The following is a 144,179-nucleotide window of genomic DNA, read 5'->3' as shown; positions in this document are numbered from 1 at the left end:
GGAATGAAACTGGACCACTTTTCCTATACCATACAAAAAAAAAAAAAAGAAGTCAAAATGGATTAAAGACTTAAATATCAGACAGGAAACCATCAAAATCCTAGAGGAGAAAACAGGCAGCAACCTCCTCAACCTCGGCCGCAGCAACTTCTTACTAGATACGTCACCCGAGGCAAGGGCAGCAAAAGCAAAAATGAACTATTGGGACCTCATCAGGATCAAAAGCTTCTGCACAGTGAAGGAAACAATCAACAAAACTAAAAGGCAACCTATGGGATGGAAGAAGATATTTGCAGATGACATATCGAAGAAAGGGCTAGTAGTATCCAGAACCTATAAAGAATTTATCAACCTCAACACCCCAAAAATAAGTAATCCCGTTAAGATACGGGCAGAAGACATTTCTCCAAAGAAGACATATAAATGGCTAGCAGACACGTGAAGAAATGTTCAACATCACTGATCATCAGGGAAATACAAATCAAAACCACAATGAGATACTACCTCACACCTGTCAGGATGCCAAACGCTAACGACTCAGGAAACAACAGATGTTGGCGAGGATGCGGAGAAAGGGGGAACCCTCCAGCGCTGTTGGTGGGAATGCAAACTGCTACAGCCACTCTGGAAAACAGTATGGAGGTTTCTCAAAAAAGCTAAAATAGAACTACCATACAACCCAGCAATTGCACTACTAGGTATTTCTCTGAGGGATACAAGAGTGCTGATTCAAATGGGTCCATGCACCCCAACGTTTGTAGCAGCATTATCAACAATTGCCAAATTATGGAAAGAGTCCGAATGCCCATCAACTGAGGAATGGATAAAAGAGTAGTGTGTATATGTGTATGTGTGTGTGTGTGTGTGTGTGCACAATGGAATATTACTCAGCCATCAAAAATTAAAATCTTGCCATTTGCAGCAACATGGATGGAACTAGAGTGTTTTATGCTAAGCAAAATAAGGCAGTCACAGAAAGACAAATATCCTATTATTTGACTCATGTGTGGAATTTAAGAAACAAAACAGATGAACATAGGGGAAGGTAAGGAAAAGTAAAATAAGATAAAAACAGAGAGGGAGGCAACCTAAAACAAATGCATAAATTCCTAGGAACATAGCTTCCAAAACTGAATGAAGAAGAAATAGAAAATCTGAACAGATCAATTACTAGGAAAGAACTTTAATTGGTAATCAAAAACCTCTCAAAAAAAAAAAGACTCTCAACAACCAAAAGTTGAGGACTAGATGGATTCACAAGTGAACTGTGCCAAATAGATATATTATTACAAAGAGTTGATACCTATTTTTCTCATAATATTCCAAAATTAGAAGAGGAAGGATAGCTTTCAAATACATTGTATCGGGCCAGCACCACCCTCATACTGAACTGGACAAAGGCACTACAAAAAAAGAAATCTAGGGCAGCCCCGGTGGCACAGCGGTTTAGTGCCGCCTGAAGCCCGGGGTGTGACCCTGGAGACCCGGGATCGAGTCCCACGTCAGGCTCCCTGGATGGAGCCTGCTTCTCCCTCTGCCTGTGTCTCTGCCTCTCTCTCTCTCTCTCTCTCTCTCTCTCTCTCTGTCTCTCATGAATAAATAAATCTATAGGCCAATATCCTTGATGAACATAGATGCAAATTCCTCAACAAAATATTAACAAACGGCTCTCAACAATACATTAAAAGGATAATTCACCATAATCATGTGGGATTTATTCCAGGGATACAAGGGTGGCTCAATATTCATAAATCAATCAATATGATACACCACATTAATAAAATGAAGGCTAAAAATCATATGATCATCTCAATAGACGTAGGAAAAGCATTTGGCAAAACTCAAAATCTGCTCATGATAAAACCCTCGACAAAGTAGGTTTAGAGGGAACACACCTCAAAGTAATAAAGGCTGTCTGTGACAAACCCACAGCTAACATCATACTCAACAGTGAAAAAAATGAGAGCTTTTCCTCTAAGATCAGGAACAAGACAAAATCGTCCACTCACACCACTTTTATTCAACATGATACTGGAAGTCCTGGCCACAGCAATCAGATAGAAAAAGAAATAAAAGGCATCCATATTGGTAATGAAGAAGAAAATGGACACTATTTGAAGATGGCACGATGCTAAGCAAACTCTAAAGACTTAACCAAAAAACTGTTAGAAGTAAACAGATGAATTCAGTAAAGTCACAGGACACAAAATTAACATACTGAAATCTGTTCCATTTCTATACACTAAAAAGGAAGTAGCAGGAAGAGAAATTAAGCAAACAATCCCATTTACAATTGAGCCAAAAATAAAATACCTAGGAATAAACTCAGCCAAAGATGTGAAAGATCTGTACCCTGAAATCTATAAAACACTGATGAAAGAAATTGAAGACAACACAAACAATTGGAAACGTATACCATGCTCATGGATTGAAAGAATGAATAATGTTAAAATGTCCCTACTACCCAGGCGATCTACAGATTCAGTGCAATCCCCACCAGAACACCAACAGCATTTTTCACAGAACTATATAAATAATCCTAAGACTTGTACAGAACCACAAAAGACCCCAAGCAGCCAAAGCCATCTTGAAAAAGAAGAACAAAGCTGGAGGCATCACAATCGCAGATTTCAAGATATGCTACAAAGCTGTAGTAATCAAAACAGCATGGTACTGGCACAAAAAGAGACACATAGATTCAGAGAGCCCAGAAATAAACTCACCCATATATGGTCAATTAATCTATGACAAGGGAGGCAAGGATATATGATGGGGGAAAGACAGTTTCTTTAATAAATGGTGTTGGGAAAACAAGACAGCTACACGCAGAAGAATGAAACTGGATCACTTTCTTACACCATCCACAAAATTAAAGTCAAAATGGACAAAAGACCTAAACGTGAGACCTGAAACCATAAAACTCCTAGAAGAAAAGATAGGCAGTAATTTCTTTGACATCAGCCTTGGCAACATTTTTCTAAATATGACCCCTCAGGCAGGGTAAACTAAAGCAAAAATAAACTATTGTCACCCTATTGAAATCAGAAGCTTTTGCACAACAAGGAAAACAATCTATGAAAGGAAAAGGCAAACTACTGAATGGGAGAAGATATTTGCAATTGATATATGCAATAAGGGGCTAACATCCAAATATATATGAAGGATTTCTACAACTCAACACCAAAGAAACAAATGATCCAATGAAAAAATGGGCAGAGGACCCGAATAAACATTTTTCCAAAGACAACATGGGAATAAGAGGCACAGCATAAGAAACGTAGTCAGTGATATTGTAATACCCCTGTAAGGTAACAGATGGTAGGTATGCTTGTTGTGAGCACAGCAAAATGTATAAACTTGTTGAATCACTACCTTGTACACTTGAAACTAATGTAACATTGTTTGTCAACAATCCTGAAAGGAAAGAAGGAAGGAAAGTAGGACAGAAGGACAGAAGCAAGGACGCAAAGAAGGACGGAAGGAAGGAATGAAGGAAGGCCATATGATCCAATAATTCTACTACCAGGCATTTCCCCTACGAAAATGAAAATACTGAATTGAAAAGATAAAAGCACCTCTATATTTACTGCAGCATTATTTGTATTAACTAAGACATGAAAGCAACCTAAGTGTCCATGGATTGATAAATGGATAAAGAAGATGTGGTGTAGATAGAAAGATAGATAGATATAAATGCACACAGGATGGAATATTACTCAGCCATAAAAAGAATCAGATCTTGCCATTTGTGACAACATGGATGGACCTAGAGGGTATTAAGCTAAGTGAAATCAGTCAGACAGAGAAAGACAAATATCATATTATTTCACTTTATGTGGAATCTAACAAACAAAACAAATAAGCAGAAACATAGCCATAAATACAGAGAAACAACTGATGGTTTCTGTGCAGTGAAGGGGGAGGATGCACAAAATGGGTACAGGGGAGCAGAAGGTACAGGCATCCAGTTGTGGAGTGAATAAGTCACAGAGATGAAAGGTAGAGCATAGGGAATACAGTCAATGGTACTGTAATAGTGTTATCACTCGTGGTAAGCATAGAATAACATATAGAGTTGTCAGATCACTATATTGTACACCTGAATCTAATGTCATAGTGTGTCATGACTCTACTTCAATAAAAAGAGAAGATTTCAAAGAATTGACAAAAATAAATAAATAAATAAACAAACTCTGGGAACTACTCAGCAACTATAGCAAGGTTGTAGAGTATAAGGTTAGTACACATAAGTCAATTTATTTCTTATATACCAGCAATGAACAATTGGAATTAGAATTAAAAACACAAAGCCATTTACTTTAACAACCCCTTCCCAAAAGAAATACTTATCTAATAAATTAGGTACAGGATATATAGGGAAAACTACAGAGGTCTGACAAAGAAAAATAAATATCTAAATAAATCTTTATTGAGAGATATTATGCGTTCATGGATTGTAAGACTCAATATTGTTAACATATCAATTCTTCCCAACTTGATCTGTAGATTCAATGCAATCCCTATCAAATCCTAGCAAATTATTTTATGGATATTGAAAAACGGATTCTAAAGTTTATAGGGAGGGCCACCTGGGTGGCTCAGTCGGGTAAGCATCTGACTCTTGATTGCAGCTCAGGTCATGATCTCAGGGTCCTGAGTCTGAGCCCCACATTGGGCTCCACACTCAGCAGGGAGTCTCCTTGAGATTCTTTCTCTCCCTCTCCCTCAGCACCACCACCCCCCAGCTCTCTCACTCTCAAAAAAAAAAAAAAATCTTTAAAAAAATAAAGTTAATGAGGAAAGTCAAAAGATCCAAAATAGCCAACCTAGCGGTAACAAAGAACAAAGTTGAGGATTGATACTACCTGACTTCAGGATTTACTATAAAGCTACACTAATGGAGACTGTGTCAAGTATCTGTCAACAAAGGAACAAAGACAATTCAATGGAAAAAGCAGTCTTCAACAAATGGCGCTGTAGTAATCGGATGTCCACATGCCCCCCCTCCAAAAGGATCTAGATACAGATCTTACATCTTTCCCAAAAATTACCTTAAAATGGATCATAGACCTAAATGTAAAACCCAAACTGGAAAAACTTATAAAATATGGTACAGGAGAAAAATCTAGATACCTTGGGTTTGGTGAGGACTCTTTGGATACAACACCATGAAATAAAAATTTGAGAAGTGGGACTTCAGTAAAATTAAAAACTTCTATTTTGTGAAGGACCCTGCTAAGACAATGTAAAGACAAGCCACAGAGTGGAAAAAATATTTACAAAACATATCAGACAAGGACTTATTTCCTAATACACAAAGACCTTTTAAAACGAAACATGAAGAAATCAAATAATGCCATTTAAAATGGGGAAATGATCCAAAAATATACCTCACTAAAGAAGACATAGATAAGGCAAACAAGCCTATGAATATGAAACATCATATATGTCATAAGGGGACTGAAATTTAAAACAACAAGGACATACCCCTATACATCTACTGGAGTGGCTAAAATTTTTTATAAAACAACTAATATATACAAAATGCTGATAAGGGCATGGAGTAAACAGGAACTCTCAGTCATTGCTGGAGGAAACGCAAAATGGCACAGCCTCTTTGGAAGACATTTTGGCAGTTCCTTACAAATTTAAACATAGTTTTATCACATGATACAGAAATCGCATTCCTTAGGTATCTGCCAACCCAACTGAAAACATGTCAGAATGAAATCTTGCCACCTGCAATGACGTGGATGGAGCTAGAGTATATTATGCTAAGCGAAATAAGGCAGAGAAAGACTAATACTATGTGATTTCACTCATAATGGAATTTAAGAAACAAAACATATGAACATATGGGAAGTGAGGAAACAGGAGGTGGGGGGAAACAAACCATAAGAGATTCTTAAGGATAGAGAACAAACTGAGGGTTAATGGAGGAAAGTGGGTGGGGGATGGGTTAAATAGGTGATGGCACTTAAGGAGGGCATTTGTTGTGATGAGCGCTGGGTATTGCATGTAAGTGATGAATCACTGAATTCTATTCCTGAAATCATACTGCACTGTATGTTAACTAACTAGAATTTAAATAAAAATTTAAAAATGAAAAAAAAATGAATTCAAGCTTTAGAGTCAAAGCTGGGTTCTAGGGGCAGGAGGAAATTTTTGAAGGTGATAGATAAGTTTATGGCACTGACAACAATAATAGCTTCAGAGGTATATACAGATCGCCAAATACATCAAGTTGTAGACATTAAATATCTATAGCTCTTTGTATGTCAATCATAACCTTCATAAAGCAGTTAAAAAGAGAAAACTTATGTCAACACAAAAAGCTACACACAGCCTTCTGTCAAAACTGGTAAGCAATTAAGATGCCCTTCTATAGATGAATGGATGAACGAAGTGTGCTAGTCCACGCGATGGGATATTATTCAGGGATAAAAAGTAATGAGCTATCAAGCCATGAAAATACACGAAGGAAGCATTAATGCATTTTGGTAAGCAAAAGAAGCCAGCCTGGCAGGCAAGAATTCTACTGAACCACCGATGCCAAAAGAAGCCAGTCTGAAAAGGCTACGTATGACTGCCTGATTCCATCTATATGATATTCTAGAAAAGGCAAAACTTATCAGTGGATAGCAGTGGTCCAGTGTAGTGGTGGTTGGTAGCTGAGGGATGAATAGGTGAAGCACAGAGGAATTTTAGGATAATGGAACTATTTTGTTTGATACTGCAATGGTGGATACATGACTTTATGCATTTTAAAATTCCACTGAACATACAACACAAAGATTGAATGTCATTGTAAACTATGGACTTAGTGAATAAGAATGTCTTAGTATTAGTTTATTAATTACAACACATGTAGCACACTAACACAAGATCTTAGTAACAGGGAAAAGTGTGATGGTGGGGGGGCTATCATAGGAGAATCCTCTATGCTATCTGCTCAAGATTTCTGTAAATTTAAAACTATTCTAAAAAAGTAAGTCTATTAATTAAAAAATATGGAGTTGTGTGTCACATTGACATAACACTCACTCCCATCCCAGAGTGTGCTGGCATGTCCCATCTCACAAGGAAGTAAACCCAAACACTTTTCACAAGGCTCTGAAAAAGAAGGGGAATGGAAGGAGAATGGAGATTTTTTTTTTCCAGTGATACATTCCCAGAAATCCCATTGGTTTGGCAACATCTTTGAAGCATCAGCCTCCATTCCTACTTAGCCTGATCTAGGACTTGGCCTGACATAGTTCTCCCAGTCATAGATCTGGTCAACACTGCAGACGTCCCCCTGGCTCCGCCATCTCATGCCCCTATGCCTCTCACTGTTTTGTCACAGGGCCACAGCTTATACTGTTGCTGTAACGTGTCAGGCTCTTCCTCTCCTGCCTTCATCTGCGGAAATCTTACTCATTGCTAAGACCCAGTTGAGATACCATATTCCCTAAAGCTTTACACCATTTCTCAACACAGCACCTGCCACCTTCTCTACCTCCCCTTGACATTCCAAGCTTGGGTGATAGCATCTGACACATCGCTTGGTGTTCTCCACGTAACCTTTGTTCATTTCTCTCTCCTCCCATTAAATCATTCATCCTCCTCCCTAGATGGAATGGACAGCAGTCAAGAACTCGTTGAAGATCAGGATGTTGAATCAAAGATTCTCACAACATACAACTGAAGGAGAAAATAAAATGAAAACTATAGAAAGCAAGAAATTTTGAGGTGGCTCACAAGAACAGGAGAGAAAAAATGAGGAGGAGACATTTCAGTATTTCCAAAACTGAAGAAATACTTCAGCTTTTGTAAAAATAAATAAATAAATAAATAAATAAATAAATAAATAAATAAATAAATAAAATAAAAACAATAAAAAAAAGAATCCCCCAGGTAAGCACCAGAGTTAATAAAATGGGATCCACACCAAAAAATACCCTAGAAAATGTACTATTTCATAATTTCTTCACTCACTTGGTCAAGTGCTTTGGTCCTCTTCATCCTGAATTTCCCTTACATCTGGAATCCACGGCATTTCTCTTTTTTCTTGCAGGCAGATCAGCTGAGGTTTAGAAATGGAAATTCCTGTAAAGAGAAAGGAAACATATAGTTGGTTAGGCTGGGAAGAAAGTACTGCCAGAGGTCAGTTCCAGCTAATGGGTAAGCAGAAACAAGACAGGAAGAAAAGAAAATATTCAAAGGGAAAGACCAAAGGAAAGGCAGAGTCTATGTGAGAATGTCTAGGTTCCTGCTATGTCTCCAGGCAAGAAGCTTATCATACTAATACTGGAACTACAAAGGACTAAACAAATATAATCAAGTGTTATAAGTGCTATCATACAAGCCAGAGACAAGATACAGACTAGCAAAAAAAGGAAATAAAATGTCCGGTAGTTCTCAAATGCTGGCCCTTGGGCTGGCTGCATTAAGACTCATGTGGAGCTTCTAAAAACAGTCTTCTGGGCCCATCAGCAGAAATTCTATTTAATAGGTCAAGAGTGTGGGCTGGGAATCTTTTTTTTTTTTTAATTTTTATTTATTTATGATAGTTACAGAGAGAGAGAGAGGCAGAGACACAGGCAGAGGGAGAAGCAGGCTCCATGCACCGGGAGCCCGATGTGGGATTCGATCCCGGGTCTCCAGGATCGCGCCCTGGGCCAAAGGCAGGCGCCAAACCGCTGCGCCACCCAGGGATCCCTGGGCTGGGAATCTTTATCGGCATTCGCAAGCTCACCAGGACCACACAAAACAAAGACATCTTTCCATTTATTTGTGCTTTCTTCAAGTTTTTCATCAATGTTTTATACTTTTCAGCACACAGCTCTTTCACCTCCTTGGTTACATTTATCCGTAAGCATTTTATTGCTTTAGGTGATATTGTAAATGGGACGGTTTTCTTAATTTCTCTCTCTGATAGTTCATTGTTAGCGTATAGAAACCTACCTGATTTTTGTATATTTATTTTGTGTCCTACTACTTTACTGAATTTATTATTTCTCACAGATTTTTGTCTCTTCAGATGCATAATGCAGGCTACACGGAAGACTTGACCTTCAGGGTGCAGCTGGGAAAGAGTTAGGACATTAGATGCACAATTCGGCCCTTATCAGGGAAAAACTGAGAGCTAGTTGTTTATGCCTACTCACTCTGCTGAGCCAGAGGGAATAGTCGCTGGGAGTGCCTTTGTGCCCATGTATAATTATTACTTATACAATTTTAGGAATTTTTAAAAAGCCGAGAGATTATGGGACATGATAGAGGTATTAGCTAACACTGCAATGGCAACCATATTGCTATAAATGTATGAAATCAACATGTTGTCCACCTTAAACTTACATCATGTTATATGTCAAATATAAGTTTCAATAAACTGAAATAAATAATGTATTTTTTAAAAGCTGAGAATTTTTTAAAATTCAAAGAGAAGTAACAACTGATGTAGCACAGTAGTACAAGGGATATTAACAGACTACTATGAAAACTTAGATGCCAACAAATTGAACAGCTAAAACAAATGCATAAATTCCTAGGAACACTGTAAAGAACTCTCATCAAACCATGTCCATATTTGAGTCTTTTGTCATTTCTAATGTTCTGATGCTCTCAAAAAATAGGTTTCAGCTTCAAGGTGATTCATGAAAAGGACTTCTGAGATTTACAGATTTCTGATACCCTTTAGATCATAAAAGTAAACTGAGTAAGGATTTCCAAAACTAAACTTAATGGGAAAACTTCATTTAAACAGAACAAAAATTCATAACATGGGACTAAATGAATTAAGGAAGATGATTATAGGTTTTTATGACTCTTGTTTGAAAATATTGCTGGTTCTCTAATGTTTGCTCTTCCAGATTTAGGGAAATCTTTTCCCTTAAGGTATTCATGACTTACAGATTTTCATAAAATACTTCTTTATGAACAAATTGAAGCATTTATCTTTTCTCCCTACCTGAGCCCTCCAGAATTCAGAAACTCTCAGTGAGTATTATTTCTTTCATGGCAAGTATAATTATTTAATGAGTTCAATAAAAATCTTTTCTCTGTATAACAGGACACCATTGGAAACATTGGTTATATTACCACGGCTTCGATGAAATGTCATATTTGAGGGAGAAATGCATAAACTCAGATATGACGAGACAGTTTTAAGGAACTCAGGTTGACTTTATGAAGCCAGTAGAGTCCCTTGGAAATGTCAGCCTGATACCTTACTTACAGAGTCCCCAGCAGCCTTACCAGCCCTGCAGACTGAAGCTAGACAGCTTGAGGTAAACTTCAGAGAAATTGCCACAATAGTTCATATATAGACAATCTCTGTGCCTGTTGCTGTAGGGTCGGTCACTCAAAAGGATTACCAGAGACATTTCAACTAGAAACCAGAAAACTCCATCAGATTGCCACTACCTACTTCCACTCCATCTGAGGCTGCGTCAAGCCTGACATCTAAAATGTTCTCCCTGGCAGCACGAGGTTAATCAGGCACTGGGTTTATAGTTTGCTCCAACCATTAATACCTGTGTTTTTCTTTTGTTTCCATAAAAATGCTTCTTATTGATTACCTTATTGCTTACTAACTAAGGCAGAGTCTACATGGTGGTTGACACCATTTGCTGCACCTATATTAACTCTTCCTTATAGATAAAATTAGGCAGCAAGTCAGTTGGCTATAAGAAGCCCTTGACTACTCTAACCCTCTTTCTAAGGTGGTTGTGACTAGTTTCCTGATCTATTCTCTTGGATACCCCCATCAATATCAGATCAATTTTAGAGGGGATAATGAGTTTAACTATACTGTTACCTTTCCTAAAAGTATACTTGGGGATAAAATTAATGATGTCATGTAGTACCAAACTATGTAGGAAAATATCCAACATCTCTGATAAGGAGCTACCTCTGATAGTTCCCCTCTGTTAGCATAAGGGACCATATGTTGTATCTTGCGTCATGTCAAATCCTTCCATTCCAAAGCCCATTGTGTGTCCCCATTTAGCTTAAAGCAGTTACAGAAGATGGACTTCCACCAATGTTACATAGAAATGAAATGAATGTGAAATTATAACAGGAAAAGAAATAAGATGTCTGATTCCATGTTGCTTCTATTTCCCTTACTGCGACCTATAAGCTAAAAGCTTTTTTGCCTTGCTTTGCACATAAGCATGTTACAACTAAAATTTTCAGAAACTGCTCTTTCTGGAAAATCTACCTCACCTGAAGAGATAAGGAAGTAGCCAGAGTGGTCATCATTTAAACTCATGAAGTTTGAGGAATGATCATAACTCAGGGGAGAATTGAAATGGTTGCCCCACAGAGCTAATTAAATTAAAATGAACAAAAATTTAAAAACTTATTTTTGGACAACTCTAATCAGTTATTGTGTTTTTTTCAGACCCCGCTAACAAACCCACTAGCTATCTCTGCAAAAGCTTGGACTCAAGGTCAATTGATATGGGTCCAGCCTATGAACAAGCAAGGCTCTGCATTCCTTGCCAGGCACAAGCCTAAGTCCCCATCCAGGTTATATCAGTTTTTGGAGCATATTCGTAGTCCCTTCTCCTTATCCTAAGAAAGCCTTCTAATATCAGGGACTGAATTTTGTTTCCTTTGATGTTAAGTTTCCACCCCAACGAGTCATGGGAATATACATTATGTTTGCTCAATGCATAAACTCCATCTTTCCTCATAAATAATTATGAATTTCTCTATACTTTTATTAAGATGTATGAAAAAGAGTCTTTGGATTTTCTTCTGAGTCTATTGAACATCACATTGGTTCCTTCAAATTGTAGTTAGTGGAATTCTTTTACTGTCCATATCTCTTTTCATAATTTTTTTTGTCAAATGTAAATGTATGTATATTCACATCTAACATGTGGGATTTGATGGACCCAGAGCAAACAAGCCAGTCACCTTCGCACTGAGGTACATAAAATAAGGTTGATCATCAGTGCTTTCTGAGGAAAGATTATTGACCTAACGTGAGAAATGTAGGAAATTTTTAACTTTCTTTTTTTTTGGAAATTTTCAACTTTTAATGTTTGTGGGTTCTGCTCCTGGGCTCCCAGGGAACCTCTACTTTTACCAAGGTCGGAATGACTTCACCAAATTTCAAAGCCTGGGCTCTATTTCTGCCCCCAGAACACATTGTACATCTGTTTCATTAGCAAAGAACCTAAAAGAAACATTTCAAACTAAAGAAAGGAGTAAAAACCTCCCTATGTTCCATTCCCGTAGCTCTGAAGCCTAAAAACTTGCATACACTAAAAACATAAGATAAAGTTTATAATTTTCTGGAATGTCCTTCATCATGGTGATTTGTAACACCTGATGTAACAAAAAACATATAACTCTGTATTAAACATTCCTTATCAGGCTCACTGTCTTCTTTATGCAGATTGTGTATCCCTCACTTAGACTCAAATAAAACTCTCTTCCTTTTTTTTTCTAAGATATTCTAAAGATATTTGTTCATTTTACATCAACAAGGTATATGACTGCCACTGTGCTTAACACTGCACCAAGCCATGTGGCCCCAGTCACTAGCATGTGCTGGTCCAAGCCACAACTAGCCGTGGTGGCAGCCTTGTGCCCCCAGCTGTCCCAGCACATAGCTCTCAGCCACTGCAATGCTTCAGGGAATCTGGCATAGGACTAATGGCCCAATGCAAATGTAGCTAACACCACTGTCCTGCTCCCAAGTTCCCTGGCAGGCATGCTCCCTCAGAGCTGGCCTACCTGGGTCCCACTAACACTACAGAGAGTAAGCCCAGCCAACAACCGGCAGAGAGTCAGTTCATATGACTGCACAAAAAGGAAAAGTGACTCAGACACAACAAGACATAAACAACACACTCTCTTGATGTATCAGGTTCTGTTGAACAGGGGACACTGCACTGCAGAACACTGCAGGATCTCCTCTTCATAAAGCCATTACTTTCAAGAGAAGAAGGCATATATGACTTTTAGCTCACAGAAACAGACACAGAGAGGCAAACAATATGAGGAGACAGAGAAATATATCCCAAGTGAAACAATAGGACAAGGCCATGGACAAAGATCCAAGTGAAACAGATATAAGTAATATGTCTGATAGAGAATTTAAAACAATGTTCATAAGGATACTCTTTGGACTTGAGAAAAGAATGGAAGACATGAGTGAAACCCCTAAGATAGAAAAAGAGAATAATACAGCAGAGATGAAGGGCACAATAAACAAAAGGCAAAACACATTTGATGGAATGAAAAACATGCTGGAAGAAGCAAAGGAACAATTTAGTGACCTAGAAGACGAGGAATGGAAAATAATTAACCTGAACATAAGCAAGAAAACAAGGGAAAGGGGGCAGAAAATTTATTTGAAGAAATAATAGCTGAAAGCTTCCCTAATCTGGGGAAGGAAACAGATGTCCAGATCTTTGAGGCACAAAGAAACCCCATCAAAATCAACAAAATCAGGTCAACTCCAAGAAATGTTGTAATTGAACTTGCAAAATACAGTAATAAAGAAAAAATACTAAAAGCAGCAAGACAAAAGAACTTAGTAATTTACGAGGGAAAACCCATACGACTAGCAGGAGATTTTTCAAAGGAAAACTGGCAAGCCAGAAGGGGTGGCATAATGTATTCAAAGTGCTGAATGGGAAAAATCTGCAACCAATGATACTCTGTCCAGCAAGGCTATCATTCAGAATAGCAGGAAAGATAGTTTCCCAGACCAAAGGAGTTAGTGACCACTAAACCAGCTCTGCAAGAAATATTAAAGGGGACTCTATTTTTTTAAAGTAATCTCTACACCCAATGCAGGGCTCAAACTCATGACTCTGAGATCAAGAGTTGCATGCCCTACTGACTGAGCCAGCCAGGCACCCCTAAAGGGGACTCTTTGGAAAGGAGAGACCAAAAGTGAAGGTATGAAGGTAGAAAACACAAAAGGAATAGGAATGAATAATCTGTAAAAAAACTAAGTGAAGCTACTCAAAAAATAAAAGGATAGGAAATACAGTAACATATACCTAAAACAAGGAGAAGAGAGAAGAAAAGAATGGGTTCAAACTTCAACAATCATCAACTTAATTGACTGCTACATGCGGAAGAGGTTATATACAAACATAATGGTTACCGCAGATCAAAAACTAATAAACAGGCAAGAATAAAGAGAAAGAAATCCAAATACATCATGAAAATCGGCAAAACATGAAAGAGACAACACAGGAAAGGATCAGAGAAAATCTTTAGAAACCACCACAAAACAACTAATAAAATGACAATAACTACATATCTATCAATAATTACTTTCTAAATGGACTAAATGCTCCAATCAAAGACATAGGGTGGCAGTAGATTAAAAAAAAAAAAAAAAAAACGAGACCCATCCATATACTCCGTATAAGAGATTCATTTAAGATCTAAAGACACTTGCAGATTAAAAGTGAGGGGATGGAGAAACATCTATTATCAAATCGATGCCAAAAGAAAACCAGAGTAGCAATACTTAAATCAGAAAAAAAAAAAGACTCTAAAACAAAGACTGTAATGAGAGACAAAGAAGGATAATATTTAATAATAAAGGGGACAGGGGATCCCTGGGTGGCGCAGCGGTTTGGCGCCTGCCTTTGGCCCAGGGCGCGATCCTGGAGACCCGGGATCGAATCCCACGTCGGGCTCCCGGTGCATGGAGCCTGCTTCTCCCTCTGCCTGTGTCTCTGCCTCTCTCTCTCTCTCTCTGTGACTATCATAAATAAATAAAAATAAATAAATTTAAAAAAAATAATAAAGGGGACACTCACACAGGAAAATATAACTATTTTAAATATTTATGCCCCCAACATGGGAGCATCCAAATACATTAGACAGTTACTAGCAAGCATAAAGGAGTAAATTGATAGTATTACAATAATAGTAGGGGACTTTAACACCCCACTTACAAGAATTGACAGATAATCTAAACAGCAAACAAACGAGGAAGCAATGGCTTTGAACGACACACTGGACTAGATGGGTTTTTTAAAAGATTTTATTTATTTCTTCATGAGAGACACACAGAGGGAGGTAGAGACAGATGCAGAGGGAGAAGCAGGCCCCCCACAGGGAGCCCGATGCAGGACTTGATCCCAGAACCCCAGGATCATGACCTGAGCCAAAGGCAGATGCTCAACTGCTGAACCACCCAGGCATCCCTGGACTAGATGGGTTTAACAGATATTCAGAAAATTCCATCCTAAAGCAACAGAACACACATTTTTTTTGAGTGCACATGGGACATTCTCCAGAACAGATCACATATCAGCCCACAAAACCACCCTCAACAAATTCAAGAACATCAAAATCTTACATCTTTTCTGATCATGCTATGAACTACAAATCAACCACAAGAAAAAATCTGGAAAGACCAGAAATACGTGGAAATTAAATAACATCAATGAAATGATCAGGAAATCAAAGAAGAAATAAAAAATACATGGAAAGAAATTCAAAGGAAAACACAACAGTCCAAAACCTTTGCAATGCAGCAAAAGCAGTTCTGAGAGGGAAGTTTTAGCACTATAGGCCTACTTCAAAAAGCAAGAAAAATCTCACATAAACAACCTAACCTTCTAACGAGCTAGAAAAATAAGAACAAACAAAACATAAAACCAGCAGAAGGAAGGAAGTGATAAAGATTGGAGCAGAAATAAATGATATAGAAACTAAAAAATAATAGAACAGATCAATGAAACCAGGAGCTGGTTCTTTGAAAAAAATCATAAAATTGATAAAGCTCTAGCTAGACCTATCAAGAAAAAAGAGAATGACTCAAATAAATAAGTGATGAATGAGAGAGGAGAAATCACAACCAACAGCACAAATATATAAACAATCATAAGAAATTTCCAGCGAGGAAACTGAATCAGTAATTAAAAAAAAAAAAAAACCCAAAAAACAAAACCTCTCAACAAGCAAGAGTCCATGGCCAGATGGCTTCACAGGTGAATTCTACCAAACACTTAAAGAAGAGTTAATACCAATTCTTCTCAAAAAATTCCAAGAAAGAGAAAAGGAAGGAAAACTTCCAAATTCATTCTATGAGGCAAGCATTATCCTGATATCAAAACCAAATAAAGACACCACTCACCCTGGTAAAAGTAAGTGCAAAAATCCTCAATAAAATTCTAGCAAACCAAATCCAATGATACTTTAAAAGAATCATTCACCATGATCAAGTGTGATTTATTCCTGGGTTGCAAGGGTGGTTCAGTATTTGCAAATCAATCAACATGATACATCACATTAATAAAAGAAAGCATAAGAACCATATGATCATTTCAATAAATTCAGAAAAATCATTTGGCAAAGTACATCTACTCATGATAAAAGCCCTCAACAAAGTAGGATTAGAGGGAACATACCTCAACATAATAAAGGCCATATATGAAAAACTCACAGTTAACATCATCCTCAGCGGGGAAAAGAGAGCTTTTCCTCTATGGTCAGGAATAAGACAGGGATATCCACTCTCACCACTATTATCTAACATAGTGCTGGAAGTCCTAGCTTCAGCAATCAGACCAAAAGAAAAAAAAAAAAAAGAAATAACAAACCATCCAAATCAGCAAGGAAGAAGCAAAACTTCCACTATTTGCAGAGGACATAATACTCTCTCTCTCTCTCTCTCTCTCTCTCTCTCGCTCTCTCTCTCTCTCTCTCTCTCTATATATATATATATATATATATAGTATGTATGTATATATACATGCACAGTATGTAGTATGTATATATATATTATATGTATATATATACATATATATGTATATAAAATCTGAAAGACAACCAAAATCTGCTATACTGATAAATGATTCAGTAAAGTTGTAAGATACGAAATCAATGTACGGAAATATTTTGCATTTCTATGCACTAAAGAAGCAGCAGAAGGAGAAACTAGGAAAAACATCCCATTTCCATTACACCAAAAATAATACCTAGGAATAAACCTAACCAAAGAGGTAAATGACCTGTACTCTGAAAACTATGAAACACTGATGAAAGAGATTGACAGAAAGACATTCCATGCTCATTGATTTAACAAATATTGTTAAAATATCTACACTACCCAAGGCAATGCAATCCCATCAAAATACGAGCACAGGGCAGCCCGGATGGCTCAGCGGTTTAGCACCACCTTCAGCCCAGGGTGTGATCCTGGAGACCTGGAATCGAGTCCCATGTCCGGCTGCCTGCACGGAGCCTGCTTCTCCCTCTGCCTCTCTCTGCCTCTCTCTCTTTCTCTCTCTCTGTCTCTCATTAATAAAATCTTAAAAAAATAACGTGATACACACACCTCTATGTTTATAGCAATATTATTTACAATAGCCAAATTATGGAAGCCGCCCAAGTGTATCGATTAATGAACGAATAAAGAAGTGGTTATATAACCACCATAAGTATATGCATTTACATTTATATAAAATCAAATATACTCAGCCATAAAAATGAATGAAATCTTACCATTTACAAGGATGTGGATGGAGCTACATAGTATTATGCTAAGCAAAATAAGTCAGTCAGAGAAAGACAAATACCATGTAATTTCACTAATATTTGGAATTTAAGAAACAAAACAAATAAGCCAAGGGAAAAAAGAGAGAGAGACAAGCCAAAAAACAGACTCCTTTTTTAAAAAACATTTTATTCATTTATTTGATAGAGAGAGAGAGAGAGAGAGAGAGTGAGCACAAGCAAGCAGAAGCAGGCAGAGCAACAAATAAAGGGAGAGGGAGAAGCAGGCTCCTGCTGGGCAGAGAGCCCGATATGGGGCTGGATCCCAGGACTCTGGGATCATGACCTGAGCCAAGTCACTCAGGGGTCCCAAGAAACCGACTCTTAACTATAGAGAACAAACTGATGGTTACCCAAGGGGAGGTGAGGGGGGAGATGGGTAAAACAGGTGATGGGGATTAAGGAGTGTACATGTTGCAATGAACACAGGGTGATGTATGGAATTGTTGAATCACTATATTGTACACCTGAAACTAATATAACACTGTGCTAATTAAAAAAGAAAATGCAAATTGAAACCATAAAAATAAATAAAACATAAAATAAAAGAAATAAAAAAAGAACTGCTTTTGTCGAATCTTGTATATTTTAGTACGTTCTGTTTCCATTTTCATTTGTCTTAAGATACTTTCTAATTTCCTTTTTTGATTCTAATTTGATACATTCATTGTTGAACAGTGTGTTGTTTAATTTTCATGTATTTGTGTATTTTCTTAGTTTTCCTCCTGTTACTGATTTCTAATTTCATACTATCATGATCAGAAAAGACACTAGGTATGATTTCAATATTCTTAAATTTCTTGTCTTGCTTTGTGATCCAACGTATGATCTATCCTGGAGACTGTTCTATATCATTATTCATTCTAATTCTGAAATTGTACAGGTTTAGACCATTTGAGCCCCCATTCAAGCTGTTTCTTGTGTTCGTTTGATAAGACCCTATCATTTTTTGAGCACTTCCTTACTTTTTTTTTAAGAAAAAGAAAAAGAGCAGCGGGGAAAGAGCAGAGGGAGACAGAGAATCAGAGAATCAGAGAATCCCAAGCAGGCTCCATGCTCAGTCCTGACCCCAATGCAGGTCTTGATTTCACGACCCTGAAATCATGACCTGAGCTGAAATCAAGAGTTGGACACTTAACTGACTGAGTCTCCCAGGCATCCCAGCACTTCCCCACTTTCTATTCCATTAAGATATTCCATACTAATGTTAGACTTTCCTTATTCCATTGGAATCAATGATTTGTCCAAAGAGGCCTGATTCCTTTCATTAGGAAATGGCATTTAGAAATAACTATCTGGGTTCTCACTGAAACTGGGATAGGACCATTTTAATTACATTCTGTGCTTCCAGCATTACTGTGTCCTAAAGCTACAAGTGTTTTAATAAAAATGTACTAGCTCTAGTATAATACTTGGACAACTAGTTGAATCTTGGTTTTCCATTTTGCTGGAATAAAACAGACCCTGAATAACAGAACTAAAATATTTTTAGATGTCTGTTTTATGACTTACTACTGATTTCCACTTGCATTCCAGGAGCAATTGCCCTTTGGAACTGAGAGTTTATTTTGTCTAAAAAACAAGTTTTTAGCTGAGCCAGAAATGTAACCAAGTAAAGAACAAATATATATTTAGATTATAATATGTCAAAAATTAGTCAGTATAAGTCTGGTTCTTGGACAATGGTATGGGCTCACATTCCCCGAACCTCCTCCATAAATACAACTAAATATCCTGGAAATAACTCAACAGACTCTGAAAGAGAAAAAAGAAGGTAGACTGAATAGGGACCTCAGGACTTGAAGAATAACACCACAGGGAGTTCCCTGGGGTTTCTTTCTGTCACCTACACACCCTAGACTATGTGCCTGAGCAGTCTTCAATCCTGACATTGCCAACAGACGTTGACCAAAAGAACTTCAAAAAACAAACAAAAACAGAAAAAAGGAAAAGGAAAATAAAAGCCTTCTCTCCCTAGACAAAGATCTGGGAAAGGGAAAACTTAGCAGGGAGATCCATACCCAGTGGCAGCAGCTGTCATCTGCTACAGTAGCTTTACCAGAAGGGCTAAGGAGGGGGAAGAAAACTACAAATCCCCCATGCTTTGCACTAGCCAGAAGCAACAGCAAGATCTGATTTTCCCTAAGCAGTAACAACAGAACCCAGGGAAGGCCAACATACTTTCTGTCCCACAATGGGAGGCTGCAGATGAGCTCTTCCATCTGTAATGATAATGCCAGCTGGCTTAGTGTCTCCCAGTCCTCTATGCAACTGCATGAGACAGTCCAAGGCCAATGTTTCCTTATCTTATACTCACTGGCAGTCACCTAGTTCCAGTGGGTCCTGGCCCTTCACCTAGTGGCTGAAGGCATCCACGCTGGGTACATCTGACTGGCTGTATACCCAGTCACAGATGGTGAACTAGACCTGGGTCTCCTGACTTTCCACCTAGATCCATGGCTCCTGGCCCTCCACACAATGGCAGAGGGCAGCCCATCCTTCACTATGCCAGAAGAAATCAAGTGGGAAGCCCACTGGCACTAAGTAGCTGGAGAACAGGTTAAGGGAAATGTTTTCTGCCTCATGAGTCCAGATTCCCTGCAACTCAACTACAATGAGAGATGAAAGAGGCATCTTCTTTCTCTGCATGAAGTACCAGTAGGAGCTCAAGCAAAGCCAGAAGAACGAAACAGATCAAAATAGCATCGCAGGGGCACCTAGAGTTTATTTCAGATTATTTCTCCCTCTCCTTCTGCCCCCTCCATCTCTCTCTCTCTCTTTCTCTCCCTCTCTCTCCCTCCCTTCCTCCTTCCCTACCTCCCTTTCTAAAATGAATAAAATCTTTAAAAAATAGCATTGCAAAGTCTCATGAAGCTAAACTGTCCTTGAAACAAAAGTAGGCCCAAACCTGTACACTACACATAGTGATTGCCTGAGAAAATGAAAGCTATAAATAGGATAAAGAATATATTAACCTAATGTTCAAAATATTCAAAGTAAGAAAAAGCAATCAAATGACACGAAATACGAAGATGAATTAGATGTTGGAATAATCTCATAAAGATTTTAAAGCAGCTACAATAAAACTGCTTCAAAACTTAATTATAAATTTGCTTAAAATAAAAGAAAAAGAAACAAAAACCTCAGCAAAGAAATACAAGTTAAAGAATCAAATAAAAAGTATAGAACTGAAAAAAATAATGTAATAAAAAATTCACTGGATGGGCTCAGTAGTAGAATAGAGATGACAGAAAATAGAATCAGTGAGCTTATGGAGAGATCAATAAGATGTGCTCAATCTAATGAACAGAAAGAACATTACTGAAAAAAAGGGAAATGAACAGAATATTAGATAATTGTGGGAGAGTAACAAAAGATCTAATATTCATAACTTTGGAGTCCCAGAAGGAGAGGAAAAAGACTGTGGAACTGACAAAGTATATTAATCAGGTTCTCCAGAGAAACAGAACCAATAGTATATATAATCCTGGCTATGGGAGAACCAGAACCACATATATATACAGCCTTCTGGAGAACCTTGTTCTAGCACTACAAAGATTTCGCCACCTACCTAGAACTGTAACTGAGTTCCAAAAGTCCATTACACCATTCGAAGACAGCTGCTTCAGCATGGCAGGAAGTATGGTAAGACCAATAAATTCCAAGAGCATGGGCCCACTTTATTTTCTGTGAAGTGAATAATTACATTGCTGTGTGGTATGCCATGAGAGTGGATAAAGCAGAGGGTAGTTTTGGGAGAAGCATGGAATGTACCATAACTCAGTATCGAGAGTAAGTATATATTCTAGTAAGGACAAAATGCTGCTCCTCTCATGATGTAAGGAGTCCAATATAATCAACCTGCCACCAGGTAGCTGACTGATCCCCTGGGGAATGTTCCCATATTGGGGGCTCAGTATTGACCTCTGCTGCTGGAAAACTGGGCACTCAGAAGTGGCTCTAGCCAGGTAATGGTGAATAGAAGTCCATGTTGCTAAGCCAAAGCATAACCTCTATCCCTGACACAATGGCCACTTGGTTCATGAATCCAGTGAGCAATGACAGAGATGACAGGGTGGCAGGTGAAAAAAGCTAACTGGTATTCACAAAATGTGTCATTCTCTCCATCTGATTATTAAAGTTTTTATTTCCTGAAGTTACCCTCAAGAAAACATTAACATGAGACACAGATTTTTTTGCATTTTTACCCATTCAGAAATGGTAATTCACATGGCTGTGCCCCAGATTTCCTTGTCAACAATTTTCCATGTTCCTTCTACATCCCTGACCATCCAGCCAAAATTTTGGCCATAGCCCAGGAAGTGACCATGTCTCCTTCCAAGCAAAATGGACAAACAGGCACATTGCTTAAAGTTCTGCCCACTGGAGGTTCTTCATAAAATTAAAAAATAGAACTACTACATCATCCAGCAATTCCATTCCTGGGTATACAACCAAAGAAATGAAAAGAAAATATCAAAGAGATATATGCACTCTCATGTTTTTTGCAGCATTATTCACTCACAGTAGCCAAGATATGAAAACAACCTAAATGTCCATCAAAGGAACTCCTGCTGTTTGCAACAACATGAATAGACCCTGAGGACATTATGCTAAGGGAAATAAATCTGGCACAGAAAAACAAATATTGTATGATATCACTTATATGTGGACTCTAAAAGGGACAAACTTTTACAAACAGAGAGTAATATGGTGGCAACCAGGGGCTGGGTGTGGGAGAATATGAGAGATATTGTTTAAGGGTACAAACATACAACTGGTATTTAAAGAAGTCCTGGAGATCAAGAGCAAAGTATAGTCACTATAGACAAAACAGTATTATAATCATCAAACTTGCTAAGAGACTAGATCTTAATTATTCCCACCACAAAAAAAGCACAATAGAGGTGCTTACTATCCTTATAATGGCAATCATATTACAATATATAAACACATGCTGACCACTTAAAATTTATACAGTTATATATCAAACATATTTTTTAAAATGTAACAATTTAAAACAAACAAAAAGACTTTCAGCAAGTAATAGGATTACCTAAAGTGGGTAAAGAGCATCTACCAAAAACCTATTTCCAACATAACACTTAATAATGAAAGACTGAATGCTTTTCCCCTAAGATTGGGAAGGGGGCAAAGATTTATGTCCTTACCATTTTTACTCAGCATAATACTGGAATTCTAGCCAGTGCAATAAGGCAAGATGAGGAAAAAAATTTAAAAATTAGTTGGAAAAATAAAACTGCCTCTATTTATGGATGACATGATTGTCTATATATAAAATTCCAAGGAATCTACCAAAAAGTCCTAGCGTCTAGTGCAAAAGAAAAGTCCTATCATTTAGTGTGAGTTCAGCCATGTCACAGGTTAAAAGATCAATACATTAAAATATATCCCAATTCTATATACTAGCAATGAATATGTGGAAATCAACTTTAAACATGCAATTCCATTTACAATTACTTTATTTATTTATTTTTAATTTTTTTAAGTAGGATCCTCACCCAGTGTGGAACCCAATGCAAGGCTTGAACTCATGACTCTAAGATCAAGACCTGATCTGAAATCAAGACCCTGACACTTAACTGACTAAGCCACCCAGGTGCTCCAATTTCCAATTACTTTATTTTTTTTTAAATTTTATTTATTTATGATAGTCACACAGAGAGAGAGAGAGAGGAGAGAGGCAGAGACACAGGCGGGGGGAGAAGCAGGCTCCATGCACTGGGAGCCTGACGTGGGATTCGATCCCGGGTCTCCAGGATCGCGCCCTGGGCCAAAGGCAGGCGCCAAACCGCTGCGCCACCCAGGGATCCCCCAATTTCCAATTACTTTAAAGAAAATTTATTATTTAGTGCTATGGATTGAATTGTGGAGCCCCTCCCCCCTGAAATTCATGTTGAAGCCCTAATCCCTAATGTGATTTTATTTGGAGATAAGCTTTTTTTTTTTTAGAAGTAATTAAGGTTAAATGATATCATAAGTGTAGAGTCCTAATCCAATAGGATTGGTGGCCTTAAAAGAAAAGGAAGATCTTCCTCTTTTTCTCCCTCCACATGCGTGCAATGAGAAAATGCCATGTGTGAATCCTTGAAGAGAGCTCTTACTAGAACTCAACCATGCTAGTACTCTGATCTCAGATCTCAGATCTGCCTGTGTCTCTCATGGTAAACAAATAAAATCTTTAAAAAAAATAAAATTTAAATTCAATTAGCCAACATGTAGCAAATCATTAAACTCTTTATCTTAAATAAAATATTATGGTCACACAGACACTTGTACACAAGTGTCCATAATAGATTTGTCACAGCTAAGAATTGGAAACATCCCAGATGTCCTTCAATAGGTAAATGTTTCTAACTTGTTTATTTTTTTAAAGATTTTATTTATTTATTCATGAGAGACACACACAGAGAGAGGCAGAGACACAGGCAGAGGGAGAAGCAGGCTCCATGCAGGGAGCCTGATGTGGGACTTGATCCCTGGACTCCAGGATCACCCCCTGGGCCAAAGGCAGGCACTAAACCGCTAACTTGGAACTAAACCGCTGAGCCACCCAGGGATCCCCAATAGGTAAATGTTTAAACAAATTGTACTATATACACATCATGAAATACTACTTAGGAATAAAAAATTAATATTGATATGCCAAACAACTTGGATGATACAGAGTATTATGCTGAGTGAATAAAAGCCCATCTTAAACAGCTGCATACTGTTTGATTTCATTTATATAAAATTTTAGAAATGAAAAAATATTAGAAATGTTGAACAGATTTGTGGTACTGGGGTTAGTGGCTGCAATGATGGGACATGAATTTATGTATGTGATCTAGTTGCATAGAACTTATTCTGTGCCAGTCTCAGCCTATATTGTGGCTGGAATGGTCCTTGTGGTTCTTATCATGATTGCAAGATGCTCTCGGCAACAACCATCAGGAAACTTTGAAAATAAAGGTTTATTACTTATATGTTGTGAAAATTACATAGGACACCTGGAGGGTCACAACAAGATCATGGGGAGGCAGGGGGTTGTAAGTAAGAGCCTAGGGTTCTGTTTTTACTGGGATGGTTTATTTATTTTAGAGAGAGAGAACATGAGTGGGCTGAGGAAGGGGCAAAAGGGGAAGGAAACAACAGGACTTCACACAGAGCTCGATCCAGGACCCTGAGATCATGACCCTACCGAAATCAAGAGTCTGACACTTAACCAACTGAGCCACACAGGCGCCCCATCTTCTGTCCATTTCTTAACTGGAGTATTTGTATTTTTGGGTATTGAGTTTGATAAGTTCTTTATATATTTAGATACTAACCCTTTATCAGATATGTCATTTGCAAATATCTTCTCCCATTCTGAAGTTTGCCTTTACTTTTTGTTGTTTCCTTCACTGTGCAGAAGCTTTTTATCTTGATGAAGCCCTAATAATTTACTTTTGCTTTTGTTTCCCTTGCCTCTGGAGATATGTCTAGTAAGAAGCTGCTATGGCAGCAATCACAGAGACTAAAAGGAAATAACCAAATTAAATGTGTGAATTTTAATTAGAGCCTGGGTTGAAGGGGAAAATCTTTTTATAAAACACATTTAGGAAACAATTTAAGAAATTTAAATATATACTGGGAGTAGATGAATTTGGAAAATTATATTGATTTGTAGATGTGACAATGATACTGTAGCTATACAAGAAATTATGCCTTGTTAACCTTAAAAATAAAGCCGCCAGTTATTTTACACAGCAAAAACGGGTTTATGTAGGAATAGCAGAGAAATGCAATCTAGGACAAGCAAACTATGGCAAAACTATAGGCAAGTCCAACAAACAAAGGAGAGGAACATTATTTTATAAGGAAGAAGAAGGAAGTTGGGAGAGTTTTGAACAAAAGTCCATTGGAGAAGGAGAAAAGAGTTCAGGGTGATGATCATTTCTTATTGGCTGAGTTGCAAGGGTAGTGGATTTCTTGTAGGAGATGCAATGCCCCAGCATTGTCCCTGAAGACAGGCCTATAATGGATCATTCTTTCCTGTTGGAATCCTTCCTGTAATTTCCATACCAGCCTCCCCTTCTAGCATACCTGGTCCACTTTAGTGATATTTTCCTTAATTTATAATCACAGCCTTTATTCCTAGGACACAAGTGCTGAAACATTGAGAGATTAAGTGGCATTGATGTGTGTATCTTACTTAAAAATATTTTTCAAAAGTACATACACATATGCATATATATATATATATATATATATATATATATATATATAACAAAATGTTAAGAATCATTGAATATATGGGTGGATCTCTGCTTGCAGTCAGTATGTGTAGATGTCACTACTTAATTCAGGAAGCACTTTTTGGAAGATTCCTCACTGTTTTCCCAGGTAGTGATTACACTGCAGGAAGGAGGATCCAGGGGGAGGAGCAAGATGGCGGAAGAGTAGGGTCCCCAAATCACCTGTCTCCACCAAACTACCTAGAAAACCTTCAAATTATCCTGAAAATCTATGAATTCGGCCTGAGATTTAAAGAGAGACCAGCTGGAATGCTACAGTGAGAAGAGTTCGCGCTTCTATCAAGGTAGGAAGACGGGGAAAAAGAAATAAAGAAACAAAGGCCTCCAAGGGGGAGGGGCCCCGCGAGGAGCCGGGCTGAGGCCGGGGCGAGTGTCCCCAGGACAGGAGAGCCCCGTCCCGGAGACGCAGGAGCTGCACCGACCTTCCCGGGGGAAAGGGGCTCGCGGGGAGGTGGAGCAGGACCCAGGAGGGAGGGGATGCCCTCGGGCTCCCCGGGACAGTAACAGCAACTCCGCGCCCAGGAGAGTGCGCCGAGCTCCCTAAGGGCTGCAGCGCGCACTGCGGGACCCGGCGGGACCCGGAGCAGCTGAAGTGGCTCGGGCGGCGGCTCCGCGGAGGGGGCTGCGCGGCCCCGGGAGCAGCTCGGAGGGGCTCGGGCGGAGGAAGAGGCTCCGTGCGGAGGGGCCTGCGCGGTTCCAGGAGCAGCTCGGTGGGGCTCGGGCGGCGACTCCGCGGAGGGGGTTGCGCGGCCCGGGAGCGCGAATCCAACAGCGCAGGCTCCCGAGCACAGGGCGCCGGGACACAGCCCAGGATCCCGCCTCCCCCGGGACAGGCAGAGGCCGGGAGGGCCCAGGACAGCGAGGACGCTCCTGCCCCAGCTGAGCAGATCAGCGGCCCCGCCCCAGAGCCTCCAGGTCCTGCAGACGGAGTTCCTGCCAGAGCTGAATCCAGGTTTCCAGAGCTGCCCCGCCACTGGGGCTGTTCCTCCTGCGGCCTCACGGGGTAAACAACCCCCACTGAGCCCTGCACCAGGCAGGGGCACAGCAGCTCCCCCAACTGCTAACACCTGAAAATCAGCACAACAGGCACCTACCCCAGAACACCAGCTAGACTGACAACTTCCAGGAGAAGCCAAGGGACTTAAAGAACACAGAATCAGAAGATACTCCCCTGTGGTTCTTTTTGTTTGTTTTTGTGTTTTTTTGTTTTTTTTTTTGTTTTTGTTTTTTTTGTTTTGTTTTGCTTTTTGATTTGTTTCCTTCCCCCACCCCACCCTTTTTTTCTTCTTTCTTTTTCTTTCTCTTTTTCTTCTTTTTTTTCTTTCGTTTTTTTTTCTCTTCCCTTTTTTTCTCTTTCTCTTTTCTTTCCTTCTTTCTCTCGTCTCTTTTTCTCTTTTTCTCAATACAACTTGCTTTTGGCCACTCTGCACTGAGCAAAATGACTAGAAGGAAAACCTCACCTCAAAAGAAAGAATCAGAAACAGTCCTCTCTCCCACAGAGTTACAAAATCTGGATTACAATTCAATGTCAGAAAGCCAATTCAGAAGCACTATTATACAGCTACTGGTGGCTCTAGAAAAAAGTATAAAGGACTCAAGAGACTTCATGACTGCAGAATTTAGAGCTAATCAGGCAGAAATTAAAAATCAATTGAATGAGATGCAATCCAAACTAGAAGTCCTAACGACGAGGGTTAACGAGGTGGAAGAACGAGTGAGTGACATAGAAGACAAGTTGATAGCAAAGAGGGAAACTGAGGAAAAAAGAGACAAACAATTAAAAGACCATGAAGATAGATTAAGGGAAATAAACGACAGCCTGAGGAAGAAAAACCTACGTTTAATTGGGGTTCCCGAGGGCGCCGAAAGGGACAGAGGGCCAGAATATGTATTTGAACAAATTCTAGCTGAAAACTTTCCTAATCTGGGAAGGGAAACAGGCATTCAGATCCAGGAAATAGAGAGATCCCCCCATAAAATCAATAAAAACCGTTCAACACCTCGACATTTAATTGTGAAGCTTGCAAATTCAAAAGATAAGGAGAAGATCCTTAAAGCAGCAAGAGACAAGAAATCCCTGACATTTATGGGGAGGAGTATTAGGGTAAGAGCAGACCTCTCCACAGAGACCTGGCAGGCCAGAAAGGGCTGGCAGGATATATTCAGGGTCCTAAATGAGAAGAACATGCAACCAAGAATACTTTATCCAGCAAGGCTCTCATTCAAAATGGAAGGAGAGATAAAGAGCTTCCAAGACAGGCAGCAACTAAAAGAATATGTGACCTCCAAACCAGCTCTGCAAGAAATTTTAAGGGGGACTCTTAAAATTCCCCTTTAAGAAGAAGTTCAGTGGAACAGTCCACAAAAACAAAGACTGAATAGATATCATGATGACACTAAACTCATATCTCTCAATAGTAACTCTGAATGTGAACGGGCTTAATGACCCCATCAAAAGGCGCAGGGTTTCAGACTGGATAAAAAGGCAGGACCCATCTATTTGCTGTCTACAAGAGACTCATTTTAGACAGAAGGACACCTACAGCCTGAAAATAAAAGGTTGGGGAACCATTTACCATTCGAATGGTCCTCAAAAGAAAGCAGGGGTAGCCATCCTTATATCAGATAAACTAAAATTTACCCCAAAGACTGTAGTGAGAGATGAAGAGGGACACTATATCATACTTAAAGGATCTATTCAACAAGAGGACTTAACAATCCTCAATATATATGCTCCGAATGTGGGAGCTGCCAAATATATAAATCAATTATTAACCAAAGTGAAGAAATACTTAGATAATAATACACTTATACTTGGTGACTTCAATCTAGCTCTTTCTATACTCGATAGGTCTTCTAAGCACAACATCTCCAAAGAAACGAGAGCTTCAAATGATACACTGGACCAGATGGATTTCACAGATATCTACAGAACTTTACATCCAAACTCAACTGAATACACATTCTTCTCAAGCGCACATGGAACTTTCTCCAGAATAGACCACATATTGGGTCACAAATCGGGTCTGAACCGATACCAAAAGATTGGGATTGTCCCCTGCATGTTCTCGGACCATAATGCCTTGAAATTAGAACTAAATCACAACAAGAAGTTTGGAAGGACCTCAAACACGTGGAGGTTAAGGACCATCCTGCTAAAAGATAAAAGGGTCAACCAGGAAATTAAGGAAGAATTAAAAAGATTCATGGAAACTAATGAGAATGAAGATACAACCGTTCAAAATCTTTGGGATGCAGCAAAAGCAGTCCTAAGGGGGAAATACATCGCAATACAAGCATCCATTCAAAAACTGGAAAGAACTCAAATACAAAAGCTAACCTTACACATAAAGGAGCTAGAGAAAAAACAGCAAATAGATCCTACACCCAAGAGAAGAAGGGAGTTAATAAAGATTCGAGCAGAACTCAACGAAATCGAGACCAGAAGAACTGTGGAACAGATCAACAGAACCAGGAGTTGGTTCTTTGAAAGAATTAATAAGATAGATAAACCATTAGCCAGCCTTATTAAAAAGAAGAGAGAGAAGACTCAAATTAATAAAATCATGAATGAGAAAGGAGAGATCACTACCAACACCAAGGAAATACAAACGATTTTAAAAACATATTATGAACAGCTATACGCCAATAAATTAGGCAATCTAGAAGAAATGGACGCATTCCTGGAAAGCCACAGACTACCAAAACTGGAACAGGAAGAAATAGAAAACCTGAACAGGCCAATAACCAGGGAGGAAATTGAAGCAGTCATCAAAAACCTCCCAAGACACAAGAGTCCAGGGCCAGATGGCTTCCCAGGGGAATTTTATCAAACGTTTAAAGAAGAAATCATACCTATTCTCCTAAAGCTGTTTGGAAAGATAGAAAGAGATGGAGTACTTCCAAATTCGTTCTATGAAGCCAGCATCACCTTAATTCGAAAGCCAGACAAAGACCCCGCCAAAAAGGAGAATTACAGACCAATATCCCTGATGAACATGGATGCAAAAATTCTCAACAAGATACTGGCCAATAGGATCCAACAGTACATTAAGAAAATTATTCACCATGACCAAGTAGGATTTATCCCTGGGACACAAGGCTGGTTCAACACCTGTAAAACAATCAATGTGATTCATCATATCAGCAAGAGAAAAACCAAGAACCATATGATCCTCTCATTGGATGCAGAGAAAGCATTTGACAAAATACAGCATCCATTCCTGATCAAAACTCTTCAGAGTGTAGGGATAGAGGGAACATTCCTCGACATCTTAAAAGCCATCTACGAAAAGCCCACAGCAAATATCATTCTCAATGGGGAAGCACTAGGAGCCTTTCCCCTAAGATCAGGAACAAGACAGGGATGTCCACTCTCACCACTGCTGTTCAACATAGTACTGGAAGTCCTAGCCTCAGCAATCAGACAACAAAAAGACATTAAAGGCATTCAAATTGGCAAAGAAGAAGTCAAACTCTCCCTCTTCGCCGATGACATGATACTCTACATAGAAAACCCAAAAGTCTCCACCCCAAGATTGCTAGAACTCATACAGCAGTTCGGTAGCGTGGCAGGATACAAAATCAATACCCAGAAATCAGTGGCATTTCTATACACTAACAATGAGACTGAAGAAAGAGAAATTAAGGAGTCAATCCCATTTTCAATTGCACCCAAAAGCATAAGATACCTAGGAATAAACCTAACCAAAGAGGTAAAGGATCTAGACCCTCAAAACTATAGAACACTTCTGAAAGAAATTGAGGAAGACACAAAGAGATGGAAAAATATTCCATGCTCATGGATTGGCAGAATTAATATTGTGAAAATGTCAATGTTACCCAGGGCAATATACACGTTTAATGCAATCCCTATCAAAATACCATGGACTTTCTTCAGAGAGTTAGAACAAATTATTTTAAGATTTGTGTGGAATCAGAAAAGACCCCGAATAGCCAGGGGAATTTTAAAAAAGAAAACCATATCTGGGGGCATCACAATGCCAGATTTCAGGTTGTACTACAAAGCTGTGGTCATCAAGACAGTGTGGTACTGGCACAAAAACAGACACATAGATCAGTGGAACAGAATAGAGAATCCAGAAGTGGACCCTGAACTTTATGGGCAACTAATATTCGATAAAGGAGGAAAGACTATCCATTGGAAGAAAGACAGTCTCTTCAATAAATGGTGCTGGGAAAATTGGACATCCACATGCAGAAGAATGAAACTAGACCACTCTCTTTCACCATACACAAAGATAAACTCAAAATGGATGAAAGATCTAAATGTGAGACAAGATTCCATCAAAATCCTAGAGAAGAACACAGGCAACACCCTTTTTGAACTCGGCCATAGTAACTTCTTGCAAGATACATCCACGAAGGCAAAAGAAACAAAAGCAAAAATGAACTATTGGGACTTCATCAAGATAAGAAGCTTTTGCACAGCAAAGGATACAGTCAACAAAACTCAAAGACAACCTACAGAATGGGAGAAGATATTTGCAAATGACATATCAGATAAAGGGCTAGTTTCCAAGATCTATAAAGAACTTATTAAACTCAACACCAAAGAAACAAACAATCCAATCATGAAATGGGCAAAAGACATGAACAGAAATCTCACAGAGGAAGACATAGACATGGCCAACATGCATATGAGAAAATGTTCTGCATCACTTGCCATCAGGGAAATACAAATCAAAACTACAATGAGATACCACCTCACACCAGTGAGAATGGGGAAAATTAACAAGGCAGGAAACCACAAATGTTGGAGAGGATGCGGAGAAAAGGGAACCCTCTTACACTGTTGGTGGGAATGTGAACTGGTGCAGCCACTCTGGAAAACTGTGTGGAGGTTCCTCAAACAGTTAAAAATATACCTGCCCTACGACCCAGCAATTGCACTGTTGGGGATTTACCGCAAAGATACAAATGCAATGAAACGCCGGGACACCTGCATCCCGATGTTTCTAGCAGCAATGGCCACGATAGCCAAACTGTGGAAGGAGCCTCGGTGTCCAACGAAAGATGAATGGATAAAGAAGATGTGGTTTATGTATACAATGGAGTATTACTCAGCTATTAGAAATGACAAATACCCACCATTTGCTTCGACGTGGATGGAACTGGAGGGTATTATGCTGAGTGAAGTAAGTCAGTCGGAGAAGGACAAACATTATATGTTCTCATTCATTTGGGGAATATAAATAATAGTGAAAGGGAATATAAGGGAAGGGAGAAGAAATGTGTGGGAAATATCAGAAAGGGAGACAGAACGTAAAGACTGCTAACTCTGGGAAACGAACTAGGGGTGGTAGAAGGGGAGGAGGGTGGGGGGTGGGAGTGAATGGGTGACGGGCACTGGGTGTTATTCTGTATGTTAGTAAATTGAACACCAATAAAAAATAAATTAAAAAAAAAAAAAAGGAAGGAGGATCCATGCTCATTTTGTGGTCTTTCCTTCCGCCATGCCCAATGATCATATCAGTTTCCAAAGAACAAAGTTCAACTTCATATTTATGCTTCTCAGTGCTGTTAAAATTTCTCCGTATAGATGGACAAAGTAATGTATTGTTTCTTCTTTTACCTCTTATTCTTAGAAGACAAATTTGCACAAATAATCTTCGTGTCCTGTAGTGAAGTTAGAATCCAGTTTCTCTTTGCGTCCACTGGTGTGTTGTAATATAGTATTGTGGGTCATCCTTTTTTTTTTTAGCCCCAACTATACTACAATTACTCACAGTATACATATTTTGTGTTTGCTTCAGTTTGTCTTTTCCACACCAGATGAACGGTGCTTATTTTAAACTGTTCTGTCTGCTGCTGCATGCATGTTAGATAAAAGGTTTGTAGCATTTTCAGTGTTCCAATATTTTAAGGGTAGGCTTCTGATTTGAATGAAGGATAGAAAATGATACTTAGGAGAAGGGGCAGCTGATAGGCTTAGCCAGAATTTCAGGGCAGTAAAGGCTGTTTTGATAGGGTCAAAGGAAGGGTCTCTACATCACATTCAACACGTGGCCAATCAGGCTGACGCAACGGGGCTGCTGTGGAACTTAACTAGGAAACCAGAGGCGGTGGGCAAGCGCTTGGAAGGCGGCAGGCGCCATGGGCAGAGTGAGCAACCGCACCAACACCCAGCCACGGGGGCAAAAGCGGCCCAGGGATCCCGCTGCTGCCTGCGCAGCCATCCCGATCATGGGCGCGCGGCGGCTCCCTTTCCAGGTCCGCGTGGGGAGCCACGCGGCGGGAAGGAGGCTGGTGGCGGCCAGGCGGGATCTGTCAAGATCGAGGCGGAAGCGCTGGTGGCGGCAGACCCGGGAGACAGGCTCCAAGGGCCCGCGGCCATCCCGATCCCTGAAGCCACTGGCGCCCGCTCTGTCCCCCAGTGAGCTGGACCTGGGCGCGCAGCGGTAGCGCCGGGAGACGTTCAGGAAGCGGCGGGGCCTCATCGGCGAGGGCGCCGCCAAGTTCCTGCTGGACACCTTCGAGTACCCCGGCCTGGTGTATCGCACCGGCGGCTGCCACTGCGGCGCGGTCCGCTTCGCGGTCTGGGCGCCCGCAGACCTGCGCATGGTGGATTGCAGCTGCAGGCTGTGCAGGAAGAAGCAGCATCGACACTTCCTCGTCCCGGCCTCGCGCTTCACTCTGCTGCTGGGCGCCTAGAGCATCCTCACGTATCGGTCCCACACGCACCCGGCGCTGCACAGCTTCTGCAGCAGGTGCGGCGTGCAGAGTTTCCACGCATCTGTCTCTGACCCCGGCATTTACGGCGTCGCCCCGCACTGCCTGGATGCCGGCACCGTACGCAGTGTGGTTATCGAGGAGGTCGACGGTGGCGACTGGGGGGAGGAGGCCACGAAGGAGCCCAAGGCCATCCAGAACGCGTCCTCCCGAAGAGGATCAGTGGCTTAGTCCGCGGCACGCCTGAAACATGCCCCGCGCCCCTCGGAGGGAGCCAGTGGTTGTGGAGGAATTCCTGTAGGAAAGAGATCGGTTTCTGGACTCGTGAACCCGTGACGTCGCTCCAGGCTCCCACCCCTTCCCTTTCAGTGTTTTTCAACGGACTTGCTTATAATAATAAAAAAAAAACTGAGCGCACATATGGCTGTGAACAGCCATAATATTCCCAATCCAATAAGCAAGTAGCGTCTCTACTTTTTCACGTCGCCTAGTGTGGGATCCCTGGGTGGCGCAGCGGTTTGGCGCCTGCCTTTGGCCCAGGGCACGATCCTGGAGACCCGGGATCGAATCCCACGTCGGGCTCCCGGTGCATGGAGCCTGCTTCTCCCTCTGCCTGTGTCTCTGCCTCTCTCTCTCTCTGTGTGACTATCATAAATAAATAAAAATTAAAAAAAAAAGTCGCCTAGTGTAACACTCACTTGTATGATGTATTCGTCATATAGTTCTCACAGATCATCTTCGGATTATTCCTATGTACTGTACCGTTACGGTGCTATTGTGAATGAGATTGTTTTAAATGGTCGCATCTGGTATGCTGGACCACTCGCTATATCCAGACACTTTTGCGAACACTTACGGATGTTTTCTATTGAATATCTGTGTGTGCGTGTATTTTAGGTAAGCACTCACGTTTTCACTACTTAGAGATATAGGTGTTATTTTTAGCCACATTGCTTATTTACTGTATTTTTAAATAATATGTTTAAGGCTTATTATTGTGACGTACCTCATTGCGCTTATGTTTTCAAATGTTGCCATTTTGCTTCGTTTTGTTTTAGAAACTGCCTGTGGGTGGGGGAATGCGGAGACAAGAATGAGAAAGAATGTGCACTGTATATACACCCTTTTTGATGTTTTGAAATTCCTATCTTGAACATGTGTTAAGTATTCAGATAAAGTGTTCGAAATAAATACTTAGTAAATAGAAAAGTATGTATTTCTATGTTGTACGTTTCTAATCAGCATTAATTTATATGTGATTTCTATATATCTGAAATTTTATTTAACAATAGGTGTCATTACCTATCAAATTATATGTATCATTTAATAGCTTCATAGAATTTTAAAATGTGGATCTTCCATAACTTATTTAACCAACCTCTTCTAAAGGATAATTACCTTTTCCCCCAGCTTTTCACTATAATTATAATATTTTGAAGGAGTAAAGTACAAATAAATATTCTCAGTGTTCTCTCACTTGGACGAAAGGGCCTGGAGTTCTTTCCATCTCTTTTTCTTGCTGTTTGTTTCTCTCCTGTACATATATTTCATTAGATGTGCATATAATATACATCAAATTGTTTAACTTGACATATCAACAAATTAAAAATAAACTGAATAAGTATGTGATTCCATGTGTACTGCAAATAACATGACAGCCATCACACAGAGAAGTTATCGTCCTTCAGTCCTTGCCTCTCATTTTCCATCATTCCTCCTCCCCACCATCCCAGACTAGAGGAAGGGAATTTATGCCTTGGTTTCCCTAACATGACCCTCTACTCGTCAAGCTTCCTCCTTTGCTATTTGGAATAGCTTGGCCCAGCCCTTTACCATCTACAGGTTGAGTTGAGGTATAAAAGGGAGAGTGGGAGAGATAACATGAACATGCACTTAATGCCTCTAGGAGATTCAGTTATCTTGGTGGTCAGAAAATAACCAAATTGCAACTTGAGTTATACCCATATGACATTCCATTGCATGGATGGGATCCAGAGAGAAGGAAAAAAATGGCTCAAGCCTTCATGCTTCTACCATGTCAGTGTCTCTGTACAAATAAATGTGTGGGTGTGTAATTTCCTTTTTCTAAGAGTGGCTTTTCTTTCAAAGTGAATATTGACTTTTCTGCTTCTCTATGCCACATGCAAATCATTCATGAGTTTATTTTGTTAAAGACTCACATTCAAGAGTTTCAGAGAGCATTGCTTTTTGTTTGCTTTTGTTTGTTTTTACAGGTTTTATTTTTTTGAGAGAGAGCATGAGAGCACAAGCAGGGATAGCTGCAGAGGAAGAGGGAGAAGCAAGTTCCCCACTGAGCAGGGAGCCCCACTTGGAGACCCTGATCCCAGGACCCTAGGATTATGACCTGAACCCAAGTCAGAGCTTAACCAACCCAAGTGCCCCTCAGAGAGCGTTGTTAACCTGCATACCATTAATAGGTCCTAGGCTGCTTTCCATGAAAAGGGATGGGAGACAGTGCTAAATGAGGATGGACAAGCTGTTGGGAAAGGGGATGATCTCCCAGATACCCAAGGACAGAGATTTGAAGAGAAAGAGAAGCAGCAAGCAGCCCAGAACCAATGAGGAATGCTGGGGAAAGGACAGAGGTGTTTAAGGGAGTCTTTGGGGGGTTTTTGACACAGGTTGTATGTCCATGTTTTTTTTTCTCCTACCTCCAAAGAAGGCCTTAATGTTGCTTTATGCATTAGCTTTTTTTTCTGTTGCACACACAAAAAAAATACACTTTAAAACTATATAGTAAATGTTTGTCCATGCACCATTAAAATCATCATGGATACTGATCATAGTCTGTGTACCATGCTTTAGGCATCTCTTATTTCAAAGAAAGTGCAAGGGCTTGGCATGTGGGTTGGGACTGAAATGTCAACTCTTCTACCTACCGCTGTATGGTTTATAAAATCTGTAAAATCCTACACTTTCTCTCATTGTGAGGACTAAATGAAGTCATACATATAATGTCCTGGCACAATGACTGACTCACAGCAAGAATTTGCTGTGGTTATTGCTTTTATTAGGCCAGGACATTGATAAACAGAACCAATGGTCATAACTGTATTCAGCTCTAAGATTAAGACATGTCCATGTGCATTCTCTCATGTGCCGTTTTATTTTTTCATGTGCCATTTCTGGAGCCTCTTAAAATGAAAGTCAGAGCAGTTCAGTAATGGGATAAAAAAAAAGGAGTTGTGAGCCACAAGTATGCAGGATGCTAAATGCTCTATCCCCTTTTGACGGATTCGTCAAATATCCAGTTTCCTCTCTGTCCTTAATAGCATATGTCCTTGCAGACACGTTCCTGTTCTCATTCATCCAAACTGTTAACAGGATAATCACCCTAGATGGAACCTCATCCTACCTCACCTCATACCCTATTCTCTCTCCATCTTTACCCCCATTTTATCCCTACTGGGTGTCCAGCACTGCTCTCCATGCTAGGATAGAACAAAGAACAAAATGTAGTGCCTAGGCCACTATCATTTCTGTCTGGTGGATAAGACAGACAACCATGATCTTACAACAGAGTGTGGTGGCTAGGACAAGAACAGGGTGCCAGGGAAACACAGAAAAAAAAAAAGTCCCTACTCTTGGACCAGTTAATAAATTTCTCTGGGCTCCAGTTTCAGGGTCCTCATCTCTAAAACATTAACAATAATAATACTCCTGTCCTAATCTTGTTGTCTCTCCAGGGTGAGATATAAAGGAACCTAAAGAGACTATCTATATTCCAGGAGAAACCATGAACTCTATGCCCTGTTAGTCACATATCAGGTCGGAGGCAAAGCATTCCAAGATCCCCAGGAATCTAGTCTTTTCTGGAAAATGGAGGCAGGATTGCTGCCATTTCCATCCTTTCCTTTATATCTTCACATCTACTGAAAGGGCTTCTTTTATTTGTAATGTATTCTTAAAATTATAGATTATAAATAACTAAATGTAGTCCTCTCAGGTCATGCTATAAAAGGTGGCACCAGCAGTGGCATATCACCCTCCAGTTGACGTTGTAAATAATGTCACATTATTGGATAATTTTACTGTTTAACCCTTGAGAAATTCAAGGGAGGTGGGTGATGCTTTCTTTCCCAGAGTTTCTGGGAAAGAATTCCAGTAGTTAGGATGCTTTTCTCTATAATAAGTGTCCTAGGAATTACAACCAGGAAGAACAGTATCAAGTAGAAAAAGAAGACCTATCTGTTACTGTGGGGCTCTTTTCATGAAGTAAGAAATCTTTCCTAAAATCATTGCCCCCAGATACTATTTCCAGTTTCCTTTTCCTTAGTGAATAAAATCTTGCACTAGTTAGTATATTAAGAAAAGAACCTCTACCAGTACATTTCAAGTCCTTAGCCATGTCTGTTCTTCCAATGACATATGAATAGGAAATTGATGTGGATGCATTATTTCTGCTTTTTTTAAATTGGATTTCAATTTGCCAACATATAGCATAACACCCAGTGCTCATTCCGTCAAGTGTCCCCCTCAGTGCCCATCACCCAGTCACCCCGACCCCCTGCCCACCTCCCTTTCCACTACCCTTTGATCGTTTCCCAGAGTTAGGTGTCTCTCATGTTCTGTCATCCTCTATGAAATTTCCCACTCATTTTCTCTCCTTTCCCCTTTATTCCCTTTTGCTATTTTTTATATTCCCCAAATGAATGAGATCATATAATGTTTGTCCTTCTCTGATTGACTTATTTCACTCAGTATAATACCCTCCAGTTCCATCCACATCGAAGCAAATGGTGGGTATTTGTCATTTCTAACAGCTGAGTAGTATTCCATTGTATACATATACCACAGCTTCTTTATCCATTCATCTTTTGATGGACACCAAGGCTCCTTCCACAGTTTGGCTATTGTGGACATGGCTGCTATAAACATTGGGGTGCAGGTGTCCCGGCATTTCACTGCATCTGTATTTTTGGGGTAAATCCCCAGCAGTGCAATTGCTGGGTCGTAGGGCAGTTCTATTTTTAACTCTTTGAGGAACCTCCAGTTTTCCAGAGTGGCTGTACCAGTTCACATTCCCACCAACAGTGCAAGAGGGTTCCCCTTTCTCCACATCCTCTCCAACATTTGTGGTTTCCTGTCTTGTTAATTTTCCCCCGTTCTCACTGGTGTGAGGTGGTATCTCATTGTGGTTTTGATTTGTATTTCCCTGATGGCAAGTGATGCAGAGCATTTTCTATTTCTGATTTTTATCCTTATTCTATGAACTGAGACTTCCAGCTATCATTCTGCTTTCATTCCCTACATTAGTATGCCAAATCCTGAAGTAGGTTCTTGGATACATACCTGGTCTCAGTCTTTGCGGAGCTCACAGTTATGTTCAGGAGACAGAAAATAAGGAACTTCCACTAATCGTAGTAGGTTCTCACAGTGATGGGGGAATTCAAGATATCCTGATAATACATATTCAAAGAGGCAAACCATAGCCTTTCAAAGGAAGAGAATTTGCATATGAGACATAACACTTAAATAGGAGTTTGTCAGGTGGAAAGGGAATTAGAATTTCCCAGAGAAAAGGAATAATATATATAAGGTCTTGGAAATCAGAGAGAATGTGATGCACATGAGGAACAGATTTCTATTCTGGCCTCATTATCAGTTCACAAATTGTATTTGCTTGTTGTTTTCTGTAAGCATTTTGACGGTAAGGACCCTATCCAATTCTTTATGAATCCCAAGTGCTTAGTACAGTATCTGACACATCAATATTCAATAAATATCTATGCATGTATAAACTAAGAGCACCCACTATGTGCCAGGCACTGAAAAAGAGCTGTCATTGTATTTTGATAAAATTCAGGCTTATTTAGAAAGTATATAAATTAAAACATAGCTATTTATTGCTAATAGTAAAAAATTTCAGAAAAAAATATGTGCATCATTTGAATAAAAAGAAGTGGGGAAACAACTAGCCAATGTTTTGCTTTTATTTTTGTTCTTACATGGATAAAGGCTATTTCTTATTTCAAAAACAACAAAAATACAATGTAGGGAAAAACAGAAAAGTATAAAGTTGCAAAGAAAAAAAACTGGCACAAAACAGCCAAGTATAAACATCTCCATATACTTAAAAAATAGTTTTGGGGCACCTGGGTGGCTCAGTTAGTTAAGCAGCCAACTCTTAACTTCAGTTTAGATCATGATCTCAGGGTTCTGGGATGGAGCCCTGCATCAGGGCTACGTGCTCAGCAGAGAGTCTGCTTGAGGATTCTCTTTCTCCCTCTGCTCATTCTCTGTCTCTCTCTCTCTAAAATAAATTTTAAAATAAAAATTCTTCTTTAAAAAAAGCTTTATTAAGATATAATTGATAGACAAAACCTGCACATATTTAATGTATACAATTTGATGAGTTTGGATATATGCATACATTCATAAAACCTTGACCACAATCAAGGTAATAGATGTATTGATTACCTCCAAAAGTTTCTTTGTTACACACTTTCTTTTTAAAAAAATTTTAATTTGAGTATAGTTGACACATAATATCATATTAGTTTCAGGTATACGTGTAACATAGTGATTTGACAAATTTATATATTATGCTATGCTCACCACAACACTATTACAATATCAGTGACTATATTCCTTATGTTGTGCCTTTTATTTCTGTGATTTATTCATTCCATAACTGGAAACCTGTATCTCCCATTCCACTTCACTCATTTTGCATATTCCCCACTCCCTCTCCTCTAGCAATCATCAGTTTGTTCCCTGGATTTATAGGTCTGATTTATAGGTCTATAGGTTTTTTGTTTATTCATTTATTCTTTTTGTTTAGATTCACTATGTAAGTGAAATCATATGGTATTTGTTTTTCTAGTCTGACTTATTTCACTTAGCATAATACCTTCTAGGTCCATCCATGTTGTTACAAATGACACAACCTCATTCTTTTTATGGCAGCGTAATATTCCATTATATATGTATAGTACATCTCCCTTACCCATTTATCTCTTGATAGACAGTTAGGTTGCTTACATATCTAGGCTATTGTAAATAGTGTTGAAATAAACATGGTGGTGCATATCTCTCTTTGAATTAGTGTTTGTTTTATTTTGTTTTCTAATAGTCACTAGTGGAATTATTGGATTATATGGTATTTCTATTTTTAATTTTTTTGAAGAACCTCTATATTGTTTTCCACAGTGGCTTTACCAATTTACATTTTCACCAACAGTGTCTGAGAGTACCTTTTTTCTCCACATTCTCACAAACACTTGTTATTTCTTGCCTTTTTGTTTTTAGCCATTCTGACAGATAAAAGTTAATCTTATTGTGGTTTGCATTTGCATTTCTCTGATGAACTAACTAGTGTTTTTGAGAATTCTTGAACATTCACTGTACATGCTATTATGTTCATGCATTAACCTGTTTAAACATGAATAAATAAAACCCATTGTCTATCATATTCATATGCTTTAATATCTGTGTGTACACGTATATTCTTGGACTTGCATAAAATATGCATTGAAGTTTGTAAACAAATACAAAGTAAACATCAACATATATTTTCACACAGTGTACTCAAAGAAATGGCCTAACCATCCCCCTTCATCACCTCCACCTCTCCCCTCTATTTGTCCTCTACTCTTGTACCTTGCTTCAAGGTTTTATGACCCATTTTATCTAGCCATCTCTTTAGATGTCACCTGCACTGCTCTGGAACCACTAGTCAGCACTGAGAGGCCACGTCATTTGGTGTGTGTGTGGGGGGGGTGGGGAGTTGAGGTATTAACCTCATATATACTAACAAATATTTAACATGTTTTTCTAAGTACAATTCTGGCATGAATTTTGGCTTTTAACTTGTTTAAGTTAATAAGCAAGACAAAACTCAGATATAGGTGAAAACCTATACCAGAATTTAAGTAATTCATCAATGACTTCAAGATCCTCTTTGCTGAGTTGGACAATAGCTATCAAATACTAAAAGACTAGTTCTTCGATTTTGTGTCCTATTTTATTCACACTGTAATGGCCACAGACACAAAATACATTTCAGTATAGTTTGCACTATTAATATGTTTTACTTCACTTTCTTAATTCTAGACAATCAAGATAATGAAAAATGGAACCTTGATTTCCTGATCTTCACAGTGCGGTGTAAATACCCACACCATGGCCTATTTGAAGTTACCAGTGTGAAGTCATTGAATACATACATAAGAAGAGACATACAGACAACGTAATTTCACTCACATGTGGAAATTAAGAAACAAACAAATGAAGAAACAAAGAAAAAAAGAGACAAACAAAAAATAGATTCTTAAAAAGAGACAACAGACTGGTGGTTGTTAAAGGGGAAGCATGTGGGGGGAAGGGTGAAATAGATAAAGGGGACCAAGAGAACTTATCTTGCTGAGCACTGAGAAATGTATAGAACTGCTGAATCACTATATTGTATACCTGAAACTAATATAACACTGTATGTTAACTATACTTCGATTAAAAAAAGAAAAGAGATGTGCAGTTGTATACCATTATATAACATTTTCACAAGACAGATGCAAAACACAAAGATAATTTCAAGAATATAGACAATAGTAAAATGCAATAAAATGATTAAGAAGCAATAAGCTTTGAGTATTTTTTCTTTTAAATTTATTGTAAGTTCATATAGTTTAATTTATAGTCATCACCTCTATCTAGCATGTTGGCATGAACCCCTAGTCTTGAGCCCCTTCTCTCTATAGATTCATGTAACTTTGAGGCAGACCCTAACCAGTACATCACAAAAAACTCCACTTTCTACACTCCTCCTCCAGCTGACCCCTAGGACTAAAACTAGGACTCTATTTCCCTAAAAGTACCTTTCTTTTAAACCTCAAGGCTCTTAACCTAAAGTCCTTAGTCTCCAGAAATCACTGGCTCTAGGCAGTCACCATCATCTTTGGATGTGTTAGAACAATGCAGAAAATTCATTATGCTCAATGCTCTATTCTTTTTTTTAAGATTTTATTTTTTTATTCATGAGAGACACACAGAGAAAAGCAGAGACATAGGCGGGGGGTGGGGGGCAGGCTCCCTCCTGGAAGCCTGATGTGGGACTCTATGCCAGGACCCCAGGATCATGGCCTGAGCCAAAGGCATATGCTCAACCACTGAGCCACCCAGGTTCCCCAATGCTCTTTTCTTTATGATCTTAACACTGGTCTTTCCTGGGGCAATCCTTCACTTGTGGTAAAAGAGTATTAAAGAGCTCTTAGTAGTAATCTTTTCCTTAAATTTTATTTTAACTCCAGTGTAGTTAACAATGAAGTTTTTTCTTTCCTTGAAATTTTATTTATTTATTCATGAGAGACACAGAAAGAGAGAGGCAGAGACACAGGCAGAGGGAGAAGCAGGCTTCATGCAGGAAGCCCCATGTGGGACTTGATCTTGGAGTCCCAGGATCCAGAGCCAAAGGCAGACGTTCAACCGCTGAGCCACCCAGGTGTCCCTGAAGTTTTATATTAGTTTCAGGTGTACAATACAGTGATTCAACATTTCCATACAACAACGTTGTGCTCATCACGACAAGTGCACTCCTTAATTCCCATCACCTATTTCACCCATTCTCCCACCCACTTCCCCACTAGTAACCATCTGTTCTCCACAAGTAAGAGTGTTTCTTGGTTTGTCTCTCACATTTTTTTCTTTTGCTCATTTGCTTTGTTTCTTAAATTCCACATATGAATCAAATCATAGAGCATTTGTCTTTCTCCGACTGACTTATTTCACTTAGCATTACATTCTCTAGATCAATCCATCTCCATGCATGCGGCAAGATTTCATTCTTTTAGGACTGAATAACATTTAATTGTATATAGATGCCACTTCTTTACTCCTTTATCGATGAGCACATGGGCTGCTTTTATACTTTGACTATTGTAAATAATGCTGCAATAAACATAGTGGTACATATATCCTTTCAAATTAGTGTTTTTGTATCCTTTGGGTAAATACCCTGTAGTGTGATTACTAGATGATATGGTAGTTCTATTTTTAATTTCTTGAGGAACCTCCACACTGTCTTTCACAGTGCCTGCGTGAGTTTCCATTCCTACCAAAAGTGCTTGTGCTCGCTTTTGCAGCACATATACCTACCAACAGTGCACAGGGGTTCCTTTTCCTTCACATCCTTGCCAACACTTGTTCTTTCTTGTGTTTTTTACTTTAGCCATTCTGACAAGCATGAGGTCATATCTCATTGTAGTTTTGAATTGCACTTCCCTGATGATGAGTGATGTTGAGCATCTTTTCACGTGTCTCTTAGCAATCTGTTTATCTTCTTTGAAGAATGGTCTGTTCATGTCTTCTGCCCATATTTTAAAATATTTTATTTTTTAATTAATCAATTTTTACATCCAACATAGGGCTTGAGCTCAAAATCCCAAGATTGAGAGTCACACCCTCTTCCAACTGAGGCAGCCAGGCACCCCTGTATGCTGCCCATTTTAAAACTGGATTATTTGTTTATTGGGTGTTCAGTTGTTCTTTGTATATTTTGGATACTAACCCTTTATCAGATATGTCATTTGCAACTATCTTCCTCCATTTCAGAAGTTGCCTTGTGATTTTGCTGATTGTTTCTTTTGCCATGCAGAAGCTGTTTATTTTAACGTAGTCCCAATAGTTCATGTTTGCTTTTGTTTCCTTGCCTCAGGAGACATGTAGTAAGAAGCTGCTACGGCCAATGTCAAAGAGGTTACTGCCTATGTTCTCTAGGATTTTGATGGTTTCAGGTCTTACATTTAGGTCTTTCATCCATTTTGAATTCATTTTTGTGCATGGTGTAAGAAAGTGGTCTAGTTTCATTCTTTTGCATGTTGCTGTCCAGTTTTCCCAATGCATTTTTCAAGAGACTGTCTTTTCTCCATTAAATATGCTTTCCTGCTTTGTCAAAGATTAGTTGACTATATAGTTGTGGGTCCATTTCTGGGTTTTCTATTCTGTTGCATTGGTCTATGTGTTTCTTTTTGTGCCGGTACAATACTATCTTGATCACTAAAGCTTTGTAGTATAACTTGAAGTCTGGAAATGTGATGCCTTTGATTTTCTTTTACAAGATTGCTTTGGCTGTTGGAAGTCTTTTGCGGTTCCATACAAGTTTTAGGATTGTTTGTTCTAGCTTTGTGACAAGTGCTGGTGGTATTTTGATAAGGATTGAATTAAATGTATAGATTGCTTTGGGCAGTATAGTCGTTTTTACAGTATTTGTTACTCTAATCCATGAGCGTGAAATGGTTTTCCATTTCTGTGTCATTTTCATTTTCTTTCATAAGTGTTTTATAGGGGTGCCTGGGTGGCTCAGTCAGTTAAGAGTCTGCCTTTGGCTCAGGTCATGACCCTGGAGTCCCGGAATCGATCCTGCATAGGGCTCCCTACTCAGCAAGGAGTCTGCTTCTCCATCTGACACTCCCCCATTCTCGTGCTCTCTCGCTCTCGCTCTCTCTCTCTCTCAAATAAAAAATCTTTTAAAAATGAGGTTGTTTTATAGTTTTCAGAGTACAGATATTTTGCGTCTTTGGTTGGGTTTATTCCTAGGTATCTTATGGTTTTTGGTGCAATTGTAAATGGGATTAATTCCTCGATTTCTCTTTCTGCTACTTCATTATTGGTATATAGAAATGCAACTGATTTCTGTACATCAATTTTTGTATCCTGTGACTTTACCGAATTTATGTATAAGTTTTAGCAATTTTTTGGTGTAGTCTTTCAGGTTTTTTACATAGAGTGTCATACCATCTGCAAACAGTGAAAGTTTGACTTCTTCCTTGCTGATTTGGATGCCTTTTGTTCCTTTTTATTATCTGATTGCTGAGGCTAGGAAGGTGGTGAGAGTGGACATTCTTGCCTTGCTCCTGACTGTAGAGGAAAAGCTCTGTTTTTGTCCATTGAAGATGATATTAGCTGTGGGTTTTTAATATATGGCCCTTATGATGTTGAGGTATGTTTTCTCTATCCCTACTTTGTTAAGGGTTTTTTTTTTTTAATTTATTTATTTATGATAGTCACAGAGAGAGAGAGAGGCAGAGACACAGGCAGAGGGAGAAGCAGGCTCCATGCACTGGGAGCCTGATGCGGGATTCGATCCCGGGTCTCCAGGATCGCGCCCTGGGCCAAAGGCAGGCCCCAAACCGCTGCGCCACCCAGGGATCCCTGTTAAGGGTTTTTAATCAAGAATGGGTGCTGTACTTTGTCAAATACTTTTTCTGACTCTATTGAAATGATCATATGGTTCTTATTCTTTCTTTCATTAATGTTGTGTATCACGTTGATTCATTTGCAAATATTGAACCACCTTGCAACCAGGAATAAATCCCACTTGACTGTGATGGATGATACTTTTATATATATAAAAATATATAAATATATATTTATTTATTTATTATTGGTGTTCAATTTGCCAACATATAAAATAACACCCAATGCTCATCCCATCAAGTGCCCCCCTCAGTGTGTTGTGTCCCCGATTGCGAATCTGAGAAACCACCAAGGAGCCAACACCAATGCAAAGACACGAGGGTTTGTTTACAAGCTCGAGCTTGGGTCCAAGTATACCCGACACAGTGGAGCAGGGACTTGGACCCCGAGGTGGGTTCCAGCTTAGTTTTAAAGGGTGGTCTAGGGGACCTCCAGAGGGGGTGGAGGAATTTCTCAAGTTCTGTTTACATCCTGATATGGGGCTTTCAAGGGCATTGAACTCTGTTCTCATTTTAATATGGGGCTTCCTGCCACTGGCTTCGACTCAGTTCTCATTCTAATAGGGGCTTCCGGCCCTTGGCTTGGGCTCTGTTCTTATTCTAATATGGGGCTTTCTAGGACATTACACTGTAAGGTGTTTTCTTCCTATAACGGAAGTAATGTAAATTTCAGCTCTTATTCACAGGGGCCTGGGATGGCTGTACTTGTGCTAACGCTGCACTTAAAGTGGAATGGCCTTAATTTTCTTGGCCTCTACAAGTGCCTGTCACCCAGTCACCCCCACCCCCTGCCCACCTCCCCTTCCACCCCCCAGTTCGTTTCCCAGAGTTAGAAGTCTCTCATGGTCTGTCTCCCTTTCTGATATTTCCCACTCATTTTTTCTCCTTTCCCCTTTATTCCCTTTCACTATTTTTTATATTCCCCAAATGAATGAGACCATATAATGTTTGTCCTTCTCCAAATGACTTATTTCACTCAGCATAATACCCTCCAGTTCCATCCGTGTCGAAGCAAATGGTGGGTATTTGTCGTTTCTAATGGCTGAGTAATATTCCATTGTATACATAAACCACATCTTCTTTAGATGGATGATACTTTTAATGTGCTGTTGGACTCTATATGCTAGTATTTTGTTGAGAATTTTTGCATCTGAATTTTGCAATATCAGGGATATTGGCCTGTAGTTTTCTTTTTTATTGGAGTTTCTGTCTGGTTTTGGAATTAGAGTAATTCTGCCTTATAGAATGAGATTGGAATTTTCCTTCCATTTCTATGTTTTTGGAACAGTTTGAGAAAAGTAGGTCTTAACTCTTTAAATTTTTGATAGAATCCACCTGTGAAGTCAATTGGTCCTGGACTTCTGTTTGGTGGGAGATTCTTGATTAGTGATTCAATTTCTTTGCTGAATATTAACCTCTTCAAGTTTTTTATTTATTCTTGTTTCAGTTTTGGTAGTTTATGTGTTTCTAAGAGTTTATGTATTTCTTTCAGATTGCCCAATTTGTTGAAATATGGTTTTTCATAATATTCTCTTATTTGTACTTTTGTAGTGTTGGTTGTAATTTCCCCTGTGTATTCTCAGACCATAATGCCTTGGAATTAGAACTAAATCACAACAAGAAGTTTGGGAGGACTTCAAACACGTGGAGGTTAAGGACCATCCTGCTAAAAATGAAAGGGTCAACCAGGAAATTAAGGAAGAATTTAAAAGATTCATGGAAACTAATGAGAATGAAGATACAACTGTTCAAAATCTTTGGGATACAGCAAAAGCAGTCCTGAGGGTGAAATACATGGCAATACAAGCATCAAAACCAAAACTGGAAAGAACTCAAATACAAAAGCTCACCCTACACCTAAAGGAGCTAGAGAAAAAACAGCAAATAGATCCTACACCCAGCAGAAGAAGAGAGTTAATAAAGATTCAAGCAGAACTCAACGAATTCGAGACCAGAAGAATTGTGGAACAAATCAACAAAACCAGGAGTTGGTTCTTTGAAAGAATTGATAACATAGATAAACCATTAGCCAGCCTTATTAAAAAGAAGAGAGAGAAGACTCAAATTAATAAAATCATGAATGAGAAAGGAGAGATCACTACCAACACCAAGGAAATACAAACGATTTTAAAAACATATTATGAACAGCTATACGCCAATAAATTAGGCAATCTAGAAGAAATGTACGCATTTCTGGAAAGCCACAAATTACCAAAACTGGATCAGGAAGAAATAGAAAACCTGAACAGGCCAATAACCAGGGAGGAAATTGAAGCAGTCATCAAAAACCTCCCAAGACACAAAAGTCCAGGGCCAGATGACTTCCCTGGGGAGTTCTATCAAACGTTTAAAGAAGAAACCATACGTATTCTACTAAAGCTGTTTGGAAAGATAGAAAGAGATGGAGTACTTCCAAATTCGTTCTATGAGGCCAGCATCACCGTAATTCCAAAACCAAAGACCCCACCAAAGAGAATTATAGACCAATATCCCTGATGAACATGGATGCAAAAATTCTCAACAAGATACTGACCAATAGGATCCAACAATACATTAAGAAGATTATTCACCATGACCAAGTAGGATTTATTCCTGGGACACAAGGCTGGTTCAACACTCGTAAAACAATCAATGTGATTCATCATATCAACAAGAGAAAAACCAAGAACCATAGGATCCTCTCAATAGATGCAGAGAAAGTATTTGACAAAATACAGCATCCGTTCCTGATCAAAACTCTTCAGAGTGTGGGGATAGAGGGAACATTCCTCAACATCTTAAAAGCCATCTACTAAAAACCCACAGCAAATATAATTCTCAATGGGGAAGCACTGGGAGCCTTTCCCCTAAGATCAGGAACAAGACAGGGATGTCCACTCTCACCACTGCTGTTCAACATAGTACTGGAAGTCCTAGCCTCAGCAATCAGACAACAAAAAGACATTAAAGGCATTCAAATGGGCAAAGAAGAAGTCAAACTTCTTGCAGTGCATCTTGCAGTGCATTGCCTTCCCTCTCTGGAGACAAAGATGCTGACAGGTGTGATTTCCCTTCTACACCCCCCAGCATAGGCACAGAGATACCTGCTGAAGGAGCCTAACCTGGACACTGGCTCTTTAGTGCACTTGCTCCAAACCTCACATTCCTGCACTGTGGTAGGACCAGTCTTCTGGATTAAGCCTGCATCAATTCCAGCAGGGCAAGACCCTCCCCCAGAAGATGAGTGTAGGTCCCTGCCACACAAATTCCCTTAAGTTTCGAGTTTTAAAACTCAGCTGACTGCCTGAGATAGAACCCAAAGTGTGCTGTGCTGTTTCATGCAGGCAAGCAATCCAGACACAGACACTGGGAAAACAGCCATCTGAAAAACACATACAGTGCATGAGGGGAAATTATTTGCTCTTCTGGGAGGGTTTCCCTGGGAGCACCAAGCACAAACTCCCCTCTCCTGGTGCCATTTCCCTCCTCAACTCCTCAGCATAAACTAACTTAAACAAACAGCACAGCACCAACATAGGCTGTTTCTTACACCAAGTCCCACTACACTGCACTCTGCTGGTACTGATTTCTCAGGCATATGTGTCTTCCTCTGTGACATTTCTGTTCATGTCTCTTGCCCATTTCATTTTTGGATTCTTTCTTTCTTTACTATTGAGTTGAATAAGTTCTGAATGCCTTTTATTTCTTTTTGTTGTCTGATTGCTGAGGCTAGGCCTTCTAGTACTATGTTGAAAAGCAGTGGTGAGAGTGAATATCCCTGTCTTGTTCCTGATCTTAGGGGAAAGGCTCCCAGTGCTTCCCCATTGAGAATTATATTTGCTGTGGTATTTTCCTAGATGGCTTTTAAGATGCTGAAGAATGTTCCCTCTATCCCCACACTCTGAAGAGTTTTGATCAGGAATGGATGCTGTATTTTGTCAAATGCTTTCTCTGCATCTATTGAGAGGATCATATGGTTCTTGTTTTCTCTTTTGTCGATATGATCTATCACATTGATTGCTTTATGAGTGTTGAATCAGCCTTGCATCCCAGGGATAAATCCCACTTGGTCATGGTGAATAATCTTCTTAATGTATTGTTGGATCCTATTGGCTAGTATCTTGTTGAGAATTTTTGCATCTGTGTTCATCAGGCATACTAGTCTATAATTCTCCTTTTTGGTGGGGTCTTGGTCTGGTTTTGGAATTAAGGTGATGCTGGCCTCATGGAACGAGTTTGGAAGTACTCGATCCCTTTTTTAAATTTTTTATTATTGGAGTTCAATTTGCCAACATATAGCATAACAACCAGTGCTCATTTTGTCAACTGCCCCCCTCAGGGCCCATCACCCAGTCACTCCCACCCCTGCCCACCTCCCTTTCTACCACCCCTTGTTCGTTTCCCAGAGTTAGGAGTCTCTCATGGTCTGTCTCCCTTTCTGATATTTCCCACTCATTTTTTCTCCTTTCCCCTTTATTCCCTTTCACTATTTTTTATATTCCCCAAATGAATGAGACCATATAATGTTTGTCCTTCTCTGATTGACTTGCTTCACTCAGCATACTACTCAGCAGTTCGATCCAAGTTGAAGCAAATGGTGGGCATTTGTCGTTTCTAATGGCTGAGTAATATTCCATTGTATACATAAACCACATCTTCTTTATCCATTCATCTTTCGATGGACACCAAGGCTCCTTCCACAGTTTGGCTATTTTGGACATTCCATCCCTTTCTATCTTTCAGAACAGCTTTAGTAGAATAGGTATTGTTTCTTTTTTTTTCTTTTTTTAAGAATATTTATTTATTTATGATAGACATAGAGAGATAGAGGCAGAGACACAGGAGGAGGAAGAAGCAGGCTCCATGCCGGGAGCCCAACACGGGACTCGATCCCGGGACTCCAGGATCGCGCCCTGGGCTAAAGGCAGGCGCCAAACCGCTGAGCCACCCAGGGATCCCCGGTATTGTTTCTTCTTTAAACGTTTGATAGATTCCCCTGGGAAGCCATCTCGCCCTGGACTTTTGTGTCTTGGGAGGTTTTTGATGACTGCTTCAATTTCCTCCCTGGTTATTGGCCTGTTCAGGTTTTCTATTTCTTCCTGTTCCAGTTTTGGTAAGTTGTGGTTTTCCAGAAATGCGTCCATTTCTTCTAGATTGCCTAATTTATAGCTCCTCATAATATGTTTTTAAAATTGCTTGTATTTCCTTGGTATTGGCTGTGATGTCTCCTTTTTCATTCGTGATTTTATTGAGTCTTCTCTCTTTTTTTTTTAATAAGGCTGGCTAATGGTTTATCTATCTTAATAATTCTTTCAAAGAACCAACTCCTGGTTTTGTTGATCTGTTCTACAGTTCTTCTGGTCTCTATTTCATTGAGTTCTGCTTGGATCTTTATTAACTCTTCTGCCGGGAGTATATTTTATTTGCTGTCCTTTCTCCAGTTCCTTTAGGTGCCAGGTTAGCATGTGTATTTGAGTTTCTTCCAATTTTTTGAAGGATGCTTGTTTTCCGATGTATTTCCCTCTTAGGATTGCTTTTGCTGTATCCCTAAGATTTTGAACGGTTGTATCTTCATTTTCATTCACTTCAATGAATCTTTTTAATTATTCTCTAATTTCCTGGTTGACCCTTTCATCTTATAGCAGGATGCTCTTTAACCTCCATGTGTTTGAGTTTCTTCCAAATTTCTTCTTGCGATTGAGTTCAAGTTTCAAAGCATTATGGTCTGAAAATATGCAGAGGACCATCCCATTCTTTTGGTATCAGTTAAGACCTGATTTGTGACCCAGTATGTGGTCTATTCTGTAGAAAGTTCCATGTGCACTTGAGAAGAATGTGTATTCAATTACGTTTGGATATAAAGTTCTGTAAATATCTGTGAAATCCGTCGGGTCCAGTGTCTCATTTAAAGCTCTTATTTCTTTGGAGATGTTGTGCTTAGAATATCTGTCATTTGCAGAAAGTGCCCTGTTGAAGTCTCCCAGTATTCATATATTATTATCTAAGTACGTCTTTACTTTGGTTATTAATTTATTGATATACTTGGCAGCTCCCACATTCGGGGCATAAATGTTCATGATTGTTAGGTCCTCTTGTTGAATAGATCCTTTAAGTATGATATACTGTCCGTCTTCATCTCTTACTACAGACTTTGGGATAAACTTTAATTTATCTGATATGAGAATTGCTACCCCCAGCATTCTTTTGAGAACCCTTTGCATGGTATTTTCAGGCTGGAGGTGTCCTTAGGTCTAAAATGAGTCTCCTGTGGACAGTAAATAGATGGGTCTTGCTTTTTTATCCAGTCTGAAACCCTGCGCCTTTTGATGGGATCATTAAATCCATTCATGTTCAGAGTTACTTTTGAAAGATATGAATTTCATGTCATCATAATACCTATTCAGTCCCTGGTTTTGTGGATTATTTCTTTGGGCATCCTCTTTCTTTTATAGAGTCCCCCTTAATATTTCTTGCAGAGATGGTTTGGTGGTCACATATTCTTTCAGTTTCTGCCTATCTTGGAAGCTCTTTATCTCTTCTATTTTGTATGGGAGTCTTGCTGTATAAAGTATTCTTGGCTGCATGTTCTTCTCATTTAGGACCCTGAATATATCCTGTCAGCCCTTTCTGGCCTGCAAGTTCTCTGTGAAGAAGTCTGCCGTTAATCTAGTATTGCTCCCCATATAAGTTAGGGATCTCCTGTTCCTGACTGCTTTAAGGATTTTCTCTTTCTCCTCAGAATTTTTAAGTTTCAGTATTAAATGTTGAGGTGTTGAATGGTTTTTATTGATTCTCGGGGGGGGCTCTCTATCTCTTGATCTGAATGCCTGTTTCCCTCCCCAAATTCGGGAAGTTCTTAGCTATGACTTGTTCAAATATGCTTTCTGGCCATCAGTCCCTCTCAGCGCCCTCTGGGGCTCAAATTATACATAGATTTTCCTTCTGAGGCTGTCATTTATTTCCCTTAACCTTTCCTCCTGGTCTTTTAATTGTTTTTCTCTTTTTTCCTCAGCTTCCTTCCTTTCCATCCACTTGTCTTCTACGTCACTTAGTCTTTTTTCTACCTCATTAACCCTCGTCATTAAGACCTCCAGTGTGGATTGCATCTCATTTAATTGATTTTTAATTTTGGCCTGATTAGATCTAAATTCTGCAGTCATGAGGTCTCTTGAATACTTTATGCTTTTTTCCAGAACCACCAGTAGCCTTATAATTGTGCTTCTGAATTGGCTTTCTGACATTGCATTGTAATCCAAATTCTGTAACTCTGTGGCAGTGAGTACTGTTTCTGATTCTTTCTTTTGTCATGAGTTCATCTTTCTAGGCATTTTGTTCAGTGCACAGTGGGTGTATGAGCGGGCTGCATCAAGAATATCAACCACAAGCTAAGTAAATTTCACCTTAGGTGATTGTGTCAAGTTCAGAGACCAGAAATTGAAAACAAAGTTCAGAACGAAATAAAACAAAAGGACCACTAAAGTGAAAACAAATTTTAAAACCAAGTAGTTGGAAAAAAAAAAGAAGTCAAGAATCCCAAAGAAGAGAAAGAAAAGAAAAAAGAAAAAAAAAGGAGAAGAAAAAAAAGGGCAGGGACTGGAGATGGTTGTGGTGACAAAGTTGTAGTGGAGGGAGAATGTAGTCTACCTGAGGGGTTCTAGAGGGTGATCCTCTTGGCTCTGAGTATATTAAGTTCTGTATGTTAGAAGAAACTCAGTTCCAAATTTATATAAACCAGAAATGCTTGTAGAAAGCCCCAACATTGACCACCAAAACCTAAATGTGATAAGGGGGGGGGGCAGAATGGGAATGAGGAATCTCACAGAATGAACCAGCATGGTATACCACTTGGTTCTCAGTGCATGCTGGTCATGTTTTAGAAGGTATTAACTTCCACCATTGTCGAATAAAATGAGGCAGAGAAAACAAAAAACATGAAACAAAACCAAACAAACATACCTTGCTTATCTCCCAAAATTAAGTTGAGTATGTTGAAGGGAATCTAGAAATGGAAAATATATCTAGGACCTGTAATTGTAGAAGTATGTAAGTCAAAGAGGAAGAATCTTAAAAATGAAGAGGTGGTAAAATATTGTGGTTAAGGTAGGAAAAGAGACAAAAAATGGAAATTTACAGTTTGATCAAAAATGAGTTGCACTGGAAAAAGGAAGAAAAAAAAGGAAGGGTATCCTCTGGTTGTAAATCCCTCGACTCCCCCTGGAGCTTTCCAAAGCTGCTTGGTCAAGAGCTTGCTCTTCCCCTGTTCTTCCAGCTGGTCTTCTGGGGGAGGGGCCTGCTGTGCTGATTTTCAGGTGTGTTCACCTGGAGGAGCTGCCCCGCCCCCCGCCAGGTGCATGGCTCAGTGGGAGCTGTTTATCCTGTGAGCCCCCTGTTTCCTGGCGGCCCCGCTCCGTCCCAGGCACAGGGTGACACAAGGAGGAACAACAGCACTGGCAGCGGCCAGTTCTCCAGCTCTGGATTCAGCTCCCGCAGTAACTACCACAGTCTCCCATTCCGCACTGGCCTAGATGCTTCAGGGGGGTGGAGGGTGCTTATCTTCACAGTTGGGGCAGGAGAGTCCTCGCTGTCCTGTGCCCTCTACCTCCGCCTGTCCCGGGAGGAGCGGAAGGATCGTGGGCTGTGTCCCTTGGCGCCCTGGGATCCGGGGCCTGCGCTGCTGGAATCACGTTCCCGTGGCTGCAGCTCCTGAAGGCATCAGGGCACAGTTCCCTCCATCTGGAGCCACTGCCTGAGTTTCTCCTGAGGCCCCACCGGGTATGCACTTCAGCCCTTTACCAAGATTGGGCCGGGATGTGTGGGGTGCTCTCCCCCGGGGTGCACTTCCTCTGTTAGTGACTCCAGGAAACTGGAGGCTCCACTGCCCCTCTTGCAATCCTGCCTGAGTTCCCTGCTAAGCTCCTTTCAGTCCAGGAAGAATCCCGTGCGGATTTTTAAAGTTCTTGCTTCTCTGGGGCTGGGCTTTCCTGTCCCAGGAGGCTTTCACCGCCCTGCCCTTGGCCTTAGCCTGGCTCCTCGCAGGGGCCCTCCCCCACTTGATCCCGCCCGCCCCCCACTTTCTTACCTTGTTAGAAGCGAAAACCCTTCTCTCTGTCACGTTCCAGCTGTTCTCTCTTTATTTTTTTATTTTTTTAAATAAAATAATTTTTATTGGTGTTCAATTTACCAACATACAGAATAACACCCAGTGCTCATCCCGTCAAGTGTCCCCCTCAGTGCCCGTCACCCACTCACCCCCACCCCCGCCCTCCTCCCCTTCCACCACCCCCAGTTCGTTTCCCAGAGTTAGGAGTCTTTATGTTCTGTCTCCCTTTCTGATATTTCCCACACATTTCTTCTCCCTTCCCCTATATTCCCTTTCACTATTATTTATATTCCCCAAATGAATGAGAACATACACTGTTCTGTTCTCTCTTTAAATCTCAGGTCGAATTCATATGTTTTCAGGATGATTTGAAAGTTATCTAGGTAAGTTGGTGGGGACAGGTGACTTGGCGACCCTACTCCTCTACCATCTTTCCCCACCTCCCTCCTCTCTCCCTCTAGTTGTACAATTTGATCTATTAGTCCTCAGACTGATTTCTTGGGTATTCAGAATTACTTGATATTTATCTAGCTGTACTCAAGGTATGAGGAAAGCCTAGGGTCCTCCTACTACTGTGCCATCTTAGCTTCTCTATGTTACATTGATTGACTTGTGAATGTGGAAACACACTTGCATCATGGGAATAAATTCCACTTCATCATGTTGAATGATTTTTATTGATTTTTATTTTTTAAAGATTTTATTTATTTATTTATGAGAGAGAGAGAGAGAGAGAGAGAGAGAGAGGCAGAGACACAGGCAGAGGGAGAAGCAGGCTCCATGCAGGGAGCCTGATGTGGGACTCCATCCGGGACTCCAGAATCACTCCCTGAGCCCAAGGCAGATGCTCAACCACTGAGCCACCCAGTGGTCCCCTGAATGATTTTTAAAATGTACTTTTAATACATTTACATTTTAATAATTTTTTTGAGGATTTTGTCTCTATGTTCATCAGAGACATTGGTATGTTGTTCTCTTTTTTGTAGTGTCTTTATATGGTTTTGGTATCAGGGTGACACTGTCCTCATAGAATGAATTTGGATGTTTTCCTTCCTCTTCTATTTTTGGAACAGTTTGAAAAGATTAGGTATTAATTCGTCTCTAAATGTTTGATAGAATTCATCTGTGAAGCTGTGTGGTCCTGGAATTTTGTTTTTTGGGAGTTTTTTGATTACTGATTCAATTTCATCACTGATAATTGGTCTGTTAAAATTTTTCATTTCTTCATGATTCAGTTTTGGGAGGTTACACGTTTTTAAGAATTTATTCATTTCTTCTAGGTTGTCTGATTTGTTGGCATATAATTTTTCATCACATTCTTACAAGCGTTTGCATTTCTGTGATGTTGAGTTTTATTTCTCTTTTCACTCATGATTTCCTTATTTGAATCCTCTCTCTCTATATATATTTTTGATGAGTCTGCCTAAATAAATGGTTGTCAATTTTGTTGATCTTCTCAAGGAACCAGTTCCTATTTTCTTTGATCTGTTTTGTTTGTTTGTTTTTTACTTTCTATGTCAATTATTTCTACTCTAACCTTTATTATTTCCTCCCCTTTGCTGGTTTTAGGTTTCATTTGTTCTTTCTCACTCCTTTAGATGTAAAGTTAGTTGCTTATTTGAGATTTTTCTTGCTTCTCGAGGTAGGCCTGTATTGCTATAAACTTCCCTCTTAGAAGCCTTTTTGTTGAATTCTAAAAGTTTTGGATTGTTGTGTTTTCATTTTCATTTATCTCCATATATTTTTGGATTTCTTCTTTGATTTCTCAGTTTACCCATTCATCGTTTAGTAGCATGTTATTTAACTTCCATGTATTTATGGTCTTTCCATATTTTTTCTTGCGTTTAGTTTCCAGTTTCATAGCATTGTTGTCAGAAAAGATGCATGTATATACATCTTTCAGAACTCAGTCATTTTTTTTACTACTTTTAAGATTGTTGACAATTCTGGATACCACTGTGCTGTTTTTGTCTGATGGTTTCAGTAAAAATGAATGACTTTTAAGATTGTGGCAGAATGCTCATAATATCCAATGAAGTTAATGGCTTTTTTTCTTTATGATGTGTACTTATATTTTCTGCTTTGGGGCAACAGAGTAATTTGTTTGACTGCTTTCTGAGAGGAAAAACTCATTGCCATTTATAATGCCCTGATGTTATTAAAAACTATGGAGAAGGGTCCTTTTTTGAAGAAATTGTTCCTAGTAAAAAGAATGCAAACTGGAAGCTTGGAGCTGGCTTCTGAGAAAACAGATGGTGGAGGGGAAGAAAGATGTGAAAGCTTCTATTGAGGAATAAAGAAGCCTGATAAGGGATGGAGTATTGAGAAAGAGAGGGGAAAAAATCCGGGTAATTGCCAATAGGGAAGGAAATCTGGGAAAAAGATCAGAGACATTTGGAAGAAAATTGATGAAAAATTTCCAAAGAATATGTAATGTCAATGCTCTTCCCCACAACCCCACAAAGGTCTTGATATGGCTGTGATATGCTATCTGTTTATTGCCAAATAAAATATATATTACTCTTTAAGTTTTAATATCTAAATAGCATTAAGATTTTTGTGGGTGTCACCAGTTTTCTGTGTTCCACACTTTTGGAAGCTCTTATTTTCAGGAAAGAAAAAGGGCTTTGAAGTTAGACAGGAACAGATTAGGAAGTTGCACATGACGGTGGTGAAATGGGTGAGCAAACAGTTAACAATCTTGTGTATAATTAGCCATTTTGCATTTCACAGCCTGAGAAAATCCCTCAATTCTGGATTATAGTATTCTTTACCTATAGTTGCTGAGTAGTACATGTCATTCATAAATGAAGAACATTTATACTGTGCCTATGTTAGCCACACATCAGTGTGGTAGGAAATATGCCAAGACACCTGGGCTCCTTAGGTTATACATGAAGAATGTAGGTCTGAGGGTAAGATCATTGATACTCCTATCTTATCTTTTTTGTCCATACACCTAAGTCGTGGACCTATTGTACATTTAGGAGCTTTGTGCTACAAGGGCTTATAAGTAAATGATTCACATTTACTTCAATGGACCATAGCAGACGATATCAGCAGTGGAGTAGCGACCTCCAGTGGATATTGGAAGAAATTGTACAATCCTGGATTGAGAAGCAAGCATTTTGGCTGGCTTCTTCCTATTCAGCAGGTCTGGAAGGATTCCCTGAAGTCAGCATATAGTTGATGTCTGTCTCCAGAGGGTCCAAGAAATGAGCCTTCTGACATCAAAAGATACTTCACTTGGCATGATTTCCTCTGCAATAAGAGTTCCAGGCATCAAGTCTAGGCACAATTGCATCCAACAGAAAAAGACTGCCCTCTCCTATACTTCTCTTTTGAGGAGTAAGAAAACCCTTCCCAGAAATCTCCTGCCCCCAATTCTATTTCCAGTTATATTTTCCTGAGCCTTAAAATGACCTTTGTCCATTTGGGATATTAGTGATGAGCTTCCATCATCTTCCACTCACTAAATATTCAACTCCTTTATTTGTGCCTTTTTATACAACTCTAACCTGTGTCGGATGGTGAGGAGATGATGAGGACCAAGTCGTTCTTGGGGTCCAAATAAGATAGATTTTTCCCAAATCTGTCTGTAGGAACTGTGTTAGATTCTGGGATGAATGAAAAAAAAATGAATGAGGCAGAATTCATGATTTCTGCTGAAAGAGACAGAAAACAAAAAAGAAACTATAGCAAAAGTGTATAAGTGCTCTCTGAGATACAAGACATTCAGGATACTTTGACACCACATAGGATGGAAATCCCTCCCAGGTTAGAGTAGCCTCCAAGGAAGAGATTTATAAGCTGAGACCCAAAAAGACAGTAAGAGACAGACAAATATGGAGGAACAAGTTTTCCACATAGTGGGAACAACATATCTGAGGCCTGGAAAGTTGGAAAGAGCTTGGTTCACAAAAGGAACAGATTTATATCTTAGCTCTGATTAGTACACTGAGCTCCTTTGCTTATATACACACTATGTCATGAGAATCTTGTCATATTTTAATTTTTTGAATCTTGAGTGCCCTAATATGGGAATGGGAACTGGATGTCTCGGGACCTGGTGTGGGATGGAGATTTTAATACATACCTTTTGTTATTTGTTGATATTTTCATTCTGTGAAAGTAATATATAACCAGAAATAAAATAATCAACCTACTGAGCGACCCAGGCATTCCTGCATCATTTTTTTAAAAGATTTTATTAATTTATTCATGAGAGACACAGCGAGAGAGAGAGAGAGAGGTAGAGACATAGGCAGAGGGAGAAGCAGGCTCCATGCAGGGAGCCCGATGTGGGACTCGATCCCGGGATTCCAGGATCACACCCTGCGCAGAGGGCAGGCGCCAAACTGCCGACCCACCCAGGGATTCCCCCCCGCCACTGAATCATTCATAATGTTTCCATGATATTCAGATATTCAGTTCAATGGGTATAGCATAATTCATTTAATCACAGTCTACATTGATAAACATAGGGTTTTTTTTTTTTTTGGTCGTCCATGATAACAGTGCTAATTCCAAAGAGCAAGATACAGAACAGTGTGTACAGTGTGCTACCACTTAAGTAAAAGTGGATAGGGAAGCCATTGATCAATATACTTAACTCACTTGGAAAGTTGCTGAATCCTTTACTAAGTGAATTCTTTAAACTATTTTTTAAAATCCATAAAAGTTCAAACTAAGTCATTTATTCCCACACGAGTGTATTATAATAGAAATAACCAATAAAGCTTATTACAGAGAAGCCAAAATCCCTCAACTCTTTCAATCTCTTCAATCTCCAGTCCTGGCCTGCCATCCAGAGATGAAAGAAAAAGGTTTTCAAACCCATTCCTTTGCTCTAACTTAACAATGAGTACCTTTTAACCTCCTGTATTTTTTTCTCATGAATCAACTGTCATCACCAATCAGCCCTCTAGGAGTAATAGTCCTCTACTGTGCGGCAAATGTCCAGTGACAAGGGCCCTGGTGTTTTGGGGATCCCAAGAAGTAGTGATGTATTTTGTGCAGGGTAGAAGTAATTAGGCAATCATGTCAATCACACAGAAAAGCCCATCTTTCTTTATGTCCTGCTTATAATCTTTTATAGGATTTTGATGGTTTCCTATACCACATTTAAGTCTTCCATCCATTTTGAATTCATTTTTGTGTGTGGTGTAAGAAAGTGGTCCAGGTTCATTCTTTTGCATGTTGCTATCCAACTTTCTGAACCCCATTTGTTGAAGAGACTATCCTTTACTCATTGGATATTTTTTTCCTGCTTTGCCAAAGGTTAATTGACCATATAATTGTGGCTTTATTTCTTGGTTTTCTGTTCTGTTCTATTGATCTATGGGTCTGTTTTTTGTGCCAGTATCATACTGTTTTAATATATTATGGCTTTGTAGTATAACTTGAAGTCTGGAATTGTGATGCCTCCAGCTTTGCTTTTTCCTTTTTTTTAAAAAAAATATTTTATTTATTTACTCATGAGAGACACACAGAGAGAGAGGCAGAGACACAGGCAGAGGGAGAAGCAGGCTCCATGCACCGGGAGCCTGATATGGGATTCGATCCCGGGTCTCCAGGACCGCGCCCTGGGCCAAAGGCAGGCGCCAAACCGCTGCGCCACCCAGGGATCCCAAATTTGTAGGTTTTAAGGATGATTTGAAAGTTATCTAGGTAAGTTGGTCGGGACAGGTGACTTGGGGACCCTACTCTTCCACCATCTTGCCCCGCCTCCCTGACATTGAATTGTAATCCAAATTCTGTAACTCTGTGGGAGAGAGTACTGTTTCTGATTCTTTTTTTTGAAAAAAAAAAGTTCTTCCATCTAGTGAGTGAGTTCTTCCATCTAGTCATTTTGCTCAGTGCAGAGTGGCTAAAAACAAGTTGTACTGGAAAAAGGAAGGTAAAAGGGGAAAAAAGGGGGGGGGAACAAACAAAAAACCAAAACAAGGAGGGATATCCTCTGATTCTATATACTGTAAGTCCCTCCAGTTCCCCTGGAGTTTTCCAGCGCTGCTTGATTAAGAACTTGCTCTTCCCCTGTCCTTCCAGCTGGTCTTCTGGGGGAGGGGCCTGCTGTGCTGATTCTCAAGTATGTGCACCTGGAGGAGCTGCCCTGTACCCCCCTGCCAGGTGCATGGCTCAGTGGGAGCTGTTTATCCTGTGAGGCCCTTGCTCCCTTGTGGCCCTGCTCAGTCCCAGGCACAAGGTTACACCAGGGGGAACAACAGTGGTGGTGGCCAGCTCTCCAGCCCTGGAGTCAGCTCTAGCAGTAACTACCACAGTCTCCCAGTCCGCAAGGGCCTAGATGCTCCAGGGGCGGGGACTCTGATCTTCACAGCTCAGGGCTGCTCCGCAGTAGAAGCATCCTCGCTGTTCTGTGTCCTCCCGGCCTCAGCCTGTCCCAAGGGGAGTGCCAGATCCTGGGCTATGTCCCCTGGTGCCTTGAGCTCTGGAGCCTGCACTGCTGGAATCGTGCTCCCGGGGCTGCGCAGTCCCCTTCGCGTGGAGTTGCCACCTGAGCCACCACCTGAGTGGCTCTCGAGGCCCCACCCGGCACGTGCTCTAGCTGTTTACCGAGCTCAGCTCACGGTGTGTGGTGTGCTCTCCCCTGTGGCGCACTTCCTCTGTTAGTGACCCCAGGAACCTGGGGGCTCCAATGCCCCTCCTGGGATCCTGCCCAAGTTCCCTGAGAGTGCCTTTCCATCTGGGAGGATTGGTAAAGTTCCTACTTCTCCGGGACTGGGCTTTCCTTTCCTGGAGGTACTCGCTGCCTGGCCTTAGCCTGGCTCCTCACGGAGGCCCCTCCCCCTTGGATGCTAATTTTTTTCCGTCTTCCTACCTTGATAGAAGTGCAAACTCTTCTCACTGTAGCATTCCAGCTGTTCTCCCTTTAAATGTCAGGCCGAATTCATAGGTTTTCAGGATGATTTTAAAGTTATCTAGGTAAGTTGGTGGGGACAGGTGACTTAGGGATCCTACTCTTCCGCCATCTTGCCCCCAGGAAGCTGAATTTCCATTCCAACAATCTGCAATAAGGCAGTGTGAATGAGTGCCTACTTTTGCCAGGGTACTATAGGCAGTGCCCAGCAGCAGCTAAACATACACACTTACCTGGCTCTTGTGGTATACATTAGCAGGAGCTATGCTGGTTTAAAAATATTAAATATGATCTTGCATCTCATATTACATTATCAAATATGTCCTGTACACAATAGAAAATCAAATATCATACCAAGAACCAGAAAATCACAACACAAATAAGAAAAGACAATCAACAGACAAGAAGACAGATGAATTAGCTATTGGAATTTTCTGATAAGAATTTTAAATTCGCTATCATAAGAATGGTTCATCAAAAAAATCATACAATCTCCTGAAACAAATGAAAAATAGAAAATCTTAGGAAAAAAAATTTTCAAAAAGGAAATAAATGAAAATTACAAAAATAAAAAAACACAATAGCAAATTAAAAGAGAACTCACATCCTATGAGCCCATCCTAGGCTCAATAATAGAGAGGAGATGACAGAAGACAGAATTAGTGAACTTGAAGACAGACAGATAGAATTTACCCAATCTGAGCAATAGAGAAAAATTAGGCTTGCAAAATGAAGAGTTCCAGTGGGCTGTAAGACCATAACATAAGAGCTGCATTTATATCATCAGAGACCCAAAAGGAGAGGAAAGAGTGAAACTGAAAAGTATTCAAAGACATAATGTTTAAAAACTCTCCAAATTGGGCAAAAATATAAACATAGAGATTGAGAAGCTTAGTGAACAGAATAGGATAAACCAACTGCATATGGGGTGTTCTCCAGAATAGAATGTATGTTAGACCACAAAATGAGTTTGAATTAATGTTAAAAGATTAAAATTATACAATGTACTCTCTCTTGCCACAATGGAATGAAACTAGAAACTAATAATAAAATCACAATTCCAGACTTCAAGTTATATTACAAATGTGTACTGATCAAGACAGTATGATACTGGCACAAAAATAGACACATAGATCAATGGAACAGAATAGGAAGCCCATAAATGGACCCACAACTATGTGGTCAACTCTAATCTTTGACAACACAGGAAAGAATATCCAATGCAAAAAATACAGTCTCTCCAACAAATGCTTTTGGGAAAACTGGACAGCAACATGCAAAAAATGAAACTGGACGTTCTTATACCATACATAAAAATGAATTCAAAATGGATCAAAGAACTAAATGTGAGACAGAAAATCATTAAAATCCTAGAGGACAACATAGGCAGTATCATCATTAACAGCAGCCATAGCAACTTCTTACTAGATATGTCTTTTGAGGCAAGGGAAACAAAAGCAAACATAAACTATTGGGGCTACATCAAAATAAAAAGCTTCTGTACAGCAAAGGAAACAGTCAATAAAATTAAAAGGTAACCCATGGAATGGGAGATGATATTTGCAAATGACACACTGGATAAAGGGTTAGTATCCTAAATATATAAAGAATTTACCAAACTCAACACCCAAAAAGCAAATAATTCAGTTAAGAAATAGGCTGACGACACAAATAGATATTTTTCAAAAGAAGACACACAGATACTAACAGATACATCAAAAGATGCTCAACATCACTCATCATCAGGGGAATACAAATAAAAACTACAATGAGATATCATCTCACACCTCTCCAAATGTCTGAAATGAACAACACATGTAACAACAGGTATTGGTGAGGATGCAGAGAAAGGGGAACCTTCTAGCACTGTTGTGAGAATGCAAACTGGTGCAGGCACAATGAAAGTTCCTCAAGAAATTAAAAATAGAACTACCCTACCACCTAGCAATTGTTCTACTGGGTATTTCCCCAAAGGATACAAAAACTAATTCAAAGGGATACATGTACTCTGATGTTTATAGCAGCATCATGTACAATAGCCAAATAATGCAAAGGGCCCAGATGTCTATCAACTGATGAATGGATAGGGAAGAGGTGGTATATACATACAATGGAATACTACTCAGCCATAAAAAGTAATGGAATCTTGCCACTTTCAATGATGTTGTTGAAGCTAGAGAGTATTATTATGCTACATGAAATAAGTCAGAGAAAAACAAACACCATATGATTTCACTCATATTGAATTTAAGGAACAGAACAAATGAACATCTTGGGAGGAAAGAGAGGCAAACCAAGAAATAGACTCTTTGCTATAGAGGACAAAATGGTTACCAGAGGGGAGGTGGTCGGAGGTAGTTTAAACAGTTGATCTGGTTAAGGAAGGCATTTGTTCCACTGACTACCACTTGTTCTGTTTGAACTAACAAAATAAGGGAAAGATGTATATACTATATATAATTATTGATTCCCTTAATTTTACACCTGAAAATAACATTACATTGTATGTTAGTCAAGAGAAATTTAAATAAAACCTCAAAAAATAAACCCAAGATCCAGCTATATACTACCTATAAGAGATTTGGTTTAGTTTTAAGAACACACTTGGCTCAAAATGAAAGGATAAAAAAAGATATCCCATTTAAGTGGAAACCAAAAGAACACAGGAATAGCAACACTTATACCAGACAAAATATACTTTAACTCAAAAGCCATAACAAGAGAAAAGAGGGTCACTATATAATGATAAGGAGGGTCAATTATCAAAAGGATACAATATAAATATATATGTGCACAACATTGAAAACCAAAACATATTAAGTGAACACTAACATATCTGAAAGGAAAAATAAACAATATAAGAGTAGTAGTGAACTTCAATATCCCACTTTTAACAATGAATAGAATTTACAGACAGAAAATTAACAGGAAACATTGGTCTTGAACTATACTTTATACCACATGTGCCTAACAGATATATACAGAACATTCCATTGAAAAGCAGCAGAATAAACATTCTTGTCAAGCACACTTGGAACATTCTCAAGTATAGATCATATGATAGATCACAAAACAAGTCTTAACAACTTTAAGAAAATTAAAATCATACCAATTATCCTTTCCAACTACAATGGTATAAAACTATAAATAAAAAACATAAGGAAAATTATAAAATACACAAACAGGTGGAAATTAAACATTACACTCTTGAAAAACGAATAGGTCAAAGAATGAATCAAAAGAGAGTAAATAATATATTAAAGGAAAATGAAAATGTTATTACAACATATGAAAACATATGGGATGCAGCTAAAACATTTCTAAGAAGGAATTTTATAACAAGACATGCTTACATTAAGAATAAAGAAAGCTCTGAAATAAACAACCTAACTTTATTATTTTTTATTTTAATTTTTTAATTTGAGTATAGTTGACATACAATGTTACACTAGTTTCAGGTATACAACATAGTGACTCAAAATTTCTATATGTTATGCTATGATCACCACAAATATAATTGTCATCTATCAGCATACAATACTATTGCAATATCAATGAGTATATTCCCTATGCTGTACCTTTTATTCTCATTGTTTATTCCTTCCATAAAAAATAATCTAAATTTAAACCTCAATGGCCTAGAAAAAGAAGAGCAAACTAAGTCTAAAAACTTAGTAGAAGAAGGAGATAACAAAAGTCAGATCAGAAATAAACGAAATAGAGACCAGAAAAACATAGAAAAGATCAAAGATCCTAGGAGTTGGTTCTTTGAAAAGATAAAATTAATAAACCTTTAGTAATACTAAGAAAAAAGAGAGAAGAATCAAATAAATAAATCAGAAATGAAAGAGGACACATTGCAACTGATACCCGAAATACAAAGAAGGATAAAAGGCTACTATGAACAATTACATGTCAGCAAATTGGATAGCCTAGAAGAAAGGGATAAATTCCTAGAAACACACAACATATCTAGACTGAATCATGAAGAAATATAAAATATGAAGTGACCAATTACAAATAAGGAGATTGAATTAGTAACCAAGAACCTTCCAACAAGAGCCCAGGTCCAGATGGTTTCACTTGTCAATTTCCCCAAACATTTAAAGAAGAAAAAATATCAATTATTCTCAAACTCTCCCCAAAAAATTAAAGAGAAAAGGAACACTCCCATATTCAATTTATGAGTCTATCATCACCCTAATACCAATCAGATAAGGACACTACAAAAAAAGAAAACTCAGACTAATATTCCTGATGAATATATTTGTAGAAGTTATCCAAACTTAACAGCATATTAAAAGGATCATATGCCATGATAGAATGGAATTTATTCCTGAGATTCAAGGATTGTTCAGCATATACAAATCAATAAATATGATATACCACATTATTAGAATGAAAGACACAAAACTTATGATCATCTCAATAGATGCAGAGAAAGCATTTGATGAAATACAGCATCATTTCATGATAAACACTCTCAACAAACTGTGTATAGAAGAAACATGCCTCAACATAATACAGGCCATATGTAAAAAGCCCATCAATAATGTTATTGAAAGTATTTCCTCTAAGATCAGGAACAAGACAAGGGTGCCTACTCTTACCATTTTTATTCAACAGAGTACTGTAATTTTTAGTTAGAGAAATCAGGCAAAAAAATGGAAACAAAATACTTCTAAGTTGTAAAGGAGGAAGTAAAAGTGTTGCTATTTGCAAATATAATGATCTTATATTTAAAAAGTCCTAAAGACTCAATCAAAAACACCTAGAACTAATCACCAAATTCAGTAAAGTTGCAGAATACAAATTTTTTTAAAATTTTTATTTATTTATGATAGAGAGAGAGAGAGAGAGGCAGAGACATAGGCAGAGGGAGAAGCAGGCTCCATGCACCGGGAGCCCGATGTGGGATTCGATCCCGGGTCTCCGGGATCGCGCCCTGGGCCAAAGGCAGGCGCCAAACCTCTGCGTCACCCAGGGATCCCCAGAATACAAAATTAATATACAATAACTTATTGTGTTTGTATACACTAACAATAAAATATTTGAGAAAGAAATAAGAAAAATAACCCTATTCACAAAAACATCAAAAACAATAAAGTTCAGGGTGGTAGTTTCCAGGGTATGGTGGTGGGGGAGATACTGGTCAAAAGGTACAAACTTCCAGTTATAAGAATAATGAGTTCTGGGGATCTAGTGTACACCACAGTGATTATAGCTAATAATACCATATTATTTGCTTGAATGTTGCTAAGAGAGTAGGTATTAAATGTTCTCACTACAAAAAAGGAAATAATAACTGTGATAGGCTGGAGGTGTTAGTTAATGCTGTTGTGGTAGTCATTTTGCAATATGTAAATGTATCAAATCAACATACTATACACCTTAAACACAATGCTACATGTCAGCTATGAGTCAGTAAAGCTGGAAAAGTCTCAATAACATACTTAGGAATAAACATAACCAAATAAGGGAAAGATCTATACACTGAAAACTGTAAGACATTGATTAAACAAATTGAACAAAACACAAGTAAATGGAAAAGTATCCCATGTTCATTGATTGAAACAATATTGTTAAAATGCCCATACTACCCTAAGCCATGTAAAGATTAAGTACAATTCTTATCACATTCCAATGGCATTTTTTACAGAAATAGAAAAAATAATCCCAAAATTCCGAGAGCCACAAAAATACCTAAATAGCTAAAGCAATCTTGAGAAAGAATAAAGCTAGGGGCATCATATTTCCTGATTTCACACTATGTTAGAAAGTGATGGTAATCAAAACTAGCATGAAAAAAGACAGACCAATGGAGCAGAATTGAGAACCCAGAAATACAATCAACAAATAGTTGGCATGTATGGCCAGAAAGATGATTACCAATATTTGGCAAAAGAGTCAAGAATACTCAATGGGGAATGGACAGTCTCTTCCATAAATTATGTTGGGGAAACTGGATAACCACATGCAGAATAATTAAATTTGAACCTTTTAACATTCATTAAAATTAATTTAAAATGAATTTAACACTTAAACAAAAGACCTGAAACCATAAAACTTCTGGAAGAAAACACAGGTATAAATCTCCCTGACACTGGTCTTGGCAAAGAATTTTTTAATATGATACCAAAAGCACAAGGAACAAAAGCAAAAATAAATAAATGAGACTATATCAAACTAAAAGGCTTCTCTGTACAACCAAAGACACAGTTAACCAAATGAAAAGGCAACCTGTGTAGTGGGAGAATATAAGATACCACTTATACCAAAATATAAGATACCACTTCACATTTGTTAGAATGGCTATTATTATAAAAAAGATAAGAGATAAGAAGTGCTGGCAAGTATATGGAGAAAAGAGAATGTGTGCTGTTGGTGGAAATGTAAATTGGTGCTGTCACTATGGAGAATAGCATGAAGATTCCTGAAAAAGTTAAAAATAGAACTATCATCAGATCCAGCAATCCCACTTCTGAGTATATATCCAAAGAAAATGAAATTAGAATCTTAAAGAGATATTGGCATTCTCATGTTCATTATAGCATTATTCACAATAACCAAGATACAGAAACAACTTAGTGTCTGTCTACAGATGAATGGGTAAAGATGTGGCGCGCGCACACACACACACACACACACACACACACAGGAATATTCTTAGGCCATGGGAAAGAAGGAAATAATGCCATTTGTGATGACAGAAATGATAGGTAGACCTTGAAGGCATTATGCTAACTGAAATAAGTCAAACAGAAGATAAATGCTATATGATATTCCTATGTGATATCTAAAAAGCCAAACTTAGAGAAACAAGGAGTTGACTGGTGGTTTCTGAAGGTTGGGAAAAAGGGAAAATAGGGAGATGTCAGTCAAAGGGTACAAACTTCCAATTAAAAGACAAAAAGTTTCTGGATATCTAATGCACAGCATGGTGATTATAGTTAATGATACTGTATTATATACCTCAAAGTCGCTAAGAGTAAATCTTAAATGTTCTCACCACAAATAAATAATTATGTAAGATGATGGATATATTAACTAACCTTACTGTGGTAATCGTTTCACAATACATGTGTATCAGATCATTACCTTGTACACCTTCAATTTACACAATGTTATACATCAATATTATTTCAATAAAGCTGGAAAAACTGGTGCTGGGACTACTGAACTTCAACTGGCAAAATGACATATTTAGACTTTTACCTCACATCATACAAAAATTAACTCATAATAGATAACTCTACATGCAGTAGCTAAAACAGTACTTTCATACTTTCAGAAAAATCAGATTCAAATCTTCATGACCTAGTATTAGGCAATGATCTCTTGCATACAACACTAAAAACCCAATCTACAAAAGGAAAAAATAGTAAATTGTACTTCATCAGCCAATACCACTAGACTTCAAAAGAATAAGAAGAAACAAGCCACCCATTGGTAAAAATATTTGCAAATCATGTATCTGATAAGAGCTTTTATCTTAAGTATATAAGCAATTCTTATAACTAAGTAGCAAAAGGACAAATAAGCCAATTAAAAGTGGCCAAAATATTTTAATAGATATTTCATCAATGAAGATATATGATTATCCAATAACTACATGATAAAAACCTCATCTTTACTCATTAGAGAAATACAAATCTAAACTAATTCATATCCAGTAGAATAATTGTAATCAAAGTGACAAACAATAAAAAGTGTTTATGAGGATGTAGAGAAATTGAAGCCCATCCATTGAGGGTGGAAATGTAAAATAATGCATTCATTTTGGAAAACATAAGTTTATTAAATGGCTAAACATAAATTTACTATATGACTGTACTCCTACACATTCACTCAAGATAAATAAAAACATATGTTCCTACAAAGATTGTTGAATGTCTGTAGCAGCATTATTATTAATGGCCAAAAAATGAAAACAGCCCAAATGTCTTATCAATCTGTGAATGTTTACAACCTGAAGTATATTCATACAAAATACTATTAAGCATTTTAAGCGCTATTAAAGTATGCAGGATTGTTAAATATTATAACATGGAAGTCTCATAAACATTTTGCTAGTAAAATAAACCAGATACAAAATACTACATATTGTATTATTCAATTTTTGTGAAAGGACTAAAAATATAAAGACTGAAATATATAGAGACTGAAAATAGATTAATGGTTGTATGGGGCTGGGATAAGAGTAGAGATTGAGTGCAAATAGGCAGATGGGATTATTTTTGGGTATGTGTGTGGAAATGTCTAAATTTGACTTTGGTGATGGTTGCACAACTCTAAATTTACTAAAAAACATTGAGTGGACACTTAAAATCAGTGAATATTTTTTTTAATTTGGAGATAGTTGACACACCATGTTACATTCTGAAAAGGATTCTTTGTTGAAGATGTAGTTTGGAGAGTGATCATTTCAATTTGGGGCTTAGACAGAGATCTAAATTGGTCATCTATTAACAGGGATGAGCGAAAAGTCCTGAAGATTCAATGAGCATAGGGGAAAAAACTGAAGCTATCAGTGGATGAGATTTAATATACAGAATTAGATGAGTGAAGTTGAAGGGGAGGTCATCTCTAGTTTTTAGGTCCTTTGCCACAGAATTCGAAGAATAGTAGGAGTTTCTGCTATCTCCCAGAGATCAGAAAATTGTAGCAAACTCCAAGAATAGTCTGCATCTCTGAGGCAGATGACTGGAAGTTAAAACAGAAACTTCTTTAAAGCCTATGTTTACCAAAGCCACTGTAGCTGCAAAGAAAGATGGCTTCTGTTTCCCTTGTACCTTCCAAATCTCATGGGAGGCCATCTTGTTAGCAGAATATATAAAATATTGAAATTCCTATTGGCAAGAAGGTCTAGGAAAAAAAGAAATTTTCTAGGTTTCTAGCCACTGAGGTTCGGGGGAGAAAAGAAGAAATAGCTGGGAATGAATGTGCATTGCAAGGAAAACACAATGACTCTTTTACATTTTATTTTGTGAAAGGACCAAGTTAAACTCTATTTTGGCACTCTCCTGTGTGGTTGAGGGCAATTATCTATAATTTTCTGAACTTTAATTTCTTCATCAGTGAAACTGTAATAAAGACATCTATGTCACAGGATCTTTGTGATGATTAGCAGTTAGATTGCCTCCTATTCACTACATTGGTGATAGAGGTGTTCCTGCCCTGTGCTTATGGGGATGGCCAAGCACATAACACCAATACTGAACAGATGAGATTGCTAATGGTTTATTAGTCACCTATATTCACAACCTGGGGGAGAAGACACTGCATGTGAGGCAGGGCCACACAGAGTTGCCTTTGGCAACAGAGTAGATAACCAGGGCTGTGGAAAGCAGGCTTTTAAGTATTAAGAACATGAAGTGCCCCCCGTTTTCTACTGGTAGATTTGATTGCTTGTTTGAATAATTCCATGGGCAGTCAGAGAAGTGAAACCTGCTATTCAGGGATAAGCAGGAACTGTGCCTGGTTACCCTGATAAAAAAGGTTGTTTGGCTAGGGGATCTTATTCATGGGATAGGAGGGGAGAGAAACTCCTGGTTAGACCATTCAAGGCCTTCCAAATTTTACCAGATGTTAAGGCAGTACATAATGTTGAGCCTTAATTTTTAGTCTTAAACCATGCATCCATAAAGTGTCTAACACATGGTTGGAATTTATTTACAAGAATTATGGAAATTGTAAAAACAGACAAGTAAATCTAAAAAAAAAGTCAAGGAAGATTCCTTCTGAGGTGTACATGGATATTTAAAGCTATCAGATTTAAGCTAAGGTGAAACTCCTAAACTAGATATCTACCTGCTATTCTCTCCTAGAGAAAGAACATTCTTGTAATTTGGGGAAACTCTAAACACAGCCATTTATTACGGGAAAAAAATGGTCCTGAAATACATAGCCTGAAATAAAATAAAATGAAAGGAAAAAGCTGTTTTCCTTCCAGATTCCAAAAAAATCAATGCCTGAACCAAAGCCTGTGGTCATAACCCTTTACCACTGGTTCTTGTTAATAAAGTATTGCTCCAGAATAGGCTGGTCATATAGAAAGGCAATTGAAGCTTTTAAAAATGAGAAGAAAATGTGAGCTCTTTTACATAGTGACGATACATTCTGAGACCAAAAGTCTATTTTGTGCAAGCTTTTTTTTTTTTAAATCTTAGGAATATGTGGGATTTCTTATTTATTTGTTTGCTTACTTACTTATTTATGAGAGATACACACAGAGAGAGAGGTAGAGACATAGGCAGATGGAAGAGGCTCCCCGTGGGGAGCCCGATGCAACTCTTGATCCCAGGACCCATATCACGCCCTAAGCTCAAGGCAGATGTCCAACCACTGAACCACCCAGGCGTCCCAATATGTGAGATTTCTGAAGCTGCTTGATGACACTAGGAGTTATGTGTACCCTCATGGGGACTAGTATCCCAGAGCCTCTGCCTGTCAGCACACGTTATCCTATCGGTAAGTAAATTATTTTCTCTACTAATCTTGTTTGGTATCCCTTTCTAATGCTTTGGGGAAAGCTTCAGGGAGTGAATTATATCAGACTGCAGCTACCGTAAACTATGTTTGCACTATGTACCAGATTCTGTGCTAGATGTGTCACCAAATTCTGCATTATCCTAACAAATTTGGAATGTAGCTCATATGATGCCGATTCAATAAGCTAGGACTCAGAAAGGTCAGATAACTACAAATTAAGGTGTGCCACTCAGAATCTAGTCAGACTATGGTTTTCTGTGCAACATGTTATGAATAACTGCTCAAATATTAATTTTTATTTTTTTATTTTTTGAAACATTTTTATTGGCGTAAACTTGCCAAGACATAGCATAAAACCCAGTGCTCATCCCGCCAAGTGCCCCCTCACTGCCCATCACCCAGTCACCCCAACCCCCCGCCAACCTCCCTTTCCACTACCCCTTGTTCGTTGCCCAGAGTTAGGTGTCTCTCATGTTTTGTCCTCCTCACTGATATTTTCACTCATTTTCTCTCCTTTCCCCTTTATTCCATTTCACTATTTTTATATGCCCCAAATGAGTGAGACCATATAATGTTTGTCCGTCTCCGATTGCCTTATTTCACTCCGCATAATACCCTCCAGTTCTATCCACGTCGAAGCAAATGGTGGGTATTTGTCATTTCTAATGGATGAGTAATATTCCATTGTATACATAGACCACATCTTCTTTATCCATTCATCTTTCGATGGACACCGAGGCTCCTTCCACAGCTTGGCTATTGTGGACATTGCTGCTATAAACATAGGGTGAAGGTGTCCCGGCATTTCACTGCATCTGTATCTTTGGGGTAAATCCCCAGCAGTGCAATTGCTGGGTCGAAGGGCAGATCTATTTTTAACTCTTTGAGGAACCTTCACACAGTTTTCCAGAGTGGCTGCACCAGTTCACATTCCCACCAACAGTGCAAGAGGGTTCACCTTTCTCCACATCCTCTCCAACATTTGTTGTTTCCTGTCTTGTTAATTTTCACCATTCTCCCTGGTGTGAGGTGGTATCTCATTGAGGTTTTAATTAATATTTCCCTGATGGCAAGTGATGCGAAGCATTTTCTCATGTGCTTCTTGGCCAGGACTACGTCTTCCTCTGTGAAATTTCTGTTCATGTCTTTTGCCCATTTCATGATTGGATTGTTTGTTTCTTTGCTGTTAAGCTCTTTATAGATCTTGGAAACTAGCCCTTTATCGGATACGTCATTTGCAAATATCTTCTCCCATTCTGTAGGTTGTCTTTTTAGTTTTTTTCACTGTTTCTTTTGCTGTGCAGAAGCTTTTTAGCTTGATGAAGTCCCAATAGTTCATTTTTGCTTTTGTTTCCCTTACCTTCATAGATGTATCTTGCAAGAAGTTGCTGTGGCCAAGTTCAAAAATGGTGTTGCCTGTGTTCTCCTCTAGGATTCTGATGGATTCTTGTCTCACATGTAGATCTTTCATCCATTTTGAGTTTGTCTTTGTGTATGGTGTAAGAGAATGGTCTAGTTTCATTCTTCTGCATGTGGATGTCCAATTTTCCCAGCACCATTTATTGAAGAGACTGTCTTTTTTCCAGTCGATAGTCTTTCCTGCTTTGTCGAATATTAGTTGACCATAAAGCTGAGAGTACAATTCTGGATTCTCTATGTTCCATTAATCTATGTGTCTGTTTTTGTGCCTGTACCACACTGTCTTGATGACCACAACCTTGTAGTACAACCTGAAACCTGGCATTATGATGCCCCCAGCTATGGTATTCTTTTTCAATATTCCCCTGGCTGTTTGGGGTCTTTTCTGATTCCACACAAATCTTAAGATGATTTGTTCTAACTCTCTGAAGAAAGTCCATGGTATTTTGATAGGGATTGCATTAAATGTATAATTTCCCCTGGGTAACATTGACATTTTCACAATATTAATTCTTCCAATCCATGAGCATGGAATATTTTTCCATCTCTTTGTGTCTTCCTAATTTCTTTCAGAAGTGTTCTGTAGTTTTTAAAGTATACATACTTTACCTCATTGGTTAGGTTCATTCCTAGGTATCTTATTCCTTTGGGTGCAATTGTAAATGGGATTGACTCCTTAATTTCTCTTTCTTCAGTCTCGTGGTTAGTGTATAGAAATGCCACTGACATCTGGGTATTGATTTTGTATCCTGCCACACTGCCGAATTGCTGTATGAGTTCTAGGAATCTTGGGGTGGAGTCTTTTGGGTTTTCTATGTACAGTATCATGTCATCTGCAAAGAGGGAGAGTTTGACTTCTTCTTTGCCAATTTGGATTTATTTATTTATTTATTTATTTATTTATTTATTTATTTACTTACTTATTTATTTTTGTTGCCTGATTAGTGAGGCTAGGACTTCTAGTCCTATATTGAATAGCAATGGTGAGAGTGCACATCCCTGTTGTGTTCCTAATCTTACAGAAAGGCTCCCAGTGTTTCCCCCTTGAGAATGATATTTGTTGTGGTCTTTTCATAGATGGCTTTTAAGATGCTGAGGAATGTTCCCTCTATCCCTACACTCTGAAGAGTTTTGATCAGGAATGCATGCAGTATTTGGTCAAATGCTTTCTCGGCATCTATTGAGAGGATCATATGGTTCTTGTTTTTACTCTTTATGAAATGATCAATCACATTGATTGCTTTATTGAACCAGCCTTGCATCCCGGGGATAAATCCCACTTGGTCATGGTGAATAATATTCTTAATGTATTGTTGGATCCTATTGGCTAGTATTTTGTTGCGAATTTTTGCAACTGTGTTCATCAGGGATATTGGTCTACAATTCTCCTTTGTGGTGGGGTCTTTGTCTCGTTTTGGAATTAAGGTGATGCTGGACTCATAGAATGAGTTTGGAAGTACTCCATCTTTATCTTTCCCAACAGTTTTAGTAGAATAGGTATGGTTCCTTCTTTAAACATTTGATAGAATTCCCCTGGGAAGCCATCTGGACCTGGACTTTTGTGTCTTGGCAGGTTTTTGATGACTGCTTCAATTTCCTCCCTGGTTATTAGCCTGTTCAGTTTTTCTATTTCTTCCTGTTCCCGTTTTGCTAGTTTGTGGTTTTCCAAAAATATGCCCATTTCTTCTAGATTGCCTAATTTATTGGCATAAAGCTGCTCATAATACGTTTTTAAAATAATTTGTATTTCCTTGGCATTGGTGGTGATCTCTCCTTTTTCATTCGTGATTTTATTAACTTGAGTCTTTTTTCTTTTGTTTTAATAAGGCTGGCTAATGGTTTATCTATCTTATTAATTCTATCAAAGAACCAACTCCTGGTTTTGTTGATCTGTTCCGTAGTTCTTCTGGTCTGAATTTCATTAAATTTTGCTCAAATCTTTATTAACTCTCTCCTTCTGTTCGGTGTAGGATCTATTTGCTTTTTTTTCTCTAGCTCCTTTAGGTGCAAGGTTAGCTTTTGTATTTGAGTTCTTTCCAGTTTTTGGATGGTTGCTTGCATTGAGATGTATTTCCCCCTCAGGACTGCTTTTGCTGTATTCCAAATATTTTGAATGGTTGTATCTTCATTCTCATTAGTTTCCATGAATCTTTTCAATTCTTCACTAATTTCCTGGTTGACCCTTTCATCTTTTAGCAGGATGGTCTTTAACCTCCACGTGTTTGAAATCTTTCCAAATTTCTTCTTGTGATTGAGTTCTAGTTTCAAAGCATTATGGTCTGAAAATATGCAGGGGACCATCCTAATCTTTTGGTATCAGTTAAGATCTGATTTGTGACCCAGTATGTGGTCTATTCTGGAGAAAGTTCCATGTGCACTCGAGAAGAATGTGTATTCAGTTGCGTTTGGATGTAAAGTTCTGTAGATATCTGTGAAATCCATCTGGTCCAGTGTATCCTTTAAAGCTCTTGTTTCTTTGGACATGTTGTGCTTAGATGATCTATGAATTGCTGAAAGCACCGTGTTCAATTCTCCCAGTATTAGTGTATTATTTTCTAAGTATTTCTTAACTTTGATTATTAATTGATTGATATACTGGCAGCTCCCACATTCAGGGCATAAATATTCATGATTGTTAGGTCCTCTTATTGGATATGTCCTTTAAGTATGATATAGTGTCCCTCTTCATCTCTTACTACAATCTTTGGGATAAACTTTAATTTATCTGATATGAGGATGGCTACCCCTGCTTTCTTTTGAGGACCATTTGAATGGTAAATCGTTCTCTAACCTTTCATTTTCAGGCTGGAGGTGTCCTAAGGTCTCAAATGAATCTCTTATAGACAGCAAATTGATGGGTCTTGCTTTTTTATCCAGTCTGAAACCCTGTGTCTTTTGATGGGGTCATTAAGCCCATTCACGTTCAGAGTTACTGTTAAAAGATATGAATTTAGTGCCGTCATAATACCTATTCTGTCCTTGTTTTTTGGATCGTTTCCTTGGACTTCGTATTTCTTTTATAGAATCCTCCTTAATATTTCTTGTAGAGCTGGTTTGGTGGTCACATATTCCTTCAGTTTCTGCCTATCTTGGAAGCTCTTTATCTCTCCTTCTATTCTGAATGACAGCCTTGCTGTATAAAGTATTCTTGGTTGCATGTTCTTCTCATTTAGGACCCTGAATATATCCTGCCATCCCTTTCTGGCCCACCAGGTCTCTGTGGAGAGGTCTGATGTTAACCTAATACTTCTTGGGGGATCCCTAGCTGGCTCAGTGGTTTAGCGCCTGGCTTTGGCCCAGGGCGCGATCCTGGAGTCCTGGGATCGAGTCCCCTGTCGGGCTCCCTGCATGGGGCCTGCTTCTCCCTCTGCCTGTGTCTCATCTCTCTCTCTCTCTCTCTCTCTCTCTCTCTTTCTCTCTCTCTCTCTCTCATAAATAAATGGAATCTTAAAAAAAAGAATAAAAAAAAACACAACCAAAAACTTAATACTTCTCCCCATGAAGGTTAGGGATCTCTTGTCTCTTGCTGCTTTAAGGATCTTCTCTTTACTTTGGAATTTGCAAGTTTCACTATGAAATGTCTGGGTGTTGAATGGTTTTTATTGATTTTAGGGGGGTATATCTCTATCTCCTGAATATGAATGCCTGTTTCCCTCCCCAAGTTAGGGAAGTTCTCAGCTATGATTTTTTCAAATACACTTTCTGGTCCTTTGTCCCTTTCGGCGTCCTCTGGAACCCCAATTAAATATAGATTTTTCCTTCTGAAGCTGTCATTTATTTCCCTTAACCTATCCTCATGATCTTTTAATTGTTTTTATCTTTTTTTCCTCAGCTTCCTTCCTTACCATCAACTTGTCTTCTGTGTCACTCCCTCATTCTTCTACCTCGCTAACCCTTGTTGTTAGGACCTCCAGTTTGGATTGCATCTCATTTAATTAATTTTAAATTTTGGTCTGATTAGATATAAATGTTGCAGTCATGATGTCTCTTGAATCCTTTATGCTTTTTTCCAGAGCCACCGGTAGCTTTATAATTGTGCTTCTGAATTGGCTTTCTGACATTGAATTATAATCCAAATTATGATTAATAATTGCCACCAAAATATTCCCAAAAGTATAGATCACAATTTTATTTACCATAGTATTTTGAACTGTTTTCATTGAGAGAGTTGGTCTAAGCAATATAATTTTCTATAATTCTAGAAATGTAAATCTGTGATCTAAATTTTAATTACTATGTTACATACTGCAGGTTGGTTAAAATAGCAAAAATATGATAATTTTCTTATTTTGAAATTTCTCTTATTTTCTATAAGTCTTATGTATTCATTTTAGTATTAGAAAATAATTTTTTTATTTTTAATTTTTTGGCTTTTTAGGTTTTTATTTTAATTCCAGTTAGTTAAAATACATTGTTCTATTAGTTTCTGGAATATACTTGTCCGTGATGAGAACCAGGTGGTGTATGGAATTGCTGAATCACTATAAATGTTCTTTTTCAAATAAATAAATTTATAAGTATTTATTCAGCATCTCTAAAGTATGTAGATATATTTAAACAGAATAGGTCGGATGTATACACACACTGACATATACATGCATATACATTGACACAATCTGAATTCTATTAGATGTTTTGCTGCCAAAGGAGTTTTATTAAAATCTTTGTAGAGAAGGAACTTATTACAGCATTCATGATAACTATAAAAATTGAAATCAAAAAGTACCTAAGAATTAGAGACCTTCATATTTTTTGACTTGGGTGGTTACATTTGTACTTACTTTGCATTAATTCATTGTTTTGTGCACTTCCTGTGATGTAGGAAAGATGTTGAGGTTCAGAGCCAATGACCAAGAAGGAATTCTTCAGAAGTCTTTGGTACAAAAAGGTGGTTTTATTAAAGCACAGAGACAGGACCCCTGGGCAGAGATAGCTGCACTGGGATAATAAAGAGTGGCCCATAATATACATTCAAGTTGGGAGGGGGTTAGGGATAGCATAAGTCTATAGCAAATTTTGGAAGCAAGGTTTCCAGAACCCTGAGGGAGCTAGCTATTTTTTAGGAAAATCTCATTTATTACTGTCTAATAAAACCTTAGTCATGAGACCCTTCAGATGTGTATTGGTGGATCATACGCCTGGGGGGTGATTGCCAACAAGTATCTTGTGGGTTGAGATAAGGGAAATTTCTAAAGGAATTTTTTTTATATGTTAGGGTAGACTTTTAAAATCCTGGGGGTGGGTAGGGATAATGTTAAGCTAAGATTGTCTTTTGCCCTTAGCAAAGCATTGACATCAAGGCAGCTGAGTTCCTAGAGGAATGTCACTGTGCTGTTTCAAGGACTTGTCAGTGTGCTGTAAGTAGTAAGGAAATTTAATTTTTTTTGTCTTTGTTTTTCACTTCACTTATGTGTGTTATCCCCCACCACCAAGAAGAAAGAAAACCAGGAAGAACTAAATTAAATTAACACTGTTCATATATGGAGGTAGAAAGAGGGAGATTTTTTTCCTTTTTTAATTTATTTTAATTTTTTTCTCTAATATTGATCCCTCATCTAGAGGGGGAAGAGTACTGTCTTGATTTGCCTTTCTGAAAAAAAAAAAACTTGGACCATGGCAAGAGCATTACTGATAATATAAAAAGCCACACAGAAAAGCTGAAAGTTCATCTTTGCTTTGTCTTTCAATTTTGTCCACAGTGAGTGGTGCCATTATGAACTTTACTTTGCTCACCACAACCTCTTCCATGAAAGTTCTGATTACATGATTTTTACAGTATTTTTTAAGTTTTTATTTAAGTTACAGTTAGCTAACATACAATGTAATATTAATTTCAAGTGTACAATACAGTGATTCAGTACTTCCATACATCACCTAGTGCTCATCATAAGTGCATTCCTTAATCCCCATCACCTATATCACCCCCTTCCATTTCCCCTCTGGTAACCATCAGTTTGTTCTCTATAGTTAACAGTCTATTTCAAATAAAATCTAAAAAGTGGGGTAGTGAGCACGTGGGTGGCTCAGTTGGTTAAGCAGCTGCCTTCAGCTCAGGTCATGATCCCAGGGTCCTGGGATCAAACCCCTTAGCAGGATCTCTGCTCAGCAGAGAGTTGGCTTCTCCCTCTCCCTCTGCTCCTTCTCCTGGTTCATTCTCTCTCTCTCTCAAATAAATAAATAAAATCTTAAGAAAAGAGTCTGTTTCTTGGTTTGAAATATATAAACTACTAAGACTGAAATAGTAAGAAATAGAAAATCTGAACAAACAGCAAATAAATTGAATCAGTAATCAAAAAACTCCCAAGAAACAAAAGTCCAGGACCACATGGAATCACAGGGGAATTCTATCAAATATTTAAAGAAGAGTTAAACTATTCTTTCTCAAACTATTCTTCTCAAACTATTCAAAAAAATAGAAATGGAAGGAAAACTTCCGGGATCCCTGGGTGGCGCAGCGGTTTGGTGCCTGCCTTTGGCCCAGGGCGCGATCCTGGAGACCCGGGATCGAATCCCACATCAGGCTCCCGGTGCATGGAGCCTGCTTCTCCCTCTGCCTGTGTCTCTGCCTCTCTCTCTCTCTCTCTCTGTGACTATCATAAATAAATAAAAAAAAAATTAAAAAAAAAAAAGGAAGGAAAACTTCCAGAATCATTCTATGAGGCCACTATTATCCTGATATCAAAACTGGATAAAGACTCTACTGAAAGAGAACTACAGGCCAATATCTGTGATGAACATGGATGCAAAAATTCTCAATAAAATGCTAACAAACCAAATCCAACAATACATTTTTAAAAATCATTCACCACTATGAAGTGGGATTTATTCTGGACTGCAAAGGTATTTCAATATTCACAAATCAATCAACATGACACACCACATAATAAAAGAAAGGATAAGAACCATATGATCTTTTCTAATAGATAAAGAAAAAGCATTTGACAAAGTACAACATCCATTCATGATTTTATAAAAACCTCAACAAAATAGGTTTAGAGGGAACATACCTCAACATAATAAGGGCCATATATGAAAAACCCACAGCTAATATCAACCTCAATGGGGAAAAAATGAAAACTTTTCCTCTATGGTCAGGAACAAGACAGAGGTGACCATTCTAATCACCATTATTCAACATAGTATTGGAAGTCCTAGCTTCAGCAGACAACAAAAAGAAATGAAAGGCATCCAAATCAGCAAAGAAATAAAACTTTCATTATTTGCAGGTGATATGATATTCTATATAGTAAATCTAAAGGATGCCACCAAAAAACTGCTAGAACCGATACACGAATTCAGTAAAGTCACAGGATACAAAATCAATGTACAGAAATCTGTTGCGTTTCTATACACCAATAATGAAGCAGCAGAAAGAGAAATGGAGTAATCAACCCCATTTATAATTGCACAAAAAAGTAAGATAGCTAGGATTAAACCTAACCAAAGAGCTAAAAGACATGTAGTCTGAAAACTATAAAGTATTTTTAAAATTTGATTTTATCATCATAAGGACACTTGACAAGATCTATCCTCTGAACAAAATTTGAAGTGTATAATGCATTATTGTTGATTATAAGTAGAATGTTTCAGATGAGATCTTTAATTTATTCATCTTACTTGACTGAAACTTTATGCCTGTTGATTAATAACTCCCCTGTTTTCCCTTCCCCTTACCCCGGCAACCATAATTCCAGTCTTTGATTCTATGAATTTGACTACTTTAGACAACTCATGTAAGTGGAATCTTGCAGTATTCGTCTTTCTGTGACTGGCTTATTTCAATTAGCATAATGTCCTCAGGTTTTCTCCATGTTGTCACATACTGCAGAATTTTCTTTTGAGATCTATCACATTTTCTTTATTCATTTATCTGTGGATAGACATGTATGTTGTTTTACACTTGGCAATGAATATAAGAGTGCTGATATGTTTTTGAGATCCTGGTTTCAATTATTTCAGATAAATAATCAGAAACAGGATACTGGATCATATGGTAGTTTTATTTTTATTTTTTTGTAGAGCCACCATATTATTTTCCATAGTGGCTTTTTCTTCTTTTCTACAAATAATATTCTGTTCTTTTTCTATGCTTCTAAAATATTGGTTTATCTTTTTAATAACTAGAAATAAGAAAGTACAACAAAAGCAAAAATTTAGAAATAAAACAATGTGTGACTTCCAATATTTATATATTTCATAGATCACATATAAGGTTTAGCCTTACTGGGGGACTTACTCAAACATAATAGTGACTATTGTTATAAGTTTAAAGTAGTATAGAAGGGCAGCCCTGGTGGCGCAGCGGTTTAGCGCCGCCTGCAGCCAGCCCATGGCGTGATCATGGAGACCCGGGATTGAGTCCCATGTCGGGCTCCCTGCTTGGAGCCTGCTTCTTCTTCTGCCTGTGTCTCTGCCCCTCTCTCTCTCGCTCTGTATCTCTCATGAGTAAATAAAATAAAATCTTAAAAAATAAAGTAGTATAGAAGAATCTTTGATTAAGTTGGTGGTGGTAGGTAATGATGATATTGTATTTCTCTCAAATCTTATAGTAGTACCCAAGGAATATGTTTCCCTGATAAAACCTTCTGACTGCATTCTGTGGATTTCAAAAAATAGTGTGTTACCAAGACAAAGAACATTATTTGTGCACATGTAGCACACTTGTGTGTTATATAATGCCATATATATGCAAATACACATAAAGGTATCTTCAAAGTGTATTAGAATTTTAAAAAGGGTAATCAAGACCAGAGCTACTAATATTATAAGCTTAATCAGCTGTGGTAAACTCTTGGCCAATATTACACCTGTTCTCCACAAGATTCTTGAAGTAGATAAGAGCATGTACATTTTATAGCACTGAGGCTCAATGATATTAAGTGACTTGTCCTCAGTTACATAGCATAATCTCACTAAATCCAAAGACTATCCTGGCTGTTCTGACACGTTCCCATCTCAAGTCAGCCTTTTCTCAGAAATTCTGACTCCTCCAGAATATTCTAGCATAAAGATATTTATGGAAAGTGACCATTACTGGCCTTAACTGTCACTCTGCTCTGAGTTTGACTAAAGAAAAATTGCCAGCACACAGGTTATTTCTATGGCCCATCCACTCACATAGTTTGCTTCAGCTTCATCAGGTTTGGGAGCTGTAACATAGACGATGATTATGTGAGTCTAAGGAACTTGGATATGTCCTGGGTCAGTTCTGTGGTTGCTCTAGGGTCTGTTCCAGGGAATCACATTGCTCTCTGCCAAGGAGGTAGAGAGGCCTTCATCAAATACACATTTCTACTCTAAAATCCATAAAATTTTTCTTTAAGGCACAAATGACAAGAGGTAAAATCCTGTGCCCTGCTATTTGCAATCTGTGTGGACCTGGGTAAGACATTTAGTTGTTGGGAGGAAAGTTTTTTCCTCTAATTTAGGTTTAAATAGTCAAGGCCTGTAAATTAGATGGCAATAAATAGATTAACAGGAGAAAATGCATGCATAAGTGGGAGCACTCAGTAATGAGTAACTCAATGAATAGCCAGAAACAAAGGTATATATACCAACTTAACAAAAGGGAGAGAGGTTAGGACTTCAGTGGGAAATTCATGCAAGGTTCTGTCAGGTTTTTTGATGCTAATGACAATGGTTAGTCCATCTCCTTCTAGGCTCAACATTTCCATGTGTGTGTGAGTATGTGTGTGTGTGTTTTATTTTTGGAGAGGGGGTTATAGAAGCTGAATTCATACCTTCTGGTACTAATGGTCAGTTCTCCTTTAATCAGGAAAATTCCTGGGAGGGACAGGTCAATAGCAGTTGTATTTTTGGTAGATTCTACTTAAATTTAAATGTTTCTATGACTGCTGTTTATTCAGATATTTTCTATTTAAAATCACCTTTATGCCACTTTAGTGGATTGCTAATTCCTTCATAGGTATTCTGAACCTATTTTCTCATCTGTCATGTGTGTGTGGGGGACATCTGCTTTGCAGATTGGATCTGAAAATTTCATGGAATAATATACATAAAATACCTGACATGGTGGAGGGAGGGTGCCAATAAATGATATCATTCCTCTCCCTCTTCCTCTTACTGCATATTCTATCTCTTGGCTTTGATTACCAGCCCTAGACCCATTATTTGTTGAATCCTGTCTCACCTTAAATCACTGCTGTCTCAAGTTTTCTTGATCTATCTACTCAGCTTCTGAAAACACAGGAAAGATTTTTGTGAACACACAGGCAGAGTTCCTGCTCACAGCTTCAACTTGGAAAGAAATTTCCTCATTACACAATTCACCATAATTTACCTACTTAAAACCCAAGGACATTTAGTGGGTGCCTACCATGAGCTGAGTTCTGTATCTTCCCTTATCTCCTACAGTTCTTGCAGCCCATAGCTCACTGTCCCTGCCTCCCTCCAGAAACCTCTATCTTCCAGGCTCCATCTCCTCCTCCAGTTCTTTGTACAAGGAGGACAAGTTCCTTCTCTCTTTCAGGCCTCTATCTGCATTCTCATACCCAGAAACTAGATCACAAAGAGCCCTTCTCAGATGGTCACTCCTTAATAGTTCTCAGGAAGGTGTAAATAACAATTGCTTTATGTTCTCAGAAAGACTTAAAAATATCCATTTTCCTCTGTTCTAGTATGCTTCAATGTTAGATGCACAGGCAGTGAGCCAGAGGACCTGGGGAATGGCCTGTGGAATGAGAAATTGCTGAAAGTATGAAGAAGAGATGGCCTGAAAACCAGAGGGCTGAATCAGTGAGAAAAGGGGGAAAGGGATCAGGAGGAAGCACTTAGGAATAATTGGGAAACTGCCACAGTGTACTCCAAGTGGGCTTTAGCACCCAAAAAACTTGAGTCAGAGTTTTTGTTTTTCCCTTTGTCTTTTGTGTCTTTGTGTGACCCTAGACTATTCCTAACTTCTTTGAGCCTTAATCTCATCTGTGGTAATGGGAAAAATATTTTGTAGAAGCGCTATCATAATGATTGAAAGAGAGAAGATATATAAAGTACTTAGTATAATGCATATCACCAGGTTATTATTACTTGTACTGAATCTTAATTTCATTTTAAAATATTTTATAACATTATGTTGTGTTCTTAGTTTTTAATCTTAGAGCTATGATTCATTTTAAAAGATATTTTTCTTTCAACAAAACAAAAACATATTAAGTAAAAGTACAGACTGTGCACAGATAAAGTAAAAACCATTAAGAGTGACACTAGAATGATTGAGATCAAGGAAAGTTGCAGTAAATTCTTACATGTACTATTAAATACTAGTTACCATGTGGAATGCCAAAGATAATGAGTCAGATATTTTTGTCTTCAAAAATTCACATCTTATTAGAAGGGTTTGCTTCATATCTATACATAAAAGCAAAATAACTGGTGCCTACATCAATAATATCTTTGGTGCTATGTCCACATTGGGCAAATGATTTTCTTATCAATGTTACTTACAAAATAGTGATTAACTCAAAATTTACTGGTGCTTAACAGGATTTAGACAGTAAACTGGATGCTGAATTTACAAAAACCAGTGAAATAGGCTCCCTAATTTCAAGGGTCTCTTGGTCTAGTTGGGCAAACATATTCATTTGATGAATATTACCGAGTGAATACAATGTATCAGGGACTGTTCTAAAATTAATACCACCCAGGTAGCTAATAGTAGAGTCAGTCTTCAATTCTGGGTCTCTTGACTCCAACCTGCAATATGTTTCATTTCTAGCTACCAAAACATGTTCCATAGCTCTTTTGGCTCTACTTAAAATCTGTTAAAGTCTCTAAAAAACCTTTTTCTGGTACTTCCTCATATGGGAACCCTGGAGGTGAAAGGTTTGTCTAGCTATGACGGTTCAAGGCTCTGAGCTAGGTCTTTCATCTTCCCTTTCCCAGACAACAACTGTTTCTGAAGAACTGATCTCTTAGCACTAGACTTTACTAAGATGGCAGAAACATAGAGGCCACTGCAGCTTCATAACCCTTCATACTGGGTAAAATATCTGCCTTCCATAGAAGGGCCCAATATTGTGGTTCTCACTTCCCAAGCTCTCTGCTCCTTCTTAACACACACAAAAGTCAGGATATCTACAAATGACCTGTTGGTTTTAGCACATTACTTATCTGAGTTTTGACTGACAGTGACCTTGCCCTTTATGGGGATGCTAAGGCTTGCTGTGTGCCTGGATTTTCAAAATGTGAATCCCTTTGAGGATAACTGTCTCATTGGGAATTATACATGCCACTACATATGGAATAAGTAAAGTGTTGCCATAATAAGCAGAAAAAGGATCAGCTTAGTGTCAAGCATACTTAAATGTAAAGTCCCATATCCAGCACTCACTAGCTATCTACCCTCTATCACTGATACCTATACAAATAATATATATAATATACAATAAATATATAATGAAATTATATATAATAGTATAATACACATAATTGGCTTACTATTACTTATACTGAAGCTTAATTTCATTAAGAATATTTTATAACATAATTTTGTATTCTTAGTTTTTAACCTTAGAGTTAAGTTTTATTTTAAAAGAGAATTTTTTTCAAAGAATGAAAACATCTGGGGCAGCCCAGGTGGCTCAGCACTTTAGCGCCGCCTTCAGCCCAGGGTGTGATCCTGGAGACCCGGGATTGGGATCAGTATCGAGTCCCATGTCAGGCTCCCTGCATGGAGACTGCTTCTCCCTCTGCCTGTGTCTCTGTCTCTGTCTCTCTCTCTCTCTGTCTCTCATGAATAAATAAATAAAATCTCTTAGAAAATTTTTAAAAAAGAATGAAAACATCTATATCTATATATTTGTAAATTTACATGGCACAGAATTGATAATGAAGAAAGGTTATGATTTATTTATCTGTGTATGTTTCTCCCCCCAATTCTTCTCTGAGCATCTTGAAGACAGGATTTCTATATGCTTCATCTCTGTGTTCTCCATACCTAGCGCAGTACCTAACATATACTTGGTGTTAGTGTATTCTAGTTAATCAAATACATTCTTGGTCTCTTACTCTGCAAGGTGATATGATTCCATTTGGAAGTTCTTTTCAAAGCTTATACCCACCAGTTCCATGGAAATTACTAAGATGCTTAGAGAGAATTCAGATTTTCCTATATTATAATTTTTAACTTGCTTATTTCTATTATTTCAAAGATTTTGGGGACGCCTAAGTGGCTCAATGGTTGAGCATCTACCTTTTGGTTCAGGGCATGATCCCAGCCTTGGGATCAAGTCTCACATCAGGCTCCCTGCGAGGAGCCTGCTTCTCCCTCTGCCTGTGTCTCTGCCTCTCTCTGTGTATCTCTCATGAATAAATAAATAAAATCTTAAAAAAGATTTTTATTTATTTGAGAGAGAGAGAGAGAACATGAGCAGGAGCAGAGGCAGACGGGGAGGGAGAAGCGGACTCCACACTGATCAGGGAGTCCGATGTGGGGCTTAATTCTAGGACCCTCGGATCATGACCTAAGCCGAAGGCAGATGTTTAACTGACTGAGCCACACAGATACCCCTAACTTGATTATTTTTATTTGAGGCTTTGATTCGAATGTGGCTAGATGCGGGCCAAATTTGTTTCTTCACATTCTACACTAGGCTGGGTAATAATACACCTAACATCACACAATATAGGCAATACAATAATATTATTATTACCCAAAATGTCATTGAATTCTTTGTGGACATGCAGAGTTTATCAAAATGGTTGCATGGACTCATGGCAAAACAAAATATTCTCTTTTTCTGAGTCACTTTATGAAGTTTTATGAATGCCAAGGGAACTGAGTTTCCAACTACTTAAACAGTTGGTCCAAGGTTACACAACTATTAACTGGTAGAAATGTGATTAGAATACAGATCTATACTAGGATAAAGGTCTAGATTATTAATTATATCATGCAGAAGAATAAAAAACAACACAGCATAAAAAAAAAAAAACACAGCAAACACAGTTCGGGGAATCTAGTGTTTTTAAGCAGGTGAGGATCATATCCAAGCTGTAAACTCTATGTGCCACTAAAAATGCCATAATAAAAAACCAGCAGTCAATGAAATAATTCTTTATATAAGTCATGATGGTAGTGCTAAGGATCTAGAAAAACTTGAACTCAAATCCTAACTCCACTCCAACTTTTGGTTTCCATTTATATAATTGGCATTAATAGCAAGATGTTATGAGAATTAAGGAAGAGGAAATGCTTAACCTGGGGCCTAGTGCATAGACTTGTTCTTTACCAATGTTGGATGACCCATTCCTTTTCTTTGATCCTAGGCAATGTTAAGCATTAACCCCTTTAACCATAGATAAAATTTCTGTTACAAAAGCAAATGTGATGATTGCTCTTGTCTCTCTCCTTGTTGGTGAAGATAAAAGATGGGAGTTAAAGTTCAAATAATTAGGAAATAATACTTAAGCAATATTAATGAAATATTTAATAATTGTAAATCCAAACATTGGAATGCTATGCTCTTAAAAATGATTTTACTATTCTTTTTTATTTTATTTTCCTGTATATTTTTATTGGAGTTCAATTTGCCAACATATAGTACTATTCTTTTTTTAAAAGATTTTATTTATTTTTTCGTGAGAGACACAGAGACATAGGCAGAGGGAGAAGCAGGCTCCTCGAAGGGAGCCTCATGTGGGACTCAATCCCCGGATCCCAGGATCACAACCTGAGCCAAAGGCAGACACTCAACCACTGAGCCAACCAGATTTTCTATTCTTAAATTATATATTCTTTCAATGTTATTCTAATAGGGGCATATTAACATGGTTATGTTGAGTTCCACTGGGATTGTATTAAGTCTGTAAGTGAAATGTATAAATCTAGAGAAATATGTATAGGATCTATGTGTGGAAAACTACAAAACTCTGATGAAAAATCAAAGAACTAAATAAATGGTGAAATATTCCATATATACATATAGGAAAATTCAATAGTCCAGACATCTGTTCTTCCCAATTTGATTTATGGATTCAATGTAATTCTAATCAAAGTAAGAGTAAGTTATTTTGCAGATATTGAAAACATGATTTTATATTTATGTTCAAAGACAAAAAATAAGAATTGTCAACACAATATTGAAGAAAAAAGAAGTTGGAGGGCTGGTACTATCTAACTTCAAATCTTCCCATAAACCTACAGTAATCAAGACAGTATAGTATTGGAAAAATAATTAAAAGAGATATATGGAACAGAAGAGAGCCAAGAAATACACCCATAAAAATATACAAAAATGATCTTTGATTAAGGAGCAAAGGTAATTTAATGGAAAAATACAGTCTTCTCAACAAATGGTGTTAGAACAACTGGACATCCACTTTCAAACTAAATAAATGTAGACAAGACCTTACATCTTTCACAAAAACTAACCTAAACTGGACCATAGATCTAAAAGCAAAACACAAGGCTATGAAACTCTCAGAAGATAACATAGGAAAAATCTGGGTGACCTTGGGTTTGGAAATCATATTTTAGATACAATACCAAATGTGCAATCTATGAAAGAAAAAACTAATAACTTAGAGTCAGTTAAAATTAAACACATGTGCTCTGCAAAACACTTTTTTCTTTTTAAAAAGTTTTTATTTAAATTCCAGTTAGTTAACATACAGTGTAATATTAGTTTCAGGTGTATAATATAGTGATTTAACACTTATATATATCACCCAGTGTTCATCACAAGTGTACTCCTTAAATCCCATCACCTATTTAATCTATCCCCCACCACCTAGCCCCCTACTCTGGTAATAATCAGTTTTGCTCTCTATAGTAAAGAATCTGTTTCTTGGTTTGCCTCTCTCTCCTTTTCCCCCTATGATTATTATATTTCTTAAATTCTACACTTGAGTGAAATCATATGGTATTTGTCTTTCTCTAACTTATTTTGCTTAGCATAATACTCTCTAGCTCCATCCATGATATTACAAATGGCAAGATTTCATTCTTTTTGATAGCTGAGTAATATTCCATTGTGTACATATATACCACATCTTTATCCATTCATCAATCGATGGATACTTGGGCTGTTTCCATAATTTGGCCATTGTAAATAATACTGCTACAAACATTGGGGTGCATGTATACTTTTGAGTTAGTATTTTTATATTCTTTGTGTAAATACTTAGTAGTATACTTGCTGGATTGTAGCATAGTTCTTTTTGCAAAACTCACTCTTAAGAGAATTCAAAGACAAACCAGAGGCTGGGAGAAAATCTTTGCAAAATACATATCCAAATAAAGGTCTGGCATCTAAAACATACAGAGAAAAAACTCAACAAGAACAAAACAAACAACCTAATTAAATATAGGCAAAAGATATGAACAAATATCTCACCAAACAAGAGATACAGATGGCAAATAAGCATGTGAAAAGATGCTCAACATTATAGTTCTTTAGCGAACTGCAAATTAAAATAACAATGGGAAACCACTACAAACTTATCAAAATGTCAAAAATCCAAAACACTGCCAAATGCTGGCAAGGATGTGGAACAACAGGAATTCTCATCCATTACCAGTGAGAATGGGAATGCAAAATAGTACAGCCAATTTGGAAAATAGTTTGGCAATTTCTCACAAAACTACACATTACCATATAACATGATCGATCAATTAAACTCCTTGACATTTGCCCAAATGAGATGAAGATAATATCTATACAGGAGAGATGCTAGGAAGATAGTGGCGCAGAAGGATCCTAAGCTTGCCTCATCCTACAGATACGACTAGGTAACACTCACATCAGCATAAATAAACCAGAATATGAACTGAAGAGTGGCAGAACAAATTCTGCAACTAAAAGTACAGAACAGGTCACATTAAAGAAGGTAGAAGGGTGAAGACATGGTCTGGGAGCAAATCTGCAGGATCTGCTCTAGGAGAGCCCTGAGGGCAATAGAATGCTGAGTTCCCACCCTTGAAGAGACAGTAGGACAAACAGCTCACAGAGATACAGACTGGAAGTAGCAGTTTGAAACACAGTGGGGGCAGACAAGAGGGAGAATGATTTACTCATCTCAGAGTGTGATCCAGAGAATTAGGGATCAGGGGAGATCCCTCCAGGAACAAAGGAGCTGGCACATGCCATGTTCCTCCCCAACACACCCAGCATAAACACAAAGCCACCCGTGGGAACCAGCATGGTGCCTATACTCACTCCCTAACTTACACCAAAACCTGCTCCTCATGCTTCTGTGGATATACCCTTCCTAGTCATACTTGCCTCAGTTCCAGCACTGTGGACCCCTCCCCCAGAAGACCTGCATAAATCCCACCAACACTTAATCTCCTGATCCACATGTTTTATGAGAATTCAGTTCCAGTGGTGGTGGTGGCAGGTCTCACTTAGCAATCAGACTGGTGTATATCTTGTTAAAACACATGCCACCTTCACCAGGAAACAAACACAGCTCATAGTAGGCAAAGAGAGCCACAGAAGACAACTGGACTGAAGGAAAAACCAGCCAGAACTCTACAGAAGGCACACAATACACACAGGAGACACTCCCTGAAGTTCCAGGTCCTAGGGAACAGAGGATACTGCACTGCAGGGCAGAATAGGACCTATTTTTCATAAGGCCATTCCTTTCAAGAGCAAAAGACATAGCTGACTTTTCTAAAATAAAGAAACAGAAGTGGTAGACAAAATGAGGATACAGAGGAATATATCCTAAATGAAAGAACAGAACAAAATCACAGCAAGAGACCCAACCAAGATGGATAAAAGTAATACACCTGATAGAGAACTTAAAGTAATGGTCATAAAGATACGCACCAGACTTGATAAAGAGTGGAAGATATCAGTGAGAACTTAACAAAGAGATAAAAAAGAGCCAATCAGAGATGAAGAACACAATAAATGAAATTTAAAATACACTTGATAAAATAGATAGGAGGCTAGATGAAGCAAATGAATTAAATAATGACCTGGAAGACAGAGTAATAAAAACTAATCAAGCTGAGTGAATGAGAGGAATAATTATGCAAATGAAAAATAGTCTTAGTGAACTCAGTGACTCAAGCATAATTATATGCATATTGTAGGGATCCCAGAAGGCGAAGAGAAAGAAAAGGGGGAAGCAAATTTATTTGAAGAAATAATAGCTGAAAATCTCCCTAATCTGGGGAAGGAAATAGATATCAGGGTTCAGGAGGTACAGAGATTCCCAAAAAAAACAACACAAAAAGCTCCACACCAAGACACATAGTAACCAAAACGGCAAAAAACTAGTACTAAAGAAAAAATTTAAAAGCAGCAAGAGAGAAGAAGACACTTATATACAAGGGAAATCCTATAAGGCTATCAGCAAATCTTTCAGCAAACTTTGCAGGCCAGAAAGGAGTGGATGATATATTCAAAGTGCCAAAAGGGACAAATCTTCAGCCAAGAATACTTTATTCAGCAAAGTTATCATTCACAATAGAAGGAGAGACAAAGAGATTCTCAGACAAGCAAAAACTAAAGGAGTTCATGAGCATGAAACCAGCTCTATAAGAAATATTAAAGAGGACTCTTTGAGTGGATGGGGTGCCTGGGTGGCTCAGTTGGTTAAATGTCTGCCTTCGGCTCAGGTCATGATCCCGGGGTCCTGGGATTGATCCCCACATCAGGCTCCATGCTCAGTGGGGAATTTGCTTCTCCCTCTCCCTCTGCTCCCCCTCCTACTCATTCTTTCTCTCTCTCATAAATAAAAAAAAAAATCTGGGCAGCTTGGGTGGCTCAGTGGTTTAGCGCCTGCCTTCAGCCCAGGGTGTGATTCTGGAGACCCAGGATTGAGTCCCACCTCAGGCTCCCTGCATGGAGCCTGCTTCTCCCTCTGCCTGTGTCTGTGCCTCTCTCTCTGTGTGTGTCTCTCATGAATAAATAAAAATCTTAAAAAAAATAAAATCTTTAAAAAAGAAGACTCTGAGTGGGAAGGTAAGATCATAAGTTATAGTATAAAAATTTTATAAACCCCACAAAATCAGTAAAAATAAATATTTCTGTAAAAATTAGTCAAGGGATTCATAAAATAAAACAATGGAAAATATGACACCATATACCCAAAATGTGGGGATGAGATGAGTAAAGAATGGATTCAAACTTAAGTGACCATCAATTTAATATAGACTGCTACATGCAGAAGATGTTATATACAAAAACTTAATAGTAACCACAAATCTAAAACCAGTAATAGATAAGAAAAGAATAAAGAGAAAGAAACCAAGTATATCACTAAAGAAAGTTAAAAAAAACAAAAAAAAAACAAAATGTGAAAGAGAACAAGAGAAGAAAGGATCAAGGAAAAATTACAAAAGCACTGGTAAGACAAGTAACAAAATAGAAATAAAATAAAGATCTATCCATAAGTAATTCAAATGTAAATGAACTAGATGTTCCAATCAAAAGACATAGGGTGACAGAATGTATTTTAAAAACCAAGACCAATCTCTATGTTGCCTACAAGAGACTCATTTTAGACCTAAAGACATCTCCATATTGAAAGTGAGAGAATGGAGAAACATCTATTATGCAAATGGATGTCAAAAGAAAACGCAAGTAGCAATGCTTATGCTGGACAAAACAGACTTTAACATTAGGGCAGCCCGGGTGGCTCAGCGATTTAGCACCACCTTCCACCCAGGGTGTGATCTGGGAGACCTGGGATCAAGTCCCATGTTGGGCTCCCTGCATGGAGTCTGCTTCTCCCTTTGCCTGTGTCTCTGCCTCTCTCTGTTTGTGTCTCTCATGAGTAAATAAATAAAATCTTAAAAAAAAAGATTTTAACAAGAAATGAATTTATATTACTGTATAATAATAATAGGGACAATCCAAGATGATGTAACAATTGTAAATAGTTATGCACCCAACATAGGAGCACCCGAGTACATAAAACCATTGATAACAAACATAAAGGAAACAATTGATAGAAATACAATAATAATAGGAGACTTTAACACCACATATACATTGATGAATAGATCGTCCAAACAGAAAATCAGCCAGGAATCAGTGGCTTTGAGTGACACACTGGACCAGATGGATTTAACAGAAATATTCAGAACATTCTGCCCTAAAACAGAAGAATATACATTATTTTCAAGTGCGCATGGACCATTCTCCTAAATAGATCACATATTAGCCCCAAAAAACAAGTTTAAACAAATGAAGAAGATTGAAGTCATACCATGCATTTTTTTTTTTACCACAATGCTTTGAAACTAGAAATCAACCACAAGAAAAAATCTAAAAAGACCACAAATACATCACTTGGCAACAGGGAAATACAAATCAAAGACACAATGAGATATTACCTTATACCAGTTGGGATGGCTAAAGTTAAAAAGACAAGAAACAAATGTTGGCCAGGATGTGGAGAAAGGATAAACCTCTTGCATTGTTGGTGGGAATGCAAGCTGGTGCAGCCACTCTGGAAAACAGTGTGGAGTTTTTTCAAGAGTTTAAAAATAGAGCTACCCTACAACCCAGCAATTGCACTACTAGGTAATTACCCCAAAGATACAAATGTAGTGATCTGAAGGGGCACCTGCACCCCAATGTTTATAGCAGCAATGTTCACAATAGCCAAACTGTGGAAAGAATCGAGATGTCCATCAACAGATAATTGGATAAAGAAGATATAATTCTGCTCGATTTTTTTAAATTAACTGTCTTCTGCTGGGTGAAAGTTTTATTTGCTGTTCCTTCTCCAACTCTTTTAGGTGCAAGGTTACCTTTTGTATTTCAGTTCTTTCCAGTTTTTTGATGGATGCTTGTATTGCAAAGCATTTCCCCCTCAGGACTGCTTTTCTGTATCCCAAAGATTTTTCACTATGACCAAGTGGGATTTATCCCCGGGATGCAAGGCTGGTTCAACACTTGTAAAGCAATCAACGTGATAGATCATATCAACAGGAGAAAAAACAAGAACCATATGATCTTCTCAATAGATGCAGAGAAAGCATTTGACAAAATACAGCATCCATTCCTGATCAAAACTCTTCAGAGTGTAGGGATAGAGGAACATTCCTCAGCATCTTAAAAGCCATCTAGGAAAATACCACAGCAAATATAATTCTCAATGGGGAAACACTGGGAGCATTTCCCCTAAGATCAGGAACACGGCAGGGATGTCCACTCTCACCACTGCTATTCAACATAGGACTAGAAGTCCTAGCCTCAGCAATCAGGCAACAAAAAGAAATAAAAGGCATTCAAATTGGCAAAGAAGAAGTCAAACTCTCCCTCTTTGCAGATGACATGATATTCTACATAGAAAGCCCATAAGACTCCACCCCAAGATTGCTAGAACTCATACAGCAATTCGGCAGGGTGGCAGGATACAAATTAATGCCCAGAAATCAGTGGTATTTCTGTACACTAACAATGAGACTGAAGAAAGAGAAATTCAGGAGTCAATCCCATTGACAATTGCACCCAAAAGCATAAGATACCTAGGAATAAACCTAACCAAAGAGGTAAAGGATCTATACCCTAAAAACTACAGACCACTTCTGAAAGAAATTGAGGAAGACACAAAGAGATGGAAAAATATTACATGCTCATGGACTGGAAGAATTAATATTGTGAAAATGTCAATGTTACCCAGGGCAATTTACACATTAAAGCAATCCCTATCAAAATACCATGGACTTTCTTCAGAGAGTTGGAACAAATCATCTTAAGATTTGTGTGGAAGCAGAAAGGACCCCTATGGCCAAGAAGCAGATGAGAAAATGCTCTGCATCACTTGCCATCAGGGAAATACAAATCAAAACCACAATGAGATACTACCTCACACCAGTGAGAATGGGGAAAATTAACAAGGCAGTAAACAACAGATGTTGGAGAGGATGTGGAGAAAGGGGAACCCTCTTGCACTGGTGGTGGGAATGTGAGCTGGTGCAGCCACTCTGGAAAACTGTGTGGAGGTTCCTCAAAGAGTTAAAAATAGATCTGCCCTACCACCCAGCAATTGCACTGCTGGGGATTTACCCCAAAGATACAGATGCAATGAAACGCCTGGACACCTGCACCCTGATGTTTATAGCATCAATGTCCATCCACAATAGCCAAACTGTGGAAGGAGCCTCAGTGTCCATCGAACGATGAATGGATAAGGAAGATATGGTCTATTTATCAATGGAATATTACTCAGCCGTTAGAAACGGCAAATACCCACCATTTGCTTCATCGTGGATGGAACTGGAGGGTATTATGCTGAGTGAAATAAGTCAGTCGGAGAAGGACAAACATTATATGGTCTCATTCATTTGGGGAATATAAAAAATAGTGAAAGGGAATAAAGGGGAAAGGAGAAAAATGAGTGGGAAATATCAGGGAGGGAGACAGAATGAGAAATAAATAGAGACCCAGAGTTAGGAGAGATTCCTAACTCTGGGAAACGAACTAGGGGTGGTGGAAGGGGAGGTGGGCAGGGGGTGGGAGTGACTGGGTGATGGGCACTGAGGGGGGCACTTGATGGGATGAGCATTGGGTGCTATTCTATATGTTGGCAAATTGAACACCAATAAAAAATAAATTTATAAAAATTATAGAGGTATATTTTATTTAGGTTTACACTGACAAAACCAAGAATGTGAAATCAAAGATGAAAGTAAAGATGAAAGATGTACAAATGAATACCTCAACCTTAGCAAGGAATGGACAACTCTCCTCCATTTTGGGATTTTGGGATACTCCTTCTCTGTCAATTTCTCTGGCTCACTTTCCCTGTGCCACTACACAGTATTCCTTAGTATTCCCACTACAGTGTGTACCCATTTATATCTCAGCGTCTATGTTTGTTTTTATTTGTCTGCTTCCAACATACAGTTGTGAAATCTATGACTATGACAAACAATGTTTCATTGATCTTTGAATATCCAGGGTAAAGAACACTTGTGTAAATACCGTGGGCAGAACTATTTGCTGTCATAGTAAATATTTTATAGGCAACACAGATAGGAAAAATGCACACTTGTAATAAGGACTTGATATAGTGGATACTATTTTTGAGGTATAATTTCTATAACTTTTGAGATCAGCTTTCAAGCAAACTTTTTGTGTACTGTGAGGCTTTCTAGGATAATCTCATTAACAAAAATATTTTTAGCAGCCCACCTGCTATCTAGCAAAGTACCCATAAAGCCTGACTTTAGCACAGTGTTTTTAATAGCACCTCAGTTGTGCATGTCTTACAACTTTAAGCTTTACAAGATATACTCAAAACCCACGTATTTCTTAATATTTCCTATATATTGTATCATCTTTTACTCAACTCCATTTAAAGGAAATTTTATATCAGTAATGAAAATACAAAACATGCATTATATGCTATGGTAAACATTTAAAAAAATAAGTCCATGAGAGACAGGGGCCAGACCATGGCAGAGAAGGCTCAAAAGAGTAAAGATTCCTCCTGGAGCAGTTGTGTATGTAGAAAGTGAAACCTGGGGTGATATAACTACAGGACCTAGGACAGTGATTCACTCTAAAGCACAAATTATTGCAGAAGTCAGGCTAATAGTGGGTGAAGTAACCTATTTGAAGAACAGGTGCTTATCATAAATGCTTACCTTGATAATATCACCCCTAATGCTGATGATCCAGACCTGAAACCTATGATCATTGGCACCAATAATGATTTTGAAGTTGGCTGTTATTCCCAAGCCATGAAAAATGGGAAATCATAATGTTATTGTATCAAAAGCATATGTGGAATGAAATGTAATACTGACAAGTGGTTGCATCACTGTGGCTTGTTGCAATCTGAATACATTTGAGGTCATCCCTGAGAATACAGTGATTGATGGTGCAGACTGAGCAACCACAGCCTGAGATAATACAGCTGGATTTCATGATGAAAATCTTGCCAAACTAAGACCACCTAAAGAAGACTATGAAAGGGAGCTCAACTCCAGTAACATGGAAGACAACAGTGAGATACCACCTATGGACTTGGTAATAAAATAACCCTAGAAAGTTAAACCAGTTAAATAAACACATGGTGAGATAGTATCAGTTTATCAAGACTTCCAGTGGCTTTGGAAGAACATACTTGGGACTCACCACCTGGGCTCTAATTGCAAGCTTAACTGAACTACCTTTTGATTTTCTAATATAGCCTCTACACTATAATTCAGGGAAAGGAGGAACACTAAATGAGAGCACTAGAATTCCATTCTGCACATAATAAATTTAGAGAAATTTCTTATTTATACATTAGTCTTGTATGAATTTACTTTGTATAGCTCAGCCCCCAAGTCAGTCAATTTAGTCTATGAGTCCTTAATATTCTGATAAAATAGTTTCTGACCCTTTAGAACAAAGAACAAATCAAAGCCCAGATGATGTATTTTGCAATCTTCACTCTGTGGGACTTCTCCATAGCAAGGCTATCAGCCTTCTTTTACTAACAATTTCTGTCATACTGAGACTGAACCTAAACTTCATAACAGACATTCTAGGCAGTTAAGCTAAGTAGTAGGACAAACCCTGACATGCTGGTGACAGAAAAAGTAGCAACTGGAAGGAAGAAGAAAGAAACCATTTTATCATAGCATCTTACTGCAATGTGGTGATAGCTCTTGGGGCAAGATGATAGATTTTCATTGGTTGAATAGTATCAAGTTTAGAAAGGGTACTTTACACTACTCTCTTATTAATCAATGAACACACACTATAGTAATTATGCTGTGTAGAAAATTCCCCAAAATGTGGCAGCTTAATACTATAAACATTTACTATATTACACAGTTTCTGCAGCTCAAATCTGGGAAAGGCTTAGCTGGTACTCCTGGCTCAGTGTATCTCATGAGGGTTTTTTTTTTTTTTTTGGTAATTTTTTTATTGGAGTTCGATTTGACAACATAGTGTAACACCCAGTGCTCATACCGTCAACTGACGCCTTCAGTGCCTGTCACCCACTCACCCTATCCCTTCGCCCACCTCCATTTCCACCACCCCTTGTTCGTTTCCCAGAGTTAGGAGTCTCTCATGTTCTGTCACCCTCTCTGATATTTCCCACTCATTTTCTCTCCTTTCCCCTTTAATCCCCTTCACTATTTTTTACATTCCCCAAATGAATGAGACTATATAATGTTTGTCCATCTCTGACTGACTTACTTCACTCAGCATAATACCCTCCAGTTCTATCCACATTGAAGTAAATGGTGGGTATTTGTCGTTTCTAATGGCTGAGTAATATTCCATTGTATACATAGACCACATCTTCTTTATCCATTCATCTTTCGATGGACACCAAGGCTACTTCCACAGCTTGGCTATTGTGGACATTGCTGCTATAAACATTGGGGTGCAGGTGTCTCGGTCATTCACTGCATCAGTATCTTTGGGCTAAATCCCCAGCAGTGCAATGCTGGGTTGTAAGGTAACTCTATTTGTAAATCTTTGAGGAACCTCCACACAGTTTACCAGAATGGCTATATCAGTTCACTTATCCACCACCAGTGCAAGAGGGTTCCCCTTTCTCCACATACTCTCCAACATTTGTGGTTTCCTGCCTTGTTAATTTTCCCTATTCTCACTGGTGTGAGGTGGTATCTAATTGTGGTTTTGATTTGTATTTCCCTGATGGCAAATGATGCGGAGCATTTTCTCATGTGCTTCTTGGCTATGCCTAAGTCTTCCTCTGTGAAATTTCTGTTCCTGTCTTTTGCCCATTTCATGATTGGATTGTTTGTTTCTTTGCTGTTGAATTTAATAAGTTCTTTATAGATCTTGGATACTAGCCTTTTATCTGATACGTCATTTGTAAATATCTTCTCCATTGTGTAGGGATGTCTTTTAGTTTTTTTGAATGTTTCTTTTGCTTTGCAGAAGCTTTTATCTTTATGAAATCCCAATAATTCATTTTGCTTTTGTTTCTCTTGCCTTCATGGATGTATCTTGCAAGAAGTTGCTGTGGCCAAGTTCTCCTCTAGGATTTTGATGGAATCTTGTCTCACATGTAGATCTTTCATCCATTTTGAGTTTATCTTTGTGTATGGTGAAGGAGAGTGGTCTAGTTTCATTCTTGTGCGTGTGGCTGTCCAATTTTCTCAGCACCATGTATTGAAGAGACTGTCCTTTTTCCAGTGGATAGTCTTTCCTGCTTTGTCAAATATTAGTTGACCAGGGAGCTGAGGGTCCACTTCTGGATTCCCTATCCTGTTCCATTGATCTATGTGTCTATTTCTGTGCCAGTACTACACTGTCTTGATGATCACAGCTTTGTAGTACAACCTGAAATCCGGCATTGTGATGCCCCCAACTCTGGTTTCCTTTTTCAATATTCCCCTGGCTATTCAGGGTCTTTTTTTTCAGGCTCTTTTCTGATTCCATACAAATCTTAAGATGATTTGTTCCAACTCTCTGAATAAAGTCTGTTGTATTTTGATAGGGATTGCACTGAATGTGTAAATTGCCCTGGGTAGCATTGACATTTTCACAGTATTAATTCTTCCCATCCATGAGCATGGAATATTATCCCATCTCTTTGTGTCTTCCTCAATTTCTTTCAGAAGTGGTCTGTAGTTTTTAGGGTATAGGTCCTTTATCTCTTTGGTTAGGTTTATTCCTAGGTATCTTATGCTTTGGGGTGCAATTATCAATGGGATTGACTCTTGAATTCTCTTTCTTCAGTCTCATTGTTAGTGTATAGAAATGCCTCTGATTTCTGGGCATTGATTTTGTATCCGGCCACACTGCCGAATTGCTGTATGAGTTCTAGCAATCTTGGGGTGGAGGCTTTTGGGCTTTCTATGTACAGTATCATGTCATCTGCGAAGACGGAGAGTTTGACTTCTTCTTTGCCCCTTTGAACACCTTTTATTTCTTTTTGTTTTCTGATTGTTGAGGCTAGGACTTCTAGTCCTATGTTGAATAGCAGTGGTGAGAGTGGACATCCCTGCCGTGTTCCTGATCTTAAGGGAAAGGCTCCCAGTGTTTCCCCATTGAGAATGGTATTTGCTGTGGTATTTTCCTAGATGGCTTTTAAGATGCTGAGGAATATTCCCTCTATCCCTACACTCAGAACAGTTTTGATCAGGCATGGATGCTGTATTTTGTCAAATGCTTTCTCTGCATCCAATGAGAGGATCATATGGTTCTTGTTTTTTTCTTGCTGATATGATGAATCACATTGATTGTTTTATTTTTTATTTTTTTCTTCTTTTTTTAATAAATTAATTTTTTATTGGTGTTCAATGTACCAACATACAGAATAACACCCAGTGCTCATCCCATCAAGTGTCCCCCTCAGTGCCCGTCACCCACTCTCCCCCACCCCCAGCCCTCCGACCCTTCCACCACCCCTAGTTCGTTTCCCAGAGTTAGGAGTCTTCCATGTTCTGCCTCCCTTTCTGTTATTTCCCACACATTTCTTCTCCCTTCCCTTATATTCCCTTTCACTATTATTTATATTCCCCAAATGAATGAGAACATACACTGTCCTTCTCCGAGTGACTTACTTCACTCAGCATAATACCCTCCAGTTCCATCCACATTGAAGCAAATGGTGGGTATTTGTCGTTTCTAATGGCTGAGTAATATTCCATTGTATACATAAACCACATCTTTATCCATTCATCTTTCAGTGGACACCGAGGCTCCTTCCACAGTTTGGCTATTGTGGACATTGCTGCTAGAAACATCGGGGTGCAGGTGTCCCGGCGTTTCATTGCATCTGAATCTTTGGGGTAAATCCCCAACAGTGCAATTGCTGGGTCGTAGGGAAGGTCTATTTTTAACTCTTTGAGGAACCTCCACACAGTTTTCCAGAATGGCTGCACCAGTTCACATTCCCACCAACAGTGTAAGAGGGTTCCCTTTTCTCCGCATCCTCTCCAACATTTGTGGTTTCCTGCCTTGTTAATTTTCCCCATTCTCACTGCTGTGAGGTGCTATCTCATTGTGGTTTTGATTTGTATTTCCCTGATGGCAAGTGATGCAGAGCATTTTCTCATGTGCATGTTGGCCATGTCTATGTCTTCCTCTGTGAGATTTCTCTTCATGTCTTTTGCCCATTTCATGATTGGATTGGTGTTTCTTTGGTGTTGAGTTTAATAAGTTCTTTATAGGTCTTGGATACTAGCCCTTTATCTGATACGTCATTTGCAAATATCTTCTCCCATTCTGTAGGTTGTCTTTTAGTTTTGTTGACTGTATCCTTTGCTGTGCAAAAGCTTCTTATCTTGATGAAGTCCCAATAGTTCATTTTTGCTTTTGTTTCTTTTGCCTTCGTGGATGTATCTTGAAAAAAGTTACTGTGGCCAAGTTCAAAAAGGGTGTTGCCTGTGTTCTCCTCTAGGATTTTGATGGACTCTTGTCTCACATTTAAATCTTTCATCCATTTTGAGTTTATCTTTGTGTATGGTGAAAGAGAATGGTCTAGTTTCATTCTTCTGCATGTGGATGTCCAATTTTCCCAGCACCATTTATTGAAGAGACTCTCTTTCTTCCAATGGATAGTCTTTCCTCCTTTATCGAATATTAGTTGACCATAAAGTTCAGGGTCCACTTCTGGGTTCCCTATTCTGTTCCATTGATCTATGTGTCTGTTTTTGTGCCAGTACCACACTGTCTTGATGACCACAGCTTTGTAGTACAACCTGAAATCTGGCATTGTGATGCCCCCAGATATGGTTTCTTTTTCAAAATTCCACTGGCTATTCGGGGTCTTTTCTGATTCCACACAAATCTTAAAATAATTTATTCTAACTCTCTGAAGAAAGTCCATGGTATTTTGATAGGGATTGCATTAAATGTGTAAATTGCCCTGGGTAACATTGACATTTTCACAATATTAATTCTGCCAATCCATGAGCATGGAATATTTTTCCATCTCTTTGTGTCTTCCTCAATTTCTTTCAGAAGTGGTCTGTAGTTTTTAGGGTATAGATCCTTTACCTCTTTGGTTAGGTTTATTCCTAGGTATCTTATGCTTTTGGGTGCAATTGTCAATGGGATTGACTCCTGTATTTCTCTTTCTTCAGTCTCATTGTTAGTGTATAAAAATGCCATTGATTTCGTATCCTGCCACGCTACCAAATTGCTGTATAAGTTCTAGCAATCTTGGGGTGGAGGCTTTTGGGTTTTCTATCTAGAGTATCATTTCATCAGCGAAGAGGGAGAGTTTGACTTCTTCTTTGCCAATTTGAATGCTTTTAATGTCTTTTGTCTGATTGCTGAGGCTAGGACTTCCAATACTATGTTGAATAGCAGTGGTGAGAGTGGACATCCCTGCCGTGTTCCTGATCTTAGGGGAAAGGCTCCAAGTGCTTCCCTATTGAGAATGATATTTACTGTGGGCTTTTCGTAGATGGCTTTTAAGATGTCGAGGAATGTTCCCTCTATCTCTACACCCTGAAGAGTTTTGATCAGGAATGGATGCTGTATTTTGTCAAATGCTTTCTCTGCATCTAATGAGAGGATCATATGGTTCTTGGCTTTTCTCTTGCTGATATGATGAATCACATTGATTGTTTTATGAGTGTTGAACCAGCCTTGCATCCGGGGGATAGATCCCACTAGGCCATGGTGAATAATCTTCTTAATGTAATGTTGGATCCAATTGGCAAATATCTTTTTGAGAATTTTTGCATCCATGTTCATCAGGGATATTGGTGTATAATTCTCATTTTTGGTGGGGTCTTTGTCTGGTTTTGGAATTAAGGTGATGCTGGCCTCATAGAACGAGTTTGGAAGTACTCCATCTCTTTCTCTCTTTTGGAACACCTTTAGTAGAATAGGTATTGTTTCTCCTTTAAACATTTGATAGATTCCCCTGTGAAGCCATCTGGCCCTGGACTTTTGTGTCTTGGGAGGTTTTTGATGACTGCTTCAATTTCCTCCCTGGTTATTTTCCTGTTCAGGTTTTCTATTTCTTCCTGTTCCAGTTTTGTTAATTTGTGATTTTCCAGAAATGTGTCCATCTCTTCTAGATTGCCTAATATACTGGCATACACCTGCTCATAATACGTTTTTAAAATCGCTTGCATTTCCTTGGTATTGGTTGTGATGTCTGCTTTTTCATTCATGATTTTATTAATTAGAGTGTTTTCTCTTTTGTGTTTAATAAGGGTCGCTAGGGATTTATCTATCTTATTAATTCTTTCAAAGAACCAGCTCCTGGTTTTTTGATCTGTTCCACAGTTCTTCTGGTCTCTATTTCATTGACTTCCACTTGAATCTTTATTAACGCTCTTCTTCTGCTTCGTGTAGGTTTTATTTGCTCTTCTTTCTCAGTTCCTTCAGGTGTAAGGTTAGCTTGTGTATTTTAGGTTTTTCCAAGTTTTTGAAGGATGCTTGCGATATATTTCCCTCTTAGGACTGCTTTTGCTGTATCCCAAAGATTTTGAACAGTTGTATCTTCATTTTCATTAGTTTTCATGAATCTTTTTAATTTTTCTCTAGATCCTGGTTGACCCATTCAACTTTGAATAGGATGCTCTTTAACCTCCAGGTGTTTGAGTTTCTTCCAGAATTCTTCTTGTGATCGAGTTCTAGTTTCAATGCATTGTGGTCTGAAAATATGCAGGGGACAATTCCATTCTTTGGTATTGGTTGAGACCTGATTTGTGACCCAGCATGTGGTCTATTCTGGAGAAAGTTCCATGTGCACTTGAGAAGAATGTGTATTCAATTGCATTTGGATGTAAAGTTCTGTAAATATCTGTGAAATCCATCTGGTCCAAGTTATCATTTAAAGCTCTTGTTTCCTTGGAGATTTTGTGCTTAGAAGATCTATCAAATGCTGAAAGCGCCATGTTCAAGTCTCCCTGTATAAGTGTATTATTATCTGAGTATCTCTTTACTTTGGTTATTAATTGATATACTTGGCAGCTCCCATACTAGAGGCATACATATTCATGATTGTTAGGTCCTCTTGTTGAATAGACTCTTTTAGTATGATATAGTTTCTCAACTTTAATTTACCTGATATGAGGATGGTTACCCCAGCTTTCTCTTGAGAACATTTGAATGGTAAATGGTTCTCCAACCTTTCACTTCCAGGCTGGAGGTATCCTTAGGTCCCAATGAGTCTCCTATAGACAGCAAATAGATAGGTCTTGCTTTTTTATCAAGTCTGAAAACCTGCGTCTTTTGATGGGATCATTTAGCCCATTCACATTCAGAATTACTATTGAAAGATATGAATTTAGTGATGATGAAGTTGTAGTGGAGGGAGAATGTAGTCTACCTGAGGGGTTCTAGAGGGTGATCCTCTTGGCTCTGAGTATATTAAGTTCTGTATGTTAGAAGAAACTCAGTTCCAAATGTATATAAACCAGAAATACTTGTAGAAAGCCCCAACATTGATCACCAAAACATAAATTAGATATAAGGGGGGGGGGCAGAATGGGAATGAGGAATCTCACAGAATGAACCAGCACGGTATACCACTTGGTTCTGGGTGCATACCTGTCGTGTTTTAGAATGTATTAACTTCCACCATTGTAGAACAAAATGAGGCAGAGAAACAAAACAAAACAATAGAAAACAAACAAACAAAAATATCTTGTATATCTCCCAAAACTAAGTTGAGTTTGTTGAAGGGAATCTAGAAGTGGAAAATATATCTAGGACTTGTAATTGTAGAAGTATATAAATCAAAAAGGAAGAATCTTAAAAGTGAAGAGATGGTAAAATATTGTAGTTAAGGTTGGAAAAGAGAAAAAAGGAAATTTATAGTCTTATATAAAAACGAGTTGTACTGGAAAAAGAAAAAAGTAGGAGGAGTACCCTCTGGTTTTATATACTGTAAATTCCTGTACTTCCCCTGGAACTTTCCAGCGCTGCTTGGTCAATAACTTGCTTTTCCCCTGTCCTTCCAGCTGGTCTTCTGGGGGAGGGGCCTGCTGTTTTGATTCTCAGGTGTGTGCACCTGAGGGAGCTGCCATGCCTCTTGAGTATCAGAGGGGTTTATCACGGGGTAAACTGCTCAGTGGTAGCAGTTTACCCCGTGAGGCCTCTGTTCCCTGGTGGCCCCGACCCTCCCAGGCATAGGGGGGATACAAGGAGGAATGACAACACTGGCGTCAGCCAGCTCTCCAGCTCTGGAGTCAGCTCCAGCAGTAACTACCACAGTCCCAGTCAACCCTGGCCTTGATGCTCCCCGACGGCGTGGGGGCACTGATGTGCTCAGCTTGGGGGCACCTGGCGGCAAGGGAGTCCTCGCTGTCCTGTGCCCTCCCTACCTCTGCCTGTCCCTGGAGGAGCGCAGGATCCTGGGCTGTGCCTGCTTGGCGCCCTGGGATCTGTGGCCTGTGCTGCTGGAATCATGTTCCCGGGCACGTCTTCCTAAGGCAGCAGGGCACAGACCCCTCCCTCCATCTGGAGCCGCCCGCCTAAGCCACAGGCTTCTCACAGATGCCCCTCCGGGTGCGCACTCCAGCCCTTTACAGATATCCGCCCAGTTTGTGGCACTCTTTCCTGGGGTGCACTGCCCCTATTAGTGACTCCAGGAAACTGGAGGCTCCACTGTCCCTTCTGCGATTCTGCTCCATTTCCCTACTAAGCGCCTTTCTGACTGGAAAGAATCCGGTGCAGATGTTTTAAAGTTCCTGCTTCTCTGAGGCTGGGCTTTCCTGTCTGGGGGCTTTCGCCCTCAGGCTTTAGCCTGGCTCCTTGTGGTGCGCCTCCCCCACTTGATTCTTTTTTATTTTTTTTCTGCCTTCCTACCTTGTTAGAAGCGAAACCCCTTCTCTCTTTGGCACTCCAGCTGTTCTCTCTTTAAATCTCAGGTCAAATTCGTAGGTTCTCAGGATGGTTTGAAAGTTACCTGGGTAAGTTGGTGGGGCAGATGAGTTGAGGACCCCTACTCCTCCGCCATCTTGACCCGCCCCTCATGAGGTTTTTCTCAAGAAGTCAGTCAGACCTACATCCATCTGAAGACTTGATAGGGACTCAATGGCCCACGTATAAGATGACCGTCTCACAGGGCTGTTGGCAGGAGGCCTTGGTTCCATGTCTCCACTGGGCTATTGGGTATGACATGGCAGCTAGCTTCCCTCAGCTTCCTTCAGGTCCAAGAGAGGAAGGACCTGCTCTCTAAAGTTGTACACCATCACTCCTACTTCATTTTATTTCTTAGAAGCAAGTCACTAAGTCCATCTCATACTTAAAGTGGAGGGGTTTAAGGCCCACCTTTTAAAGGGAGGAGCATCCAAGAATTCATGTTCATATTCTAAAACCACCAGCACATACACACATATCCATTTATACCTTGGTTTCTCACAGGTGCCCTGTCAACATCTCCCCAGGGTCTCCATATTGGGGAAGATGGGTTCAGGAAGGACTTTTCTTTATTAATGGGAATGGCACATGATATCATCAGAGGTCTTACAACCTATAAACACTATCTTTTTAGAAATTTAGATTACATGTCCCTAAATATATATTTCATTAAGCACAGGTTTCATTTCTCTAGGATGAGTAACAATTATTGTTTTAAAGATTTATTTATCTATTCATGAGAGACACAGAGAGAGGCAGAGACATAGGCAGAGGGAGAAGCAGGCTCCCTGTGGGGAGCCTGATGTGGGACTCAATCCCAGAACTCTGGGATCACGGCCTGAGCCAAAGGCAAATGCTCAACCACTGAGCCACCAAGGTGCCCTGCCTGAGTAAAAGTTATTATAAAAAAATTCTGAAGGATAAAAAATTTAATTCAAAAACCACAAAGGCTAAAATATTAAGAATGAAATATAAATAATAAACTTAATTGATTTCCCTTTTACTAAACACTGTGGAAATGCTTTGTTATTTAGTTTCATAACTGTCATTTAGTTTTATTTTTTCAAAGATTTATTTATTTAATTTAGAAAGAGAGAGCAGGGAGAAGGGGTTGTTCAGAGGGCGAGGGAGAAAGAATCTTAAGCAGACTCTGTGCTAAGCATGGAGCCAGAGGTGGGGCTTGATCTCACCACCCTGAGATCACTGCCTAAGCCAAAATCAAGAGTCAGACACTTAACTGTGCCACCTAGGAGCTCCCATAACTCTCATTTTAAACTTTATGTACCACTCAATTCACCTCGGTTGCCACCTCTTGCCTAAGTGCAACCTCTAGAAAAAAGAAAAGAGAAATATTTAGACAAAACAACAAGCTCTTTGAAATTAGACAGATTTGGGATTTAATTCTAATACCTGCCATCTACTGCTACCCAACATTGTAAACTATAAAAATCCCCACTACTCTTCTTTATAGAGGAATAAATAAACACATAAAGCAACTAGTGCAGTGACTAATAAAGAGCAAACTCAAAGACACCAGCTATAATTAATGTCATTGTTGTTCAATAAAAGAAAAGAGCATTGTTTTTAGATTTGAGCTTTAGACATTTGCCACACATTTTCTCAGAGGTCTACATTCCTCTTTTCTTGTCAAAAACATTTAGTCCCAGAGAAATTAAGTGACTCATTTTCTTGTGGATACTACTTTCTAATTTCCCACTTGAACCCCCAGCCTATATTTCCACTCTACCTCCAGTTATTACAAACTATTCCAAGTTCTCTGAACCCAGCAAGCTCTCTCTCTCCTCCACATTCACACTTCCTTCTCTACACACACATGTTGGATGATTCTCTATTTGTTTTTTTTTTTAATTTTTATTTATTTATGATAGTCACAGAGAGAGAGAGAGAGAGGCAGAGACACAGGCAGAGGGAGAAGCAGGCTCCATGCACCGGGAGCCTGACATGGGATTCGATCCCGGGTCTCCAGGATCGCGCCCTGGGCCAAAGGCAGGCGCTAAACCACTGCGCCACCCAGGGATCCCGTGATTCTCTATTTGTAATCAAGGTTTAATTTCTCCATCATTCCTAATATTATGAGTCCCCTTGTTCATTATCTAACTCTCCACACTAGAATGAAATATTGACAGGAGCAGGGAATCTGTTGTGTTCTCAGCTATATCTCCAAAATCTGAGAGACCTATAGTAAGTGATCCATAAATATTTGTTGAATTAATTACCTGAACCTTGAACCAGTCTAGGAGACACAGTCTGGTACATACAGGGCTTCCACCTGAATTCTGGAAACATGGGAACTGGGCAGACTTTTCTTTCTGGGAAGGCCCATCATCCAAGGAGGCAATACAACTAAGGCTTCAGGCTTCTAGATTCAGACCAGGATGGAACTCTACCTCTATCTCTTATAAGCGTATGACTTTGGGGATGCTTCTCTATTTTTGTCAGCCTTAATTTCCTCCTCTTGTTATGCTAATGAGATACTTGAAACTGCTCAATATTTTCATTCATTCATTCATTCAGTCAGTCAGTCACTCACTCAGAACATACTTATTGGATGTCTCCTATACTGAAAGGCACTGTTTTGGGTATCAAGGGTAAGTCATAAACAAGTTACATCTATCAGTTCACGGTCTAATGAATGAGCAGAAAAATAATTGTCTGTTTATAGCACAGTGGTATTAGGGCCACAAAAAGGAAAGTACTGGGTTTTAGTAGCAGGGTTTGTTAGGAGAGGTTGATGTTCTTCATTTCATGTTGTTTGTCCCTAATATTGAAGTCTGTCAGTTAACAAGTCTTGAAGTCCGCTTCTGGAATCATTCTTCATGTTTCTATTCTTACAGGCTCTGCAATGCTTGAACTGGCCTTGACTTGACAAGACAAATATTGTAATCCTGAGGTTTTTCCCAGAGGTGGTAGATCTTACCTATAACCAGAAGTATTTAATAGTAAAAAAATAAAAAGATAAAAATAGTATACTTGTTTTCAAGTATACTTATAGATTCTTATTTTATTCACTGGGTCATAATCTATTATTATTATTACATACTGTGATGCTCAAATTGTCTCATTTTAAAACATCACCTGTGTTCCAAGCACTATACTAAATGCTTTCTTTACTATGTTTAAACCTTGCCACATACCTATGAGAAAATATCCTATTTTTATGCCAATTCCACATATTGGGTAATGAGTTAAAGGAAATGTAGGAGATTGTCAAGTCATAGTGCCAATAGAAAATGATGCTTAAAAGCAAGATTCCATTCCAAACACCATTCTACACTATAAGAAACCAGGGCTTGGGAAAATGGCTGAGTCCAGGGCTGGAACAGCCAAGTACAAAAAGAGCCTGGAACATCTTGTTGCACCAAAAAAGGTTTCAAAGAAAAATGGACACATATCAAAGGACATGGGAACAGAAATCAAGGGGCTTCCAGTGACCAAATCTGGGCAAATTAAAGCATCGAAATCAATCATGATGGTAGTGGCTTATTACACAGTGAATAAAATATACATTCATGAACCCATACTGAAACAAATTAAGACATGAATAGTTAATAAATGTGGGTGAGAGGAAAGCTCTTCATTGCAGAAGAATCCTTAGTAGTAAACGGGGAAAAATGATAAAGTTGGAAACATATAATTTTTCAAACATCATGTGTTAATGGATTCAGTAGAGAATCATTAATGGATGATAGAAGAGGATATTTCCATAGTCTCCAAGTATCTCCACACAAAATATTTAAGTGCACAAAAGGAAAATATTAATTTTACTTTGGAATAATCTGATGAATACAACCTTAACCAAGAGAACAAATATAGTATCATCAATGATGAAATAAATGGATATCATGTGCTAATTGATATAATGCAATGAGAAGGATATAGTATCACCTTCTGGTCTTCCTTGCAGAAATGCATAAGCTGAATCTAATCATGAAAACAGAAAATCAGGTAAACCCCAAATGAGGGACACTCTAGTAAATGGTTCATACTTCTCAAAACTGTAATGGTTATGCAAGACAGTAAGTTTGAGAACTTGTTCCGGATTGAAGAAAAAAAGTGAAATAATAACTAGATACATTACATTACATTACATTACATTACATTACATTACATTACACTGGAGAGAAGAATGGACAAACCATAAAATTTATAAAATTTTCTATAAATGACATTTTTTCAAAATTTTATTTATATTCTAGTTAACATATAGTGTAGTATTAGTTTCAGGAGTAGAATTTAATGATTCATCACTTACATATGACACCCAGTGCTTATCATAACAAGTGCTCTCCTTAATACTCATCCATCACTCATTTAGCACAACCCACACTAACGTCTCTCCATCAACCCTCAAGTTGTTCTCTATCACTAAGAGTCTCATGGTTTGCTTCCTTCTATCTTTTTTTCCTTCTCATATGTTCATCTGTATTGTTTCTTAAATTCCCTGATGTTTATAGAAGTATTATCAACAACAGTCAGACTATGGAAAGAGCCCAAAATGTCCACCGACTGATGAACCTATCTATCTATCTATCTATCTATCTATCTATCTATCTATCTATCTAATGGAATATCACTCAACTATCAAAAAGAATGAAATCTTGCCATTTGTTATGACATGGATGGAGCTACAGTGTATTGTGGTAAGAGAAATAGATCAGTCAGACAAAGACAAAGACCATACAATTTCACTCATATAAATCACTTTGTTAAGATAATTGGCCACATTTGAATAAGGTCTGTAAATGAGATATATAATAATATGGTATCAATGTTAATTTATTGATTTTGATGATTGTAGTATGCTTACACAAAAGAATATCCTTGTTCTCATGAAGGTACTCTAAGGTATTTAGGGGTAGAAGGACATATTTACAGCTTAATTTCAAATAGTTTGGAAACAATTTGTATGTATATGTATCAGTATACGGTGTGTTTAAGGAGAAGAAAAGGTAAGAGAGAAGACAAAGAGAGAGTCAGAGAGAGGGAAGGAGAGAGAATAAGAGAGCCAAAAATACACAAAATATTAACAACTGAAGTATTGGGTCAAGTAAAACAGGAATTTTCTGTCCCTGGGTATACCCTTGAGGGTGTAGACGGCATATAAAGACACAATATTAGACACCATAACCAAAGGAATGAGTATAGGCAGAGAAGATAAAGGGACTAAGGGATTGAGTTCCAAGGCAGGTCAATGTCAGGAGGTCACAAGGAGAGGAAGAGAGCCAGCTAAAGGAGATTGAGGAGGTCAGAGAACAACCAGAAAAGTATTGTCCTGGAACCCAGGTGTATATATGTCAACTTGGCTTTGTTTCCCTAGCAAACCCTGAATAATATACCAGGAAAGAAAGTACTTCCAGAAGGAGTGAGTGGTCAACTCTGTCCAAAATTACTGATAAGTCAACTGAGGAGAGGACTGTGAGACAACCACTTGATTTAGAAATACTGATGAAAATGTTACCTTGACCAGAACAGTTTCACTTTAGTAGAAGGTGTGTAAGCTCGATTGGTATACGATTGAGACAGAAAAGGAGAGGAATTGGAGACAGCCAGTGTAGAAAACTCTCTCCCTGTGAGGTTTGATATCAGGGGAGGATACATGGTCTCACAGGTGGTAGAAGCAGTGAGTTTAAAAAAGGCTTTTTGCTTGTTTTGTTTTGGATTTTGTTTTGTTGTATTTCAAATACGAAAACAACACCAGTTTGTATGCTGACAGGAATAATCTAACAGAGGGAGGGAAAGTGATGATGATCTTACAAATGCCCTGAGATCATGGATTTCTTTTTTGGTTTAGCCAGTCTAGGTGAGAATTCTCTGATAGTTGTGACAAAAAGAATTATCACTAACCAAGTAAGCAATGTCTTGACATATCTACAACTTTGCTCTTTTATGCCTATTGAGCAGGTATGATTTTATTTATTTATTTTTAAAGATTTTATTTATGAGAGAGAGAGAGAGAGAGAGAGAGAGAGAGAGAGAGAGACAGGCAGAGGGAGAATCAGGCTCCCCCAGGGAGTCCGATCTGGCACTCAATCCCTGAACTCCAGGATCACACCCTGAGTAGAAAGCAGAGCTCAACCGCTGAGTCATCCAGGCATTGCTGAGCAGGTATAATTTTAAAAAGTGCTCTCATTCTGGCTCGGATAATAAATTTTACGTAGTTTGGATGATAAATTATATAGGCACATGAATTAGTTAGGAACATCAGTTCTGAAGCCATAGATTCCAAACCTGGGCCGGTCACTTACAAGCTGTCACAGTGGAAAGATTACCTAATTTCTGTATTCAAGTTCTTCATATAAAAATGGGGCTGTTAATGACACATATGTCATGGTATTGTGCTGACTAAATGAGGTAAAGCACCTACAGAGCTGACAAAAGAACTTGCCAAATATGGTAAATATTTCATAAATATTAGGTATTGTTAAATTTGCATGCAGCGTGATGCAAATTTCCCCTTTACAGTAAAGAATGTAAACTGCTTGCAGATCTGTTTTCCCTATCAACATATAAACTAAAACGTAAATAGTTAACATGTGACTAAAAGTGAGATCATTCACAGATGCATTTTATCATTGGGAAACATGGAAATAGAGTATTTAAGATACAAAGGAAATTTAAAAATAAATGTTAATCAATGGACTGTCAAGATGCTTGGTGTTATGTATAAATTTATGTGTCACCTTGACTGGGCCAAAGGGTGGCCAGATATTAGGTCAAACATTATTCTGAGTGTGTGTGTCTGTGAAGGTGTTTACGGGCAAGGCTAATATTTGCATAGGTAGACTGAGTAAAACAGACTGCCCTCTCCAGTGTAGGTGTCCTGTATCCAATCAGTTGAAGGCTACGTGGAACAAAAAGGCTGACTTTCCCTCAAGCAGGACGGAATCTATCCTGCCTGGCTGCTTGAGGTAGAACATTGTCTTTTCCTGCCTTTAGACGTGGAGTGAAAGATCAAAACTTCTTGAGAACTGACCCCAGCAGCTGGTGGATTGCAACTTAAAGCATTGCCTCTCCTGGTTCTCAGGCCTTTTGACTTGGGCTGGAACTACACTAGAGTTCTCCTGCCTCTTACCTTGCTGGCATAGATGTTGGTCTTCCTAGCTCCCATACTCATGTGAGCCAGTTCATCACAATAACACACACACACACACACACACACACTCTCTCTCTCTCTCTCTGTTTTTCTCTCTCTACACACACACACACACACACACACACACACACAAGCACACACGATGCTACTGATTCTGTTCATCTGGAAAACTCTGACTAATACACTTGGGAAGGCACAAGCCACTTGTTAAAAGTACAACTGCATGACAACATGATCTAAGTCCGTAAAGAGTGGGCATTGTGTTCATAGGACTCAGACAACCAGGGTCATAAAAAAAAGGTTTACATAAATAATCAAATGATGGTTATTCGAGGTTGTGGTAGGTAGACTTCTAAAACTGGTCTCCTAACATTTCCCACCACAATCTCAGATACCATGAATAAGATGAATTATCTTGTGCATATTTGTGTTGTTACATGGCTAAAAGGATTTTACAGGTGTACTGAAAGTTACTAAACAATGACCTTAAATAGAGAGATTATACAAAAAAGCCTAATCTAATCACAGGAGCTCTTTAAACCTTTCTCTGGCTGGCAGCAGAAGGGGAAGCAAGAGAGATTTGAAGCAGAAGAAGAACCTGACACACCATTGCTTGTTTGAAGATGGAGAGAACTGCAGGACGAGAACTACAGCCAGCCCCTCTAGAATCTGAGAGCAGCCCCAACAACATCCTGCTCCACAGGAGCTGAATTCCTCTAACCACCTGAAAGAGCTTGGAAATAGTTTCCTTTCCAGAGCCTCCAGGTAAGATCCCAGCCCAGTTGACACCTTGATTTCAGCCCTGTGAGACCCCAAGCAGAGAACTCACTAGATCCATGCCACACAACTGGCCCATAGAAACTGTGAACTAATAAATTAGTGGTTAAGATGCTAAATTTGTCACAATTTGTTGTGCAGCCACAGAAAAACTGATATCAGGTATTTAAGTTATTACTGCATTGAACCTGTTGTGGTTAAGGTAATTCTCTGTATTATCCAACTTAATGGAGAGAATGGGACATAATTTCTGTCCCAGCCATAACCACATGTAGCTCTAAGGTGCAAATTAAAATAAGCACAGCCAAAGTCACAGTGCAGAGAATTCTAACTCTTGTGTAGTGAAGATTAGTTGTAATATAGAGGCAAGAATGGATAGCTTGAAGTATGACAGTAACAAGAAGGATATGTCCCAGTAAGATGCGTGCCATACTTAGTGTGAAGGAGTTCCATGCTGGAGCTGCCCACTCAGTCTCTGCCCTTTAGATAAGGCAGAACGTTCAGTTCCAAGGATATCTTATGGGGCAACAACAGACATGCACAGCCAGGGGAATTGTAGATAAGGGCTCTGAATTAAACTTAAATAAATTATTATGAAAAAGGGTCCTGGGGGCTCTTGGGGGGCACAGTTGTTAAGCAGCTGACTCTTGGTTTCAGCTCAGGTCATGAACTCAGGGTCCAGGGATTGAGCCCTGTGATGAGCACCATGATGAGTAAGGAGTCTGCTTTAGGACTCTCTCTCTCTCCCTCTGCTCCTCCCCCATCCTCCTCCTCCTCCTCCTCCTCTTCCTCCTCCTCCTCTTCCTCCTCCTCCTCTTCCTCCTCCTCCTCCTACTTCTTCTTCTTCTTCTTCTTCTTCTTCTTCTTCTTCTTCTTCTTCTTCTTCTTCTTCTTCTTCTTCTTCTCTCTCTCTCTCTCTCTCTCTCTCTCCCCCCCCCAATTGATCAGTCTTTAAGAAGTAAAAGGGTCTGATGTCATAGACATTCTTTGAGGCTTGAGAGTCAGACAGACTGGCTCCAATACTCTGTGAGCCTAGTTGAGTTCCAGAATTCTAATTTAATGTGTGTGTGTGTGTGTGTGTGTGTGTGTGTAAAACACTTCCCTGATAAAGAATTTTGACAAATATTTACGGACCACTGGGGTTAAGATCCGCCTGTATGATTTTCTGTACTAAGATAGCTGGATCAGCTTGAATGATCCCTCTAATCCCAGAGCCTACCAAAGTGTGTGGTACATATGGATTATCTGACTTTCATCCCATTCCCTATGTTCAATAGCTTCCAGTACCAGTGTATTGCTGACCTCCTGACTTCATAATCAGTGCTGGCCTTTCTAATAATTTTTCAGTTTCTGAAATGTCCTCACAGTGGGAGAAGTTTTGAAATTCTCCTAGGCTTTTCAAATGCAAAGTGATCGATACACAGTATTCACACCTGTAAAGAAGTTTAACTGGAGAAATAAGTTAATAAATATAAGGTTGGTAATGTGATTATTATTTGGTGAAATTTATAAACTTTCAAGAACATGGGACCACGTTGGTGAGTCCCCAAAGAGTGGAATTTTGAGGTACAGACATACGTGTTCATAGTCACGAGGACTCAGTTCTCCTGATCTGACTCCTGCTCCTATTGCGCTATTCTTTCTCAGTCCAATTCTTTGTCTCTTCTTCCTCTTTTCCTCTCGTGCACTGCAAGTGTACCCTATGGAGACCTCTAATTCACAAATTACATTCCGTTTTTTTGTTTGAAAAACAAAAGTACAGGGAAACCTGTGAGGTACTTAAGTGCTGGGACCATGTTTTGTTTGTTTTTTGCATATCCTGTATGAAGCAGACTACATGAAACGTGGTTTGTTGAATTCATCTATTTCATACAGAAACACTGACAACAAAAATGCCCACTTCCAATCTGCAGGTAGTACGGCCGATATTTTTCATAGCAGTGCTGTATGTGTGGCTTTTCAGTCTCAGGTGCCATGCAAGCCCTTCTAGAAGATAGAAGCCCCTCTAGAAGAGGTGTTGGAGGAATGGAAATCTGGTCTGTTTGTCCATGTGCCTCTATATAGCACATAGCATTCTTTTCAGCAGCACACAATATGCCTTACAGTAACAACGCCAGGGGCCTTAGTCATGTATATGCTTTTTCATATCTGCCACTCCTGACTATAATGTCATAAACTCAGTATCTCATGTAAAGGAAAAGTATTATTTGCAAGAGCAAGACTCAAAGTAAATAGACTGATAACATAGCAATGGTAGAGAATATTTTAACTGACGTTGGTGACTTTCAAAAACACAGGGATTTATTTGCATTTTGTTTAAACGTCAGAATATGCTGACCAATGCAGGCAATGGTTGTGACAGGAGTCCTAAATCTCAGGTCTGCCACTTTCTAGCCATGCATCAGGGCCAATATATTTATCCTTCTGGGCCTTAATGTCCTCATTTGTGAACTTGGAATAATGGTACTTATGTTATAGGAATATTATGAAGGTGACCAGCAAGATATGCAAAACACCTGAAACACCGTAGGCCCTCAAAGAGCTTTTATTATCTCTTCTGATAGAGCAGTTAAAAAACAAACAAAAAAACCAAGAAGGATTCCTTTATGAGGATTTTGGGAATGACATACACCAGGAAGTTCATCCAGAGCAACAAATCTAGGATACTTCCTTTGACATGTAGGCTGGTAGAAAAAGCTATTTGACCAAAGTTAAAGTGAAGTTTAGAAACTAAGAGTCTAACTGGTGTCCTCTACTAGGAGATACAATATTGTATTTTTGGAATACTTCTAACAAAACCACTAATTTTCAAACTTGCCTTGAAATAGGTAGCCCAAAAGAAGACGGAAAACAAGAGAAGGAAAAGCTGTTTTCCTACCAATCTCAAATTCCAGGGAATGATGGATGCCTGGCTCAGAACCTTTGGTCATAGCTACTGCTTTGGTCATAGCTACATACATACATGGTGCTCACTAATGGTGCATCTTTCCAGAACAGGCTAATTCTGATCAAGGTACTTGAGGCTTTTACTGTGAAAGAAGGATTGCAGTTATTTTCCTTTTCCCAAATTGATACCAAACATCAGCTGTATGCGTCTTTATCTAAGGAGCCCGTGAAATTTGTGGAACAGCTTGGTGACCCTGAGAAACCTGTTTCGCCTCTGAAGGAACTGGTCTCATGGTGCCTGGGCCTGTGGGTGCGCAGCGTCATTGACAAGTAAACTATCTTCCTTCCTGGGCAGGTTGGATGCCTTTGTGGAAGGGAAGGGCATCCTGCCAAACACAGGATTCTCACACAAGGAAACCAGCTCTGCAACAAAGGGCCTTCCTTAGGATCCACAATCATCAAAAGTCACGAAGGAGTGGTAAGTAACAATTATTCTAGTCTTCTACAAGGGCTCAAAACCATCATCTTTCTTCTGTCACAGCCAGAATTAGTGTTGAATATATCAACATTTGGGCCCAAGGAACAGGGAAAAGATCTCTGGGATGAAGGGCTTCTGAAATTTTGGGAGATAGGATGAGATAGTGCAGAGCTGCACCAGCAAATAATGGAAGGGGAACCAGACAGGACTGCTGGGGGCAGGCCTATACTGCAGACTTTCTGGGGTGTTATCATCAATGAGCCCTGAGTTTCCACCTCGTGTACCTACCTACAAGCTTTCAGGTCCTGGGCAATTTCCACTATGTCCTTGATCTCAATATCCTCCCTTGTGAAGTGAAAATGACAGTATACCCCTGAAGTACTTTTATTAGGACTAAATGAAAGATTGATGAAGAGCCTAGTGTAGCGCCCATCATTATGTGCACTATTACTTCACATTAGCCTCAACATTTATTTCAACCATGTCAGCATATTGCTTTCATTTTGTCTGCTTAATTATATGTTTTATTCTCAAGGATACAGTTTTATTTTAAAAGAAATTAGGTAAATTATAGTATACGTCCTGCACAGATAAAATCATCAGGTGATGAATGGCTATCTGAAACACCCCTCTAAATCCTGCTGTGCAGAAAGAATGGTACCAGCCCTTTGAGGGACCCACAAAAAAATGGGTCAGACTTCTAGCCCTCAAACATCTCCCAGCTGCCTAACATAGTTTGCACGGCAGCTGATACATACATGGTGCTGACACCGATGGCACCTACTAGAATAACTGCGGTTTGGAAACAGAATGTTTTCCCTATTAGTGTCACTTTCAAAAGATTAATTAACGGATTGATTCCACAGATATTCAGCGATGCCTTTCCACTTGAATGAAAAACTGTCCTGGATGGTGGATTGACAAAGACCAATAAAATGTGGCCCTTGCCTCTCAAGGGTGTCACAATGTAGCAAGAGAGACAGATATGCCCATTATATCAATAGATATGATGCAGATGACTAGAGTGTGTGCTCAGCAATGTTCTGGGCTGCTTGAGATATACCAGTGGGCAAGAGACAAGGATCCCTAAGATCAAGGAGCTTCTATTCAAGCAGGAGCTATAGAGGGGGTGGGGAGAGAAATAAGCAATAAGCATAAGAAAGAAGTAAATAACATAGTCTGTTAGGTGATAACTCAGGCCAAGGAAAAGGGGATCAGGAATATGGGGGTGGGGTGGAAAAGGTGAGTGCACTTAGCAATATAAAATAGGGGTTGGGGGGTGCTTGTAGATTTTCATTAGCATTTGACTCTGACACATGAACAGAGGAGCACTAGAAAGGCTTAGGTGCTGAATGAGAAGTATGTACAGGGACAATGTCGGTGCAAAGGAGAAACATAGCAGTCAGGGAACTAGAGGGAGTGACCAAAGAAGCAGAAGAAATCAAGAAGTGCTGCCTCTCGGAGAGAATGGAAGCACTCACCTGGACTTGATATCCATTGATCTTTGTGTTCACACCCTTGGTTGCACACTGAGCCATTACTCACAAAACCACAAAAGTAAAAGGCCTGTATTCACCCTGTGATTCACTCATTAATCAAAGGGAAAACTTGGAGAGGTATTTCTTGCTCCAATCACTTTGTATTGGGGAAGATTTTACTGAATTATCTACCATAGACGCACTATGAAGCCAATTCTGTGATCCAGGGAAAAACAGTATCCAAGACAGACAAAGAAGCAACAAATTGGGGAGCATATGGAGAGTGATCTGAAGAACACAACCCATCCAACCTCCCCATGTGAAAAGATATATTGGAGATGCCTATGTTCACTCATCTTTCATTTTATATCGCTAATAATCAATTAACAGGTACACTAATCACTGGCCTTTGATCCATGTAACTTCCGTCAACATTTACACTCAAACAATATATTTTTAATCCTTCCTGGACACCAAGGTCAGGCACTGGCCTGATTCAGAGAGTATAGATATGTGTCAGGTTGGCCCCCAGCCTTTAATTTCTTACAAACATGCAGGCCAATTACAGAGCTCCTTGGGTAGAGCAGTGACAGAATTAAAGTCAAGGAAGCCTCAAAAATTAAAAAAAAAGCGGGGGGGGGGAGAGGTAATTTAATCTTAGTGTAAGTGGAGGGTGGGTACACATGGTCAGGAAAGCCCTTTCAGGCAAGGTGAGGTTAATGAGGTAGGTACTTTTATAATCCCAGTTTACAGATGAGAAATAATACAGTCAGAGATATTCCCTTGCTTCAGGCTGCAAAACTACTTGAGAGAGCCAGATTTAAATTCTAGGTCATTTGTTTGTAAAACATCATGTTTTCTCTCATTGACTATTGTTTGTAAAACATCATGTTTTCTCTCATTGACTACTACTAAAATCACTTCACCTGACTGTTCGCCTTTACTATCTCCTGAAATCCTCTCAGATATGTTGTGGTCACTCTCCTGAAAGTTGGTTCTGGCTGTGAATGCTAAAGGGCTCTGGGAAGGTCTCTAACATTCTCCCAGGGGAAGACATCTGTATCACAGGAATGGCATGGGCTGTGCATGTCAGCAACTCTCAACATCCATGACATGTGTCATAGAGAAGGGAAGAGGATTGCCTTTGGAGTCACACAGACCAAGGTGTGAATCTCAGCTCCCTCACTTACTGTCTTACTTAAGCGCATGTCAGCTGGTTTCTTAATCTGTTGAAGGGAGATTCTGATACTCATTGTTCAGATTTGTTGGTTGATACATATTAAGTATGTAAAACCAATCAGACCACCAATAGATCAAAATCAATGCCTAGAGTGATGATGAAACAATATCTTCTCTTCTGCATCACTTAATTCCATTTTCTGTGTGCAGAAGTTATTGAACTTCAAGTGGTCAAGTAACATGTCGAGGTGACACACTTGATTGGTGGAAGTGAGGTAGGCACTTAGGTGTTCTTTTCACTAGATTGTGCAGGAGAAGAACATCCAGATGAAAATACCTTTCTTTGAACCCAGTGACTCTTAGCAAAAGAACACCTCATGTAAGAAGTCAATTCTCCACATCATCCAAAAAATGACACAACAAACCATAGCTCCTGATAAAAATAATCTGCTGTAGAGACACGAAGACTTGAATTCAAATACAAACTCCACTCTAAGTCTTCTCTTCTATGAATTGCAAATAGTAATCTCCTCTCTAAGATTTAATGGGCTGTTAAACAGGATACAGGGGTCAACCCAGGGCTTGGCAAACAGATCGTATCCAACAAATGTCACACATCTTAACCTCATCCCTTTCCTTAAGACTCCAGGGAAAGTTCACTGTCAACTTTTGCAAGCAGAGGCTATATTTCTACTATGAAAAGTATTTTATCTATCTCCTATTTTTGGTTGGATTTTGATGGGTGGCAGTTACCAATTGTGCCAGCCAGATTTTGATGTACCACAAACCATCCAAAATTTAGTGACTTTAAACAACCAAATTCTGTTTGTAATTCTGCAGGTCAACAATTTCAGCTGAGCAAAGCTGAGTGGTCCTTTCGCTGTTCTCAGAACGCCTGCTTATGCATCTGTGGTGAGAGCCCCTGGCTCTGCTGGGGGCTAGATGGTCTATCATGGTCTCACCCACATCTGGCAGTTGGTTCACCATCAGCTGTGGTGGAGAGAATACATGGGTCCTGGGCCTCTCATCATCCACCTCACCCACACTTCTTCACATTGTTGTTCTCTGTGCCAAGAGCAGCAAGAGGGGGCAAACCGTGGTGTGCAAGTGCTTTTCAATTCTCTGCTGGCTTCACACTTGCTATGGTTCCATCGGACAAAGCAAATTCCATCGCCAAGGCCAAGGGCAATGTGGGAAGAGATACAGGCCTGCATGCACAAATTACAGTCATTACTGTAACAGTCTACTGTTACCATACTTTGTGAAACAACCACGTTCATCATTAGAGAAATCGTTAACTATGGGTGACCCAGACAGTGGAATGCTAGTCTCCCAAAAATGATTTTTAATCTTCTGCAGAAAAATTAATAGCTATCTTGCCCTATTATCGATCTAATACATGAATAATATATTCATTGTATGAAATTTTGCCAAAAAAACAGTTTGAAATTTTCCTGGCAGTGTACCAAACCGTCAATTGGGGATCCCCTTATCCAGAAATGTGCTGTGACTTTGCCAGTAATAATTCTTCCTGAACCTCTTTCCATATTCTAATTTGCTATTCCTCTCCCTTCCAAAAAATATGGCCCCAGCAGAGACCTACTACATAGGCATCCTCTGATGTGGAAGTGATAGACTTAGACTGAAAAGCGGCCCCTCTGGTACAATGAGGAGATAGGATGTGGTAACTATAAAGTAGACTAGTGATGTGGCTAGGGCCTGGTTGGGCCACCCCTCCCCACAGACATCAATCCCACCTCCGGGCTTTGCTGGAATTCCTCTGGATTCATTCATACTATCTTTCAAAGCTGAGTCTAAGCTCTATCATTTTCTACTACAATATCCCAACTATATTGTTCAGGATTCCTTGGTATTTTATTTATTGTGTGATGGTTGATACTGCTACTCTGAATACTATCACTTCCCTATTATATTTTCTATATGATTACTACTGGAATACATGAAAGCATCCATACTTTAAATATTAATATTTCATTCTGCCATTGGAAAGAATTCATTTTTACATCATTTCTTAGGCTTTTTCCAAGAAGATATTCATATCATTTGGAAAAAATGAAAATTTTGTCTTCTTTACTGTAACAATGCTTTTTTCTCTTTACATTCTCCTTACACTGGAAAGACCATATAAAGCAAAATTTAATCATACTGGTGATAATTTGCCCAGATCCTGATTGTAGTGGAATTTCTTCTAGTTGTTTAACATCGTTTGTGTATTTGTCTATTACACACACTGAAGAATACAGCCTGCTAATATCTATGTTCCTACTTTGTTTTTAATTACAGGATGTCACATTCCTTCAACTGTTCTTTGACCATCCATATAACATTAAAATATGGTCAATAGTAGTAGTATCTCTATTGGTTGAAGTCATTCTCTTTATGTCTCCATTTTATCATTTTCTTCATATGCAACCCACACGTTTAGTCATATTATGCTCTAGATATTGCAGGTGTCTGTTGCCACTGGGAACAGGATCGTTTTTATGAGCTATTCTGGGCATAAATGGAGTAGAACAGAACCTGAGAAGCTGATCCAACTTGTTATTTAAAAATTGAGCTGTAAAAATTGAGCTGGTAAGCGAAATAAGTCACTCGGGAAAGACAATTTTCATATGATCTCACTCATATATAGAATTTGAGAAACAAAACAGGATCATAGGGGAAGGGAGGGAAAATTAAACAAGATGAAATCAGAGAGGGAGACAAATCATAATAGACTCTTAATTATACGAAACAAACAGGGTTGCTGGAGGGGAGGAGGTGGAGGAATGGGGTAACTGGGTGATGGACATTAAGGAGGGCATGTGATATATTGAGCACTAGGTATTATATAAGACTGATGAATCACTGACCTCTACCTCTGATACAAATAATACACTATATGTTAATTAATTTAATTTAAATTTAAAAAGGGAAAATTTTTAAAATAAAAATTGGGCTGTTGGGGAACATAAGTGCCTCAGTCAGTTAAGCGTTCAACTCTTGATTCAGCTCAGGTCATGATCTCAGGGTCCTATCAGGCTCCACACTGGGCGTGTAACCTGCTTAAGATTCTCTCTCTCTCTCTCTCTCTCTCTTCATCCCTCTGCCCTTCCCCTCCCCATTCACGCACTCCCCTTCTCTCCCTCCCTCCCTCCCTCCCTCTCTCTCTCTTTCTCTAAACAAACAAACAAACAAACAAACAAACAAAAATTCCTTTGCACTTACATTTCAGATTCAATTTCCCTTTGATGAGGGATTATTTCCCTGGAAAAGTGAGTTTCCATGATCCTGGTTGCTTGATGCCAGCAGAGGGATTGTGGGTAAGAGAGAGACAAAGATGCCTAAGCTGCAGTATGGCAAAAGTTGGGGGACATCAGAGGTCTTTTCCATAAGGCTACTGTTAGAGCAGGGAAACAATAAGAAAAAAAAGAAAAAGAAAAGGTGAGGGAAGGCTTTTGGTTGTTAAAGTTTTACTGGGATGGACCACTTCTTGGCCAAGAGGACAGCATGACCAAACAGAGAGGTGGTGAGGGAGCACCAAGTGGCTTTGCTGGAGTCCCACACTAGGAGCCTTGTAAACATCAAACTGAAAACTATTAAGGGCTTTCCATAGGTATGTTTTCCAAAACCCAAAGCAGCACCCATCAGTGAGAAAGAGAGAGAAGGGTAGAGGGTGTGGAGGGTGAAGATTGTTGGGACTTAATAAAAGGAGACTTGGGGTGGTTCTGCAGCTGTTGGGTGAATGGGACTCCAAGTGCCAAGGGCTGATACAAGTAGGCGAGAAGTTTACTGTTAGGAAACTGAGGAACAGAGGTTAGGTAAGAGGTCAATAGGAGTTCAAGAAAAGTGTTAAGTTATGGGCTGTGCCAACATGCCCAGCAAGGCCAAGACCCTGACACCCTGAATAAAGGAGACCTCATTTCAAATGGAGTCGGGAGGCCAGCAGGGAGAGCTCTCATGCCCTACCACTGCAGGCCATTGCAGACCCCAACAAAGACAAACTGCTTGGCATTCCCAACAGGAAGAAGCTTACTTTCCCTACTCCAGCAAGAGAAAAAAAGAATTTCTCCTCGCCCAGCAACAAGCTCAGCCAATAGGGAAATACCACAACTGGGCTAATGAGAAACCGTCAGCACCTAGAACTGTTGCTGTCCTTTGTGTCGACTTTGCCTTCACAGCAGTCCCTCCCAACCACCTCCTTTTCCCCAGAAAGTTCCAAAAATCCAAAGATTCCTCTGGTCTCATCTCCAGACTGGCCTATGGGGTGCCATAGTTTGCATGTCCCGAATTGCAATTCCTCTGCTACACCCAAATAAACCCATTTTGCTGATAAACTATAACCGGCTGTTTTACCTTTTAGGTGGACAAACCTGTTGAAGAACTGAAAGGACTGATATGACTCAGCAAAGATTAGGTACTGCTTTGCCAAGAATACTGAGGACCATTTTGACGACAACGGGCCCTCATAAACCTTAAGTCAGTAGCATTCATTATGGGGCGATGATGATGCCCTTGACCTTATCGTCTGTAAAATAAGTGTAGGTGTTTCATGCAACTTGCTGAGGAGGATGAGGAGAAAGGTCTGGCCGCGCCACAGCCAAGTTCCACGCAAAGGCACACGTGGAAACGATCTCGGCCACAGTCACAGCGCGGGAATTGAACTCCCTGAGGAAAGAGATTCCCAGCCTGGGAGGTGCGGGGCGCCTGCGCAGTGGGCCCGAGGCGCCTCACGCGCTGCGGGAGCAGCGAGACCCCCGCCTCCGCCCCTCGCCCTCCAACGTGAACGCGCACGTGAATGTGGACGTGGACGCGGACGCGCACGCGAATGCGCCTCACCTCACTCAACCCCTGCCGGGCGGCTGAGGAGGGAAAAAGACGCCCACAGGAGCCGCGGGTGGGCTGTGTGCGGAGTGGCAGACCCGCCGCGACGGCGGCGGCAGGCGCGGGGGCGGCGGCGCGGGCGCGGCGGCGCGCGCGGGGGGCGGCGGCGCCTCGTCCACTCAGGCGGCTGCGCTCGGGACCCTCCGGCCCGCACGAGGGACGAGCTAACTGACGTACCTCGCCCGCCCCCGCCCCCGCCCCATCTCTCCTCGGGTTCCTGGGACTCAGGGCTAGAGCGCTTTCTCTCCTTGCACCTCTACTCAGCTCTTTCTCTCCCCGGCACCTCAGGCAGCAGCGGCAGCGAGCGGCGGGAGCGGACGGCCCAGAGGATGAAGTGCAAGCCGAACCAGACGCGCACCTACGACCCGGAGGGGTTCAAGAAGCGAGCGGCGTGCCTGTGCTTCCGGAGCGAGCGCGAGGACGAGGTGCTGTTAGTGAGTAGCAGTCGGTACCCGGACCGCTGGATTGTGCCGGGCGGGGGCATGGAGCCCGAGGAGGAGCCGGGCGGTGCAGCAGTCCGAGAGGTGTACGAAGAGGCGGGAGTGAAGGGGAAGTTAGGCCGGCTCCTGGGCATTTTCGAGCAGAACCAAGACCGCAAGCACAGAACGTACGTGTACGTACTGACTGTCACTGAGATTCTGGAGGATTGGGAAGATTCGGTTAGCATTGGGAGGAAGCGAGAGTGGTTCAAAATCGAAGATGCGATCAAGGTTCTCCAGTGCCACAAGCCCGTGCATGCCGAATATCTGGAAAAACTAAAGCTGGGCGGTTCCCCAACCAATGGAAACTCCGTGGCCGCGTCCCTGCCACAGAGCGATCCCTAGTATGTACGGCTCCTGCACAGACTTCTGCTTTCCGCCTATCTTAGAATACATAGTGCCCGGAGCACCTCTCATTCCTTTGCGGTCTCACGGGGAGGAGGGGGGCTTCTTTTGTTTCCTTGGCAGACCTCTGAATCACGCTTGCAAACTGTCTCGGTTGCCAGACACTGTTTTCAGACAATTTGCACGTTTTTCAGATGCTTTCAAAATTGCTGCTTGGTAGCACTGTAACAGATTTCCTAAATCCTAAACCACATGTTTTTTTTTTTTTTTTTTTTTTTTTTTTTTTAAGGTGCCTTAACTGCTTGCCCAGCCCTTTGTGTGTGTGTGTTGATGCTGTAGTTTATTACATTGCACACACGTGTGTGTGTGCGCGTGCGTGTTTTTGGTACCAATCTTGTGGTTTGTTTTGGAGTGAAGGCCTTTAAAATCTGAACATCTTGGTTGTGTGGCATCTGTATTTTTTGCTTTCTCATTCGCACCATTAGACCTTGCTAGCAAGCCCTTTTGTGATGGAAATTGGTTTAAAGATCAGATAGATATAGATCTATATATATATTTAAAGTATTTAAGAAATTTTACATCTTGTGGTCTTTCCACAGTGGGCAACAATTTTCGGTTCAGTAATGTGATCTAATTTGCCCTTTTCAGAAGTTTCTTTACCCATACGTACATGATTTCATTTTCTTTTCCTTTTTTTTTATGATTTCATTTTCAAAAGAATTCTGACCACTGGTCATTTGTTGCTGCATATTTGAAATGGCCATTTCCCATATAGCCCAAATGTAGTTTCAGATTATATTACTTTATACACTGGGTATCTTCTTGGGAAAGTATTGTTAGCCAAACATATCCTGATATGTACATACTGTCATGAAAACTGTATTCATCGAGTGTAATTTAGCGTGTTCAGCTTCCAACTCCATTGCCCATTTCTTAATACTGTAGAGCAACCATGGTTTTCTCAATATAAACTAGTCTTTGAAAGAAAGTTATTTCACATATTTGAATTTTGTGACATTCCAGTTAACCTTCCTGACTACCAGTAACCATAGGAGTGGAATTTATATGGTGATTACATCCCAATCCAGTGAGGAACCCGTCTTGCTACTCAGCTTTTACAGACTTCAGCTTTTACAGATTTCTTAAACCATCCGGACCACTGAACAATTTCTCTCAAAGATTTAGGATAAACATTTTGTGTCAAAAGACCAACTGTTTTTGGTGCCAAACTAAAAATTCATACATTGCCTTGCTAACTTTGTTGAAACCAGGAATGCCATGTAAAATACTTAAGTCTGTCTTGAAACTTTGTGTTCCATCCCAACCATATTAAAAAGTAGGTAAAAATATAGCCAACTACATGAAGTGGGTATTGAGGGGTTTAAAGATTATCCTAATTTATAGGGCAGCTAAGTATATATCATCTTTAATCATTATTGATAGTTTGATAGTTTTTTGTGTGTGTCACTCAGCTGACTTTGGGAGTCAGTTTTATGCACTCTATTAAGAAATTTTGAAAGTCTAGATTCCTCTTGGAACTCCTTCTCTCAGGAATGTTGAGGAAGAGCCTATTTTGTGAAGAGAGTATAGGTGGGGGACTTTTACATATAACCTTTAAGATCTAGAAAGTATTCTATAGACCAGTAATAAATATAAGTGGATAATAACTAATTTAAATCCTTTGCTATTCTGCACATTAACATTTTCAAAAGAACACATGCACTGGTGAATTGTTGCCTTTTTTGTAACTTTGGTGCCACTGTTTTTTAAAAAATATCTGCCATATACAAATATGTCTGAATGAAATACATATTTTAGTTAACAAAAAATAATATTGTCAAAGGAATGAGAAAATCAACTTTTAAAAACCAATTATAATTTCATATTGTAAATTATACAGAATCATCTAATGTTTTTTAAAAATTGTTTCTTTGTACAGAGCAATATGTCTTATTTTTTTAAACTTTTAAATCCTATACAACCTTTCCTGTTACAATAATCCAAATTGACTCATAGATATTCTTGGTAACCTCAGATTTTTCAAAATATAAACTAACAGCAAGGGAACTGGATTATACTTTATAACTATTCCATATGTAAAACTGCCCTCATCTGAAATGCTGCCACAAATACCTGGGAGGTTTAACCTATATATAGAATTTTTAGAAATAATAATGCACAATCTTATGTTTTGACTTTTGAACTATGTATTTGACAAATCAACTTTTAAGAATTGTTAGCCTGTAAATATTTGCTGTATTTTCTTCAGAAACATTTGAATTGAGTTCTTTCACTTGCTATAATTTTCTTCAGTGCCCAGATATCTTTATACAATTTGTAAAACTTCCAAGGCTTGAATTTCTAAGTTGCAGCAGAACATTTTACGGTTATCACACTTAAGTTATCAAATTCACGTGGGCAGTTCTTGTTATATATGCTTTTGGAATTCAGTCTAGGAAAACTTAAGAAAGAACCCCAAAACAAAAAGCCTTTCATTTTAAAAGAGAAATCCAAAAAATTCAGGCTAAAATATTTGACACAGAGCTAACAAACCTAATCATGTCTATGACTTATATCCTTTAAGGGTTTGATGCACAGTTAGAATTTTCTCCCTGTAGAATCAGTATATAGCACCCATGAATTATTTATGTGATGATTGCACAAAAAATGAATAGATGAATCTTTCAGCTCATGCACTTACCCCAAAGAAAATGGCATTGATCAAAGATAATTAAGACTTTCAAATATGAGGCAGAAATTTGTTTTCAGCTGTTTTTGTAAAGGCTATGTTTATTTTCCTTTTCCCAATGGGATAAGTGCCTATTCTTATCTTTAAAAAGTTTTAAAAAGATATGTTGGAATAAAGGTGATACTGTTATGCTTGATACATATTCCCTGGATGTCTAATGTATTATATTTTCTAAGAAATCTGTTTTGTTTTAGCAAATCACTGTTGAGCTTATTAACTCTTAAAGTGATGGGAGGTGGCTATAAATATTTTGAATTCCTTTATATGGTTTCGTTTGACAGAACTATAAAGATTTCAACATTTTATATTAAGAATCATCAAATAAATTTGTGTGTGTGTGTGTGTGTGTGTGTGTGTGTGTTTGTGTAAGAGCAGAACGGGCAGTTTGTAATGTTGCAGCAACATTCAAGGACCTTCCTGGGACAGACAGTTTAAAGGGCTCTGAAACTGGAGCTCCTCCTCTCACTTCCGGTTAAATGGAGTCCTGTTATAAGAAAGACAATCCCTTTATCAAAAGTTGTTAACTGGGAAAAGGGAGGTGAGAAATCTGTGTTAGAGCCTAAGTACTAACAGCTAGCTAGAGTTTTCTCTTTCAGGGTTCCTTTTGTGGAAGCAGCAAGAAAAACAGGAAATATTTTCAGCACCATTCTAGTATTGTAATCATCCTTCTGAATGATTGGTGGCCTGTTAGACTATGAACTTTTGGGGGGAGCAGGACCCAGCCTGAATCCTGCCCATATTCCCAGAACCTAGAAGAGTGACTAAAATGTGGAGATATTTGTTGTTGAGCTACAGATTAGAAATGTCTACTACTAGTATATTCTTGATTTCTTAGCTTCATATTTTACCTGGGACAATCTGTTATTTTCATGGGGCTTCAGAGTGGAACTGTATTGGATGATTCACTGAAGGCTGTTCCAAAACAAAGTAGTTAATGAACATTAGTAGACTTTCAATAGATATTTGTTGCCTGGAGGAATTGATGAACCAATAAAACTGTTAATATTTTTTTTAGGTGAATGGCATAGATGTTATTCAGATTTACTTTGAAAGAATCAAGTATGTGAACCCAATGATGAATGGAATTATGAAGCACAGGTGAACTCTTTCACATTCCTAAGGACAAGCTCATTCTATGCTTTTGGACACTTCTCTGTTACAATGATTATTCTCCAGGTTGTTAACTACCACTGTATCTGTACAGACTTCTAATTTGGCACATATGGCCGTTCTTTTGTGTTTTTATGATTATGCATCTGTATTTCTCATGAGGATGGCTATATGATCTTGAGTTCAAGGACCTAGTTTCCTTAATCTTTTTATGTATCTACAAGATGTCACTTAAAATAAGGTCGATGTAGGGCACTTGGGTGGCTCAGTGGTTGAGCATCTGTCTTTGGCTCAGGGCGCGATCCCAGGGTACTGGGATCAAGTCCTACATCAGACTCCTTGCAGGGAGCCTGCTTCTCCCTCTGCCTATGTCTCTGCCTCTTTCTCTGTCTCTCTCTCATGAATAAATAAATAAAATCTTAAAAAAATAAGGTAGACGTTACTGAAGATTTGTCTAAATAATTAATACTTTGTAATGACACTGAGTGGTAAAGCATTCACCATCCAATCTGGTGTTAGTACACTAAATTACTGTCTAGCATATATGTGTTTTCATATATCAGGTATCACACACTGTTTTAAGGCAAACATAAGATATTAGCAAAAATTCTTACTCATACGTCTCTTATCATCCCAGATGTGTGCCTCCTGATGGCAGTATCCTACACCACCTATGAAGTATATTTCCCACAATTTTGAACCTAAATCAGTGTCTCTAGACATTGTTAATCTATAGAAAACACCATCTATCAAGAAACATTACACCACAGAGTTGTCAACAGAATCCAGACTGTAGGAAACTGTAGGACACATAATTCAGTTTCTTCAGTAAATGAATCGCCAGGATAAAAGAAAGAAATGGAGAATGAACCTATAGATTAAAGAGCCCTAAGAGACACATCAACCAATTATGATATATAGATCTTTTGGGGATCCTGATCTGACTAAACTGTAAAATACATACATTTACGAGACAATCCAGATAATTATAAAATTGACTTGATATTTGATATTCATTGGGATAATGGTATTGTAGTCATGTTGAAAACAAGAGTCCTTAACTTTTAGAGATACGTTCTTAAATATTTATGGTCGAAATGATATCTGGAATTTGCTTGATAATAAGCGGATGTTAAGTGCATTAGAGATACCAATAAAACAAGGTTGGCCTTGAGTTGATAATTGTTAAAGCTGGGTGATGATTAGATGATGGTTCATTATCTATATTCCTCTCTACTTTTGTGTGTTTGACATTTTCCACAGTAAAAAATTAATAAAGGTAGTTATCAGAGTTCTTATTAAAGCTAATATATAAGGCACAGAAAAAAGAGGAGGAAGAAAAATTTTAGATTATTTAGAATATGTTGGCTCCAAGTTGCTTCTTCTAGCCCAAGAGGTCAAATGCCCAAAAAGAGAGGGCTGACAAACTGGAATGGCTAGTGTTTCTCTTGCTACAGGCCAGTGTTAGCATTTTTTTCTCTTAATTTGGCTCATTGAAACAGGAAGAGTCAAATTCTTATTGATTGGAAAATGGGAATGTATTCTCATGTTCTGTTAAACAGGATATTTGCCACAGTCTAGTTTATATCAATGTGAAAGCACAAAGGGATAGAGTTTCCAGGGGAAAAATTATGGAATTTTATAAAAATCAATAAAATGCTACTTTGAATAGTTTTTTTAGGAAATCAATGGCTGTAGACTTATTAGTTGCATATTCATTAACCTTAAAGTTACATATAAGGTAGGTGAAACAGGAAAGTAAATAGTTAACATTCCTGACTGCAAATATTCCTTCTGTTTGGGACTGTACTTAAAATTCTGTAGAGGCTAAAGCCTTCTAAGGTGGAATTAGTGAAGCTGTGCTGAAATCAACAGATGTGAGGTCTGTCCCAACTTTTGTGAGTAAAGAAGGAGCAGGCAGAAAGAACAACATTGGAGGCCCCTTCCAGGAAAGATGAACACCTTTTAAGTGTGAAGTACTATGAAGCTAAAGCTACCCATTCCACTCTTGCTCTCCAAGTGTGTTTCAATTACAAGAGCAAGTGGTTCCGCAGAAACTGGTTTCTTGGAAAAGGTGAGATTAAAAGGTTTATCTTAGAGTGCCCCTTACTAGCCCCAGCTGGGCAGAGCTTTCCTTTCCAAGGCTCCCCTGTTAGAAGGAACGGAAAAATTCCACAGAAGTTCTCATAAGTCTTCCTGGAAGTTGTTTCCTAACTTGAGTTTGCTCTAATTTTAGCAGGTTTTAAAAATTTCATGAAAAAGGGGAATGGAACCATAGATAGTGGTTATAAATTAAAACAAATAGTGGTTTGGAGTCCCAACAGGTCATGGCCTAAAACTGGTTGTGGCCTCCACCAAGTTACTTTACCTCTCTAATCTTCAATTTTTTCTTCTGTAAAATGGGGATAATCATAGCCTCTATATTTATAAATAGCACTGCTTCTGAAAAGCCCTTTTTGGTCTCTTGGGGTAGAGTATAATCTTACATTCCCAGGTACCCTACTGCTTAGTTATTTCATAGTTCTTACCAAAATTATATTTTTATTTATTATATTAGCCTGAATGTTTCTATCTTCTGAACTCTGAAGTTCTGTGGCTCTGGGACTGAGACTAGATTGTCTCTGTGTCTCCAGAGTCTGGCACAGGGCCTGGAACATGATGCCCCACAGGTGCTCATAACATGTTTATTATATAAATGATTGTCATACTCCCACTTGTCAAAAATATATTACTGTTATTTTGCCAGGTATTTGTTGCTGGAATATGTGAAAATTTATATACCATAAAACTGATCTATACTCAAATTTCTTTTTATTGGAAAAAAATTTTGGGTATCAATCATGCTTCCATTTTTCAGAATCTCCTAGTAATAACTATTCCTAACTTTTTAAAAATTTTTATAATAAATTTATTTTTTATTGGTGTTCAATTTGCCAACATACAGAATAACACCCAGTGCTCATCCTGTCAAGTGCCCCCCTCAGTGCCCATCACCCATTCACCCCCACCCCCCGCCCTCCTCCCCTTCCACCACTCCTAGTTCGTTTCCCAGAGTATTCCTAACTTCTTAGTACTATGGGATATTCCTTCAGGTGCTGAACTGGCCCCACCACTGCATTTGATAATTCACTGAACTTTCCCAAATGCAAGTGATTGAAAGACATGGTAGGCCCTTGCTATTTATTCAGTTTAAGAACTATTGAATGAATACAAATATGCCAATTATATCATTTTATTTTATGGCTAAAATATAGCAATAAGGATTATATGGTAATAAATTCACACATACAGGACAAAGCCAAGACCTGACTGAATCAACTGGTTAAGACATAATGAGCTACTTTTAGATTTAGGCAGTTTATATACACAGTGCAAAGAAGAGTAAGCTAATGGTGCCAGCTCCCCAGGTCCTTGTCCCACATACCCTAATGAACAAAGAAATGAAAGGGGCTATATATGAATAGATATTTTTCCAAAGACATACAGATGGCTAACAGCCACATGAAAAGATGCTCAACATCGTTCATCAGGGAAATACAAATCAAAACCATGATGAGATACCACTTCACATCTGTCAGAATGGCTAAACTTAACACAGGAAACAACAGATGTTGACAAGGATATGGAGAAAGGCGAACCTTTTTACAATGTTGGTGGGAATGCAAACTGGTGCAGCTACTCTGAAAAGCAGTATGGAGTTTCCTCAAAAAGTGAAAAATAGGGCAGCCCTGGTGGCTCAGTGGTTTAGCGTGCCTTCAGCCTGGTGTGTGATCCTGGGGACCCGGGATTGAGTCCCACGTCAGGCTCCCTGCATGGAGCCTGCTTCTCCCTCTGTCTGTATCTCTGCCCCTCTCTCTGTGTGTGCCTCTCATGAATAAAATAAAATCATTTTTAAAAAGTGAAAAATAGAACTACCCTATGATCCAGCTATTGTAATACTAGGTATTTAGCCAAAGAATAGAAAAAAAACTAACTCGAAGAGATACATGCACCCTGATTTTTATACCAGCATTATCTACAATAGCCAAAATATGGAAAGGGCCCAAATGTCCATCAACTAATGAATGGATAAGGACATAAGGACAATGTGATTGTGTGTGTGTGTGTGTGTGTGTAGCCATTTGCAACAACATAGATGAAGCTAGAGAGTATAATGCTAAGCAAAAGAAGTCAGAGAAAAACAAATACCATATGATTTCACTCCTATGTGGAATTTAAGAAACAGAACAAATGAACATAGGGGAGAAAAAGAGAGGCAAACCAAGAAACAGACTCTGAACTATAGAGAACAAACTGATGGTTACTGGAAGGGAGGTGAGCAGAGAGGATGGGCTAAATAGGTGATGGGTATTAAGGAGTGCACCTATTGTGATGAGCATCTGGGGTTGTTTATACATGATGAATCAAATTCTACATCTCTAATGTTGTGCTGTATGTTTACTGGCTGAAATTTAAATAACTTGGGAAGGAAGGGGGCTGTATGACTGTGTTCTGGGAAGTCACAGGGCATTTAGCCCAGACTCAGATTAGCTGCAGTTCAAACCTATATGAATGCACGCGAGGGTGCAAGGTTACCATGTAGCCATTCCCTACAATTCCACTTTCACATGTCCTGCTAGGAATTCTGTCTATAAACAGGCCACTGGTTGTGGCTACTCTGAAAATACAGAATGGACCCCATCCTCATCCAAAATTTGGTTCAGATGTTGAGACTGTTGATGCCACTTACACACCAAGAGAATACTCAAAGGTTTATTATCTAATGATGCTTTGTGAGGAAAGCAGAACAGGCTTCCAAAGCTGGTCTGAAAATGTCTTGAGAGAACAAGGAAACTGTCTTGGATTTTTGTTGCAGAGGGTGAAACTGAGGTGAAGGCTCTAATGCACAGTCAGCAGCTTGCATGGTTTGGAATTCTCTCATCCACCAAAAGCGAGAGCACCCAGGGTTTGTATTAGCTTGTCTATATGTACAGCTGAAGAGGAAGAGTGAGGGGTGAGGTTTAAGAGCTGTCAACAAATATCAAAATAAAATGGACACAGACTTCATTACAATTCATCCCTGATGTTTGATGATTAAAATGTACCATGTTTATTTTTTTTTTCAAGTTTTTATTTAAATTCTAGTTAGTTAACATATAGTGTAATATTGGTTTCAGGAGTAAATTTAGTGATTTATTACTTACATATAACACCCAGTGCTCATCACAAGTTCCTTCCTTAATACCTATCATCCATATAGCCCATCCCCTGCCCACCTCCCCTCTATCAACCATCAGTTTGTTCTCTATAATTAAGAGTCTCTTATGGTTTGCCTCCTTCTCTTTTTTCTTTTAATTTTCTTTTTTTTCTTCTTTTTCTCTTTTTTTTCTTTTTCTTATTCGTTTTGTTTCTTAAATTCCACATATGAGTGAAATCATGGTATTTGTCTTTCTCTGACTTATTTCACTTAGCATAATACCCTCTAGCTCCATCTATGTCATTGCAAATGGCAAGATTTCATTCTTTTTGATGGCTGAGTAATATTCCATTATATATATTATATATATAATATTCATCAATCAATGGACATTTGGGCTCTTTATATAATTTGGCTATTGTTGATAATGCTGGTATAAACACTGGTGTCCATGTGCCCCCTTTGAATCAGTATTTTTGTATCCTTTGGGTAAATACTTAGTACTGCAATTGCCAGATCATAGGATAGTTCTATTTTTCATTTTTTGAGGAACCTCCATACTGTTTTCCAGAGTAGCTGCACAAGTTTGCATTCCCACCAACATTGCAAGAGGGTTCCCCTTTCTCAACATCCTTGCCAACATCTGTTGTTTCCTGTGTTATTAATTTTAGCCATTCTGACAGATGTGAAGTGGTATCTCATCATGGTTTTGATTTGTATTTCCCTGATGATGAGTGATGTTGAGCATCTTTTCATGTACCATGTTTCTTCAATTGAATTTGTACAGGTTCAATATACCATTAAGGTTTTCTGTGAGGTCTGTAGCCTGAGGCCTGTAAGGAAGATGAAAATTCCAACAAATGTGTTGCCCAGCATTGTATATTCTGAGAAATGAAATGGGTACCTTGGTCATAGTCAATAATGCCTAGAAATCTGAAGGGGGAAAAAAAGAAATCTGAAGGGGATAAGGACTCTCTTGATGAAGGCTTCTATCATAGCTTCAGTATATGGAGAGGTGTGTGTGATGTTGATTTATATTTTCTTATCTGTGAAGCAAGATATTCCCAGAGTCTTTACCCCAAAAGGGACAATCTTCAATAAAGAATTTATATTGCTGCCATTGGCCAAAAGAGATAACCAGGCCAATGAACCAGGCCTAGGGATCTAAAAATTTGCAGAAGGGGCCAGCTGTAGCCCAGCGCATCCAGTGCTAAAATGACTGCCTGAAGTTTGGGTAATTATGCTGACCCTTGGGTCCAGTACTTTCAGAGACATATGGGTTAAGGGGTGAAAAGCAGCAGCAATCCACTTAGTTCCGTCATGTGTGATTACAACAATGTATCCATAAAGTATGCAAACTCCCATTGCTATCCACTAAATTAATCCCAAGATGATCCTCAGGTAGCCAAGGGGTGACATCTTCATGCCCCATGACATCTGTCAAGAAACTGAGGACATGAAGGACTATTCCCACCTGCAAGTATGATACGCTAGAGGACCCAATTTTGGCTTCGTATTATATCAAAGAGGCTTTGGTGACTGGTGAGTTTGTGAGGGTGCTTTTTCCAAGGCCCAAGGCATAATTAGCTGGATATGGAGGGTCATAAGCTCAGGGCCTGTGAGGGCCTCTATTTCCAGAAGACCCCAGTGTGTAGCAATTGCTCTCTAATGATACATAGCACAGGACCTAATAGTACAGTTTCTTGTGTCAAAATGCCACAGGCAATTTATGGCCATAATGGGTGGTTCAGAGACTCTAAGATGCATGAGAGTAGGTTGCTAAGCCCCTACAGTGAAAGAGTTTCTGAGGGACACTAATAAGAGTGTCTATAGTATTGCTCTTTGTTGGGGGTGCCATTCAAGTTGAGCCTATTTGAAAGTAACAGCATAAATAAGCTATAATAAAATTTGTAAGTGAGGAATATGTTGCCTCCAAAACCAAAAAAGGACTAAAAGTTGTTTGGCTTGTTTTAATGTGGGTGCTGAGAAGGTGAGCTGTGCTTTTTGACAGCATCAAGAATTGGTAGCTCTCAGGTTACTAATTTTCAGGAATTTATCTGAAATGGTGAGACTTGGCACTTAAGTATGAGTCAATGGCCCACACCCTTTTTGTGAGCTTTTTGAGTATTTGGATCTCCTGAATGAGTGTTTCCAAGGAATCCCTTGAAAGAGAATGGCATAAATGAAAATGTCATATTTGTGCTCCTGGAGAAAGTTGGATTTAGTTATGGTCTTGCCTGCAAAGATTGTGTGGGATAGAAGAGCTGTTGAGGTACCCTATGGATAGCCAGGTAAAGGTATATAATTTCCCTTTGAAGAGGAAGGAAAATGGGCTGAGAGGCATTTGAAACAGGCACTAAGCAGAACATATTGGCCAAATCTATAATAGAAAAATATTTATCAGTTGTTGATTGGATGAAATCAGTAAGTTCCATAATATTAATTTTGGGGGCCTTAATGGGTGGTAATATGGCATTAAGATTATAGTAATCCATTGTGAAGTCCTATTTATTCTTTCCAGGTGAAACACAGGCCGAATTAGGCTGTGAAATGAAGAAGTAGTAGGGATCACCCTTTCTCTAAATAGGTCTTGTATAATGGGTTTCCTTTTTTTTTAAGATTTTGTCTATTTATTCATGAGAGACACACAGAGAGAGACAGAGACAGAGACAGAGAGACCGAGACAGAGAGAGAGAAAGAGAGAGACAGAGACAGGCAGAGGGAGAGAAGCAGGCTCCATGCAGGGAGCCCAATGTGGGACTCGATCCCGGGTCTCCAGGGCCACGCCCTGGGCCAAAGGCGGCACTAGACCACTGAACCACCCAGGCTGCCCATATAATGGGTTTCAATCCTTGAAAGCTCTGTTTTATTTTATGTTGGGCCATATAAACTAGATAAAGGTGGAGAGGATATATGACATTCCATTGCTTCAAACCAGTTTGTACTTGCCAAAGACTTAATTTAATTTTGATTTTTTACATAATGGATCAAAGTGTCCATGCCTGCTATTGGGTGCTATTACCATGGGGAATTTAGTCAAGGCAACAATTATGATGGTTAAAATAATGTATACCTGTTTGTCCTCTCTTTAGTATTCAGTAACTACCCTAAGATTATAGGAGTTACCATGTTTACTGGTCAGTGTTCTCCAAACAACATATATATATATATATATATATATATATATATATATATATATATATATATATATATAGAGAGAGAGAGAGAGAGAGAGAGAGAGAGAGAGAGGACTTACTGGTTTGCATGATTATGAAGACTAGTAAATCCAAACTCTGCAGTGTAGGATGACAGCCCAGAGATGAAGGAGGGCTAATGGTGCAGTTCTAGTCTGAAGGCTGGTATTACATTATGAAGTTTGAAGGTCATCTATTGGAGAATTCCCCCTTGCTCAAGGAAGTCAGTCTTTGTCATATTCAGGCTTCAAATGATTGAATGAGGCCTACTCATATCATGGAGGGCAAACTTACACAAATTTCACTGATTTAAGTGTTAATCACTTGGGTTGTTGTAGTTTTCCATTGACTTTAATCATAGGGCATAGTAATACTAAGAGATGCCCTGAAGGATCTCCTGTATTCCAGACATTCTCTTCCTTACCTCTGTTATGGAGTAGCAGTCCAAATTTCCTCTTAGTCAGGATCAATCACCTAGCCAGCACAATAACTTCCTTCTTTTCTTCCTATTGATTCAGTGGGATGATGAATCCAAAATGAAGAGGTTAAGTCTTAACTTAGAGTTCAATGGTATTGTTGTTGTATCTCCTAGGGGAAGAAGTAATTCTCTCTTTGGAACTAAGACCTCTAAGCCAGCAGAGCATAAAGTTGCAGGAACAGGAAGCTAAAATTTTCCTAGTGGGTCACCAGGGGCATAGGGAGTAGTGCCACTTCCATTCTACCCCATGATTCCTGGACCTATGAATCCTGGCTATGGGAGAATCAGCATCATATATTGGATGCTGATTCAGAGCATATACAGCCTGCTGGAGAATCTCTCCTAGCCCTTAAAGGTATTACCACCTAGCTGGTGCTATAACTGAGTCTTCAAAAAGCCATTCCACAGTTTTATCAAGCCAGCTGCTTTAAGGTGGTGGGTACCATTGTAAACCAGTGAATTCCATGAGTGTGGGCCCATTGCTGCACCTCATTTACAATGAATTGAGTTCCTTGATCAGACATAATACTATATGGAATACAATGATGGGGGTAAATCATTCTGTAAATCCATGGATGGTGGTTTTGGCAGAAACACTGCATGCAGAGAAGGCAAATATATATCCAGTATAAGTGTCTATTCCAATAAGAACAAAAATACTGCCTCTTCCATAATGAAAGCTGTCTGATAGAATTAACCTGCCATGAAGTAGCTGGCCAATTGATCACCTAAGGAATGGTGCCATATCAGGGACTCAGTGTTGGTCTCTGGTGCTGGAAGATTGAGCACTCAGCAGTGCTCATAGCCAGGTTAGCCTTCATGAATGGAACCTCATGTTGCAGATGGGCTCTATATAGCCTCCATTCTTGCCACCTTGGCTACTTTGTTCATGAGCCCTTTGTTCATGAGACAGGGAATTGCTGGGGAAAGAGGCTGACTGGTATCTATAGAATGGGTCATCCGATCTACTTAATTATTCAATTCTCTGCTGAGGCCACCCTTTGGTAAGAATTCACATAAGACACAAATATCTTCACATTTTTCCCCATTAGAGGGGCTATCTCAACATTTCCCATACTACTGGACCCATATAAATTTCACTGATGTAGAAGTCCTTTTAATTTTTGCCAGATTTATTTTCCACTCCATGGCATGTCTTACCAACAAGCCTAGAGTATTTGCTACTTCTTGCTTACTGGGTCCACTCAATACAATGTCATCAACCTAAAGAACCAGTGTGATATTTAGTGGAAGAGAAAGGTGAACAAGATCTCAGCTAACTAAATTATGTCATAGAGCTGAATAATTGATATAGTCCTGAGGTAGAACAGTGAAGGTGTATTGCTGGCCTTTCCAGCTGAAAGCAAACTGAATTTGGTGAACCTTAGACAAACATGGAGAAAAAGGCATTTGCCAGGTTAATAGCTAGGTACCAGATACCAAGGGATGTGTTAATTTGTTCAAAAAATGAAACTGGGACACCTGGGTGGCTCAGTGGTTGGGCATCTGCCTTCGGCTCAGGGAGTGGTCCCAGGGTCCTGGGATTGAGTCCCACATCAGGCTCCCTGAGAGGAGCCTGCTTCTCCCTCTGCCTATGTCCCTGCCTCTCTCTGTGTGTGTGCTTGTCTCTCATGAATAAATAAATAAAATCTTTTTTTAAAAAAACAAACAATGAAACCACATCAGGTGCAGCAGCTGCTATTGGAAGCACCACCTGGCTAAGTTTATGATAATCAACTGTCATTCTTCAAGATCCATCTGTCCTATGCATAGGCCAAATGGTAGAGCTGAATAGGGATGTGTAGAGAATCACCAACCCTGCATCTTTTAACTCCCTGATGGTGGTACTAATCTCTGCAATCCATCAGGAATGCAGTATTGCTTTTGGCTTACTATCTTCCTATGTAGAGGTAGTTCTAGTGTCTTACACTAGGCCCTTCTCATCATAATACCCCTCACTCCACAGATTAGGAACCAATGTAGGGATTCTTCCAACTGTAGAGTATATTTCAATTATACATTCTAAATCCAGCAAAATAAACACTGGATGCTTTTGGAGGCCAAGTAGGCTCACTGTGAGACAGACTTGAGCTAAAACTCCATCAATATCTGACCTCCATAAGCCCCTACTTTCATGGTGGGCCATAGTGACATTTCAGATCTCCTGGAATCGATGTCAGTTCAGAGTCAATGTCCAGTAATTCCTGAAAGGTCTAATTATTTTCTTTTCTCCAATGTACAGTTACCCTGAAAAAGGGCTTGGGGTCTCTTTGGTAGGGTAGGGAGAAAGAGTAAATGTTTAACTTATCAGTAGTGTACCAGGGTCCTTACTCAAGGAGATCCAGTCTCCCTTTCATTCAAGGAATTCTAGGCCTGTAAACTGGAAATTGATTGAAGAGTCTCTTATGATATAGATTAAATGTTTGCTCATTTTACCTAAAACTTTTCTGTTTATACAGATCAGTAAAAAAAATTTAGTAGGCTTCCTACCTATTTCACTGGTAGGAACACAATAATCAACTAGCCAATGTCATGTCTGAATGAGTGAGACTATTCAGATTTCTGCTTTGTCTCTGCTGTCCATTACAGTAACCACACCCATTTTGCCTTTGGTGGATGAGTGGGGAGACAAGTTCCACTGGGCATGGGGAGACAATGTCTACTGGCAGACATCAGAATTCATCAGAATTTAGGGGCTCAATGTACCCAGCTTCATCAGGGCCTTCTCACGCATTCTTATTCTAATTTACAGGAATTTCTTTCCCAGTCCAATTGCTCTCACTTCAACAGTAGACACCCTGAAAGGCTAGGACTTCCACTGTAATTCAGCCAATTAAAAAATAAGATTCTGCATCTGATTTTCAGCAATTTCAACCCTGCAGCTATAAGAGATAAGGCTCTCCTTCAGGGCACAACTAGAAAATCTTAAGTCATTTATTACTCAGTATTCAAATCCTTCAACTCATCTTTTTCTTTTACTAATTTGTCCAGGGACATTTGGAGAAACCAACCAATGTCATTATATTTCTTAGTTTTCAAAAAACGTTCTAAAATCATATACAGAGTCACTTGGCTCCTTCCTTAAGTTGCTGATTAGGAGTATCCAATGCAAATATTTTGCATATCTCTATAAACAGTTCATGGACGATCTCTCTTTACTACTGGAAATAGAGTCATTAACTTCTTTAAATCTAATAATACTGAACAGTCAATTCCAGAAACTCAAGAATCAATTCAGAATATTTATCCTTAACATTCAGTTCCTCTAGAACCACTCTCAGTACCAAAATGTGCATTAGTCGGTGCTCTCCAGAGAAAAAGAACCAATAGGATATAGATAGATATAGGTAAATAGAAAAGTATTGTAGAAATTGGCTTATGTGATTGTGAGGCTAAGAAATCTCACAATTTGCTGCCTACAGGCTGGGAAAAAGAAAAATCAGTGCTGTGATTCAGTACAAGTCTGAAGGCCTGAGAATCATGGGACCGATGGTCTAAGTCACAGTCTGAGTCCAAAAGCCTAAGAACCAGGAACACTGATGTCTGAAGGGTAAAAGATGGATGTCTGAGCTAAAGCAGAGAGCAAATTCTCAGTTATTTTACTTTTTTGTTCTTTTTTTGTATATATTTTTTATTGGAGTTCAATTTGCCAACATATACCATAACACCCAGTGCTCATCCCGCCAAGCGCCCCCCTCAGTGCCCATCAACCAGTCATCCCAACCCCCCACCCACCTCCCTTTCCACCACCCTTTGTTCGATTCCCAGATTTAGGTGTCTCTCATGTTCTGACTGATATTTCCCACTCATTTTCTCACCTTTCCCACTTATTCCCTTTCACTATTTTTTATATTCCCCAAATGAATGAGAACATATAATGTTTGTCCTTCTCTGACTGACTTACTTCACTCAGCATAATACCCTCCAGTTCCATCCACGTTGAAGCAAATGGTGGGTATTTGTCATTTCTAATGGCTAATATTCCATTGTATACATATACCACATCTTCTTTACCCACTCAACTTTCGATGGACACCGAGGCTCCTTCCGCAGTTTGACTATTGTGGACATTGCTGCTATAAACATTGGGATGCAGGTGTCCTACCGTTTCATTGCATCTGTATCTTTGGGGTAAATCAACAGCAGTGCAATTGCTGGGTCGTAGGGCAGTTTTATCTTTAACTCTTTGAGGAACCTCCACACAGTTTTCCTGAGTGGCTGCACCAGTTCACATTCCCAACAGTGCAAGAGGGTTCCCCTTTCTCCACATCCTCTCCGACATTTGTTGTTTCCTGCCTTGTTAATTTGCCCCATTCTCACTGGTGTGAGGTGGTATCTCATTGTGGTTTTGATTTGTATTTCCCTGATGGCGAGGGATGCAGAATATTTTCTCATGTGCGTGTTGGCCATGTCTATGTCTTCCTCTGTGAGATTTCTCTTCATGTCTTTTGCCCATTTCATGATTGGATTGTTTGTTTCTTTGGTGTTGAGTTTAATAAGTTCTTTATAGATCTTGGATACTAGCCCTTTATCTGATACATCATTTACAAATATCTTCTCCCATTCTGTAGGTTGTCTTTTAGTTTTGTTGACTGTTTCTTTTGCTGTGCAAAAGCTTCTTATCTTGATGAAGTCCCAATAGTTCATTTTTGCTTTTGTTCCTCTTGCCTTCATGGATGAAGGCAAGAGGAACAATAGCTAGTTAATTTTAACAAAATAAATCTCAGGTTATCCCAAAAGAGGATGTGTGTCACTACTATAATATTTGTCATAAGCCCAAAAATGCACTCAGTCCTTCAGAAAATTAAATTTTAATTGTAATTAAAATCCTATCCATGGTGTAGACTTCAGATTTCTCAGATAGCTCATGCTCTCTACTCTTAGTACACTATGATAATATAATGGAAATGTAGATGTAGTGTGGTTTATATGTTTTTGTATGTGGTTTATCTTTAGATAGTCATTTAAAATAGTTTCATAGGGACGCCTGGTGGCCCAGTGGTTGAGTGTCTGCTTTGGCTCAGGTCGTGATCCCAGGGTCCTGGAATTGAGTCCCATATTGGGCTCCCTGCAAGGAGACTGCTTCTCCCTCTGCTTATGTCTCTGCCTCTCTCTATCTCTCATGAATAGATAAATAAAATCTTTAGAAAAAATAAAAATAGTTTCATAATACAGGAAAACAAAGATGTGAAGTCCATCCTTCTGTCAGTTATTATCACACTAGCCTACAGGATTTTATTTCATATAACTGAAGGAATAAATATTTTTTCATTACTTATATTTCATGTTCATTGCTTAAACTGTTCACTTTTTTAAGGGCCTGATCTGAAAGCTGATTTCCAGGAACTGGCTCACCCAAAGACTGGGGATAAGGGTAGAGATGGTCCGAATGTCAAGGGGGCAAGTTTTCCAAGTATAGAGCCCATTAAAATGCCAGAAGCAGGTATGTTACCCATTAAGAATGCAAAGTATGTGGTTTTAGTTTTCAGAATATTCTATCATTAATAACATA

General features: G+C 39.0%; 1 protein-coding gene and 2 pseudogenes across 2 annotated transcripts; all 3 read left to right on the top strand.

Moving 5' to 3' along the window:
• The first annotated feature begins 32,766 nt into the window (after positions 1 to 32,766).
• On the top strand, positions 32,767 to 34,636 carry LOC112673273 (centromere protein V-like protein 3; annotated as a pseudogene).
• A 37,477-nt stretch (positions 34,637 to 72,113) lies between these two features.
• Positions 72,114 to 117,451, top strand: LOC112673204 (dynactin subunit 6-like; annotated as a pseudogene).
• A 7,574-nt stretch (positions 117,452 to 125,025) lies between these two features.
• LOC112673099 (diphosphoinositol polyphosphate phosphohydrolase 3-beta) lies at positions 125,026 to 130,250 on the top strand. 2 transcript variants are annotated; one of them, XM_025468622.3, is made up of 2 exons: positions 125,026 to 125,149; positions 125,425 to 130,250. In XM_025468622.3, exon 2 carries the CDS (start codon positions 125,466 to 125,468, stop codon positions 125,958 to 125,960), a length of 495 nt encoding a protein of 164 aa, XP_025324407.1. In that variant the 5' UTR covers positions 125,026 to 125,149; positions 125,425 to 125,465; the 3' UTR covers positions 125,961 to 130,250. The 2 variants fall into 2 exon arrangements, with proteins under 2 accessions (XP_025324407.1, XP_025324408.3); XM_025468623.3 differs by lacking the exon at positions 125,026 to 125,149 and having other exon boundaries at positions 125,319 to 125,959; positions 129,725 to 130,250.
• Positions 130,251 to 144,179: the final 13,929 nt, after the last annotated feature.

This window comes from Canis lupus, chromosome X (genome assembly GCF_003254725.2).
Source record: "Canis lupus dingo isolate Sandy chromosome X, ASM325472v2, whole genome shotgun sequence".
Taxonomy (NCBI): Eukaryota; Metazoa; Chordata; class Mammalia; order Carnivora; family Canidae; genus Canis; species Canis lupus.
This window is presented reverse-complemented; position numbering and strand designations above follow the sequence as displayed.

Coding starts and splice junctions, on each gene's coding strand:
- LOC112673099 (XM_025468622.3), top strand. CDS start 125,466: ATGAAGTGCAAGCCGAACCAGACGCGCACCTACGACCCGGAGGGGTTC.